This window comes from Pteronotus mesoamericanus, unplaced genomic scaffold (assembly GCF_021234165.1).
Source record: "Pteronotus mesoamericanus isolate MK-2021 breed Mesoamerican mustached bat unplaced genomic scaffold, CSHL_Meso_final contig_263, whole genome shotgun sequence".
NCBI lineage: Eukaryota > Metazoa > Chordata > Mammalia > Chiroptera > Mormoopidae > Pteronotus > Pteronotus mesoamericanus.
The window spans coordinates 11,826,348-11,970,526 of record NW_026555112.1 but is presented as its reverse complement, the minus strand read 5'-3'; the positions used below and the strand labels follow the sequence as shown (position 1 = coordinate 11,970,526).

Sequence of the window (144,179 nt, the reverse complement as noted above, 5' to 3'; positions counted from 1 at the left end):
TAGATCTCCCATGGTCACATGTTCCTGGTCTTTGGAGCCCTTGTCACAGGCTGTATTTAAATGTGTCCTCACTACCCGAATTCTTCCTTTCCAAATTCTCACTGTCCAAACACAGGTACTGAATAGTTTCAGATAGAGATTTATGGGCACAGGGCTGATGTCCCTCATTACTCATTAATACTCCTTGTCTAAAACTCAGGAACCAAGTAGATTTAATAGTACAATACCCCTCATTATCTAAGGTCACTGTCCAAACCCTTGAATCAATTAAATTCGGATAGTGAGGGGTGCCTGTGCATGTATGTGTCATGTGTGTTTCACATCTGTCACGCACATCAGTCTGTAAGCTCCCTCTGGGGCCTGCCTCTGTTTTTCTCATCCTTGTATTTATCCTAGCACTTTGTACAAAACCTGGCACTTAGTGAATTAAAAACAATCTGAAGGGGGGAAAACTTGCCAGAATAGCCTGTTTTCCCCCACCCCACCCCCATTTTGCCACTGGACTTGACAAAGCACTTTGTTGACATGCATAAATCCAACTCTTCCCTAGACAGTACATTACTTGGATTAATAACAGGCATAGCTCTTGGTTAGCCCATAAAGACAGCCAAGAAGATCCTCTGTAGAGAATCTATCATTTCCCAGAGTTTTTGTCCAGACTTGCAAGAAAAGGAGATGTCCAGAAGTCAGACTAGTTTGTTAAACATCCTAGAGGACAACGTTAGCCCTGTTGTTGATATCAGTGTTACACAACGAGTGGTTGGTTAACAGGTAAGTAATTCATAGGATAATATAGCTTGAAAGAATTGCAATGTAAAGCTCTTTCTGGATTAAACTTAATCATTCTAGCCCTGGCTGGTGTGGCTCAGTGGATTGAGCCCCGGCCTGCGAACCAAAGGGTCGCCGGTTGGATTCCCAGTCAGGGCACATGCCTGAGTTGCGGGCCAGGTCCCCAGTCAGGGGCGCATGAGAGGCAACCACACACTGATGTTTCTCTCCCTTTCCTTCTCCCTCCCTTCCTCTCTGTCTAAAAATAAATAAATATTTTTTAAAAATTAATCATTCTATAGCAGCCATCATTAGACCTTTATCAAGACTTCAGTTGATCAAGTTTTCATAGTCCCCTTAGGCTGAAGTCCATAATACAGGGTGGGGCAAAAGTAGTTTTACAGTTGTTCATATAGAAAATAATACTATAATTAATAAATAATAATACAAGACTAAACTCTGTGTTTCATATACTCACAACTAGACACATACTTTTGCCCCACCCTGAAGCCACAGTTAAAAGTTCTTCATTTATACCAACATACAGCTTTTGTCTTTTTGTCTGTCATTTTTTGTGATTAATGCATGATGTTTCTGATTGAGTTTTAAAATAATAGAAGACTCTGCCTGTGTGATGATGAAAAGATGAATGATTAAATACCTAAATTGTTTTGGGGAGAGGGGGTCTATATCTGTTCATTTCAGCTGGGTTTTACCAAGGAGCCGTTTGTTGATAGTCAAGGCTTGATTAAGCAGAATGTATGATTAAGTAGATTTTTTTCCCCCCTGCGCTTAATTGTCAGAAGAGAGAACTTAAAACAACAATAACAGCAAAACAAGATCTGGAATTTATTCCAGGATATGCCCCTGGGTAACTGCAGGAGTTCTCCCATACTGTCTGTGCCTGTAAGTTCTCACCATCCTCAGAAGGATGGCACAGGGCCCCCAAAGATCGGGGTGCTCTTTTAAGCGACAGAAGGGCTATAGGTGTTAGAACAATTTCCCAACGCTAACTGTTAAGAAGAACACTTCTCTGGTTGATATGATACTCAGTGAACTGGAGACGTAACCTCCCTACAGTTTCCTTTTGGAGTTGGAATGCTCTTGAGCTTCAAATATAAGCCCTTGTTGCTGGGGTTTATTTGAAAATGAGAGACGTAGGTAGATGGTGAGTGAGAGAGAGAGTGTGTGGGTCTGGGTGCACTTCCATAGACGTAGGCTACAAGGGGCTGTCTGAGTCTGAGAGAATGGGACAATGTGACTTGGTTTTTACTCCTCTATGCAGAGGCCTTCCTCTTGCAGGTAGGTTTCGAGCCCTAGCTCCCTGCAGAGGGTGGGAGCTTAAAAGGATGTTTGCTAATCTTCACTCCAAAGAATCACTGGTGCACTGTGAGGACTCAGGAGAGAACTTGGATGCATTTATATGGTTTTCAGGAGAAGAGAAAGCTCAGATTCCTGATAATTTCAGTAAGCTCTCTTAGGAGCATACTAGAAGGAACCAAACCACATGGTAGTATTTGGAAGACCATCTGGAGATGCGCCTCTCCAGTCTTCTTGTATGGCCTTGCAGTTTGAAATCCTCTGGAATCTAGAGTTCATGGGCGTTGGTAAGGGAAGTGCTATCTGCTGATGTCCTCACCTGTTTTCCAAGAACCAGGAAACAATCATTTAGACCAGAGGGTGTTAGATGGTATAGCATTGTTTTCTTTTTCTTTTATCTTTTTTTTAGAACAAATTCTCCAAGTGACATTCTGAGTCAGGGTTGGAACTGATTAAACCCCAAACAGAGCTATGCCATCATCACATCTGTGCTGAGCATGTAGCAGAGGGCAGAAATGCCTGAGGACGGGCTGACTTCATCTTCGATAATCGAGGCAAGAACCGGAAGTGACGCACAGTCAGCCACTCAGCGTTCCTTGGCTTTGCTCAATTCACTTGGTTAGACATTTTAGCAGTAATTCTCCATTCTGCACTTATGATACGTGGATAAATTGAGTAATTTCGAAGACTGTTACCAACTTCTTAAAGTGAGTTGCTTACATTACAAAAGTATATGTTGTTAGAAGATGTCTTGAATCACACAAAATGACCCAAGTGTCCTGGGTTCTCAAAAGCTCATAGTCACTGCTCTCAAATGTGAGCGTTGCTCTGCTTTCATTCAAATCAGAGCTGACCCACGACAACGGCACCCTCCCCCAGGCTTTGCCACATCCTTTGCTTTTTTCTTCTCTTTAACCTACATATTAAGACCTCCTAATTTGTTTTTAGGAAAGGAGAGAATTTAAGACCTTGACGTAGATGATCACACGTGTACCTGATGAGTAAATTAGAGACAGGATGATTTTTATTTAGCAAGGGGAAAAAAGATCATTTATAGCAGGACCTGGCTGTTATTTTATGCTGTTAAGATAATCACATTGTACAGTTACCGGAAGAGTAAGTAGAGGAGCGAGTTGTATGTGACATTTCACAAAGGACCAAGCCAGGTGAGCGGATGGCAGATTCCTGCAGGAGAACTCAGGACTCTAGGGACACTTTGGACTCTGAATTTGATGTTTGGTACTAATGCTAGCAGCAGCCTTTCTCTATGTGACATGAACGAATGAACCATTCATCTTCCACTGAATGACATGTTTGTTACTTTCTTCATCTATTCAATGCAGTTTGGGATAAATTAAAAAAATAGGTTTTAAGGATAAGGCATTTGGGAGAAGATTCTTTTGAAATCACGTACTGTCTCTTTTTGCAACAGTTTCCTTAGAAATAACTGTTCTTGACAGGAACACCAAGTATTTTTCATGGGTTCCACTTAATAAAGTTTGATTGTAAGTCAGGCTTGATTTTAAATAGACATTCAGTGAAAAAATGAGATGCCTTTTGGTTGGCATTTTACCTTAATGCCCTTATATTTTGCATCATGTTAAAAAAGCACTTTGCCCTGGCTGGTTTGCCTCAGTGGATTGAGTGCTGGCCTGCGAACCAGAAGGTCGCCAGTTTGATTCCCAGTCAGGGTACATGCCTGGATTGCAGGCCAGGTCCCCAGTGGGGGGCCACGTGGGAGGCAACCACACATTGATGTTTCTCTCCCTTTCTTCCTCCTTTCCCCTCTCTCTAAAAGTGAATAAATAAAATCTTTAAAAAAAAATAAAAAAGACTTTGTTAGCAGTTGTTTAAATTCAGAAGAAACTGCATTTGGCACCAAAATCATCCTAGGTATCTAGACTTGATATCCATGTACAAAAATGTAAGCGAAACATGCATATGGAGAGAGTAAAGCTATAAAAGGGATAGTTAACTACCTTCATGGCTCTAGATGCAGCTAAAATCACCCACAGATGTCTACCACATGAGCAGGTGATGATATTTTGAAGACTGCAGAGTCATTGTTTTTTATAGATCCTTCCCAAAGTGAGTATATTATCATACCATATTTATGCATAAATGTTTATGTCTATATTTTGCATATCCTAAACCATAAAAGAGTTTTGCTGAGAAGAGCACCAAAGAAAAGCAGCGAAGATAAGGTGACCACAGATTCTAAAAGCCTGGAAGAATCTAGGTCCTTGCTTAGGAGGCCATCCATGTAAGGTAGCTGGCTCTTTGTGCCTCTGAAAACTCCCTAAAGGGGCTGTCACAAACACCAGAACCTCGTAACTGTTTTTGCAAGTATAGTATATAGAGTAGGACCTGAAGATTAGCTGATGTTGTTATTATTCAGCTAAGTCTTGACATTGCCAGAAACCAGCACATCATTGGCACATGTTAAATTTTAGGAAAAGGGAAAAGAAAAAAAAAAGCTTGAAAGGCTATTAGCCATTTGTAAATTAGCAGTTCAAATATGTTATATTGTAAAAATTTAAAACAGCACATATGTCTAAACAATGCCAACGTCAGCTATCTAGTATCATTTTCTCTCTCTATATACGATTTAAAAAAGACACCTAAAATGGTTTCAGTGGATTTACTCTAGAATAAAGAAGGAAGGATAACTTTCCCAAGAATGCTGATGTTGGGGACAGTTTTCTTTCATCACTTAACCATCCAGAAGATGGAAGAAATGGCACTGTGTGGTTTTAAGTTTTACAGAGAAGAGAAGAGAGTTCGCAGTTGCTCTGGGAAGACTGTGGCTCTTCTCCCGCTGCAGCCGCTGCCAGGGCTTTCTGTGAAGGAAAACTGAAAGGACAGCGTTGGGGGTTGTGATGGCTCCGACTTGTTCCCAAGATGAGCGGCCTGGTGTGTCCCGCATGCGTGAGCAGCTGCCCCGGTGCTGAGAGACATGTTCCGACGGAGGCCGTGAATGCAGCTGAGACCAGCTGAACGGACCTGTAGGGGGGATGTGGGACCTGGTGACTCTGGTCTGACAGGGCAGCAGAAACAGTGCTCACCCTGGAGGGAGTTTGGCGGGACTGGAGATACAGCCACGAGGGGAGGAAAGGCTGTGTACCTTCCCCCGGTGGACCGAGGGAGGTAGGGTTGCCGTGCAGATGTTGGAGGTGGGCCAGACCAGGTGCAGCTGGGCCAGGGAAAGGGGAGGCTGCACAGATGGTTACCTTTCTGTCCGGAAATGCCCGTCCCTGCAGAGGGACTGGGATGCAGCCACAGCTCTGCACATTTCCCGGTCGCCAGGGTCCCTTGGGGATCCTGCTGAGCGGGGAGGGATGGTGTCCCGGCCCACACCTGGCCCACCTGGGGCTCATTCCTCCCTGACCCTGGTGTCGGCCCAATGTGTGTGCACACTTGTGAGAGGCAGGAGGGCCTGCTGATGGCTGTCGTTGGTTCGGGTGGCGATTAAGGAATGGCCTGAGGAGGGAGAGCGTGATGTTCAGCTAAACGTATGGCTGGTTGCCATGGGTGGAAAAAGAGCAGTGCCTAGATTTTTAATGAGAAGAGTTAAGACCTGAATTTTCTTAAACATTATTTTATCTTGCCTTTTTTTTTTCTTCTAATGTTTCCACTGGGTGGTGCTGCAGGAATTCCTACCTTTTGCCTTGGATCTACCCTTCCCAGAAAGACGCTTCTAAAGCATAATAGGAGGAAGTCCTGATTTAGAAAGATTTTACAGTTTCAACACAATAGAAGAGTTTGGAGGATGCTCTGGCAGGAAATGTTTCAGTTTCTGGATGTGGAAAAACCACCATCATTTTGTGTCATGCGAAAGGGTTCTTACTACACTTTTGGCTCCACCAACTTGTTGTTGAGCACAGAAGAGCTTTCAGGTTTATCTGAGAGATCAGGATTCCATTGTAGTGGAAGTGGAATGTAAGGGTTCCTTGATTTTCAATTTTTGGAAAATTATCTTAACAAAGTACCTAAGCAAATAAACATTTTCTGATGTTAAGACAGCACAGATTTTACACATGTCTCTGTCAAGGCTTTCTTGAAGCTGAAGGCATTGTTCCCTTCTCATTTTAGAGATCGTTTATACAACCTATTGATCAGAAGGATAACTTAGATTTTTGCTTTCAAAATACTTTTAACTGTAAAAAGTCTCTTAATTTGATAATACATGTGGTAGGATTGGCCATATCCCTGTTTTACAGATAAAGAAGTTGAAGTAGAGGGAGATTGACTAACTCTTTAAGGCCTTGGGCAAGATGAGGATTTATGTGTTCTGACCTCTTTCCCTCGTGCACAGGACCAAATTTAATTAATAGTAATAGTAAAAAAAAAAATAGGTAGAGATTTTCCATTCAAAGGCCTATGAAATATAAGAACCAGGGAGAGTGTGGAGGGAAAATGCCCCCTGGAAATCAGGGAGCTCATTATATTGAAGTTTAAATTTCAGGACAGTTAGCAAGATTTTAAGTAAGTTTTACTGAATGCAAAATCACGTTTGTTTTTTTTCACGTGCGTGTTGTGGTCCTCTGTGAAAGCCCAAATAATGCTTTCGTGCAACCTGAGACAGGGGTTCCCGAGAGGTGCTTGTCTTTAAAGGAGAAACGTTGAGCCCACTGGGTGCCCGGGGCCACACTAGGCACTGTTGTGTAGCGTCCATGGGGTTCCCAGCCTGTCCCTGTTCATCTGTGAAGCCTTTCTCATAATTCATTTCATTGTCACGTGAAATGTGCACAGGCATTGGGCCCCTCTGAGGGGCCAGGCTAGATGGCTTCTGACTTGCCTCCTCTCGTTCCACTGTCCTGTGTGCACACGCTGAGTCGGGGATGCGCGGGTGGGGGTGCGGGGATGCGTCATTCCTGCCGAGGAGGAGCTAAGTTCCTGAAGGTACAGCTTCTCGCGTCCCATCATCTTAATCAAGAGCCCGCCTTCATGATTTCGTGTTGGATGAACCTGGAGCGTCGTTAAACCATCTTACAGATCTTTTTCTTTTTTTAAAGATTTTATTTATTTTTCGGCAGAGAGGAAGGGAGGGAGAAAGAGAGGGAGAGAAACATCAATGTGTGGTTGACTCTTGCGCGCCCCCCCCGACTGGGGACCCGGCCTGCAACCCAGGCCAGGGGTTGCCTGGGATTCAAACCGTCAACCTCTGGGTTCCCAGGCCAGCACTCAATTCACTGAGCCACACCCGCCACCAACTTACAGATCTTTTAAAAAGGAAAATTGCTTTAAAGATAGTGATGATGGGTTGGGTTCAAAGTTCATTTCTTAAAACAAAACCAATCGGGACAGCTGGAGTCACCAATGAGGCAAAGCCAGAAGTAAGGAAATTCCCTGACTTGATTCCTACTGGGAATGTCCTATTGCCCTCTTGAGTTAAAACGAGCCTTTCCTCTTAGCAGCAGTGAGGTGTGCACAGGAGAAATGAGCCTCTGCTAGAGGGGATATGCGTGCGGATGAAGAATCTGCACTTTGGAGCCCGAAGCCCGTGGGGAGGAGGCTCTGCCCATGTTACCCCCGTGGCCAGGAGCATCTCATTTCACCTTTTTAACTCATGACTTCTCCACGGAACATTAAATTTAGACAGCACATATAAGGCACTCAGCACAATGCCTGGCACATAGTAAATGCTCACGAAATTGTAGCATTTAAAAAGAAAAGCCCGTATTTAAAGAAGCAGTGGTTTGGGTGTTTTATTTCATTTATTTGTTTGTTTATTTATGGTGTGCGTCCTGTGATATGAGTCCTGTTTTTGAGAATCCCGGGGAATCTCAGTGTCGCTGGTAGGGGAGAATGTAGCTAGCATTTCCTTTGGTGAAGGCTCTTTCTTTGAGATTTATAAATTGCTTTGAAGGTTTTATAAACCTTGCAGAAATTATGTATATTTTGTATGACTATATCTTTTTTTCCCCTAGAGAATTTTAGGTTTTCAAAAGGGTCTGTGCACCAAACACGGGAAGAAGACACTGCCCTCGGCATGTGTGTGTGTTTGTGTGCATGTGTGTATGATCTGTTCTCTGTTGTTACGCGCTTCATGTTGTCTGTGTGAGAGGGCTGGTGTTTATTCCTGACCCATAAAACAGCAATTTCATATGTAGTTCAACCTAACAGTTGGTGATGTTGTTAAGAAACATAATTTGAAACAGTATCATTATGAGAGAGATTATAATGAGGTATGACTCTAGTTTATTTTCATGTTATTTATCAAAGCCTTGCAAGTTAAAAGTCATCAGGTAACCCTGGACCGGTAGTAATCATATTCATGTGAAACAGCTTCTGCTGTGTACAGCATTGTGAAATAATCATGAATTTTCACTGGGGACTTCCTGGTAGCTTTGACACATCTAATGAGTCATTTTTCTAGTTCCAAATTCTTTTGATCCAAATGACTAGTGTTAGGAGAATTTGCTTAGTGTTTTTTTTTTGTTTTTTTTTTTTTTTTTTAAGAATTAAAACACTTAGAATTGAAAAATACTTAGAGTTGCTTAGTATTTTTTTTCCCTGGTGAATTCATAGGGCTAATTACTCAGGGGAGGAAGAAATTCTCAGTGAGATTTCTTGGGCAATGTGTTCTTTCAGAAGGCAGGGTCTGGCTGTCGTGTTGAGGGTTAAGACCGAGGTGACACACAGGCAAAATGAAACCAGAGCTGCAATTACAAAGTGGGACAGATGTAGGAGGCCAGGTTTCCTGTGGCCCATTTTCCAGTTTCCTGCCTGCAACCTGCAGAAGAGGAAGCCGAACGTCACCAAGTATGAGAATGGCAGGGCGACGTGCTTTGGGCCAGAATTAAGATGCACGCAAACAACACCGACAACAAAGACAATAGCAAAGAAAGTGAACGTTCGGGTTTTAGTCCAAAAATGTGTAGGAAGGAACAACCTGTCTTTTTCAAGAAAAAGCACTGTCAGCAAGCAGAGCCTTCATGTCCACGTGATACTGTGTGTCTGTGTTGGTTGGGGGGAGACCCTGGGGGCTGTCCCTGGTTGTAGGAACCTCTGATTTTTACAGCCGTCCCTCCTCATCTTTCAAGACATGGTCTGCTTTTTAATACAGTTGGTTACCTGGAAAGATTTTCCCTGCAGTGCCCAGGACTTCTAAATCTGTTTCCTGGGTATGTTGATATACGAGGGAGGTGGATGTGGTTAACTGACTGGCTGTAATGAACTACAGCCTCCCTTTGGGAAGGCTGGGTGACCAGTTGGCTGCTTTGATCTAGCAGGCTTGTGTTCCTTTAACTGCCCAATAAAATTGTGTCTGATGCTTTCAGAAAAGAGATTAAATGGAGACATGTATGTTGAAGACTGCAGATCGCGCACCCTCTCTTTGTGTGTTTGTGTGGCTACCCAGGGAGGGGCGATGCAGGGCGCAGGCGGTCAGAAGACACCAGAAACGTGGACAAGTCCGTTGTCCTCCTGAGGGGAAAAAAAAGAGAAAAATAAAATTATTTTGTGTCTGGGCTCTTTGACACTTTATAGAAGAGTGCCTAAAGTCAGACATTACAATCCCTACTTCAATGGGAAAGAAATTAAGGTCAGTGGTAAAGAAATTAATATCCAAAGAAATTGAGATTCACTGCACACCTTTCTCTCGAACGCCCGTTGTCGGCCAGGTGCTGTGTTGGAATTCCTGGTTGGCGCTAATGAAATGGTGGCTAACAATGAACAGGTCCATTTGTGGATGCCACGTTGAAGGCTTCCTCAGGATGTAACCGAAGGCAACACAGAAGCCTTGTCGAAGCCTTGTCATGGACCGGGCACTGTGCTGAGCTTTTTCCACACACCATGTCATTCACGTTGACTTGTTTCTTTTTGAGGCACAGAGAAATAGGTATATGCTTCTGGGACAACCAATTCTTTGTTTACGCTGTGGCTTGATCACCTCTTCATCTTCAATCCCTGGAAGAACAAACTTTGTCCCAGGAATGTTAGGAAATTTTGGAACATTGCCAAATTAGGGATCAAAGAGATACCCATGGGAGTCCGCCTAGAGCGAGAAGAGGCACTTTTGCATCTTGATATGGGATAAGAGAGGGCTGGATCGTGCAATAGTGCGGTGGGTGGGGTGGGGTGGGAAGTGGCATGAATATATGGATGTGGGAGGAAGTAGCATGGCTCAAACACACATTCCCAGCTGGAGTTAAGGTAACCGTCCATTTACTTTTCCAAAGGAAATTGCCATATAAAAGTCACTGACAAACCAGTTGAGTTATTTCTACTTTGCCCAGAGATAACATGGACTTTCAGCAGGAAAGAGGGGCGGATCGTTCACTCAGTAAACAGCTATGTTGTTATTACAGTGGCTATCAGTGACTTCCCCTGAGAAATCCCTCAGGTGGAAGTGTTATTTAAAAAACTATGTTTGTAAAACATTGCAAACTGTAAAGGGTAAATAGGTAGGCTGAGCAATGGCGGCTTTTCCTGTTCATTTTACTCTTTTAAAAAATGGGCAGTCTGTAGATAGTCACAGAACAAATGAGACTACAAAACAGTTGTTAATACATAAAAATCTTTGACAGACACAAACTCGCACTCACAGATTAGCATTTTTTTATATGCAGTGGTTGACAGTAATTAAAATGTCTTTTGAAAACATTTTAATAACCTCAGTTCTACCTACAAACATGATAAGAAAGATTTCAAATATGAGCTGCATAGTTACCAAATGTTATTATTTACTTAATGCCTTAAAATTAGTCTTTGCTGAGTTTCTGCAGATCTCAGGAAATACGAATTGTTGTTTTCTGATTCCTTGACTTAAATATGGGGTTTGTTTAATATGATGACATGGTTGCTGCCCTTTCTCTTGGGCCTTGCTGATGTGATGGCACTGAAACACTTAGTAGATGCTCTCTGGACAGAGGGGTTGAATTTGAGAGAATTTTCAATATAGAGGGTTCGGAGCCATCCTCATTTCTCTAATCAGGCAAGTTTTAACAAGTTAACAAGTAAAAGGACAGGTACTTAGTGAGTATCTACTTTTATGTATTTTTTTACACAGAAGTTTTTCTCCTTTCCTTGGCCTTTCTCATTTCTGACTAATCTGCTTGAAGGTTGCTTGATTTCTTTAGTTCCTAGCAAGATAAAAGCTTTAGAAAAATCAAAGATAATTTTTCTATCCCCTCAACTCCCACCTCAGTTATAACTTTAAAAATCAATTCGGGATCATGCAAAGAGAGGTGTTAGGTGCCATCAATGGAAAGGAGAACAGATGAGTTGGTATTTCGACTTCTAAGAATGGAAGCAAAAAACCTCATGCTTTGCATAAAGGGTCTGTGCAGCCCATCTCACATTAAGACGTCTGGCGCCACCTTGTGGCAGACAGAAAGAATGCCCAGCCCCGCCCCCCCGCCCCAAGAAGAGGAAAGCAGCTTTTAGGAGAGAGGAGGCAGCTTGAGAAGGGGCAAATCCAGGTTTTGAGGGGCTTGAAACTTAGTTTGGGGGAGCCCCCTTTGTACAAAGAACTCCCCAAATTAGAAATGTAAAATCGCTAGGGCTCTTAGACTTGGGCAAAGTGATGGTCCCTGAGGATTCATAGCTTCACTGCGAATCAGCCTCAGGGTGTAGGTTCCAGGCGGCAGGGTGATGCCGGTGGCCCTGGGGTAGAACTGACTCCTCTGTCAGCCTCGCAGCTTCCGGAGGCTCAGCGGAGTTGGAAGGAGCACAGGGATCCCGCGACTCTGTGACTTCTGTTCTTCAGGCTCCAGCAGGAAATTGTCTCTGTAGAAATTGCAGGTTCATTGCCTTCCAGGCCCCACGCTGATTCCTCCTGGGGCATTTGTCCTTGCTCTTCCCGCCCCTGCCTACTGGGGGAACATCTGACTCTCCTGTCACAGTCTCCAATTTTACCCACCCTTTCAATGAAGGCTGTGCTCAGGCTCCCTCCTCTAGTGAGCCGCCTCCAGCTGGCCCAATCCTCCCCCTCCCCCCGGGCAGGTTCCTAATGCATTTGGTGGCACGCAGCGTTATGGAGTGGGGAACGGCACAGGCTGTGGCGCGTTCCAACCTGTTTTATTTATTCCATGACCTGGCCCTGATCTAAGAGCAGGGGACCCGTCGGCCAGTGGAAGCAGGTCAGTCCTCACGGGGTCCATGCTCGAGAGCAGTGCTTTTCAAGCCATCCCTGGAAAAGGACCAGTTTTTAAAATTTCAAACATATTGTGAAGTGATAATTTTGTGAAATACAACAAAAACCAGTTACTAGGAAAATAAAAAAGATACTAAAATGCAAGCCCTAATTTTTATTATGGCTATAACAAGCATGAAAGTCACATTACAGTAAATATAATTAGAATAAACATGGGGGAAATAATTACAGAAACTACATATTAATTGAAATTGCTTATGAAGGCAGTTAATATAGGTCATCACTATTAAGACTGGTAATGTTTTGTCATTCAGTAATTGTAACCCAACAAAAAATTGTAAGTGAAATAGAGATTCCCCACAGTAAATACCCATAAGCACACTTAGATACTATATTTATAAATATTTACTTTTAACGTGTCAAATGAGCTTCTTGCTGACCAGCAAATTTAATCTAGGTTGTATACAAAAGTGGTACTTGTAGGGGATGATGTACAGAAACTACCTCTGTATTTTGTTTTAATTATACTCAGAGAGAAGCCAGTCTCGCTGAGATGTGTTGACAGGAATGGAAGAAGGGATTTTCAAACACATTTCAGCAAACTCAGGATATTAATTTTTTAACTTTCATCCAAAATGAAACGAGTATTGCTGTGTTAAAAATTCATCTGCAACCCTTTATTAGTTGCCAGTTTCAACAATTTATCCTACAAAGTTATAGTTACATTAAATGATCTTTTAATGAAATCGGTGAATTCCATATTTTTATTCACTTTTGGGCCACAGTTGCAAAGCTAACCTTGAACAGCACATGTTTAAGCATGGTCCTGCTGCCTGTGACTGACTAGTCCTTGGCTTGTGCCAACAAGATGAGCCTACTGATCACATATTTGGATGTGGTGATAATGACTAATTGCAATAGAAGTCTCTACACTTACTCTTAATTTCACCACCTACACTTACTGTGGTGACCAACAGTTCGCAGTGGTATGTTGGCCACATGTTGAATAGGCTATTCTAGGGGACCCCTGCTTTTCCACTGTTGGGCCTCAATGTCCTCATCTGCAAAATGGGCACAATAACTGTATTTAGCTCTTCGGGCTGTTGTGGGAATTAAATGAGACAATTCAGGAAAGTGGTTGGTGTATGTAAAGACTTTGTATGCAATACCCATTATGTATAGAGAAGACAAAGATAAGGCTCTTATAATTGGAAAAGACAGATCAATTAATGAATGACTAACACTGAGGCAGGTTATGATAGGGCCCCCTGGCATGAGTGTGTTTGTGTGTGTGCGTAAGGTGACTTCCATTCGGGAGGATCTGCGGGGGCCTTTTCGTCTGCTCTGTCCTGTCCCTTGTGCTTATAACGCAAGCTACCTGATTTGGGTTTAGAATGGGGCCTGCACTTTGCAGCTCTACCCCGTTTCATGAGTGTTGGTCCTGTTCCCTACTGCTGGGGAGGAAGCAGCTCTCACTTTTGAGCAGGTTGTTTATTAGATCCGCAGTGGTCCGAGGAGATGGGCCTGGCGTGAGTTAGTGCGGTTAGTATCCTTCATCCGATGACAGGGTGCCATGTGGCCCGAGAGGAGGGCACGGGGTGGGGAGTGATGGGGGTGATCCATAGTCAGCCTGCAGCATCATTCCGAGGCTCTGTCCAGGTTAAAGAGTGCATCAAGGATATTTTTTTGCATTCTTTAAAAACAGAAAGAGTCCTGGTTGGTGTGGCTCAGTGGATTGAGCACTGGCCTGTAAACCAAAAGGTCACGGGTTTGATTCCGAGTCAGGGAACATGCCTGGGTTGCGGGCCAGGTCTCCAGTTGGAGGCATGTGAGAGGCAACCGATAGATGTTTCTCTCGCACATCAATGTTTCTCTCCCTCTCTTTCTCCCTTCCTTATCCTCTCTCTAAAAAACAACAACAAAAAAAATCTTTACAAAAAAAAGAAAGATTTGAAAACAGAATGAGGGTGGAAAGGACCCACTCAAAAGACCATCAAAGTGTCTCTCTCCCTCTGTGCCCTTTGCCCTTGGGCCACCTCCACGCATGTCACCCCTGCCACTGTTGCCCTGACCGGCCTGGTGCATGCACCCACGTGGGGCCCATCTTCAGTTGTCATAAGCAGTGCTGTCCTAGCTGCCCCTTGGGCTGCTCTTTTAGGAGACTTTTCTCTTTCTGCCCAGCAGCTTTCATCTATTTGACTCCCCTCCCCCCTCCCAGGGCACAAGAGAGACCTGAGCAGAACTAACCCCGGGGGACATGTGGGCACCCGAGAGCATCTCTGCTGGGGGCGCAGCAACTTGGTGGCCTCAGGGTGAGCAACTGAAGGAACTGGTGTTTCTTATATGTGCTGAGAATATGTGCTCAGGAATCTGAGTTCTCTGCAAGAATTTAAAAAAAATGTTCTTCCATTTTTGATGAAAGTCTACAAAGATAAACATAAGCATGATCCAAGTCACCTTATAAATCACAGTCACTGAATAGCTGAAGAGTCTCCTTAGATTTCAGAGCCTGGGTAGGGGGGCACTGCCTACTGATCAGAGAACCCAGGTGGTACAGTATCTAAATGATGCTTCAAGCCAGGTAAAGGTCAAGTGACCTCACAACAGGCTCTATGAAGAGGTTTCTCTGTTGCATAAAAAGCAATGGTAAATATTTCAGTGGCACTCACTATGTATGAGGTACAGTTCAAGTGCATTATTAGTCACTCATGTAATCCTTACAAGAGCCTTGTACGGGAAATATACCTTTTATTTTATCATGATCATCTCCAATTTACTTATGAGAATATTTACCTGAAGTCCCACAGCTGGACAGGACCAGTCCATGCATTTGAACACAGAGGGCCTGGCTCCCGAATCCGCTCTTACCCACTGTGCCCCGTTCTAAATAGAAGTGGTTCACTCTCCCACCTGCTGCAAGTTGTAGAAAATAACCTCAGTGAAAACCTGCATTGTCTACACTCTAGAAAGAATCCCCCTGGATGATGTGACTCATCTTATGGGAGCTCTTTTACAACCCTATCAGTCATAGATAACTGATAGCAAAATAATTCTCGTTGATAGATATGCCAATTCTGCTCCATCTCAGAATGTTCAGCTGACTCCCCCGTCCGCCCCTGGCTTTCTGTTTTGCACTTCATTTCAATGTTGCTGATCTATAAATGTCTCTGTTTGCATTCTTTTTTTGACTTGTTATAATGTCTGCTTGGTTCCCTCCTTGATTAATGGGTAAAATTAAATCTTGAACCTGTCTTCATTTTTATAGCTGTTGGAGAGCCAGGATCTTACCCAGTTTGAAAATTATTTTTTAGCAATGGCATGTCTCGACTCTGAGTTTCTCAAAGAGGCCTTCCGTGACCTCCCACTCGCACACCCCAGCTCCCACCCCTTCACCCCCTCTGGGTGCATTTTTCCAGAGAGCTGTTCTTCCATCATACTGTGCCATTAAAGCCATGGGTTTGCTGTTTATGGCCTGACTTCTCCCTCTCTAAGGTAGGCTCCACGGGGACAGTGGCCTTAGTCTCTTTTGTTCACTGATGTGTCCCAAATACCTAGACAGCGTCTTGACATAAAATGGACACTCAAAAAAAAAAAATTGAAGGAAGGGGGGAGATAATTGAGTCTTCAGGGAGTATACCAGTGTCAACACGTTTTACTCAAAAGAACCTACGTTAGCCCGGTCATTGCCAGAACCTTTTGGTGAGTGCTGGATGCATTTCAACAGAACATTATCTCTCATATGTAAAATTAATCATTAAGCTGAGTGGGGGGAGGAATGTGTTTTGTCTGTGAATTTCATCTTACCGATCTATGAGAATTACAAACCTTGAGGAGCTTGTATCGAAGTGAGAACATAATAAAAAATGTTAATGAAAATAATTTGTCAACACGGGGAACCTATTAATTTTTTTCCCCTGCTCCTTTCAAAGGAGGTGTGTGTTATTATTCAGACTGGACAACCTGTTTTAGGGGATCTAACCATATTCCACTGCCGCAAGATCTAGGGCATACAGTACAAAGGGAGAGAAGCAGTTGGGGCAACGAGCAGGTGGCCTTGCTCTCCGGAGAGGCCTGGATGTGGTTCTGCCACCCGCCGCGACTGCGAGGTGGATTAGCTCCTGTGGAGCTGGTGACTGTCCATGGCAGGGGACACAGCTGAGGCCAGGTGCTCGGTATCCTCCCGTGAGAGCAGCGATGCCTTAACGTGGACTGACCCCCTTGCATATGCAAGTGCAGGGTTTGGTTTTGTGTCAACAGTGGCCCTGCAATTCCCGCTGGACTTTCAGGCCTTCAGAACAAGGTCTGGACAGGGGAGGGGAACAAGAAGCGTTTTCTACGACAGACATTTCATTTGGGGGTATATTTATAAAACATTTATAGCATTTCTTCCATGTGTTCTATGTGTTTTAAGGGGAGAGTTTTAAAATCAGCTAAATGAGGTTAGGCTGATGAAACATTTTACCTTAAAGCAGGCCTCTTTTTGCATAATAAAGTATCAATACTTTCTCGAACTTTTTATTTAATGAAGCCACAGTACTGTCTGAATTACTCATATTCCTTATAATGGAAGCCAGATACATTGGATTTTATTATACCTCCATGTTCAGATTTAGGTCTTCATTGAGGAATTAATTTAGAAAAAAAAATACTTAGATTTTTTTTTTCTGGTAAGAGAGACTCATTTGGATGGATTTGCTAAATATGCTCAGCGTTGGCAGTTGTTGGAAGAACATGCCCCGCAGCCGTGTTAGATTCTTTCTTGTCCAGTATCCCAGAGGGAACAAAATTTGTGGCTGGCAGAGGTGTGACAGAATGTGATGCATGATTGTATGTAAAAACAACTGTGCAAATGATGAAACTTGTTCACAATTTAAATAAATTAAGATTGGAACTAAAAATCAAAGACACAGTGAGTGCCCTTGAATGGGGAGAACCCCAGCCGTGATGTCATCTGGTGACCCCTGCCCTCCTGTTCCCCATGTCCCCACTCCCCCCGACATACCATATTTTGCTGTGTAGAATGTGCACCCATGTTTTTGTGCATGCTATACACGGGATTATTATATCCATGGTGTGTAATCATTACACTCATGTTTAATGAGCATCCTTATTCTTCCTTCAAGTATTTGGGCAAAAAAGTATACATAATAATACATGGCAAAATAGGTACTCACGCATTTCAGTCCTGCAGATGGCTCTGGCCAGAGGGTGTGGGGGTGTCCACAGCTGTCTTTGGGGCACACCGTGCCCCAGGATTACTTCTGCCAAGTGTAGAAGAGGGTGACAGATGTTTGTCGATGTCATTATGAGCTCACCGGGAAATATTTTTGAGACTCATCTCTGAGTAATGTGTGGCTGGGATTTCCAACAGTGAAGTCTTGTGTGCTGTGCCGTCATCGAAACTGCTGGACCAGCCAGGGTGGAGGGAGCTGGGGAGGAGGAGAACGAGGCCCTCAGCTCTAGGCTGGGATGGCCAGATGCCTCAGTCACCTCTGGGGGAGCGGCGTGACTCACACTTAACCCTTCCGTGTAACCCTCTGTTCTCCCTGGCAGGCTGGCTGTGACCCCTCGGCCTGGGAGAATTGAGGAGGAAGGAAGGGCTTGTTCCCCAGGCCGCCAGCCACCAACCACGCTCTCCTGGCCTCCGAGAGTGTGCTGGGCAGCTCTGTGATTCCTGGTTCACACAGCCCGGTGCCTCCCCTCGGCCCTGTGCCTCTCTTCCAAAAGTGTGGGAGGCCCCTGATCTGGAGGTCCCTGCCTCCGTCGTTTGCTCCTCTGCCTTTTCATTTCCACACTTTTGCCTCTGTTTTCTTCCCCCGCTTTCCTTCTGCCTTTGTCTTGGGCCAAGGCGTTTGCACCCGTCGTCGTCATCGCTTGGCCCACTGAAGCCCTCTGAGCAAAGACACGGCCAGCCCACCCCGCTGTGCCTCATAGAACGCCTTTTGAAAAGTGCTGATGACTGTAAATGGAAGCTCTATGGACATTGCACCACAGTGAAGAGAGAGTTGTTTAAAGCAAGGACGCTGGGCATTTTGCTGCAATGGTGCCATGGAACTGTCCCTAGACTTGCTGGCTTACAGCAGTGTTTATTTTGCTCATGGGTTGGCCAAAAAGTCCGTTTAGTTTTTTTCTGTCAAATAAAAGATGCATTTTTCATGTTCACCAATAACTTTATTGATTTGGATATTTTGGTATGTCGGCTGTCTCCCCCTCTTGACTTCTCGTGGGTAAAGGCCAGGGGTGCTGCTGAACATCTTCAGTGAGACAGCCCCACAGCAAAGAATTATTTGACCTAATTATTAGTAGTTCCAAGAGACTTCACAAACCACTTTTGACATGTTTGATCAGGCACAGCACCTTCTCCATACACTGCACAAATCGTTTTTTGCATTTCAGTTGCGCTTTTACCTTTTTTGAAATCATAAAGCATAATACACTGAAAGTGTTGCATATTTTCTCCTGTCTTCAATATTAAATTGGCTGCACAAAAATTCACCATTTTTGATAAGTTTTAAAAAAAAATACACATTAGTATGACAGCTGTTGCAATATAACCTAACTAAATGGTTTTGAATGAAGTTAAAGATGACTAATCTCTACTAGAGCGATCGTACAGAAAAAACTAAAACTTTTTGGGCAACCCAATACTTCAGACTGTGGGCCCTGACACTTGGCTCCAGGCTTCGGTTTGAGTTCAGGTTGGGTCCATGTGTCACGTTTTGGGGCAGTGGCTTCATGGTACTAACGGGAGAGACAAGCATGAGAAGCCTCTGAGACCGGGGCTCACAACCAGCACATTGTAACTTCTGTCAGCATTCCATTGGCCAAATCAAAGCACGTGGCCAAGCCCACGTTTCAGGGGTATGAGGGAAAACAGCCCCCCATCCATTCTAGCGCACTGTTGCACGATTACGTGAATGGGGGGAGGGACGCTTGAGAGCAGTTACCCAGCGTGCCGTGCGGGACCTGTTAGGTTTGGAGAACCTGGCTCCCACACCCGTGGTGGGAGCGCCATGAGAAGGGCTCCAGGAAGCACAAGAAGCTCTGAGGAGTCCTGGTTGGGAGAAGCCCTGAGTGTAAAATCCATGGAGATGTCCCACGGTCCCCCTGTCCCAGCTGGAACACAGTGGTCTTGTCCACTACAGGTGGGGGAGGGGCCGGCGGCTGACCACTTTGCACCGATCCCTTGCACCCAGACCCCCACACTCCCTGGCAGCCTTCTGTCCCCTGGAGCAGGTTCCACTGAACATCCCTTTGAAGTTTCAAAGATATTTTAAAAGTTACAGTCTGAAGTGTTTGGCCAAGAAGACGCCAGAGAATCTGAGACAACTGTTAGCGATTCTTCGTTCCAGTGATGAGAATACAGTTTGTGGCTCATCCTCCAGTCACTGGAAGGGTGGGTCGTGGTAGGAGCCGGAGCCGGCAAGCCGCTGCGTATCATGGCAGTCGTGCTTACAAGACTCGGGAGAGGCAAAGGCAGCTTTGATCCAGCAACGAAATGATTTATGGTCTCACAGGCTGAGTGGCCATGGTGGGGAGGGCTGACTTCTCCTTTAAAGAGTCATGATTAAAATGCCGTATGGGTATTTGGAGAACATTCCTAATCTGCTTTCCTTTAACTGTGAAACCCATGTTGCTTAGAGAAACAAGGAAGTGCGTTCCTTTGGCAAAATATGTGACAGGAAATGAGGAAGTGGATACTTACTGGATGGCTCAGTATTTTCACTTCTGTTCCCATGTGGAAAGGGAGAAACATAATTTGTCAGCCTACAAGCTGCCCCTTCAAGAGGAATGCATGAGAGCCGTTGTAGAGAAGACACAAGTACTGACTGGTACAGAGAACTCTCCTGAAGCAATTATTCTGCCTTCCAGGTCTCCCAGGGGCATGAACTTTTTTCACTGTTTCCTTGTTCCAGTCACCCCTGGCTGCCTCCGAGGGCTTCATTGTCGCCCTCATTGCTATCACAGTTCAGGCCTTGTCCCCCACTCACAGCTTGCCTGGAAAGCTTCTCTTTGTACCAGAAGCTAGTTTCCCGCCCTCTATAGGTCCCAGGCTTCCTCTGCCCAGCACTGGGATGTCACCCCATCCTGTCCACATCAAAACCCAGCACGCGTCCCATGTCCCGTCATGACGGTTGGTCTGAGGTGAGGCTTTTGAGTCCAGCCCAACCACCTCTTCTCTCCTAACTTAACGAATGCCGATAAAAGAAATGGATTATTATTGTGATTATTGCTATTATTATTGTTTTTAGCCTCAGTCCCCACTGCCATGGAAGTCCTCAAATGTCTGAAGTTGAGAAACCACCTGAGGGAGTGGGGGACAATGTCCCCGAGAAGGCCCCATTTGCTGATGAACGAGTTCACCAGCCCCCAAAGCTAGGGAACAGCATTTACAAGTCCACACCAGAGTCAGAGGAAAAAGATAACCCTTTATAGGCTTTCTTCTCGTAGTGGAGAAAGTGTTCCCCTTTCTGCGCCTGTGACGGCGGGGTTTGATCTGCAGCCTGGTGAATGCGCGGACAAGGCAATGAAGGGTGCCTCAAGCAGCACACACCTGTGGGCTGCACGCATGCTGCCTCTGGGCGTTGTGCAGTGTTGTCAGCGTGCTGGGAACACAGAGCGTAATCCCACAAGTCCCTTCCTTGTGGAGCTCATCCTGCAGTTACGCTGACTGATACACCCCAACCGCATTACCCGAGGGCCCCATACAAATGCCCTCCACAAGGGGTTCAGCGTTCATAGCAATAGGATAGGTTGGAAACAGACACTAGTGTTACGCGGAGACTCATTTGCATGGGGACGAGTTCTACACGTGGGCAGTTCATTTATCATTTTTTTTCCCTTTATTTCCGATGCAACGCTGTTACGTGACGGGATGTGTGTTGTGAATATGAGGATCACAGGGCTTCCCTGGAGCTCTTGTGAATTATGGCTGTTCCCAAAATACAGCCAGAGGGCACCTGATTCAGCGTGGCCTGTTAGGATGGACGTGAATAGGACTTTGTTAGGTTCACGGGGTGGGGGGGAGGAGGAGCGGAGGCACTCACCCGCAGCGCCCCCCCCCCCCCCCCGAGACACGGCGAGCACTGCCACTCTGACCGGCCCCCTCCTTCCGCAGGTATGGAGAGTGCAATCACGCTGTGGCAGTTCCTGTTGCAGTTGCTGCTGGACCAGAAACATGAGCATCTGATCTGCTGGACCTCCAATGATGGTGAATTCAAGCTCCTCAAAGCAGAAGAAGTGGCCAAACTGTGGGGACTCCGAAAAAACAAAACAAACATGAACTATGATAAGCTGAGCAGAGCCCTGCGATACTATTATGACAAGGTAAACCCTTGCCTTACTTGAGGCTGTCTTGGGGAGGTGGAGCGCCGCCTCTATATTTCATTGACCAAAGCAGAGCACCGGGTTCTATGAAGCACGTTGGAAAATGAAATAGAGGAAATTTATACAGTTTTGGTTATTGATGATTTTCTTTTTTCTTTTTCTTTTTTTTAGAAAAACTGTGTCATAGAGATTTTTTTTCTGAAAGCCTTTTGGGTGTTACTGCGGGTCAGATTTTATTCCCTCTGCGTTTTCATCTGTGGTAGCTGCGAAACTTTGCTAGCCACAGAAATTAGGTGTAAGGAGGTTCTGGGGCTTCCCTCCTGGTTAGTTGTTGAAGTGACAGAGTGAATGGTAAAATCTAGAAAGTCTGTTTATCTCATCTGGTTTGTAGTTCATGCAAATGGGTCTTTCCCGGAGGAATGGCAGCGTGGGCAAGGTACGTAACGATTCAGTGCCCCATGCCCTCATTTATAAAATGGGATCCTAACGGTCCTGGCTCAGGATTGGTGTGTAGACTAAACGAGTGTTACGTGGTCAACTTAAAACAATGGCTGGTACGTGGGGTTTCCAACTTCGTGGGAAACTTCCCTAATCAAAAGAAAAACGGTTTTCATTTTGAAGTCACAGATAAGTCAGAGTGCTTTGTTAAGCGATAACATAGCATCGTTGCCAAAGTCAGAGCAGTTGGTGTGAGTTTTAATACATTTCTGGAAAGGCAGTTCATGTTCCTACTGGGGCAAAATGACTGCTATTGAGGGAGTCACTTCAGGCCGGTGGTTGTTGACCATTTCTGTGTGGCTTTGTTGTTGCTAAATGTTTAGCCTCATAGATATAAAGAATTAGAGTCCTAATAAAGGTAAGCTTCTGTTTTGGTTTTACAGTTCATTGTGAAAGGTGAATTAAAAACTGATTTAAATATTAGTTCTCGATACAGGTTTAGTGCCTCCCTTCTGCCAGCCTCTTTGGAATTCAAGACAGAAGGATTACACATTTCAGGAAGTGGAGTCATCATTAATTATAAAGTGTTCTTTCATATGATTGTAATTGCATATGATTATGTCATGGAAATGTTAAAGGTGCTTCTCTTTAATCTGGCAATTACTTAATCCTGGCTCAATGTAGAGTCCTACTAAGGTATAAAAGCACTTCTTGAAAATTGCACTGTCTGAAAGCCTGGCAGATGGTTTATTGGTTGGCATTTTACCCAGGTTCTAAGTTGCACAATGGGAATTGGGACCCTCTGAAGGAAAAGAGTCATCTTGTCTGCTGGCAGGGTGCCTAAAAAGCCTGGCTGTAAGACTAAAGAGGAAACCACAAAAAACCCCCCAAACCCTCCCCAAAAACCAACCCATTGTTTTCAGTTAAGGTGTCAAAGAAAAGGAGTCCTGCCTCAGTGTCTGTGACTCGGTTTCACCTCTCTTAATAGCTTGGGCGCTGGGGCGAAGGATCGTGTGTTGTCAGCAGGAAGGGAGACCAGCAAAGCCATTGTAGTTCAGGCTCCACCTGATCTGCCTTGAGCAGATTTAAAGGGAAAGCAATTTCAGAGGGTTCATTCACCTGGCACGTTCTGGTACTTGGTGTCTGAGACACTGTGCTGAGGGCTTCCTGCCCCTGTCTTCCTTAAACTGCCGTAGCCCCCGAGACGGTCCCGCCGGCATTGCCGCCCCTCGTAGGCGAGGACGCGGCGCTAGGACGAGCACCGCGCCCAGGCTCCTGCAGCCCGGAAGGAAGCAGCCGCAGAGCCAGGATGCCCGCGCTCTGAGCCAGAAGGCACCCGCCCTGCCTTCTGGGCCTTTCATGTCTTTCGCCTCTGAACACCTGAGTTCCAGGTAGGCAGTCAGGCAGCACAGAGTGTCTTATAACCTCAGAAATTTTTTGTTTATTATCAAGCATTTCAGCACTGAAAAATGCCTTGTGTACTGGGTGTCAGGTTGAGTTCAAGGCCTGGGGTCCCGTGGCCAGTGGGGCCTGCTCCCTGAAGTTGTCCCTTTCTTCCCCTCCGGGGCTGAGCTGGAGGTCTGGCCACGTGACCTTTGAGCAGCCAGCTGGCACTAACAGAGCGGGAGCACCTCTTGTCCTGTGTGTCATGCAGGCTTGGACGCCAGGAGAAGGTGCCCTGTGTCCTTCTTTGGACACGTGTACTCTCTGCACGTGTGTGGGTACACAGTACACAAATGTGTATGTACAATGTAATGTATGTACACACGGCAGTTTTAATCTTTTTTATGAAATGTTCTCAAGTGACAAATGAGAGTGATCATTAGACTCCTGCTGTAGTTTAAAGTGCAAAGAGGAGGGAGGAAGAAGAGGAGGAGGATGAAGGAGAAGAGAGACTTGGGTGAGAGAGAGCTGGAGGGGAGAAGAAGAGCAGGAGGAGAAATGGCAAAAGAAGGTGACAGAAAGTATACTACATTTTACATTTTAGATGAATGCTTCTGTCAGTTTTTCCAATGCTGCTACTCTCTGTATAAAATGAACCATATGGAAGTGCCACTATCTGACTATTTTTGACCCCCCAAAATGGCAATCCTAAATGGCTCAGGCTGTCACCTGAGAGACAGATTTGAGGAGAGTCTTTGTGAATGTGCAGCCCCTGGACAGGGTCACCCCTTGGCTGCCACTCTGCAGCACTCATGCTTTCCAGTCACCTGGTGCTCTGATGTCTGCTATTTACTGTCCTCAGGGCCCCTCCTCTCCCCTTCCCTCCTGCCTTCTTCCTTCCCCGCCTCCTCCCCCCTTCCCTCCCCCCTCCTCCCCCTTTCCCTCCCTTCTCCTCCCCTGTCCTCCCTCCCATTGACACTCATCCGGAACCTGCTCTGCACAGGATGTAAATTAGGTGACTCCCTACCTTGACAGCTGTGTTCTTTTTTTCCTGTTGTTTTTTTCTGTCATTTGCGAGCTATTATCTCTTCACTCTTGGCTGAAATCGCACATCCCTTGGGTTGTCCTAATAGGGAAGTTTTCCTGCCGCAGTAGACGAGCAGGAGCATATCATTATTTTTATATGTTATATGTTATATTTTTAGCTCATTCCAGAATACTAGAAACAGGCAGAGAAAAGAAGTGGAAAATGTGTGCAGAAGGCATCAGAGAAGAGTAGCAGATGGGCTAATATTGTCAGGTTGGGGCTGAGGCACTTCCATAATTGTTCCTCCAAAAATTGCCCCCACTCCTGTCACAGCGAGGTGGTTAATGGCAGGGGCTCCGGGCTAGAGTGTCGGAGTTTGAATCCAGCTCCGACGGTGGGTGCCTTGCGTAATCTCTCTGGATCTCGGCTTCCTTTCTGGAAAAATGGGTCTAATAAGAGTCCACACCATGGGGTCATGCTGGGGTTAGTCGAGTTAACATATTAGCTGAGATCAGTGCCCCACACACATTACAAGTTGCAGAGTCTCAGCCAGAGTAATAATAAAGATGATATTTTCCTTATCGCCAATTTGAAAAGTTCAGACAGGTGCAGAGGAGAAAATCAGGACCTTTGTCCTGCCCTCTTGCACAAGCACACACAGAGATGACAGCTCTTTTCACCTGTGAGCCCCCAGGAGCACTTGTTTGTGCTTGTTAATGACCGGAGAAGGACGGCCACAATTTCTTTTCGCAAGCAATTGCCTGTTTTTGTTTGAATAGGCTGTTCTGAAAATTCAACTGCCAAGGTGTTTTACTATTTAAATAATTCTGCCTCACCCCTCTGAATCGAAGCGCGCACTTTTCTGTGCGCCCAGCTGGCGTGAGTCTCTATCTTCCCTGGATGGCCAGCAGGGGCACTGTCCCAGTTAGCGTCCCGCTGTCCCTCGGTCTCTGAATCAGATGTCACCCTTCAGAAAGTGGGCATCTTAATGGCACCTTCCCCTGCCGGTTTGTGCAGCATTAAACGTGGCCACGTGGATGCGGTGCTCAGCACAGTGTCAGGCACTTGGTACATGCAGTCACTAAGTGGCCCTCATGTCTACGATCTGTGTTTATAAAACTTACTGCATTGCATTCGTGTAGCTGTTTATGTAGCCCGCTCCCTCACAACCGTCCTCACGTAGCCCCTGGCTCACCCACCCTTGTTGCTCTGGTACCGTGCATGGGGGCTGGCACATATTAGTTAATGAGTGAATGAGCAAATGGATAACAGTGGAGTGGATACCACCCAAACAAATCACTTACATCAACGTTGACACTAAATAAGTGTTAAAATTAAAAACAAAATGTCACTGCTTTCTGATTATTGAGCAGTATTAATTTCCTAAGGCTGCTGTCACAAAGGACCACAAAGTGTGTGGCTTACAACAACAGAAACTTACTGTCTCTCAGTTCTGGAGGCCAAAAGCCTGCAATCCAGGTGTTGGCGGAGCCGCACTCTGAGACTCTGGGTAGAGCCCTTCCTTCTTTTCCTAGCTGGTGCCCCGCCTTGGCTGGCAGCTGCATCTCTCCAGTCTCTGCCTCTGTCCTCATGTAGCATTCTTCCTGTGTGTCTCTGTTTTCAAATTTCCCTCTTAATAAGGACACCAAGTCTCTTCGATTAGGGCCTTGCCTAATGACCTCATCTTCAACTGATTACATTGGCAAAGACCCTATTTCCAAGAACGGTCACATTCATAGGTACTGGGAGTTAGGACTTCAACATTTTCATTGCGGGGGGCGTTCTTCTGCTCATCACATGTACATGTATTTCACATACTGCCGGGTTCTCGTTTAGCTTTTTGAAGTTACACACAGAAGGAGAGTCTTGGAGATGGTGGTTTGAGCCAGCAAATCCTAAAGGAAAACTGCTCCCCACGACCGAGATAGAAACTAGATTCAACAGCAGGTGTGACACTATGTTCTGTGACAGGGACGTCCCAATGTGCCTACCCTGTGCCAGGCACCGTACTGGGTCCCCAGGGAGGAAATGGAGGTGTAGAAGACAAGATCTGTCTTGGAGGGATTCAGAGTCTCTGGGAGTTCAGCAGTAAATGACTTAGACGGGGAGAAAAGCTGGCCTTGGTGGCTGCCATGCTGCATTAGCGATGGCTGCGATCTGGCATCGGCCTCTGACGCCCCTGGCCCGGCCTCTGCGTCTGTGGACCGCGCATCACCCGTGCACCGCGCGTCACCCGTGCACAGGGAAGGCTGGGGGGTCAGGGGTTTGCAACTGAGCACTGCTGAGGACCTGCTTTCTCCACTTACAGTTTTTGAAGAGGCTGCTGGGGAAACCCAGATAAATTCCAACAAAGGAGTGATGCCCAACCCCAGATGCAGCATGTTTTATACCCGGCGTGGACTGAACGCCCTGTTGAGGTTGGAAACATGCAGATAACTGGGAGGCTGCCTGTGTCTGAGCCCATGAGGGGCAGAAACTAGAGCTGGTAGAGACCTAAATGGGACGTGTAGTTCGTGCCCGGGCACTTCACAGACACCCCCCTGCCGAACAGCTGTTCTTGGCCTCAAGCCCAAGAGAATGGGTTTGTTCACTGTGGTTCTGACTGAATTTTAAGGTAGGGTTTATTTTTTTCCTAAGGTTTAAACCAAATCTTCCAGAAGACACTTTTATAACCTGATAAGAATCTCTTTCAGAGATTTTGTTTATGAACAAATTAACAACTCTCCTTCACTCCTTAACATCAGGTGGACCCGAAGTTTCAGCCTCTCTTCCTGAGGGTGTTTAGGTGGAGAAGAGAGGGGTCGATGCCCAGAGCACGCCCGTAACTGGCCCCAGCGGCTGCCCACACACCTCCTGGGCCCAAGTTCTGCTTTGTGTTAGTTCCACGTCCATCCCCAGTTGCCGCGGCCACTTTCTTTCACCTCTGCCTTTTCTTCCATTGTTCATCCACTCCTCATAAGACATACCCGCTCCCCCTGAGCGGCTCAGCTGTGGGTCAGGAGACAGACACGCAGACCAATTAGAACAGTTCACAATGTGTAAAATGCTAGCTGGGCCATGATTCCAGCATCTTCCAGGAGAGGCAGGGAGGGAGTGAAGGAGGAGAGAAGGCCACCAAGGGCTCAAGACACCTGACCCAGAGCTGGAGAAATGAGAATGACGGGACCAGGCTGAAAAAAGTCGGGAAAGGATCTACCCAGAAGGGAACAACATGTGCTCAGGCAGGGGGCTTTTGACTCATCAACCATGGGGCATTTTTGTAGGGAACGAGGGAGACAGGAGTTTGGAAGAGTGAGTCGGGAATGGAGCATGTCCTGGATCGTGCCAGAGGGTTGGAACTTAATGGTGAGGGCAACAGAGAGCAAATGAAGGGCTGTAAGCAACTGAGCACCATGATCAGATCAACACTTTAGAAATAAAAGTCTTTGTCTCTGCTGGCTCTTCTTGGCGTTGATCATGTCCCTGATCTTTTTGGCCAGTTCCCACAAATCGCTTTCTCTCTGCTGGCTGAGCTGGGGCTGTCCCACCTCCAGCTGCGGGGCCCGTGTGCCCCTCTCCAGAACTGCCCAGGGTGGAGAAGGAGAACGGGGGAGCTGCCTCTGGCAGGCTCCCAGCACCTGTCTTCCGCTCACAGCAGCTGACGCCACGGGCCCTCCGGGTTGCTGCAGAGGGACACCTGGAGGCGTACACCGTCCCTCATCCTTTCCCACCCAGCTGCGCTTCTGTCCTTGCTGGGAGCATTCACCCCATGGGGAGGCAGAAGGTGTGGCCAGCTCCCCTCTCATTAGGAGATTGAAATATTCATACGATGGGAAAGCCGCCTGTCTCCACAACAACATCCCAGCTCATCCTCACAGTGCACAGAACAGTCTTGATTTAATTGGGAAGGGGTTTAGGGGGAGAACAGTCAAAACAGAGTCACTGACAACATATTCCTGGAAGTGGGATGCATCCTCTCCTTAACTGTATGGGATAATTCATTCTATATTGGATGTGCAGTCACGACAGGAAACTGTTTATGTTATTTTATACCTGATGTCAACTGCCTGTGCCAAGCAGCCTGACCCTGGCAGAATTTTTTAGTTCCCCAAAATAAATTTCACAAAGACAAAATGACGTATTGTCTGTCAGGGTGGAAAAAGAACCAAGGCCCGGCAAGCATTTGTATCCTGGAACTTTGTAGAACACCTGTGTTGGTTGCAAAGAAGACCCATCTATCCTGGACTCCTTTTGGGGGTGCTGTGTATATCCAGGGCGCCCTCTGTGCCCAGCCCCAGGCCTGAGTGTTGAGGACCTGCTGCGTTTGGTTGGGTGTCCTTTTTCTCCTTCATGTCATGACAGCAGCTCAGATGGTTTGAAGTGAAACAGATGGCCACTGGGCCTTGTCTGGGGGCTGAGAAGATACCCAGGGCCTCTCTGCAAGCTTTTGGTCCTGGAAGCTGCCTAGAGACCCGTCGGGTAGCCGATGGCCTCATGGAGGTCTTCCAGTCTGGTCCCATGGCCTGGGGAGAGAGCAGCTGGCACAAGGGGGCCAGGCCGCAGGCAGGGACACTGTGTGTTGATCGAGATGCTGCCTGTCTTACAAGGCTTCCCAGCCTTCCTCCCTGTGGCTCTCAGTGTTCCCCCAAATAGGCAGTTGCTAAGAAACACCCAGAGTCTTGGGAGTACCTTCAACACTGTTGATGAGGCTGCTGTGCTCCGAACTTCGCTGCCAACACTCCACAGCCTGGCCAACTCTCCTTACGTCAGACTGCGGCCCAAGCCCACACCGGTTTGCTGGCATAAGTGTTCCTGCTTCTAGGCTCCCAGCTGCAGGAAAATGTAGCGGTTGCATAGACGCACTGACAAAAGCCCTAACGTTCACATCATACCACCCACCACCCACCACCCACCCACAGGCCCAGCTGCTCCTCTGTGCGGCCTCCTCTCCACCTCCTGCCGGCTCCATCGGCAGTTTACCTCAGTTCCTGCCCCAGGTTTGTGACAGAAGGAAGGGAAGTGCATACGCATGGAGCGTTCTGTCTTAAGCCAGGCACTGTGCTCAGTACATTTACTGACTCGTTTTTCTAACACGTGAAATGCCTGTCAACAGTCAGTAATGGGCCCATTTTAGAGGTGGGAATACTCAGTCTCAGAGAAGTTAAGTAACAGGTCCAAGACGAAGTAGCTGGTGAGCAGCAGGACCTTCCTCCTGGGAGTCTTGACCCCAGAGTCCATGCTCAGGGTTCTGAAACTAGAGGGTCCCACAGTTACGGAGCCACGGGCCCGTCCTTGGACCCCGTTTTCCCAACAGTGCTGATTATTCCCCCGGGGCTGGCAAGGAGAGGCCACCAGCCCCTCCGTGTGTGTTGTTCACATGACCGTGGAAAACCTCCTGGGAGCATCTTGGAGCCAGCCGAAAACATGAGGTGATGGTTCCGGAGGCCCCTGAACGCCCCAGACGTTCCATGTGTCCAGATGACGCTGCCTAAAGAAAACCAGACCAGAGTGCGGCACCCTCTGCCTTTGCGCCTCCCAGCTCCCCGTGGCCTCCGGGAAAGACCCCCAACTCCCTTCACCATTGGGGTCCCACCCTGCGGCCCCTCCGCAGCCCGCTGCCCTCTCTGGCCTCCGCGTGGGCCGCATCCTTGCCCGGGAGCTCCCTCTGCCTTTCTTGCCCGGGCACCCAACTCATCCTCAGGCTCCCCGCTGCTTTACCTCCTCCAGCTGGTGCCTGCACTTGGTGTCACCTCCTCTGCTCGCCTCTCCTGCTGCCCCTGTGCCCACCTTCCTGACCGGGCACTGGTCCGTCTGCCCATCCCAGCCCCTCTGTAGCGCTGGGGCCTGTGGTGCTCAGGGAAGACAGGAGGGAGGCCTGTGAACAACAGACATGCTGCTCCGTAGCATAGAAGGAAGTCTATCATCTTCGAATGTCAGCGCTGGGAAGCGCCTCACAAACTGCCCTGCCCGGCCTGCCTCTCTTACAAGTGAGGACCCAACAGGGAAGGCAGTTTTTCAAGAAAATCAGTGGCAAAGCCAAAGCCAGAGTGAAATCACACTCCCAGATCACCTGCCATGTGCCAGGGTGGCAGGTGGCCGCTCAAAGCTCATTTTTGGCAACTCCCCTGCCTGGCAGGGAAAGTGGAGGAAGACATGTAACTGGGGGAGCAGTTTTCTATTTTATTTTATTCACACTCCAGAGGCCTTTGATAAAAATACCCTTGGATGTCGAAAGAGAATTGGGAGGGTCCAGCAAGGGTAGAAAACTGCTGCTAACGCCCAGCCTGAGCCCCCTGGGCCGGGAGTCCCGCCAGGTCATCGCGGGCGGAGCGCCGGGGAGCCGGTTCCCACCGCGGCTCAGCAGTGCCAAAGAAAGAAATCCCAACCCAAACCACAAGGAAGCCTCCCCCGGGAGCGGGCCAATTCCGAGACAGAGCTGGAGCCCTTTATTGGCAGCGTACTATTCTTAGAAGTTGGAAGTGGGGTGGGAGTGGGTGTGTGTGCGTGTGCACGCTCCAAAATTAAACTCAAAGCCCAGGCGTCGCCGAACACGGTGCCTGCAGCCGTGTGACAGCAGGCCGAGCTGTCAGGGAAGGCCGTGCCTCCCGCCCCGGCCACGGAGGCTTGAACAAGTGGGTTTAAGGGTGCAGGTTCCTGGGGCTGCCGTAACCAAGTACCACGCATGGGTGGCTCAGCATGACACACGCGTATCCTCTCAGAGGACTGGAGGCCAGGGGGCTGACATCAGGGTGTCTGTGGGGCCCTGCTCCCTCTGAAGGCTCTAGTGGAGCCCCCTTTCCTGCCTCTCCAGCTTCTGGTGGGCCCTGGAAATCCTTGGCTCTTCCCAGCTCGTGGCTGCGTCCTTCCAGTCTCAGTCTCTGTCTGCATGTGGCCTCCTCAATGTGCCTTGTGTGTCCTTTCCTCTTCTAAGGACACCGGTCATGGAATTGAGTGCCCACCCTAACTACAGTTTGATTCCATCCCCACATCCTTAACTGATTACATGTGCAAAGACCCTGTTTCCAAATAAGGCCCCATTCTGAGGATCTGGATGGATGGGAATTTTGGGAAGGCACCATTTGCCTCCCTGCCCAGGGGAAAGGCTGCCCCACGGAGAGGAAGCTCATTAACAGGTCCAGGGAGCCCCGTTGTGTGGCAGGTGTGAGGGGAGCCTTCCTTCAGCAAATTCCTAGCAGAGCCCAGAGCTGCCAGCCAACTGCCCCACGTCCCCTCGGGTCCCGGAGGCTGGGAATGACAGGAGGCAGAGGCTGCCACTGCCCACGCCAGCACCAGCCCGGTGCTCTGAGGGCTGAAGCTGGATTTACTTCCTTCTCTGTTCCTCAGAGCCGAGCACGGAGTCTTCCCTAAGAAAGCATCTTAAATGTTTGTCGAAAGAATGTGTGCTTGAGCATGACTCCTACAGTGAGTACTTGTTCTAACTTTGGAGAGAGGACAGTTGGGTTTTGTGTCAGGAAAGAGTGAGTCAGACCCTGGTCTGGCAGCAAACCCAAACGAGGAGCTGGAGAAGGGGCGTTGGCTGGGAAGCTGGCGGCCGGGAGACTGGCCTCCGCTGCTTACTAGTTTGTGAGCTCAGCTTGGAGCTCGGGTCCCTCATCCGTACGGTGGGTATCAAAGTGTTGGGAGGCTTACAAGAGAGAAGGTGTAAACCTTCTATAAACTGTGAAGTCAGGTACCCATATAAGGAATTTGGATTCCTTGAAGGCACAATAAAATGGAAAGACAGTGTTGACATAATGAGGATGCTATACAATTACATCATTACCCGCCAAGCGAGATTCCACCGGGTCGTGCTTTGAGGGCCAGTTATGAGCTGGGCACTGACGTATGTTGTTCTTCCAGAAAACAACTACCCCAAGAGATATTTTTATTTCCCTTATAGGAGCAAGCATACTGAGGCCTGCAGAAGTTCAGCGCCTTGCCCAAGGGCATAGTAAGTAGAGAAGCAGATCTGAACCCAGCTCAGTCTACCCAGCGCTGGTTCCAGTTACCATCCGGCCCGGCAGGGCTCTGGGCCTGGGCCCTGTGTGAGCAGCTTGCTCGGGCCCATGGACACTCAGAAGGCCGGTCCATGCTCCCTGTGCTGCCTCCCAGCACGCTGCTCAGGGGACCCATAACCTGGCGGTGTCTGTGGACATTAGCATCCTGTGTTCTCCTGTCACTCTTGTCTCTTGGATGTCATCCACCAAGAAGTGGGCTTCTGATGCCCCAGTCTGCTGCAGTGGGACCACCAGGTCCCTGGCACCTCATGCAAAGTATCCCATCAGAGGGGGCTCTTCCCCTACCTGTAGGTGGGCAGAGGCGGCTCTGTTTCTGGCTAAAGAACAGGCCTCAGGAAAACCAGCCTTCCTGCCCAGGATGTAGAATAACCGTTCTGACAAGGACCATGCTTCCTTCACCCGGGGCTGTCTCTCCCGGACAGCTGTGCAGTCTCGCTGTGCAGTCTCGCTGTGCAGTCTCGCCGCGCCTGCTCTGGAATGCAGAGCCCTGTGGTTTGGGCCACCGAGCAGAGCAGCAGCCTCTGAGCCACAGCGGCTGCTCTCTGGGGGTACAGGTGGTGCTGGGACAGCAGGGAGTCAGTGTCCGCTCGGCGTAGCCTTGGGGTCTCACTTCGGCTCCACCAGGAATAAGCTTTGTGAGCCTGCTTCTTTTTCTTAAAAAAAAAAAAGTCTTAATATGATAAGTAATACCTATAATAAACATGTTTAAAAAATATGAAAATGCATATAAGCCAAAAAAAAAATTACAAGCCAGTGGTAAAGTTACCACCATTAAACTTTATTATACATCTTTTGAGGTGAACTTTTCTTTCTTTTATTTCATATACAGGGTGGAGCAAAGGTAGGTTTGCAGTTGTTCATATGGAAAATAATACATTAGTTAAATCGTAAAACAAGAACAGACTGTGCTTCATGTACTCACAACTGTAAACCTACTTTTGTCCCATCCTGTATAGTTATTTCATTAAAATAATGAAAGATACCATGCATTCATGCTGCTTTTCCATTAACCTAAAGTATATTTCAAGACATGGGAAAATGTTAATAATGTATCATCCTCTAACATAGCTGTGTGGTGGTGTTCCACTGGAAGGCCGTCCCAGTATTTAAAACCCTCCTCTATGGGGTGGGAAGTTGGGTAGAACCTCATTTCCAACCAAGAGCCTCGACTTCTTCCTCTTTAAAATGGGATCATAGTGCCCATGTCGCAAGGTGCCTGTACCGTACGTGGCCGCCCTCAGAAATGCTTCCTTCCTTTGCCGTTTCTGGCCACTGGCTCCTCTCGCGCAGGCTTTCTACCCTAGCAAGATGAACTTCCCCAAAGTAAATGCATCAGACTTCCCTGCGCCAGGATCTCAGTGGCAGGCGCCCAGGGCCAGCAGCTGGCATTGCCCTCCGCCAGGGGCTGAGCGCAGGCTGGGCCGCAGCAGACGCCGCGGAGCGGGCCGCTCCCTCCCGTCTGGGAAGGCGGTTCCTGCTCTGACAGGCCTTAGGGAACAGTGGAGATCACTGGGGTGTCTGGTTAGTGTCTGCACCACTGGTCAGGCTGGACGTGGGTGTCTCTGCTGAAGCTGCCATGGCCTCTAAGTGGGACACGTGGATCCCACGATTATTCGCCTCTGCTGTCCCCCACCAGGCCTGCCCCCTACCCCATCCCTGAATTAATTGGTGTGAGGTTTTCTTCACAGTGGACGGCAAGCAATAGCCATTCTAGGCATGGCACACTGTAAGCCTTGCGTCTCTGTCTTGTCTGAATCCAACTAAATAAAACATCCTGTTTCCCCTGCTCAGTCGAGATATGTAAACCAGATATAATTCCACCTGCCAAGGAGTCATCTCGCTGCCCAGAACTGTGGGTAAAGCAGGAGGGGTGTGCACAGCCTCCTAAGAGGTTTAATTTTGAGTATTCAGTTGTCATTAGAGCTGATAGAAGGCAGCTTTGTTTTGTTTTTGTTTCAACGGAAGTGTAAAACTGATGATAACACTAAGAGCGAGTAAATATTGTGGGCTTATCAGGTGTGGCTGTCTTGGGCCTCTGCTCTAAGCTTTCTTTGGATTTATCTCCAGTGAGGCAGGCGGTATAGGTCAGTGCCCGTGTGGTAGATGAGGAAACTGAAGTACATGGCTGATAAGAGACAGGGGTGGCATTTGAACTCGGGCAGGGACTCTGGAACTGTGTTCCCAGTGGCAGCCCTTGTGACAGGGTCAGGCAGGTGTTTGTGGAAAGGTCCCCCCCTCTGTCCTCTGTACTCAGCTTTGCTGTGAGTGCTGTGTTAAGGTAAGGCCGGGCTGTTTGCAGGGAATGATCTTCCGCATGACCTTTCTGGCTTGCTTAGTGAGCTGCTGACTGTCTCAGCTTTGAGAACAAGATAGGAAAGTTGCAAAAATCAGAGGACAGGAGTCCTGGGAGCCCCCCATGGTGGAGAATTAAGGCGGGGGGGTGGGGGACGCTGTCGCCATATTGATGGCGAATCACTACTAGCCTGGCTTCTGCGGGGGCAGGAGCAGCCCTGGGGAGAGCGGAGCACTGCGGAGCAACGGGAGCTGGGAGGAGACGTCCGAGCGCAGAGAAGCCGCATGCATGAACTTACATCAAAATCGGGGTGCCAGGCCAGAGCCGACACACACAGGAGGGGGGTATTTGCCCAGTGCAAGCATAAGTGAAATTAAAGTTAATTAAGCTCTTGTAGGAAGTATGAGGGTTTGCATATGGCTCCTGCTGTCTGTCTGGGGCTTTTCATTTTAAATGCCAGTGCCCTGGCCAGGTGGCTCCGTTGGTTGGAATATCGTCCCGTGCACCAAAGAGGTTGTGGATTCAGGCCCTGGTCAGGCATATACCTCGGTTGCGGGTTTGATCTCCAGACAGGGCGTGTATGGGAGGCAACCGATCGATGTTTCTCTCTTACATTGATGTTTCTCTCTCTCTGAACTCAATGAGCATATCCTCAGGTAAGTAGTAAAAAAAAAAAATGCCAGCACAAAAGCACATGCAGGTATATGTTTGGGATGCAGTCACATGGAGTTTTAACCATCCTGGGGGTTAGCCATGGGAAATTGTGTCCCTCGCGGGGCGAAGCCGCTGGCTTCCTGCCTGGGCCAGTTGTCTCCCCAGGGAGAGTTATTCACTCAACAAACATGTGGTTAACATTATCCTTAATAACATCAAAATTAAGAAGGTAAATTCAATTTGATAAGCATCCCTTCATTACCTAGCACCATGTATAATGTTTTAAAAACACCATGTATAATGTTTTAAAAAATCAAAATCCTTAGTAGACACTTCTGATTTATCCACCACATGGGATTATGGAACAGGCCGGGCTTCCTCTTCGGTGGGAGAAGGCAGGAGGTATGTACATGTGTGTAAACACTCCTGCAGACACGCCTGTTTTTACCAGTAAGCCTGTGACCTGGCAGGGCAGCAGGCAACACTGAGGGAAGTGGACATGTGACCTCTTCTCTCAGTGTCCTCCGTCCCATTGGAGTGGAGCAGCCTGGGAGACCCTCCCCTGCCAGAGCTGGCTGGTGAGTCGGGATGGGCTCCTTGGCCCCAGTCGGCCGTCCTCCTGCCCACGTGGACGTGGACGGCGCCCCCGCCTCCCCGCCCCGCCCCCGGCTCCTGCCCTCTCAAAGCACCAGCTGAGATGTGGGGATGGCAGGAGCAGTTCTGGGACCCGAGCCTTCACTGTCACCTCGAACTGCCACTTGGGGGTGTGTAGGTGGCTATGGCTGTCCCCCTCCCTGGAGGTGGCCCGTCCTTGCTGCCTGTAACCTCAGTGCGGAACGCTGGGTCACACCGGCGGTCCACACCGGCAGTGAATACCCGCGTAATGGAAAATTAAGAGCAAAGCGGCTGGCCCTGGCTGTGTGAAGGGAAGCGGACGCGTACAACTGTCCCTCTAAAACCACACTGGAGAGAGTCTTTTAGCTCAACCAGACACAGACAGCATTTGTCAGGTTACCAGGCAACTGTAAGCAACAAACACTTGTGAGTCTGGGAGGAAGGGGTGAACAAATCAGGCTTCTCCTAAATACCTTCATCCCTTTCCATAATAAGAGCCTGTCGCCATGTGCTCTCATGTCCTGGGCTATGTCAGCCTGAGTCTTGTATCACTTTCCACTGCAGCCATGCGCTCTGGGACCACGCTGCCCAAGGACTAGCGTGTGATCATTGGCAATTTATGCCCTCTGAGCCTCAGTTTGTCCATCTCTAAAGTGCGCACAATAGTAGCTCCAGTCTCTCTGAGGGCTAAACAAGACAAAGGTGGTCAGGTTCTTAGTATACAGCCTGACAGATACATGTGCTCAGCAAATACTGCCTGTGATTGTTCCCTATACTGTTAGTTTTCCAGCAAACTCCGCTTGGGGCAAACCCTTGACACCTCCCTTCAGAGACCCCAGAGAGATCTTCAAATGCACATGCTTTCCATACTGTCTCGGAGTCAGCCCTGGGACAGGGGCTGTGGAGTAGGAAGGGGCTGTCAGTCCAGCCGCGCGGCACCCGCTGCCTCAGTCCCTCTGTGCAGTTTGCCAGCTCTGGGTGTCCTGGTGTGTGTGCGCGGGGGCTCTTTCCTTGCCTGCTCCCCTCATGTCAGCAGAGATCCTGGGTGTGGAGCTGGTATGCACCACTCCTTCCCTCTGTGAGACCTATCCTCATTCTTTCTAAAGGCTGTTTCTTCCTCCTTTTGGTCAGCTCTGTATATTGTCCCCATCCCTGTCACTGAGTAACCTGGGGGAGGCAGTAGCGACTGGCGGGCCCTTCTTGCTGTGGCCAAGGTCAGTGCCCTTTGAGGCAGCTGCATTTTTTATATTCAGGGGAGGGTTTGGCATGTTGTGCCAGTTGATGTGCATCCATAGAAGGTCCCTTCCATCTTCCATTTAAACGTGGAAAGTTCTTAAGATTCCTCATGTTCTGGATGGACCTTGAGGCCATTGTGCTAAGTGAAGGAAGTCATTCAGAGAAAGACCATACAATATGATCTCACTTTTATGTGGAATCTAAAAACAAACAAACTCCTAGAAACAGAGAGTAGGTTGATGGTGGCCAGGGGTTGGGGGCCAGGGGCCGGGGGCGGGGGCCTGAGGGAAACGGGGAGATGTTGGTCAAAGGGTAAAACTTCCAGTGGTAGGATGAACACGTTCCAGGCACAGAATGTGCAGCATGCTGACTCTAGTTAACAATACTGTATAGTATACTTGGAGGTGGCTAAGAGACTAAGCAGGTCTTAAATGTTCTCCCCACAAAAAGGAAATGGTAATTATGTGAGGTGATGGGGGTGTTAACTAACCCAACTATGGTAATCATTTGCAGTATATAAGTGCATTAGATCATCGCATTGTACAGCTTAAATTTAGACAATGTTATATGTCAGTTATATTTCAATGAACTTAGGAAAAAAGATTCCTTGTGTTCTTTTTTTAAAAATAGCTGTTTTGAAGTATACTTCAAATACCATCCAGTTCACCTATGTAAGGTACAACAGTGCAGTGGCTTTGAGTATATTTACAGAGCTGTGCATCCATCAGCACAACATTAGAACATTTTCACTACTCCCCTTTTAAGCGGCACCCCTCAATTCCCCCACTCACCCCCAAAACCTAGGAAATGACCAATCTACTTTCTGTCTACAGACTTGTCTGGCCTGGATATTTTATAGAAATAGAATCAACTGTACACGTGGCCTTTTGTGTCTGGCTTCTTTCACTTGGCACATGGACTCAGGGCACACCCACATTGTAGCATGTGTCAGAATGTCATTCCTCGCCATGGCTGGATAATATTCTGTTACGTGAATACACTGTTTTGTTTATCCATTTGTCAGCTGGCAGTCATGGGGGTGGTTCTTTATGTTCTTCTTGCTCCCTTGAGTCCCAGCTCTCTCCCTGAGATTGCCTTTCCATTCCCAATTATTTTTTGAGGAGGAGAGACGTTTTTATTGTTTTTATATCAGCCCCAAATTACTTCTCGGTTTGCTTATGAATGCAGTTACCTGCTCAGGCATTATGTCCCGAGTATCATAATAAAACTCAAGGTTGGTACTTAAAAAAAATGATTCAGACCATACGGTTTCTTTTTCCTTCTGTGTAATTCTTTAGGCTCTAATAATTCACTCAGTTTCAATGCATGCTCAAGCAAAGAATAAAAAAGGTCTCCCCCCAGGGAGAGAAATATTAAAATACCTTAGAATTTTAGCAGAGGTACACACCAGGCAAGGATGCTTCCTTCTCTCCAGGAACTGACTCTGGGTCAGGTGGCACGTACTGGCACCCTCATTTAACCCTTCCCTGCTGGGAGCTGATTTCTCCCGGGCATATTGCCTACCCAGGCCTGGTGTGTCACCTACAGAGATGCTGCCAGTTAGACCCAGGTGGGACTTTTATGTTTCCCAAAGTTCTCTGATGGCTTCTAAGTGCCTTTCGGTTTCTCTACTGTTGAGTGTAGAATGAGGTCAGGCAGAATAAATGGGATTCGGTGGGTAAAATTGCAGCCCCAGGTGCCAGAATGATGCTGGAACAAATTGTTCAGCTTCCAGTCGAATGTGCCAGCAGCTGAGCTTCCCGTGTGTGGCACTGGATTTGCCAGGATTGGTGGTGTTGGGATTTCCGGTGCTGAATGGGGGCCTCATGTGTCACTCCCTTAGAGGCCTGCCCTGAGGAATTGCTTCTCGCAAATCTCAGTGGTTTGGTAAATACGCCCTTCCCTCCTGACTGCTAGCTAAATTCTCTTCTGGAACGTAGGCCCCAGTTAAGGTTGAAGGCTGCTTAGCATGCTGTAATGTAGTAAGAGAGAAGGCAGAAACATACACCACACTAGGATCATAAAAGGAACATCAAAATGTAAATGACTTTCGTCTCTGTTGTATCTTTGAAAGTTGCTAAGAGAGTAGATCTTAAAAGTTCTCATCACAAGGATAACAAATTTCATAACTCGGTGTAGTGGTGGATGTTACCTAGATTTATTGCGGTGATCATTTTGCAAAATACGCAGATAGCAAATCATTATGTTGTGTTCTTGGAATTCATATAATGTTATGTATCAGCTATAGCTCAATTAAAAAAAAGTTGTCTCTACTGAGAGGTTCTTTGATTCTCTCCCCCAAATTTGTGTGGGAATGTGAAAAACCTTAGGCTGTCCTGTGAGTGGAGCTTAGCGGTTCCTGGGCAGATTCCTCCCCCTCTCTCAGCGGATGTCATGAGGATGAAATCTCCAAGAGGGGTAGTGTGAGAGCAAAGGAGCTAGCCTGTGTCCAACGCCCGGGACAGAGTAGGCACTCAGTAGGAGCTCCTTCTCAAGCTCATTTCTCCCCTATGATTTTTTAAAAATCGTCATCCATACCCATGTTTTAGGAGGGACAGTTTATAAGGAAACCTACTGAGTCCTTTCCCACGGGATGGCGCCGCCAGCTCCTTGTGCTGCAGGGAAGACCGTCTTTGTCTCCCTTGAGCCCCTTGGACCCCACGAGCGTTGGAGAGCTATTTGCTGACATTCCGATTTAATAAACCTCAAACACCATATTCAGCCTTTAATATGAAGTCCATTCTCCCCAAGGGGCAGGAAAATTCTTGCAGTGATTATTGGTTTTCATTTCAACCCTCCTGTTTGAGGACCGGCGCCGTATACCAAAGAGCCAGAAGTGGATGCTAGCGACTTCAACCACTGGATGAGCACCGTAAATATCAAAGCAGACAGTTTGCTTTCCTCCAGTGCGTTTCTTGGCAGAAAATTAAAACAGGAAAAAATGGCTACATGATTTAAGAAAACATTGTGGTGTTTGGTGATAATAACTTACGCTTCTAGAACGCCGTCCAGCTTACAGCATACTTTCCCATTATTATTTCATTGAATTCTCACAAGTCCCAGAGGTAGGTGAGACAATACTGTATTATGGTGAAGGAAATGCTGTCTCTACCACTTACCTACCATGTGGCTGTGTGGGTTATTTAAGCCTTCTTAAGCTTACTGTCCTGAATTTAAAAATGGGAGTTTAATAATACCTTCCTCTCAGGATTGCTGTACAGATTATATGAGATAACACATGCACAGATGCCAGCTGCACAGTAAGTGCTTAATAAATAGCAGCTATCACAGTATTAGGTACAATAATAATGCCCACTGAACAGGTGAGGAAACTGAAAACTACAGTTTGCTGAAGATCACACCATTAGTAATCGGCAGAACCAGAAGGCCAGTCTAATTCTGCCCCCCGCTTTAGTCCTTTCTGCTACACTGTAGCCAAGACGTGTGACTCAGGAATGTTCTGGTGCCGCTGCCACCGGCACCGTCCCCATTCTATTGCAGCTCTTCCTTGCTTTCTCCGGTGCACTGATTTTTTCGATGTCTCCTTTTGTATTATCCACAGAACATCATCAAGAAGGTGATTGGGCAGAAGTTTGTGTACAAGTTTGTCTCTTTCCCGGAGATACTGAAAATGGACCCCCACGCCGTGGAGATCAGCCGGGAGAGCCTTTTGCTGCAGGACAGGGACTGCAAGGCGCCTCCCGAGGGCCGCGAGGCGCACAGACATGGCTTGTCAGCCCTCAAAGGCACGAGCCGCAACGAATACATCCACTCAGGCCTGTACTCGTCCTTCACCATTAATTCCCTGCAGAACCCACCGGAATCCTTCAAGGCCATCAAGACAGAGAAGCTGGAGGAACCACCGGAAGACAGCCCTCCTGTGGAAGAAGTCAGGACTGTCATCAGGTTTGTGACCAATAAGACCGACAAGCACGTCAGCAGGCCCGTGGTGTCCCTGCCCTCCACGTCTGAGGCCTTCCTGGCCTCCTCCGTCTCAGCCAAGATCTCCTCTTTAATGTTGCCAAACGCCGCCAGCATTTCGTCCGCCTCACCCTCCTCGTCTCGGTCGCCGTCCCTGTCTCCCAACTCGCCCCTCCCTTCTGAACACAGAAGCCTCTTCCTGGAGGCCGCCTGCCATGACTCGGATTCCCTAGAGCCCTTGAACCTGTCATCGGGCTCCAAGACCAGGTCTCCATCTCTTCCCCCAAAGGCCAAAAAACCCAAAGGCTTGGAAATCTCCGCACCTCCGCTGGTGCTCTCCGGCACTGACCTCGGCTCCATCGCCCTCAACAGCCCGGCCCTGCCCTCGGGCTCCCTCACCCCAGCCTTCTTCACCGCACAGGTAAGAGCCCACCCAGACTCGGGCTTCGGGGCCAGGAAGGAAGAGCTGCCTTGCCTTCCAGAGATCATCTGAGGGCCTTGTGTGGCAGAGTCCCTGTGTGAATGTGAAGGGAAGGTATTTTTCCACCCCCAGACCCAGGTATCCACAAGAGGAAAGGTGAGATATTGGCTACAGCGGGAAGCTTGGTTGGCTTCTGGCTTTTCGGGGCCTGAAGTGATGAAAAGATGGAACGTGCACACTGACCCTCAGAGCAGACCCAGCAATTTCCTAGGGAAGGTTGTGCGGGCCGAGTGACATTTTGGAAGGCATTTGGAAGGCATTTCCCATCCTCTCTGGGGGGAAAACTTGAGGAGTAGCCATTTGTTTTCTGTTAAATAAGGAAATAGAAGTTCACTGCTGCAGCCCTTGCTGTTGTCAGTGTGAAGCTGTGTGGTCCTATAGCCCCTAATAAGAAATAGTACTGAGGGACAGTAATGGCCCTACCAAACGTTGAGGAAGAGATTCTTCAGCCAGAGCAGCGCTCTGGCAGGAAACCCAGGTCCACGTCAGCAGGGAGAGGAAAGCAAACTCAGGGAACAAGAAAGTGTTCAGAGCTATTAACTCCAACAAGAAGCCAGCCTTTTTCTTTCTTTCTTTTTTTTTTATCCTCACCTGAGGACATTTTTTCGTTGCTTTTTTAGGGAGAAAGGAAGGGGGGGAGAGAGAGGGAGAGAAACATCGATGCAAGAGAGAAACATCGATTGGTTCCCTCTTGGATGCGCCCAACCGGGGACTGAACCCGCCACCCAGGCATGTGCCCTGATCTGACCGGGAACTGAACCCACGACTTGGGTATGTGCCCTGACCAGGAATCGAGCCTGAGACCTTTCGGTTCCTGGGGCGACGCTCCAACCAACTGAGCCACACCAGCCAGGGCGGCAGCCTTTTCCTTTAAATGTTACATTCAGATGCTCTTTCTTATCCAGCTGGCAATTACAGGGCAAAAACAAAGCACGTGCTCGGTAAACCCTGTTCTGCTTCCTCTGGAAAACTGGATGCATTTTGATGGCAGCGTTAAGCTCATTGGCTTCAGGGTCACAGACCTGGATTCGGTTCTTGGCTATTCCATTTGGTAGACTGCAACTGGCTGCTTGATCTCGGAGCCTGCTTCCACATCTGTGAAATGGATTATTGTGAGGATTAAATGGGGTGACCGCCACGGTAGGAGAGCTAGCTGCAGCTGGCAGGGCTTGTTGTCATGGAGCTTGTGGCTCCAGGTAGGGGGCATGCTTGACGTGGGTAGGAACAGTGTCTGTGCTGTCACCGTGACGTCCTTAGCAGCAGCGGCATATATATTGAGGTTTTCATGTATGCCCCGCACTAGTCTAGACACTGCATTTGTTGGTTATTTTTCAGCTCTGTGAAGTACATACTATCATTGCCCCATTTTTCCAGCTGACGTCAGTGAGGCACAGTGCAGCTAATAGGTGGTAGAAACGAATTTGAATCCAGTTCGTCTGCTCCAGAATCCGTGCTCCTAAGTAAAATGCTCTGGGCATTGATACTCGCTGGGGAAACGCCCAGTTGGCCTTGATTGTAAGTCTGCAAAGCAATTGAAAGCAGCTCTTGGCTGTTTTCCTCTCTGTGGCTTCTCCCAAGCCGGTGGCCCAGGGATTTGGTGTCAGCTCACGCGAACTGCCGGTGCCTAAGGACTGCCGAGTAAATGCTTCAGCACAGTAACACGAGAAGTGGGGCCAGGGTGGACGGGCTAAAGATCCCCTCCCCTGGCCAGCTTTGTGTTTACCCCTGCGAGGTTTAGCGAGGTTTCAAGCCAGGCCAAGGCCAACTCTGATTTCAGTATCTGCTTTCTCTGAGAGCCCGTTTCTCTGGCTCTGAGCACATGGAGACCGTTGCCAGCCTTGTAGTGGTGTTGGAGGAAATTGGCTCAGGCGAGCCCTGTGGTTTTGGGCCTGGACGCCCCGAATATAGGGTGGCTGCACTCAGTGGGACTAAGGGTGGTGTATGGCTGGGCTGAGGAGAGGAGGGACCCTGACGTGAGATGGGGACAGAGGGTGGACGCAAACGAATGGATGCAAATCTCAGGATGGGGAAGCAGAACCTTCTAGAATTGGCCTAAAAGCAGGGAGGGAAAAGCATAGGAAAGCCAGGTGAGCTGTGCCTTCGGCAGATGGGAGTGAATGGTCCTCGGCCAACCTGTAAGGGTTCACGCTGTGAAGTGTGAGTTAGTGGCGGGAGTCCCAGAAACGGGACAAGGGCTTCCGGAAGGAAGGAGGCACAGGGCAAGGTCCGGACCCGGGGCAGGAGAGGGGAAGCGGGGGCCGGGGCTGAGAGCGGGCCTTTGGGTGGCGGTGGGGCGTGAAGAAAGCGCACCGCGCAGTGCTCTGAACAGGTTCACAGGAGGCGCGGGCGGCCTGTGGGGAGGGCCTGCTCGCAGGACTTGAAGTGCCCTCACCTTCTAGCAGTGCCCGCTCTGCACCTGGCACAGGTGTGGGTGGCCAAGGGTGGCTGGCGCGGAGGGGGAGAAGCAGTGAGGGAGAAACCAGAGGGAGCAGAGAAAGGGCAGGACTCAGGCGGGCGGGCGCGGTGTTTACCCAGTGGTTTCTCTGAGACCAGACAGGACGGTCGTGCAGTTTCACCTAATGACAGTTTAGATCCAATATTATTTTGTATTAGTTTCAGTTGCACAGCATGTGACGAGACAGTCACACACTTCATGTGGTTTTACTTGACAAGCCTCACATCTCCGAGGATTTAGGGTAGGCCTGGAGTCAGTGTAGGATTTGGATCCCGGGATTCCATTACTTCAGGAACTGCTTTGTGTGCTCCAGGAACCGACCCACTCGTGGGTCTTCCTCCAGCATTGACTCTCGGAGGGGCCGCCATACTGCGGATGGACGTCTGCGGGCGGTGTTCCTGAAATCGCCCCCAGGGGACAGGAGCGAGACTTCCCCTTGCTCCCACTCTGCTCTGGGGGCCCCCCCTCCACCTGCAGGGCGCTTGCAGCTTTCCTCCCACAGGCTGCCCCAGCTCCGGTTTCCCTCCCAGCCTCGCACCTGTGTCACAGAAACGCTGCTCCCTTCTGAGGTGCGCGGCGTGACACTGTTGGCACATAAGCATCTGGTTCCCCATGGGAACCTCCTATAAACTTTTCCCAGCAGCTGGCCTTGGAAGAGGTGAACGCTGTGCTGGAATAACTTGATACCCTGAAAATGAAATTCCCAAGAATTTAGTTTATTCCAAGAACTACTTATTTATATTTTACTTATTTATTGTAAGAATAATTCCGTCACTTTTCAGCTAGAAACATGGGAGGAACAAGGGTAGGATGAGGAGAGTCTTGGCGTGACCGGGGTCTTGTGGTTGCAGTGCCCTCTGGGGACCTTATTAAATCACATACCTCATATAAGTCCACATTCAGATTTGAAATTTCATCTACGAAATGACGCGCATGAAAATCATCAGCCACTCCCATCGAAAATACTTGGGGTGCATCTGCTGGGCCCTGGACGATGTGCACTTGAGAAGGCTCTTGTTTGTGAGTGTTTAGGGAACCAGATGACTAATGTAGACAGACATGATGATCGTCCAAGGCCCCCCAGGCGTGGACAGTGAGGCACTGAAAAGTGGAAATACAAAAGCCGGCTGCGTACCGAGCAGAGAGAAAGTTGGAGCTCAGCTGCCAAGGGTAATAACTGCCAGACTAGCGAGGTCATCCCTGGACTGTAGCGGGAAGAGTATGCGTGTTCTCTCCGGTGGCATGAGCTGCAGAAAATGAGACGGAGGAGAGACCAGGATGCGAAACCCTCCTGGTTCCCGGCCAGGTGCCGTGGAAGCCCTAATGGTGCCGGCTGGACCTTCCGATCCTCTGTATCTTCTGCACCTTGTGTCGTCTGTCCCTCTTCCCTCCCTTTGTCTCTTCCATCCGCTCTCTCCCTTCTCATCTTTTAACAAAGTTGGTTCAGAATCAGAGGCTTTGTGCCAAGACCTGTGTTCACCTCACGTGTCATGTTTAAGACGCTCAGCTCAGGTAAGTGCGGCAGCGGAGCATGAACTCACCATCAGAGTCTGAGCAAGCGTGCCCCAGGCTGCTCTCCTAGCAGGAGCCTTGGATTAGCACTAATGGCGTGGGGACAGTTCACTGAGGACCGAAATGCTGAAACCTTCCTGCATTTCCTGGTGGAGGGAACAACTTTCAGCCAAACTCCTAAAGTGGGAGTTGAGGAAAATGGACATGTGCATTGAAGAGCAATCAGGGTATATTGTCTCCTACCCCAGCTCCAGGGTGGTTCCTATCTTATTGTCTCTCCTGCCATTATCACAGGAGATACAAAGTGTGCTTTTTCCTGCATCGCACTCTCCCTAACACTTCCCTGCTCTGCCTGCAGCTTTCTCCACACTGACCCTTCAGTGACGAGGCTGTCCTATTAGGAGCTTTGCATTGGAAGATGTCACTGGCAGTTTTGCATGACTTGACACTCCCTGTTGCAGGTTCTTGCTTCTCCCAGCTCTGGGCACCCTCTTTCCACCCTGGGACCTATCTCTTCCTCCTCCTTTTCCTTTGCATTTGATCCTTCGTGGTTCTCCAGCCTCTTCCCTACTCCCAGCCTTATTCCTTTGTTTCTCTACCCACTTATCATACCCGCCCTAGACCCTTACAGAATTCTCTATTTTGTCCCCCTTAAGATCAGCACATTCAGTACGACACACACTTCTGTGTGATTCTGCTTCTCCTTTAAAGGCCTTAAAAACCACATGTTTTATTTGAATTATGACAACTTTAGGAGTTTCCAGGGATTTGTTGTCACCTTTCACTTGTGGATTATTTTTTAACCCCCAAGTGTCATTGTCATGGATTCTGTTGGCATCTGTGGGAGATTAAGATTAGAGATGCTTGTTGGTACAACAAACTGTTGAATGGACATCCCGATATCCTCTCCTTTATGACTTCAGAGTACCTCAAATCGCCAAATCAAGGAACCTGCAAGAGCTCTTGTTGCGCAGCTCAAGAGTACCTGCATATCCCTTTTAGTCAGCCAGCTAAGGAATCGTTACTATTTGTTAACTCATTTGGGAAATAACTGTTGAATAACTATCCCGCCGCCCCCCCCCCCCCTGCTTTTTGCTAGACACCTGGGGATACAAGTGAGCGAGAGAGACACAGTTCCTGCTCTCAGGAGCTTACAGCTGCTACTCAGTAGGTAAAGAATACGGGGCAGTGCAGAAGTTAGGGTGGTGGTATAGCGGACCCAACAACTGGCTGAGGAATTTAGTCTTGTTTTGATGGGAAATTAACAGCTGCTGGAGGTGTAGGTCAAGGCAAACAAAAATTCCTATTAGACTCTATTAACAAATAATTATTGAGCATTATTTGAAGCATAGAAAGGACACCAAAAGCGTAAGTACCTATTTTCATGAAGATGGGAGCTCGCCGTGACAACAAGGTAAACACACAGACAAGACAGAGCCTGTCTGGGTCAAACACACAGTAAGAGAAGCAGCTTGGGAATAGCGGGGGAAGGATCATTTAGTCCAATTCAGCAAACGTGAGCTGAGCACTCCGTGTTGGCTGCTATGCTTGGAGAGCTGGAGATACAAATGTGAATTAGGCCATCCCTGATAGGGGTAACTTACCTTAAGTTGTTGGGCAAACGAGCGTCCCAGAGGTGGTACAGAAGGAATACGTAGGCAAAAAGGAATACTGAGGAGGAAGGTATTAACTCTGCTGGGGAGGGGGAAGGATGCCGAGAGCGCTTCGTGGCCGGGGCGAACACACTTGGGCAGGGTGCTGAGGGATCGTAGCAACTTATCTGGCAGATGAGGTGCAGAGGGCATTGTGGGCAGAGGAAGAGTTTGAGCCAAGGCAGAATGGTGTGAAACGGCTTAGTACAGTAGTTTAGGAAGCGAGGGAAGATAAATTCTAAAGACGAAGGAATGGGTAGGAGATGGGCTATGAGTGGCATAGTCCAAATTGTGTTTTAGAAATCGTCCTGATGGCACAGATTGGGCGGAAGTGAGGCTGGAACCAGTTAGGATACTATTACAATATTCCAGGTGAGAGACAGTGATGAGGATCTAAGGCTCTGACAGTGGGATGGGGCCAAAGGTGATGGATCTGAGAGACACAAAGGGAATGCCAGCAACAGGACTTTGTGACCGGGTGTGGAGGTGGAAGGGGAGAAACTGAAGTTGAGTCTGAGGAGTGTGGGAGGAAGAATTAAATTCAAAGGGCAAGGTTACAGGCTCACCTTGGGCCATGTTGAGTCAGGTGGAAACATCCTGCTGCAACTGGAGTTAAGGAGAGAGTGTGAGACTAGAGATATGTTAGGGAATCTTCAGTGTGGAAGGTGTGGTTAAAACCATGGAAGCAGATGAGTTCACCTGTGCAGTGGTGGCTCTAGCCCAGGGAGCTGTGGGCTGGGTGGTCAGGGAAGTTCTGGAATGAATTCTGCTCAAGAACTGGTCGGTCGAGATTCTGTGGTTCTTTATGTCTGTTAGATAAGTTCAGGACATACCAAGCAAAGTAGGAGGGCTCATAGGAGGAAATTAGGGAGTGTCTGAAACCAGGTTATGGCAGAACCCAGAGCTGCGGCTAAGGAGGTTGTACTTATGCACCAGGAGATAAGAGGAATGAGCTCAAGGAAGGATCCACAGATCCTGCCCAGAGATTGTGGCAAGGGGAAGGCATTTTGCACCTTGGTGACTAGGATGCAGGGTTGGGTTGCATCTCTGGCACATGACACATACTATGTACAGGATTTCTTGGGTGGATAGATAAATGGTGGCACTTTGATAGAAATGGAGGAGTCATAAGAAACACTAGATTTGGAAAGAAGGCGGTAAATTCCAGTTTGAACACGTGGGGCATTCCAAGTGGAGATGTCCAACAGGTGAGAAGCGAGGGCACATGCCTAGAGTTACAGATCCCTTCAGCTCATCAAGTATTTAGAAGCTGTGTACTACAGGTGGAACAAAGATGAGCAAGGTACAATATCTTAAAGGTTACAGAAAGAGGCATAATAAAATATGCAAATTATTACCCCATACCATGAGGCAGAACATGCTTCAAAGAGGTGGTTATAAAGTGTTACAAGAATTCAGAAAAAGCAGTGGCATCTGGTTGAAGAGAGAGCAGGACAGTCCCCTTTGAGGTGGTGGCACTTTGATGGGCACAGGGAGGCAGGGGTAGGGAGGAGGAGGAGGTCAGAGGGCACCCTGGTGTGTGGCATGCCTGGACACCAGCACAACAGGTTTTAGTCCAGACATGTGCGCTTTTTAGGAGACTCACTATTAAATGGAAGAGCTAAGCGGGAAGGATGGATGAAAATGAGATCCTGGCAGGAGGAAAATGAGATCCTTGAAAGTGAACACCGGTTGCCATTGGGCCTTAGGGCATCGGCCTGGCAGCTGACAGGGTTGGGAACTCCTTGCCGTTGAAAAGGCGCGTGGGAGAGGAAGCAGGCATTTGGCAGTGGTTTCTTTCATCAGCCTCCAGCCCTTAGGCTCAGCCCTCCCTGCCTGATTCCAGGAGCTGTGGGGAGATGCTCTGAAAGCTCACACGGAACTTGAGATAACCCAGGGCAGGCTTTATAAAAACTTTCCTTAAAAGAGACACCAGATAGTTCTTTCTTTAAGGCCACAGCATCTTCAGGGGGATCAGCAATGGGAGGGAGAGAAGTGGATGAAGTCACTTCACGATATTCATTTGCATGTATTATGAAAGGCATTTCAGACATGAAGCATGAGAAACAGAGGGCTACTGTCTTCTGAATACATCTGTATCCCTTAGAAAAACATATGTGCTAACATCTCAAATCCAGACATGGGTACTAATTTTAGACTGTGAAAATATAAATGCTACACTCTGTACATAGCTCGAAGGATTCAAAAAGAATGGGTGTGTATTTATGGCCATGGATGAGAGAAAGCTAGCTAGGTTTTGTAGTTTAGAAGACTCACTATGTCTTCAGAGCTTTGAGGTCTCCACTGGTGGCTAAACAAGGAAGCACTGAACACAGTGGTTATTAAACGTTAATGTGGCATGCTGTGGGTGGGACTGGACTCCAGAGCAACATGCAAATATTAGATCTCAGATCACCTGAGCCCGTGGACTTGAGCCTTACCGGACTGAGAGGAGCCGCCGAGTACCAGCTGACGAGACTGGCTGGTCTATTGCAGAGCATTAAGTACTTTTCTACGTGCAGTTGAGAGTTGCTCCCATGAGTAGATGAATACATTTAGTGTGTCAGGCAGACTTCTAATTAATTACTAACGATAACTGTCTTGAACACTTTGTTGAGCATTTGCTGTGCCAGGTACATATTAAGAGCTTTACATGGGTCATCTTACTTCGTCTTCCCAGCAATCTTATAATGTAGGCATTTTCCTCCCCACTTTGTAGAGTAGGAAATTGAGGCATTGAGCAGTTACCTAGCTAAGAAGCAGTGGTTCTGAAACCTGGCAGAGCCCATGCTGAACTGTTAAGTCTTTCTTTTTTTTTTTTTTAATTTTATTTATTTATTTTTAGAGGAGGGAAGGGAAAGAGAGGGAGAGAAACATCGATCGGTTGCCTCTGTTACGTGCCCTAACTGGGCACTGAACCCGCAAGCCAGGCACGTGCCCTGACCGGGAATCAAACTGGTCACGTGTTCCTTTGTGGGACAACACCCATCTGAGCCACACCAGTCAGGGCAGAGCCATTAAGTCTTTAACCATTAAGGCCAGGGCACACTTGAGAAATTGCCTTGGATTAGAGCAAAAGGGAAGCTTATCCCAAACAGGTATTTATCTTAGTAACTTTATAGGTCATTCAGTATGTAGAAAATACTGTGTAACCAAAGATGCAAATAATTTGGTATAAATTAGTTTACCTTTCAGCAGCTTCACAGTTTGAGGACCTTGGGATGTTTGTCTCCATTCCACTGAACAGAGCAGAACGTTCAACTTCTGTTTAAGCCAAATGCTCTTCAATAATTCAACAAAGCTGCTTAGGTCAATTCTAGGGAAAAATAACACTTTAGCATCCAGCATGAAACAATCTGAAATGTGGTTCTCCTTATACAAAGCACCTACTGACCACAAAGCCACTGAGGAGCTCCTTCTAGTCAGCAAAGGGGCAAAAGCACCCTGGGCAATGGAGGGTGCCTTTGCTGAAGCCATGCAGACTCACCAGCTGGGGCTGGCCGTTCCTTCTGCCCGCCAGCAGGCTTGCGGGCCAGGACTCCTGCTGAGTGTGTGCAAGCAAATGCAGTCCTTGGCATTCTCCCGGGAAACCCAGAGTGTTGGCTTTACACCCAACCTGACAAGAAAGGATTTGTTTTTCCCCCTTCAAACCATTGCCAGGGAGATGAATTCTCATCAGCCCCACATCCGGAGTGAAATCTGGAAAACCTAGTTCAGTGCTTTTGAAGAAGCTGCTACAGGGTATTTTAGCAGCAAATCCTAAAGTATTAAAGGGCCATTGAGAGGGGAAAATGAAGCTTGGGAGGCTCTTTTAAAAATATGTTTGTGGTGGTAACCCAAGTAATGGATGTCCACTGTAGAAAACTAAGAAAATATAGACAACAAAAAACAAAGCCCTGTAATGGGACCCTGTTTTGTGGCACACTAAATCTTGTTTCGTCTAAGGGGGAGGGATAAGTTGAGGAAAACATCAGGACAAAGGTTGCTACAATGGAAAAAGTTTTCTTCTAGAATGTTTAAGGGGAGATAACTGTCTATACCCCTCTCCTCTTAAAAATTGCTAATTAGCATTAAAGAAAATTAAACAGTGCACAGCCTTGCAGAAAGTGTCAGATTTTCTGAAGATGGTGAGGCTTGTTCCTTGGTTCAGGGGCGGTGTACCTAGCCTCACCGCTACTCATTGCCGGAGTCAGGCGGTACCTACATCAAAAACTGTCTGTGTGCTTTCTTTGCTAGACACCAAATGGATTGCTTCTGACCCCGAGTCCACTGCTATCCAGCATACATTTCTGGAGCAGCCTTAGTCCAGTTGCTCCACTGAGTCCTGCCCGGCTGCAAGGGCCAAACACGCTGTTCCAGGTGAGCATTCGGAAACGAACTTCTAAACAATGAGCTTCTAAGGGACATGTTCCCCAGTGAGGTCTGCAAAGGTAACAGTGAGTTCTGCCCAAAGGTTTGGGTAAAATGTTAGGTTTCCGAAGGGACTTTATGTTAATGGGGCTGCACACAAAAGGCAGCCTTCCAAGTCGGGCATTTTCACTGGGGCGAAAATGGAGTACTCACAGCAGATACCCACAAAGAGAACAATTCCTTCTTGAAGTGTTCTGGAGTTTTCATTAAGTACGAAAACTGGATATTTATTAGGGAAAAGGCAATACTTTAAAAATCGTATTTTATAAAAAATCTCAGACTTAAAAGTATTAATTAGTCAACAGCAACATGACTGAAAATGAAAAATAGTGAACAGTCTTTCCTTATTAGAGTAGAAAAGTTATCTGTATAATTCTATGATACATAATCAGGTTCTCCTTGTTTCCATAATAAAAAAGGGATACGCAGGGCATTTGTTTAAAAACTAAGTCTTAGCAACTTTATCGTGCAGCACTCCCTGTGCTAGGTAAGCACATTCATTATTCATTCACACATGAGGGCCTTGCAGTAGCATCAGTTGCTAGTGGGTAGAAATCACTATTTCCTTTCTGACTTGTACTCACTGACCAAGACATTACTGTTTGAACATGTGTGGAGGACAGAAAGGATCCTAGGAACAGGAATAAAGCAAAGCTGGATCAACTGCCAGCCCCCTCTTCACCTGTTTTAAGTCTAGTCTCATCTGTCTCACGCATCCTGTATCCCACACCTGCCCCGCAGTGCGGCTCACACCACAGGAGTGGTAGTTCTTTTGATGCTGTTGCATTGAGCACTTACCACTTTGTATTATAATGGCCTGTTCCACCTGGCGATCTCCCCCACTCGACTGTGGGCCCTCAAGAGGCCAGGCTGCGTCTCGTTCACTGCGGTGTGCCATGGCATCTAGCACATTGCTTGGTACACCAGTGGTGCTCAGTCATTACCACTGACTGACTCAATGAATGGATGCTTAAGAATTTGTCAAGAAATGTCCAAGAAAGTAAGGGTTAAAAAGTTCAGGTCTCCATGCTTTTTTGAGTTGGTCACTTTGCTTGTCAGGGTTTATATTTATACCTCTACTGTGCAAAGAGCTGTACGTGGTGGGATTTAGGATCTTGTTTGAAGAAGGGTGGGGCTAAGGAGGTTTTGATTGCTATCTTGCTTCTGTGGTTTCCCAGTAGGGTGGAGGCAGGATGTCATGATGTCACTGTATTCCTGCAGTAATCAGGTTTCTCTTCCTGGCCCTCTTCCCATCACAAGAAATTGGAGCTATGGTCGCGCACAATCAACACGTTGATTGCTAACCGTTATAACTCAGCAGGGAAACGAAAAACTAGAAAAAGCAAGCAAAAAGCAGTGAGCAAATGTAGTTTAAGTAAGATTTTAGATCTGTAATCTTTTGATGGAGAGCTGGAAGACCTTATTTCCTGAAGTCTCCAGGTTGGAGCAGCGGTATTCCAGTATTACGGCTCCTGAGTAGAGCAGGAGTTGCATCCTGTGTAGGTGCAGCCCCGTGGCAGTAGGGGCTGCGCTACTACTCTAATCCTAGACTCTAACATAGGGGCCAGTAGATACTTGAGAATAATGAATGGACAGTCACTGCCCTCCTTACTGGAAATTCTGCCTGCCACCTGATTGGTGCAGGGCTTGGTGACCTCCCAAGGAAGCGTTGGAGAACTATTACTTGGGAGTTCCTTGGCTTATGTTGCCTTAGATACTAAACCTTTTCCAGCCCGTTACTCCTCCTGGTAACAGTGGTTCAAGTCCACAGTGATTCTGTGCATTACCATGCTATCCAGAGCTCTGGGGGTTGGGAGATGTATATATCCTCTTCAGTCACGACTGTAAACGAGTGATTCTCAAAGTTAGCATGCAACAGAATCGGCTGGAAGGTGTGTTAAAATAGATTGCTGGGCCGCGCCCCAGAGTTTGAGATTCAGGTCTGGGATGGGGCCAGATGACAACATTCTTTTAAGTTCCTTGAGATATTGCTGCTCCAGGAACCATACTTTGAGAACCACTGCAGACCAGTCATTCCCAATTTACATTTAGAATTCTGCAGAAGAAAGTGCTGCATTTAAGGGCAACCTGCTCAGAATTTTAATTTTGCAAAATGGGCCCCTCCTCTCCCCAGGAGCCATTCAAAATACACTGGTGGGCAAAAGTAGGTTTACAGTTGTGAATACAGGAGTTTTTTCTTGTATTATTTATTAAATGTTGTATTATTTCCCAAACTGTATAAATCTACTTTTGCCTACCCCTGTACAACCCTAAAATACACCAGCCATGTTTGGATAGCTAACAGGGCCTTGGACCGTCTTTTTGACTGGGGTCCATGAGACTAAGGGAAAACCTTTTCAAATATTACTCTTCCTATAATAAGAGCAGTTGAGTATGTATGGTTAAAGTTGAAATTAGTTTTGAAAATGGTAAATAATAAAACATAGTAAGAGGAGTGACTTTTTTTAAAGATTTTTTTTTTTTTTGAGAGAGAGGGGAAGGGAGGGAGGGAAACACCAATGTGTGGTTGCCTCCTGCCCTCTTCTGGGGACCTGACCCACAAGCCAGTCCTGTGCCTTGACTAGGAATCGAACTGGCGGCCCTTTGGTTCGTAGGCTGGCACTCAGTCCACACTGAGCCACACTAGCCAGGGTGGAATAACTTTTTTTTTTTTTTTCTTTGAGAATTTTTATAGGAGTTTGAGCCAAACTGATGCCATATGCTGGGGAGCAAGGTCTCAAATGCTCCCTCTACTTTCTGATTTTTAAAACTAGGTATTTCAAATGATGGGTTTATACAATTCCGATGAGTATCATAGTGACCCTTGTTAATAAAAATAATTGCTTTAAAAGTTAACAAACTTCTTCCACATGCGCTATAAATATGTTGGAGGAAGGAAAACAAAAACCAGAATGTTTATCAAGGGTGTCCAACCCACGCCCCAGGATGGTTGTGAATGTGGCCCAGCACAAAATCATAAATTTACTTAAAACCTTTTTATTGCGCATCAGTTTTTGTTAGTGTTTGTGTATTTAATGTGTGGCCCATAGATGCCAAAAGGTTGGACACACCTTGATGCTGGTAAATTTCCTGTTGTGATGATTCAGAAAAGTAGATCAGAATCCTTAGAGTAACAGTTGACAGAGCTGGTAAGTTTTTGCACAGAAAGTCCTCTGATAGAATTTAGCAGGTACTGAAGAATTTAAGGGAAGGAGAGAGGATATTTCCCTTTCTGGGAAGAGGCATGCTTTGTAATGGAGACATGTTTTAGAGAGAGATGACAAAGACATATTGTGTTAAATCTAAAAATACAACTTTGATTTACAAATAAAGTGAGGTCCATTTCAAATGGAGAGTTTGGCATTTTGTCTATAGAATGTCTGTTCCATTTTTCAAACAGATTTTGATCAAATTTGGAATAAGCCTAGTAAGTACATATACATCTTGAAACAAGGTGGGACTAATTTTCAATTGAGAATGTTTTCAATAATTTTTAATTCAACAAATCTAACCCAGCAAATGTTTGTAAGGCTCTGAGGCAGAGAGTTAGAGGTTATATTACTATGTGAATAATAGATGGTTAAACAGAATACTGTAAGCACCCAGCAATAATAGCTCTTTCCAGCTGGGGTCTGGACCAAAGCTCCAAGGAAATGGCACCTGAGCTAAGAAGGGACAGGATTTTACCAAAGAGTAAAAAGCACATTCTAGATTAACAGAGCAGCATGGTATAAATAGGAAAGTATGCAGTCTGTTTAGGAAGGTACTGGGGAGTCACACTGGAAAAGCAGGTGTGGGACTTGAGTAGTATGCTCCAGTTCCCACCTTAATGTCTTCAGTGATAACTGGGGGCTTTTAAAGCTGGAGAGCATGACAATATCTGTTTTAGAAAGATATCACTGATATTAGTGTGGAGGAAGACAGCTTTAAGAGAAAGCAGAAAGAGTAAGGGGAAGATGTGAGGAAATTTACACTATCTTCAGTATTCCAAATACTGAGGGAAGAATCACCTTTTAGATGAGAACAGTGGAAACAGGAATATATTTAGGAGATATTCTAGATATAAAATTGAGAGGAAGACTTTTAGTTGGGTTTGAAAAGTAGGCAATATAAATTAGGAAGAGGCAAAAAATCACTGAAGGATTAAAAGACTGGAAGTGCAATTACTAACAGTAGTTAAATTTACTGTATGCCAGACATTGTCCTAAGCACTTTTTGTGGTTTCTCATTTAATACTCAAAATAGTTCTATTTGAATAAAGAAACTAAGGTCCAGAGATGTTGCTTCAGCTTACCCAGCTCACACATTAGTTAATACGTGGCAGAGCTCTGATTCAAGTTTAGGGTTGGGCTACTCTTAGCCACCACTCTCACTGACTTGAAGAGCGAGTTTTGTCCGGGAGAAGCACCGGTAGGTATAGGTTCATCTAACTACCAACAGGCCATGATTGCTGAGTCCAGTATAGGAGAAAAGGCAGACTGAGGACAAGTTTGGGGAATGTTGCAAGTTTAAGAAAAGGGACTGGGGGAGGGGGGTGTTTAGTCAATAAAGATGACCATGAAACACGCCAGAAAAGCCAGGCTAACCGAGAGAAACTGTGGCAATTGAGTGTAGAGAGATAAAGAACAAAGGACAGAAATCACTGACATTTTTAAGAGGCCAAACCAAAAGTTAATTTTGGGGGGGGTTTAAGTGTTCAAGCACACTTGTCTCCGTTTTCCACCCCGCCCCGCCCCACTCCTCCCCACCTCCCACCCTCGAACCCACCCTTTTGGCTTTGTCCATGTGTCCTTCCCCCACCCCCCGCCCCCATTACTTCAGTTTCTTCTTTATTTCAGTGTCTCTGGTTATATTTTTGTTTGTTTTGTTGGTTAGGTTCCACTCATACGGTATTTGTCTTTCACTGCCTCAAGAGCCGGTTCTTTTGAAAACAAGTAAGATGGACAAAACCAAAATGAGAGACAAAATGAGGAGATGCAAATAAACTAAGAGTAAAAAATCAAAACCTGCTCTTCTTCCAGTGTTCACTCTGAGTCAGCAATTTTACTGGTTGTGCTGCAAGAATTTGGAAAACATGCAATACCTGACTATTTAGTTAAGGGCACTGACCTCTTTTCCCTTAGGTTGCCAATAAAAAACTGACAAGAGCCAACATAGCAATAGCTGTTCAGTGTGAATGAATCAAAATTGTACCTATTTTTTGTCAGAGCAGCAAAAAATATATTTTTTGATGTGCTTCAGAATTTTAGTAATTAGTTTTGTGTGCCATGAGATGAAAAAGGGTGAAAATCACTGCCCCAAATCAATGGCATTAGTAGCTAGGAGCTCAGACTTGCAAGTACATTTTATAACCCAGTTGAAATGGGTAAAATTCTGTAAAAAAAAATTAAAATTCTCACGTGTCAGAAAACAAAAACCTAGAATATGCTAGTAACCATTAATGAAACTGAAACAGTAATTACAGAGCACTCCCCTCCCCAAGCCCTGCCAAAAATAAATTAGGTGGTTTGGCACAGAAAGTGCCGTTTAAAACTTGGCTTTACTGCTTATTAGCTATGACCCTTAACCAATCCTGAACTTATTTGAACTCTTGTTTTGCCACCCTGTAAAATGAGGAAAACCAAACTTACCTTACAGCCTCTAGATACCAAATGAAGTGACAACCATTGATAAACTGTAAGGCTCTAGACCATACCAGTTACGTGAAATAGCTTGAAAATTACCTGTTTTCTCCTTTTACAAATATTTGTTGTACTTACAACATGTGCCAGGCTTTTAGTTTGATATTTAGTGTTTAAGTGAAGTTTCATATTTAATTTCCACTGAGAGCCCAGGAGATCATTCTGACACATACCATTCTAGACAATGAAAATCTAGTTGAGGCCTTACTTATTCTTGCTCCCTGGGGAGTATAGCTGTTGTACTTCCTTTGGACCTGAAAGTCATCAAAGCATATGTCATATTTATCGTTGTCACCAACGAGAAATTAACATTATTCTTTAAATTTTGGAATGTATGGTGACCTCTCTGTGAAGTTTGGTATTATCATTTTAATTAATTTCTCAGCCCTAAGTAAAGATGTTCTTGCTTTCTTACTCTTTTAAGATAAAAACATTCCTCATTTTTAACAGTTACTGGGAAGCCTCTTTGTATAGTACTCTGGAAAATGGATGGCCAATTTCAAAATACAGTATTAAAAATTACTGGTTTACATGTAAAGAGTCAGTTAATTTCCCTTTCCTAATATCAAAACAAATCAGCATTCTACATAGCTTGGAATCTTTTAAAAAAAAAAATAGTGTTAGAATATACTTTAGCAATATATACATTTTTTTCCCTAGTAGCCTCGGCATATAAAATAATATGTTTTCTGGGCCTTATCCTCTGTTTGCTGTACCTAATCCTGACGTCACTGAGTCTTCCGATTACTCATTCTGTAAAATAATTTGCCACTTACCTGTATCACAGGGGTGATGACGAAACTGATCCACTGTGGTCTGTCTAGGAATGTAAAGAACTCAAGTGCTTCCCAACAGATTTGCAATAATTATTTTAAAAATCTTTTGTCCCCTACAGTTCCCAACACTGCTTAATGGCCATATGCCAGTGCCAGTCCCCAGTCTGGACAGAGCTGCTTCTCCAGTACTGCTTTCTTCGAACTCTCAGAAATCCTGATGACATCTGGCTACAGCTAAAGACTTATTAACTGATGAAATAAATTTGTCCCCATGGGCTAGTTTACCTGTGTCATGAGAAGGACTTTGTGAAACCCTCTGTTAATTTGGTTTGCACTTTTCATAACATGGATGGTTTAGATATATGTTAGCATTTTAAAAACTTTTTTATATTCAAGTATATATGAAAATCTGTTTTGCATTAAGCGAATTTTAATGTTTTTGTTTTTATATCCTCTTAGCTGTTAAGTGTTGAACACTGTTGACAGTGAAGAACTTTTCTTAATGGTTTTCAGTGTAACTAATTAAGGATGTGAAGCTTTTTTCTCTTTAATTCTGCATATGCTGAACTGTGCTTATATACACCATAACCAGCTGTGCCTTCCTTTGCATTTAGTTTTATGTAAATGATTTATATATTTTTAGTATTCAGAAAATGTTTGAAAGACAAAAATTAGTATAAACCGCTCTCTAGTAGAACTTCATTATTTTTCACAAGTAGGCAATATGAAAGCATATCATATTATTTTTTCTTTTTTGCTTTCAATTATAAAAATTGCCTTAGAACCTTTTTTGAACTGAAATTCAATAAATGTAATGTCCAAGTAATGTTTTTATAAGAAACTAAGCCATATTTAGACAATAAACATTCATAAAAGAAAATGTTCGAAAGTGCATTCTTTAAAAAAGGAATTTGAAAGGCTAGCCTCCCAGCTGTTTGCGATCTTTTAGACTTTTCCCAAACAAAGCATTCTGAGATGGAAGAACTATACCAAGTTTATTCTATCCTACCCCTGGAATATTTTCTAGGTTAGCATATTGTTTTCAAACAACTAGCCTTGGTTCTCCCTGTTTGCCATAGAGAATCACACCCCTCTGATACATTTCCTATATCATTATGAGTTAATAACATTTAAAAATCCTATGCTTTGGAAGAGATTCACAGACTGGTGATGAATACAAACAGTGAGGAAACAATTTTATAACACCAGGTATCTTCATGTTTCTAGGTATGCCTTGCTTGTGGAAATAGTGAGGTCATTACTAAAGTCAGGGCGAGATGAAAGAAATCTGATACAACAAATGTAAGATTCTTCAGAAACCCCATCCTTGTTGAACGGCCCCGATTATGTAAAAATTTCAAACACTAAGGTATTTTGTGTAGTGTACTTTAGAGCAGCGATTATAGGAACATAATTTCTGTTCCTTCAAAAAACCACCCGGCACCACTCCAAGGCATCATACTGTGTTATGAAAGCGCTAAAGGTAACAGAACTGGAAAGTGCCCAGGGCTTTCAATTCAAGATCAGGTTCACTATTACCCTTAAGTCTAAGTAACAGACACCAATTTGCAATGTGGCTAAATAATTAATTGATCTAAACCAGGCATTAAACACCAGGGATAAAAAACAAAGCCTGTAAAAACAAAAACATTTCTTGGATTTTCAAAAAAATCAAATTCTGTTATGATACAGATGTTGAGGTTTTCAACTGGAACTGAGCATCTCTGTGAGGGGATGAATGCCTGTATTTGCAGGAAAAATCCAAACATTCCTATATGCGTTTTGAGTATAAAATAATGGGGCTGATTCCAACAGCCACAAACAGACACTACTGTCGTGGGCTAAGGATAATTCTGTAGAAAAATAGCTGGCCCAGTTGATACTTAACAAACGCAAAATGTTAGAGCTAGAAAGGGCTTTTGAGAATGCGTCCTACCTGGTTCCCAGGTAAGAACAACTGCACAGGAGAAGCTGGAAGTTGCCTAAGGCTACACAGCTCATTGAAGATAGGTGCGCAGGCCAGTTCTGCTTCCCCATGCTCAGCTATAAGTCATTACTAGTCCAAAACTATGTTAGGTGAAAAAACTAACATTTAAAAAACTGTCGGATGAGAAGGACACACTCTACATGCAAGAGTGTTTCAGAGACTATTAAGAAATACCACAACTGAAAATATTTTTAAATGTAAATGCTAATCGGAAATATTCAAATAACTATATATCAGATTCTTGTGTTCCTTTCCTATAAATACTATGATTAACATATAATCTGGCCCCATCTACTGGAAATGGAAAAATACCATAATTGTTGACGCATCAAAAAACTCACTAACACAAATAGAGAACTGTAAGTACTGAAGTATAACCTTTATAGCTCTGCCTCATTCTGTGTGTGTGCGCGTAGGTATATGTGTGTGTGGTGTTTATTGTTTTTTAAACAATTATTTTAGTCAGAAAATAGTTTTCATACAACATATTAATTTTTTTCTTTTTATATGTCTGCTTGATCAGTGTTAAACTGTTAAGGCTAAAGTTTGAAAGAACTATAAACATTGGTCTCTTTGTACACCTCTTCTGTATGACTGCAAATCTTCATTCACTTTCATATATGTATCATTTTTACTGTTATTTTTGTTCAATAAATACTTTGTGATACAAGGTGTGAGGAGGCAAGTGGGTCGGTTTACTTCCATTTACTTGGGGTAATCCAAATTTGACTTTTCCATATGGGTACAAGTTAGCAAATGAGTCTTGTCATCTAGCTTTAAATGTGGCATACCAAAACATGCTATGTATATATAATCTGCTTTAAACAGATGGTTAAAGAAACAAATATAATCACTGAAGTTGAATTGGAGAGAAGGGAATGGGTTTGAAAGTGTCCCATGGCCTTTTAAATCTCAAATTCTGTCAACTGTTCTGTATTGAGACGGGGGGCGGGAGCGGGGGGAGGAGGAGGGGAGAAATTACCACTTGCTCTTTTAGCCACAATTAGTATCTTACTCAATGGTGAAAGGCTGAAAGCTTTCCCCCTAACACTGGGAAGAAGATAAGCACACCCTCTGTTGCCATTTCTATTCAACACAGTACTGAAAGTCCTAGCAGGAGTAGGGGGAGGCACCCTAACCAGAAAGGAAGAAATAAAACTGTATTTACAGATGATGATGTTTTATATGTAGAAAAGCCTAAAGAAGCTACTACCCCCCCTAGAAAAAAACCCCCAAAAGCCTGTTAAAGCTAAGAAACTGTGCAAAATTGTAGGATACAAAACACGTAAAAATCATTGTATTTCTACACACTGGCAACAGAAAAACTCGCAAAAAATTAAGAAAACCATTCTATCTACAACATCAAAAAAATAAAACACTTAAGGAATACATTTAATCAAGGCAGCACAAGACTTGTACACTGAAAACTTACATAACATTGCTACAAGAATTAAAGACATCCTGTGTTCATGGACTGGAAGACAATACTGTTAAGATCACACATGATGATACTACCCAAAGTGACCTAATAGATTCAGTGCAATTCCTTTTACAATTCCAGTGGCATTTTCTTTTTGTATAAATAAGAAAAACTTTATCCTAAAATTTATATGGAATTTCAAGGGTTCTCAATAGCCAAAACAAAAAGAACAAAAAAAGACACTTTTTTTTTGGTATCCTCACCCAAGGACATGCTTATTAATTTAAGGAGTGGGGGAGAAACATTGACTGGTTGCCTCTTGTATGTGCCCTTACCAGGGCCCGAACCCACAAACTAGGCACATGCCCTGACTGGGAATCGAACCTACAATCTTTCAATTTACAGACAATGCTCCCACCTACTGAGCCACACAGGCCAATTAACAAGCATGCCAAGATCAGTGGGAAAAGAACAGGCTTTTCAACAAATGGTGCTGGGAAACTAGATATTCATATGCAGAAGAACGAAGTTGGACCTTTACCTAACACCATATACAAAAACTCACTCGTAAAAAAGGAAAATATTCATGCCCTTGGATTTGGTAATAGTTTCTCAAATATGCCACTAAGAGCAGATGCAACAGAAGAAAAATAGGTACACTGGACTTCATTACAATTAAAACTGTGTATCAAAATGACACCATCAAGAAAGCAAAAGACAATCCACAGACTGGAAGGAACTGCAAATCATATACCTCATAAATATCTAATACCTTGAATATACAAGGAACTCCTATAACTCAACAACAAAAAGTTATAAACACCATTTAAAAATAGGCAAAGAATTTGAATAGACATTTCTCCAAAGCAAATATACAAATGGCCAATAAGCACATGAAAAGATGCTCAGCATCCTTAGAGAAAAGAAAAACAAAACCACAAAGTTCTCCTTTACACCTATTAGAATGAATATTATAATTTTTAAAAAAGGAAATGTAGTTGGCAATGATGAGAAACTGGAACCTTCATATGTTATCAGTGGAAATGTGAAATAGCGCAGTTGCTCTGGAAAATAGTTTGGCAGTTTCTCAAAAACTTAAACACTCAATTACCAAATAACCCAACAATTCCACTCCTAAGTATATAAACCCTAAGAATTAGGAAAACGAGGATGCAAATGGAAACTTGTACACCAATGTTCACAGAAGCATTATGCCCAATAGATGGGAAAATCCAAGGTACATTAACAGATTAATGGATATCACAGAATAGTATTCAGTCGTGGAAAAAAAAAATGAACTGACACATGCTACAACATCAATAAACCTTGAAAACATTATGCTAAGTGAAACAGGCTAGACACAAAACGACAAATACAGTACGATTCCACTTGTATGTAATACCTAGACTACGCATCTTCAGAGTAAAAAAAAAAAAGTATATTTGAGGTATGGGGAAAAAATGGGGGGTTATTTCTTAAAGGGTACAGAGTTTCTGATTGGAGTGATGAAAAAATTTTGGAAATACTGATAATTGCTGTAACAACATTGTGAATCTAATTAATGTCACAATTGTATATTTATGGCAAATTTGGTTATGTATTTTAACCCATTTAAAAAAATAGTATACAAAAACTCAAAAAACTCTCATGAATTGTCTTTAGTTCCAAAGTTATTATAACATGGTAACAGACTTTCAAACATAGGCTGATAAAACACCAAAAAGAATATAACCACTTTTATATACCTAAAGTGACATATTTATTATGTGTTAACATCACTTGGAAGGAAAACAAAAGTCATCCTGTCTCCCCTTTAAGAACCTTGTCAGTTTAAGACAAATCATAAATGTTCAAGGTTCAAAATTTCTGAGTTTCCAAAAAATTAAAAATGGAACTGCCTCATGACCCAGCAATTCTGCTTCTGAGACTATACCTGAAGAAACCCAAATTCAAAATACTAATTCAAAAGAATATACACACCCCTATGTTCACTGTAGTGTTATTTACAACACCCAAGATTTGGAAGTAGTCCAAGTACCTATCAATAGATGAGTGGATTTAAAAAACTGTGGTACATTTACATAATAGAATATTACTCAGCCATAAAAAGGAGGAAATCTTACCTTTTGCAATAGCTTGGATGGAGCTGGAGAGCATTATGCTAACTGAAATAAGCCAGTCGGAGAAAGACAAATGCCATATGATTTCATTTACATGCGGATTTTCAAGAACAAAATAAACAAACAAATTAGACTTACAGAGAACAGACAACTGTGGGGCAGCGGGGTTGGGTGAATGGGTGAAAAGGTAAAGGGATTAAACAAAAACAAACAAAAAACCCCTCAAAGACACAGACAACTTGATAGCCAGAGGGAAAGGGGGTGGGGGAGGTAGAAGAAGGCAAAGGGAGGATAAATGGTGATGGAAGGAGACTTGACTTTGGGTAATGAACACAATGCAATATACAGATAATGTATTATAAAACTGTACACTTCAAACCTATATAATTTTATTAACCAATGTCACTCCAATGAATTCAGTAAAAAGTTAAAAAAAAATTCTGAATTTCAATTTTCTTTACTGAAGCTTCCAGGATCTGGATAGTACTCAAATATAAAAAACAAACAAACAAAAAACCAAAAAAACCCCCAAACAAATTACTCAATAAAATAATTCCTAGAACTTCCTAGGAAGAAGAATTTTGTGTAACTACTGGATTATATTTCTTAACACTTTTTATATGCAAGACTCACATGTATAACTATGTCAAATCTGTAACAAATCAAATTAAAAAAATGACACTTTACAATTGAGTGTTATCCTATAAAACTATAGTAGAGATTACTGTAGCTTGGCCAGCACAAACATACTGTAAGTTAAACATTATTGGCACAGTGAGACTTGATTACCTTAAGAATGAGTCCCATAAAAGAAAATGATCCCATTCTGCACAGCCTTCTTCCCCCATAAAGAACTGTGACAACAAAACCACATTTTAACAACATGAAGATTTTGTTATTATAAATTTCAAAACAAAATGGAGGAATTTCCACATAATATTTATAACCTTCAAAGTAATACATGTCTGTCAGTTAGAAATAACAGCAGTTTGTTAGGCTACAGGATTTAACATAAAACTAATTTACAAATGTGGAAAGCAGTAGTGGTCCAATATTCACCATTACACATAAATCTGTTTCTTCCAGAAATTTTTTTAAAAAAATTAAAATTTCAGTATCATAAAATATTAAAATAACACCCTAAACATGCCACAATCACTATTCACAAATAAAGTTAAAATGAAATATACAAAAATTCACTTAATACTGTTAAATAACAATAAACTACAAGATTTCCTGAACAGAAATGGTAGGACCCCTGAATGTTTTACAGTGAATGTCAGGAAAAAAAATTAAGTTATGACTATTTTCATGATATATAAGCCAAAAATTTACATGACCATTTCAAAATATACCAATTAAGATTTGTAGTTTGTAAGATGCACTAAACAAATAGTCCCTAAAAGTTAACAAAAATGCTTAAAACACTGTTACTAACACTCAGGTGTGTTTGTGATGTTCGAAGAGATGCATAATTAAAACTGTAATATTTGTATCTGGTAAACAGATAATAACTACAATGCTTAAAACAATCCTCTAAGTTCTCACTGATCTCATTTGTATTTATCATGGCTCATTTCAAAGACATATTACAGCTTTCAGCTGATTCCAAGTGAATGTTAAGACACATACATACAGACAGCCCCCCAACGAAATAAATTGTTCCTCAATGATATGGCATCCTTTATAAATGCAAGAATTGTTTTTAAAATGAACAAAAACAAGACCTCTCATGTTTGACTGGACTGGCATGGTTTCATTTAAAATAGGTTAAGTGTATTAGTATACAAATATCCAATAATGTGCAGTAAATATTTACGAAATAAGGTAAAAATAAACAATTTTGGATGCTTTAATTTACTGGTATCTAATGTGAGATCCCCAAAATGTCAGGTATTCACTTGCTTGAATCAACTTCTCCATCACATGCTTCCCTAAACATAATGTGCTTATCAATTTCTTAGCTATTCTATTTGCCAATGTTCGATAAAAAAGTTATATAGATTATATAGCATGAACTTAAGAGTGTTCAAGATGGCTCACTTATTTTACTGTTAAGCAAAGCTGAATTTACATTCCAGAAAACACCGCAGTTTAATTTTAAAAACAAACAAAAAAATGCAGCAGTAAAACAATTTGTGAGGAGAAACAGATGCATTCACATAATAAAGCCACTGCAACTTCTTCAGGCATTCAACTGTTGTGTTAAATAAACAGACAGTAGTTATTTAGCAGCAATGATTCCGCAATAAATAATGCACTGTGTTTCTCAGTCCTGCACAAAAATTGCAGCTACAGTTACATCAATAGCTGTAACCTACTGGCTCTAATGGCAGAGAAGACCTTAAAACCAACTGTACAAAAAAATTGTCACACTGTGACAACAAATATAAAAACAATCTGTAGGTCTGAAATAAAAAGACTCCACTGTGAAGAGGACAGTGTAGACAAACGGAGATTCCAAGTCCACCAAAAGAAATAATTGCCTTCAGATCTGAGTCCTTGATTGATAAGAAAGGCTGGGGCTGGGCTTGAAACCATGTTATCAGACTTAAAAGAGCATGCTCTGTCTTCTGTTCTTCCCATGTCCTAAAATATAAAGTCATTTTATGAGGCAGTTCAATGTTCAGTTTTATCCCACATACAGTATTTGGTGACTCTAGGAAGCTAATGTTCCCACCAGCAAAAGCTAATTTTCCATGGTAAGAGTGATCAGCACTGTCTTAAATGGCCCTTTTGTCGATGGGGTCTACAGCTTCTATGCTTCGAAGTGATGAACCTGATGACTAGGGAAGCACAAGGTGTGTCTTCTGCCTCAGGTACCAAGGATGGCGTGTGCAGTGATCAAGCCAGGCCACTTGTAAAAGGTCTTTGTGCCATCTGCAGCTTTCAGGATCCCTGACTTGACTGAGTCAGATTTCTCTCTGAAGAATTACTGAGCTGCCCACATCATACAGAAAAGTGAGTATGTGCAATGCTAAACATACAAAGTTGTGGAATGCACTGTACATTGGTTTTTACATCAATAATTTTACTGATCAATTTATAAACCAAAAATTGGTTCCACTCAAAATTTCATGATCGACATGTGAAATGGTTTATGACAAACACACCTGTCTCTGGATAAGAAGAATTTCGAAAACCCGGGTCCTTTTGCAACTGAATTTCTTTCAAACTGAATATTGACACACCTAGAATGCATAGAAAAAAATTATCAGATGAGGGTCTAACATTATTAAAACAAATATAACCCAACTGTAGACAAATGTTTAAAAATGAATACTGATACATCATGACACATTTATACTACAAGTTTATAGCCCTAATATTTTCCCTTTTGTCCCAATGTTTAAAGAAAACCAAACACAATAATCTCCCTTCAGAACCATGCCCCTCACCCCTCAACTCTGCTTTAAATCATGATTCAAGCATCTACTTTTTTAGGGAGAATATACATTGTCTATTTCTAGGACTTACTGGGGTTGGGAGACCTAATCAAAATGTATTACTTGGATTTTATTCTCTGTCCTTTTTCTCCCTCCTTATGATGGTATGAAGGTGTCAGGTCCTGAAGCTATCTTCAGATTTTTTAGAAATGAAAAAGGATTAGGTTTGTACATACTTCCTATCTCAAACTATGGAACTTGATATTAAAATGTAAATATCATCCTAAAAACACCTTTAATTCACCTTTCTCATTTACAATTTCTGCCAGAGAGGTATCTTTCATTAAAAAAACATAGTAAATTCTAAATGAAAAGTCTTAAGAATTCTTGATTATAATAAGCAAACTCTGGTGAATCAATATCATCTAGTAAATGAGAATGGGAAATGAATGAAAGCTTTAGAAGCTCAGTACCCAAATAGTTTCCTAATTTTCCACTCATCTTACTCAATTTAAAGTAAAATACTGGGGTAATTTTTTTTTTTTTAAAAGAATGTTATCAGTAAAGCAGTTATCTCAGGCATGAGAAATGGGCTGGTTTAGTGACTGACAATATGCTCACGACTGTCAGGACAATAGTAAAGGAAAATCATCTTTTTATCTTGAAAAGTATATCTACTTTTGCAAGAAAACAATCTTACGTTTTGGTTGCATTTCACTACTTTTTGCCTGAAATCCATTTTTAACAACTCTGAATCAAAGCAATACAGATTGGGACTAATGACAATATCTATCACCAGATGGTATTTTCCAACCTAAGTCCAATAAGATTAATTACCCATGCCTAAGTACTATTGATTTCTTACCGAGTAGTGGTAATGTGCTCAGTGTTAAATAAATTAAAACATGGGCAAACAAGACAGGCCTCCATTCAAGGAGTTCTGATATAATTACAAGAAGACTAGAATTTTTAGCTTAAAAACCAACAGCAACCCCTTCGTAATTCACCCCAGTCTCCAGCCCTGGACAAATGAAAACAAAGAAAGGTGTGGGCTTGCGGGGCGGGGAGAATACTAAAATCTCTCTTACTTTCAGGTAAAGCATGTATTCTTGGTCCCAGACTTCGAAAGTACACATGTTTCATGGCCTCCTCTGCTGAAACTCTTTTCTTAGATTCATACTGTGAAAAAGCAAATAACTGCTTCATTAACTTCTCTAAATACTTTAAAAGGGGGGAAGTTAGCACTACTTTAACTTGATTACTTAATACAGTCAGTATTTTTAAAAAACCAATTTGGAGGTACTCTAGATACTCTAATTTGAGCTATTGAGATTATGCAGTAATGATTATATCTCAATCCCAAATTTCCAACATAAAGTTGGATCTTAACTGAAATTTTAGATTCATTGTGTTTTTTGAAGTGATGGAAAATTAAAATATCTGGACTTTTGTGTTACTTTTTTTCATGAACACCAATGGGTCATTAAAAATATAACCCAAACTTTTATGATAGACATTATTAAATTACCTACTCTATTTCCATTTCCCATTTCTCCTTGATGAGATAACCTAGATTTATTTAAGGTGTCCATGCTTCCAACTCCAACAGATGGATCATGAATGGTGATGGTTCTAAGTTTGAGCTAATTATGACGACTCTGCTCTCCAATTCCTAGACTCTCTTACAATTAATGTTCAAGCCAACAAGACTTAATTTTGAAAAAGCCTTACAAGGGATTCTGGAAAAGCATTTGCTTTCCAGACGTAAGAGGACTAATGTGGCTGACATAACCCTTATACTCTCTCTTCCTGCTTTGAATGACAATATGAATGATATTTGGAGGTGCAGCACCCTGTACAGTTAAGTACAAGGAAGAGAAAGAAAACCTAAGAGAACACAAATTGACATATTATTTGATCAATGCCAGCAACTATATCGGACTGTTCTAGGTCACAATGAGAGACTTGCCAAACACATTAAGAGAAACCATTAATATTTTTTTACTTAGCTATATGCTTTAAGCATGCTAGATACAATAAATAATCTTATTTGATTGTCATTACAAATTTTTGAAGGAGGCATCATTGGTCCCATTCTACAGATGAAGAAACTGAGGCTCAGAGAAGTTAAGGCACTTAACAATTACAAAATAACATGTAACTTACCTGAAGAAATTTTGTTATCAACTCAATTCCTTCAGAGTCTAACCTAGAAACAGGGAAAAAAAAAAAAAGTGGTAGTTTATTCTATCTTAACTAATAGCAACTTTTTAAATAAAACTATTTTCCAAGTGTTTTAATCTGTGAAATACAGTGCCCTAAAATAGCCATTCTTGTTGTTTTCAAATAGACTCGAAACTGTTTTATCCTCAAAAGGCTAATCTTGCCACTTCTTTATGAAGAAACCATAAATAACTGGGCTTTGATTCAAATTTTCAATATTCAAGGACAAATTAGTTTATTAAAAACTACAGATTTTTAAAAAATCACCTTTCTGTCTCAAAACAAAATAACCTCTATTTATCGGGAAAGCTTAAGTCAATTGCATCAATTTTCAAAATGTTCCACTGAAGGCAAGAGTACAAAAGCATCGTTTTCCTATTATACAGGTGAAAACAAGGAGAAAAGTGACCCCAATATGTATCACTGTGGTCAAGTTAAACACAAATGAGTCATTCAAAAAATTTTTACAAGGTATAATTTTTTGAGCATGTAGTACCTGCAGCTATAAAATTCAATTTAAACATGCCTTGATAACTTCATAAAACTTAATTTAAAAGGTCTACAAAACAAATGTTACAAATGATAATGGTAAATAATTACAGTGATGAAATTTAATATAAGAGAGTAGAGGGCTTAGGGATTATCTTAATAGGATAATTTCCTGATCAGAAATCACAAGTTCTTACTGCCTTTTACTTGCAAAGCACAATTATGAATAAAGAATAGTTCCCCACCCGAGGGCTCATAGTGAGTACTGTGGGTACTGTGAATGCTGTGGCCCAGACATTCTCCAGACCCCTTCAATCCTCTGTAGTGTGCCACTCTGACAAATACACAGAGCTCCTTGGACACAGACAAGCTCAGTAGTAAGGTCATGAAGAATCTGTTTTAAAGAGCTTCAACCCACAATGGACATCACAATAGCAAGCAATATATAAATGACAAAAATAGGATTTATGCTACTTGGGAAAAGATATGCACAAAAAGTCCAGCATATAAAATGATTCTTCCTAAGGAACTCTACGTAGAATGTTATTAGTTGCTATGGTAACTGTAAGACCATCAATTCACATAAACACTTTAAAGATATTTTTGGTATCAGAACTGTACTGCTATTCTTCCAGAGCAGAAGAATAAATGAAGCTAGAACAAGTGTGTTATGTTGTGAGCAATGAAGGGCTTTGTAAAATAGACACTGGCCTCATGTGGCTACTTGGTGCCCTTTTTATTTTTTTTTTAAGGAGAAGATGGAAAAATACAGTCAAAGACATTAGTTACACTATGTTACTTACTAAAATGCAATACATTCTGCGAGTCAAATTTTAATGGGAGTCTTAAATGGACCTGGGGGTAGGTGTGAGAAGAAACTTTAATTGAAAGGCCAACACTGAGGATATGAGAGGTTAGAGTTTATTTTCTTCAAATACAAATTACATCATTAACTCCGACTACAATACTGCTGAGTCACCTTTTGTCAGAGTCCACATTTTACTTATAACACTTTCTTAGATTTTTTAAAAAGTAAACATAGAATAATCCCATAGAAGGCAAAATGGAGATTTCATCATGGTCTTCATGGTACTGATTAAGGCATTAATTAATGGCTTCTTTCTGGAAAAGGGAACAATCTACATGAACTCTACAATTTGTGATTCACATACTTTGGTAATCCTCGGTCTCTGAAGTAAAAAACTAATCTAACACAGGAAGGAAGAACTCAAATTTAACACTAAAATATTTAAGAATTGTGCATGTGTATTAAATGTTGAACCCTTATTGTGGATAATGCTTCATGACAGTAAAAAAGAATCATGTAGGTTTCCCCCTTTTTACTTAAAGAAAAAAAATACCTGGGTGCATGGTTAATTAGAGGCTGTGGTTTATATTTTGGGAAGTTGTAGTTCTTGAACTCATCATTTGAAGAAATACCTGGCCAAGTTTCCTGAGATGGAGTTCCTGAATTAAAAAATAAATATATAAACATGTAGAAAATTAGAAATATGTAAAAATGCATAAATGCAAATATATTTAAGAAGGCAAAATTAAGAAAGTGTTTTAAAGAACAATTCACATTTAGCAGATTATTTGACTTTCAACGAAATAGAAATGATAGAAATAGTAAACATATGGACTTTTTAAAGGCCTATGCAATGGTGCCATAAAAATGATAATGCCTAACTGACACCTCAGCAAGGAGTATTTCCTATTTAGTTGACATCTAAGTTAGAAATATTTCCTAACAGTACACTAAAGGTCAATTTTCAATAATATTTCTCTTCTGTTCTTTCACAAAGGTGGAACTTAGGAAATAAAAAGTTACTAGAAGGATCTATTGTTATCATAATTAATTATAATTCATATAATAGCAGCCCTTTATGTTAGTCTCAGTACCAAAGTTTTAAATATATTTTTTGAAGTCAGTCTGAAAAAAAAAGTCTAGCTACCCAATTGTTGTTAACAAATCACTGGTAAAAAGATTTCTTATTACCTAGCAGTCGGAATATTAAGTGCAGTTCATCCTCCACAGTTGATCCTGGAAACAGAGGTCTTCCAGAAGCCATTTCAAAGAAAATACAACCAACACCCCTTTAGAAAAAATATAAAGAATATATAAAAAATCGTGAGTAACCATCTACATATTATGACACGCAAGGATCTTCTCCTTATCATGACCTCTCTGAAGAATTTTGTACTAGCTTGCTTTTAGAAAATTTGTGCAGAGATATTGACATTCATCCTATTTGTCTCACTTCCATACTGCTATATCCATTTTTCCCCACTTCGAATGTCCAGCTCTCCTCTGCATGATCCTTGAAGAATAACAATAACTAATAGTGATTTAATGCTATGTGTTAGGTAGTGGGTAGCAGAGATAGGGAGAAGCAAATGATTCAAGATGTTTTTATGCAGAAAGCAGAGACAGAACAGGTAGGTACAGCTGTAGAGCGTATGAGTGCAGTGTATGTAAGAGAAGAAAGAGAAATGGATGGAGGCTCCGTGAATGGACACTCTTTTATAGGATTTGTGTGACTACAGCCCTCCCACTAAAGGAATAGCAATCTATCAACTGTAAGTAAAATTTATTTCATAATTATCAAAATGTTATATAGAAAAGAAAATGATGGGAGCCACGATGGAAAACAATATGGTAGTTCCTCAAAAAATTTTAACACACAATTATCATACGATCCACCAATTCCACTCCCATTCCATTCCAATTCCGTTCCTGAGGAACTGAAAGCAAGCCTCAAAAATGTTATTTGTACACCTCTGTCCATGGCAGCATTATTCACAATAGCAAAAAGATGGAAACAACACAAGTGTTCATTGACAGATGAATGTATAAATAAAATGTAGCACACATATGCAATTATTATTCAGATTTAAAAGTGAAGGAAATTCTGTCCTGCAAAGCAAAAGGTTTTGTCAGCTTCATTCCCAGTCAGGGCACATGCCTAGGTTGCAGGCTTTGTTGCTGGTGCCTTCAAGAGGCAACCAATGATGTTATTCTCTCACATTGATGTTTCTCTCCCTTTTTTTCGCTTTCCCTTTCCCTCTCTAAAATTAAATAAAGTTAAAAAAAAGTGAAGAAAATTCTGATACATAACAAACATCTACAACATGGGTGAATTTTAAAGACATTTATGCTAAGTGAAATAGGCCAATCACAAAAGGACTGTATGATTCCACTAACATAAGGGACTTAGAAAAGGTAAATTCAGAGACAGGAAGTAGAATGATGGTTGCCAGAGGTTAAAGGGAAGAACATACAGGGAGCTGTTTAATGCTACAGAGTTTCAGTTTTGCAAGATGAAAAAAGTACTGGAAATGGATAGTGGTGATGGTTGTTCAACAATGTCAATGTACTTAATCTTAAAGAACTGTACACTTAAAATTGGTTAAAATAGTAAATTTTATGTAAATTTTACCACTATTTAGAAAATAAGTTTAAAAAAGAAAAAGTGTTTTATGCCAAACAAAGTTATATATAATTGACCCAAGACAACAGAAGGAAGTACATGATTTATCACTACATGAAGGCTACAGGCAATTAAATGCAACCACAGGTCAGAGGAAGAAGTTGCTGCTGGAGGCTAGGTTGTATTCAGGAAAGGTTTATGAAATATTGTTTTGAAAGTTCCTAGGTAGAGGCCCCAGAGGGGAACAGGCTCTGAGAGGAACAGAGCAGGCATTCCAGTTGGATGGACTGGTATGAGCACAGAAGCAAAGGTGAGAAAGCCCACATTTCTAATTAAGCCCACATTATTTTTGAGATATAATGGCAGCCTTTTTGGCTACAGGGAACACCTGTGTAGAATAATTGTCTGAAGTGTTGGAAAACACAGTTTAGAGACATTTTATTGACATCATTATTAAGTATCAAGTTGAAGAACTGTATCTTATTCTATAGGTAATGAAGGAGAAAGGAGCAAAAGTGTTTTTGAGTGAAGGAGTATCATGATTAGAGTAGTGTGTGAGGAAAATGGCTATAGTATTTTATTATTTTTAGACCTACTTAAAGCAAGTAGATTTCTGAGAATATTAAATGATAATAAGAACAGTAATTTTGTTTTAAATTACTAGGTACCAGACACTCAATAGATTAGCTCATTTGGTTTTAACATAATCCAAAGAACAGCCATTTAAAATCATTATTGTGCTGTCACCGGTGTAGGCTGGGTGTTGAACCATAAAGTGAAGGGAGGCCTGTTTGATTCCTGTTCAGGGCACATGCCTGGGTTGTGGGTTTCGTCCCTGGCTGGGCTGCATATGAAGGAACCGACAGACGTTTCTTTCACATATCGATGTTTTTCTATTTCTCCCTCCCTCCCCCTCACTCTAAAAATAAAAAAACAGAATAGATTTTTAAAAAGTCATCTTTGTTACTATTTCCATGTCTTTAAATGAGTAAAGTAAGGCACAGGCCTATAATTTGAATAAAGTTACTATACAGTTATAAACAGTAGAATCGGTATTTAAACCTAGGTGATTTTATGTGCCAGAAATCTTAGTCACTGTATTGTAGGCTCTTTAAAATAGTATCTCCTTAAAAGTCAAATATCTATCAGAATACCCTATGTTAATGGCTACATTCTTTCAAAATTATAAATGGCAATAACATTCCCATATATTTACCACATGTCAATCTGTGTTGAGTATTCTGAGGAACCAAGAAGCACATCAGGTGGCCGGTACCACAGTGTGACAACTTCATTTGAGTAGGTCTTTGTGGGAACTGATTTAGCTCTGGCTAGTCCTTTACAAAAAAAAATAGAAAACAAGAAATAGCTATAAATAAATGGATTTCCCAGCCCATATCCTCACCATGACTCTGATCAAAAGGATGCCTGAAATGGCTACTTTGTAGCTTCTTGAAGCTTAGCGAAATTAGTTTTATGATTTTAGGTCAGCAAATCCTTATGCAATTAAACTAAATAATAATGATTCCACAATCAGATCACTTTTATGCATATGAATGCACCTGGTACAGTGTCTGGGTTAAACTTACCCATGAATCATGATGCAAAAGTATTTCCTAGCTCAACTTAAGTTAATGCAAAATAGGTCAATGACATTGAGATGAACAGTTTTACTTCTTGCAGCATTAGGCTTCTGTAACATTTTAACCTGATTCCAATTTTCATTTGCTATACCAATTTTTATCAAAAAAAGAAAAGCTATTGGCCCCAGAACTTGTTTGGGGTTTTTTTTTGTCTCTGAAACCTATTTTTTTTATAATTTTTTAAAAATTACACTTGACACATATTATAATTAGTTTTGGGTGAACAACATAGTGACTAGACATTTATATAACTTACAAAGTGATCACCCTGAAAGTCTAGTACCCATATGGTACCATCCTGTTGAGTTTCACTGACAATTTCCTTGCAAAAATCTATTTGGAGAAAGTTTCCTTAAAATAAGTAACAGTTATTCAGCACTCTTTTTAAATTTTAAGTTGTATAATTTTAAAATAAGACAAACCTCACTGCCTTCAGATATTATTAAATGTTGTAACTGATATAAAACACATGCCATTCCTTTGCCAATTTAAAAGGGAATCAATTGATTATCCAGAAATAAAGGTGAAAGTTCACAACTTTACCTTGTGACCCACAGGCATGAGAGAGTTGTTTTTACTACCTCTAAGCCTCTAAATTCTGAAGCAACTTTAAAAGATGTTTGAATAAATATAAATTTATTTTAACATATAGTTTATTTCTAACAACACAAAATATTTCATTGTTTAGGTTGTGATTTCTGTTTTGTATAACTTATGTATCTGATTAAAATATTAATTTTTAAAAATGTCATGAAAGTGTAATACTGTATTAAAATAAAGTCACACAAATGAAAACAGAAATTAAAATAATAGGTAACACTCATTTTTGTTTAGTGTAATGGCTAAAGGGTGTAACTAGAACAATGTTCACACTATTTTATTTAATTATGAATTTTATTCTACCATGCCAACTTGGAAAAATAAGTTCAACAAATTATTTTCTTACTAATTTTGGTAATTAGCAAGATGAAAGCAGCTTTCTGAGCTTTCCTCCTGATGTTAATAGCGGGTCATATGGGAGCAAAGTACCGGGCCACAAATTTACTTATCCTCTAACCTATGGTATCAACACAATTTCCAAACATAGTCTCTCCTCAGTACTTTACTCGCCTACTCTTGAGAGAATTCTGAACTAGGTGCGCTTGTTCAGACAGGTTCCTGGTTCACAATGTGAATTTCAGTATTGGTGTGAAATTAAATAATAATCTCTTCCAAAACAAGTTAAGTGTGATACAGTATTATTATATAAGCCTATTATTAATGAAAATGTCTATATTAGTACTTCCTAAACCTGAATTTAATCTATCACAGGAAAAAGGGTAGAATTTTCATGGGGATCAAGAATAATTTACAGTTAAATATTCAAAGCTGCCTGATCCTCTCTTCCTTGCAACCAACAAAATAAAAGCAATAGAGACAAAATTGATTGTACTATTTCAAGGAACAATCGGAGTTTCTTATTGGCCTGCGGAAGTTAAGATTTGCTTGGCTTGCTTTGTAAAGATTAGAAACAAAATTTCAAGCACTGATTCTATTTCCCCCACAAAAGGTAAATTTTTGATGGCTCTTGACATTCTTTTTTTGAACTCCTAAAGCCAAGCTGGGTTTCTCTATTTTTGCCATTCATTTTGGGATTAAGAAATAAGGAAGAGTAAATACAGCTTGGCGAAAAAAAAAAAGTGTGGGGGGATAACAATTATGAGGAAAACAACATAAACTATGGGCACGAGATTACATAATCTACGTGAGTATATGCAAATAACTTGTAATTTCTTGTTTAAACACACACGACCCACCCATTTCGTTTTTAAGGAATGAAATACAAATAGCAACCTACATTTCAATCAAATAGTAGAGTGGTAAGTAAGTAAAAGTATAGGAATTTCTAGAATAAATTCACCACTAACTAACAGTGAATTTTCAATGTTACTAAAACAATAAAATGGCCACTATACAGTTTTGTGTCACTGCCTTGATTTATACTAAGACACCAGTAGCTTTTACTTCTTACTGATTATGGATCATCGGTGTAAATGTTAACACAGTGAAAAAGGCAAATAACATCAGTGTAATTTTGATTACATATTATACCTTTGGGTCTTAGAGATCTATGGATCGTATCTGAGAATGGTGCCTTTTAGCATTTACTAACATAACTCACTCAACAAAGTTTTTGTCAAATATCTTATTCTGTGGGCTATATAGAAAATTTCCACATCTATATAAAGGCAATTACACAGTGTCAATGGTTGTTCTAAAAGAATTTAACCACCTGGAACTATTTATAAGTATCTCATACATTCCGTACCAAAATCTGCTAGCTTTAATTCTCCTTTTTCATTAATGAGAAGGTTCTGTGGTTTCAAGTCTCGGTGCAACACTTTTCTTCTGTGGCAATATGCCAAACCACGTAGAATTTGGTATAAAAACAGCTACAGAAACAAATAAATAGAAATTAGTCTTACAGATAATGAGATATACTTTGGTATAAGCTATGATAAAGAGAAAAACTACTGGCCTAGAATAGTTTAAAAAAAAAAAAGGGGGACCACATCCTTAAGTATAAGGCCTTTTCCTCATATAATTGTCTATTTCAAGCATCTACCTATTTTTTTTAGTCTAATAATATCTATGAAAATATTGAAAATAAAGTGAAATGAAACTCTTAGTAGTTAATAGTTTACTTGTTATAGAAAATGATTTAAATAAACATATTATTATAAATTTCTAAGCCTACCAAAGCCTAAAGTTTGATTATGAAATTCTGGTAAATGACCAACCAACCTCTATTTCCACCACCTACCCTACCAAAAAAAGGAAAATCTGATCTGGGACAGTGTCTTTAAACTAAAACATCAGGATGGTGGTTTTATGAAAATTCTGAGATGTCAAACAGAATGGTGCTGCACACAACTTTGGCAAATTATGTGCTATAAAAATACATTAAATCAGCTTCTATCACCTACCTCCTGGGTATTTTACTTTCAGCACCTCCTACTCAGCCCACAAAATCTGCTATGATTCAGAGAAGGGAATTGGCTCTGTTGAGTTCCGAATGACTCTTTGAAAGAAGTAATTCCTATAGATTTAATGGCAGACTTTTTGTGTTGATTTTGGTGGAAAAAGGGATGTGAAACATAGGCTTTTGATCCTTTGGGGTTAACAAAAAAAAAGAGCCTGAAGTACAGAGGACTGAAGAGTGTATCCCTGGTTTACTTGCAGGGGAAAAACAGAGCATTAGAATATCTGTTTTCAACCTTTTTCATCTCATGGCACACATAAACTAATTACTAAAATTCTGTGGCACACCAAAAAATGTATTTTTTGCCAATTTGACCAAAAAAATAGGTATAATTTTGATTCATTCACACTGACAGCTATTGTGATGTTGGCTGCTGTTATTTTTTTATTTGATAATCTAAGGGAAAAGAGGCCAGTGCCCCTGACTAAATAGTCAGATATTACATGTTTTAAAAATTTTTATGGCACAGTGTTTGAAAATCGCTACAGTAGAACACAGAATAAGCCAAGGCAGAAGGTGAACAATAGGCCTAAATAAATTCTAAGCAGCAGTTTCTATACTACATATTTATGTTTTTTAATATTCTAAAATTACTACTTCCATATATTCATGTTACTTTTAATGTTTGGAAAATACAAGTACAGAGTTAAATTTGCTATTTAAACAAATATAGTATTTTATACTTTAAGCCAGCCATATAGATCTGCCTTAAAAGATATAATAAACTACTCGAATCTTTGTCAATTTATAATTAGGCACTTATTTTCTGTCCAAATTATTGCTAATATGAAAGCAGGAAAAAAAAAACAAAACACAAAGAGAAATATATGCAAATGAGATTCACAACAACTTTCAAAACAAAATGTAAACTACAATATGAAGACAATTCTCAGAGAATGTATATTTGGAAATACACTTGAAGTTCTATTCTAAAATTCGTAGCAATGTGGTATCCATTATGTTCTGAGCTATCTTTTAATAGAAAAAACTGATTCTCTTTTATATCTGCCAAAATTGCAGTTTTTTAGAAAGTTTAAAGTTACTATCTATAGAATTGGAACTGTCTCAACACACAGCCAGGGCAGTCTATTTCCAGAATAGTTTCTTACAAACTGTGATCAGTTTGGATAAATAAGCCTTTGCCAGATTTGGTGTATACCATTTGGGTCAAAGAAATCTACTGTAGGAATACAACTATATCAAATGTTTTTACTTGATTTTACTTGTACCTTATTTTTGGATTTCATCTGGAAGTGATTATTATGCCAAAATTTTCTGGCGTTACTTGCATCTTTAGATATACAGGTAAGAAAACATAACAGTTATTTCACTTTTCCTCCTGACAATATAAAGTGATATTTCCAGCCTAGTATCATAATACTTGTGCATGTTCCTGGCCTTATTCACTAATTAGATTAGTAACTTGAAAATTAGTGTTTTATAATTAAATACCGTTTTAAATAAATATGTTAGGGAAGTTTTGCCATTTAAAGAATGTCTTTCAGAGAATGTAATACTCATTTGTATTTATTTAAACATTTGGATTTTGATGTAATAGGCTTTTCATTTTTTTTTAAGCAGATTACACTTGTAAATGTATTCTTTATGTAAAAGAATGTTATAATGTGAAATGTCTAAAGTGGTTTTTAAGATTTTTAAAACAAAGCAGGTTCTACAAAACTTAGCTTTGTTTTAAAAGGAGGTTTGGTCCTAAGGCCTATCTGGTCTTAAGAAATACTATGGTGTAATTAACAGAAGTTCTGAGTAATATTGTTCAGAGGGTAATAACCTATTTAAAATGCCAAAGAGAAAATTCTGAAGCAGAACAGTTATCAAGATAGTATATTTCATTAAGCAATGTAATTTGTCTACGCTTAGCATTTCTCTCTGCTTTAAACAAAATTAAAAATTACACATTAGAACATACCTTTACATTGTGCATACTCATGATGTTTCCACAATCATCCATGTACTGTTTTAGGTCTTTATCCTGAAAAAAATATAGTACTTTACTATGTGATACCTAGTTTTCAGAAGGCATGGCTGATTTACTTAAATACTAAATATTTTTAAAAAATAAGTTGTTTTTTGAGGAAAGATGTTGAATGCAACACATATAATTTAATTAAATGCCAATAACTAAGCAATAATATCCCTGAGGCCTGTTAAAAAATCCAACTTGCTACATTTTATTAAAGCAAAAAGTAAATACTGAATTTTTATTAAATGCTTACCAGGTACTCAAAGACCAGAGTCAAAGATTTATCTGTATGAACAATGTCATGTAAGGTAACTATATTTGCATGTTTTAGATCCTTTAATAGTGAAACTGCAAAACAGAAAAGAAAGTCAATTATCTGGTCTGTGGCAGCCAGTCTTTATAACAACCTGAATGAAGTTTAACATAAATTGATTGAGTTTAAGATTCTCTAAAGTTTAAAACAATAATGCATCAAGGAGATTTGCAGTAGAAATTTCAAGAGTCAGATTTTTTCTTTTATGACTCTGGGTTTGATATTTTTAATACTTAAAATTTCCCCCACTATTATAATAATACTCTCCATATTCTAGGTTTTTTTCTCAAATGTTAAACTTATTGAAACTTCTAGGGTTAATTAAATATTAAGTACAAGGTACCTTTCCCCTCCAAATTGCTAATCAGTGCTTCACACCATCTTCTGGATAATCTATCTTTTTTAAAAAACGGTACCACGATAAAAATATACTTATATTCTGTAAATACTAATTTATAGTTAGCTTTTCCTGAATGTGACATTATATAAATTTCCCAATGTCAAATATTTGTGTATGACAATGATTTTTAATGACTTAATATTTCATTTAAAGTTATACAATAATATAATTAACTAATACCTTTCTGTTGAATATTTTGGCTTTAGTTATTAGTTTTTAAGGCCTAAATAAATGTTCCAGTCATCTATTGTTTCTGTATCTGAGCACTTTTTCACTCACAAAATATGAACTCTTATGCAGCTTTGGTTTTAAAATGTCCTATGTAAATTTTACTCACAAAAGACCAAGTTATACCTTCTCTTATAGCTGTGCAGGGTGCACCTTCTTCATGTTCCAACCGGATCTCTTTTAATGCCACCAAATTCTCTGTCAATTTACTTCTTCCTTTATATACTGTAGCATATGTACCCTGTAAATCGTAATTTTGAAAGACACGTCAGAAGTATCATGAGAGTGTATCCTATCCTACCTATACAATAAAGAGCCCTTAACCAAATCTCTAAGTTCTAAGTGTATGTTAAATTCTACCTTGCAAGAGAAACTCCACATGATTAGTCTGTTTTCCTAAATCTAAAAGAACATTAAGTTCCATATGTGCAGCTTCTATATTTAAAACCCTATAGAGTGCTTCAAGAGTACAAAAATATAAGAATATTTCATTTACTTTTTACACTTTGAATCAGCTTAACAATGGATCACTACCTATAGAATCAAAAGTACTTTACCTGCAATAGTATATGGAGATTGAGGAAACTAATTGAACATATTAATTGAAAATTTAAATTATAACTAACATTGTTAAAATATAAGAATTTTACTGGTTTTCAGAATTTTTAAATTAACTCTCCTTTAAAAAACAAATATATTCTACAGGAGATTTCTTCTATCACTGCCAGGATAGCCCTCAAATTCTCTTAAGGATTCCTTGTTAACTAATTCTTATTATTTCCTTTACCCTCTCTCACTCTGGGAAGGAGGCAATTTCAAAATTAGTAGTAGCAGCAAGTTCAAGAAAACCAAGGTCTTATTAGCCAAGAATTTCCTTCTGTGATGTGTCTTTATCTCAGAGTATTTCGACCTTTCACAGGTTTAAACTCATGCAATTTCTCATATGACAGTACAGACTGGAGATTCCCCAGAAGCTAACTAACAGATACGTATTTTATTACCAAGAACGCACAATACAGTCATAGCTTGGTACTCATTGGCTTCAGAACTCATCAAACCTTATATTTGTCACATTTTGACGAGAAAAAAAATGTTTCAGCACTTGGCCACCTTGCCAGAGAAAATGCTTCATCCTTCTGTACTCGTTGGTTCCGGCACTACTCATGAGTTCTGGAATGAATTAATGACGAGTACCGAGGTACCACTATATTTTGTGCTTCAATAAAGGTTACAACGCTATAGAAAATATTCTTTCTCTCTCAAACTGATATGGTAATTTCAAGAATGTAAGGTTTTTTCCTTCTAACATTCTGTTGTCTTTTTCAGAAGATGGTATGAACTTCCAGACAATAGTGCTTACTATTTTTTTCCAGGTTAGCAAAAACTGGAGACTAATAGAGGAGTTGAGATGATAAACAAGAAAAAAAGTCTTACATTTTTAGAATAAGTATTTACTTACCTCTCCAAGCTTCTCCAATTTGATGTAGGTTTCCATTTTCCCAAATCCAATTTCTGACTGAAAGCAAACAATTATAAATTTAGTAGTCCTAAAATTTCAATTACTCTCTTCTACAATTTCTAAAACCCTCCTACTGTAAAGAGTGTCTTAGAATAGGAAAAAATTTTATTAAATTGTTGAACATCTGTCAAGTTTTACAATACACCTGATGTTAAAAAGGTTCAAAAATATCAAAGTTCACAATTAACATTCTCAATCCATCTTTTATATAGATTAGTTTATATTCTGCTATGAAAAAACTTTAAGACCCTAAGATTTTAAGATGCCAAAGAATTTTATAAAAGATAACATGATTTCATTTCTAAGAAAACTACAAAATAAATGATTTTTCTACACATTTTTCTTCACTAATCTTTGTGTTCCTTATGAATGTCTTCAAGCAACAAAATGCCATGTGTTTTCAGTTTTCCAACCAAAGTATAATGAAAAAGACAACTGCAAGTCAAACTTTATCATGGATGAGGAAATGGCTGGCACAGAAGAAGCAATGTAAGTCTAAATCTGGTCACCAATCTCCCCCAACAAAAACGGCTTTAAAAGTAAGTTAAAACTATTGCTTTTAAACCTTGAACTTGTTTGCCTATTTTGTGTGGAATCAACAAATGCAGTAAATGGAATACGTAATGGAAATCCAATATTTAAAAATGAAAAATAAAACGAAAAGCCCTAACACAAGAGATTTTGGAAAAAAATACAGAAATGTAAGTTTAGGGATTGAGAGAGGAAAAATAGAAAAAAATTAACAAACAGAAAAAGAAAACAAGAAATTCCTCAAAATTATAATACCCCTTGTACATAATGAGAAAGACAATAATAATGTAAAAAAAAGAGTGTCTTCCCACTTAGAATGGTGCTAATATCCTTAAATAAATGGTTGGTGAAAGGAAATAGTGTTCTTTTATATTTTACCTCAGCACTAAAAATTGTATCAGTTATGCTGGATCATTAAATAGTATGTTTTAGTCAAATTCTGGAGGTTCAAATTCAAAATTTTTTCTGGAGGTGTTGAATAAAATTTGACAGTTAGACTTTTAACATCATTCAGTACACTTTGAATGGGATAAATTGTCCAAAGTTGAATGACCAAAAATAGCAGAGGACCTTCAAAGAAACTGTCTTTATCTTTTTTTTTTTCCTTTACAATAAAATGTATCATGTTAAAAAGCCATGAGGAAAACTGTATGTCCAATAGTACTTAATTCAATTTTGGTAAATTAATAAAAAACTCTGGTCACAGGAAGTACTGAATGACTGAAAAACTGCTTCTTTCTGTGCTCTTTACGGCCTATACATAGTGGTTTTAAAAATTTAATGAAGAAAAATGAAGTTTTGGAATCATAAACCATCCATTCACATCCTGTCTTATTTATGACTCACAGATATTAAGTCCTTGCTTTCTATTGCTAACAACTATGCAGAATAATGAAGTAAAAAACTATAATAGGCAACACTTTCCAAACACAAATGGAGTTTAACTTTAATATGTAAAATGTGGCAAACAAAATCTGGTAAATGAAAGCCTGATTCATGTATGATTTTTACAGCCAATTTACATATGATCTTAAATAACTTAGACAAAAAAAGGTTAACTGCCAAGGTCACATAAACTGATAGAACATGTTTAGTTTATTATACCCTCTCTGAAATTCAGGTTCTTTAAGTCTTGTATGAAAAGACTTAAACTAGTCTGAAACTAGTATTAGCAAACCATGAATGTCCCTGAAAAAAAAATTAAAATATCGTCATCATCTATAACAATGAGAAGCACATAGAAAAATATGACTGCTAGGTAGGAAGTTATTCATCTTTTAAGTGAATAAGTGGTAGCACACCCTTAAAACATCAAATACACTTTGGTCCAGGGGTGGCTATGACAAAAATGCTGAGGTTTGCTTTTAAGGGTGTGTTAAGTATATATGGAATAAACTGTAAGGGATGCATCAAAAATTAACATAGCAAGAGTCACTCTTCAGAGAATGATATAAAATTATTAAAATATGCTGAAAATCTGCTTTGAAAAAAGAAAGTAAATACTGTATTATAATTAAAGCTAAATTTAAATTTTAATAATTAATCTATAATATAAACAGTGTAACTGAATTCCACCCATCCAGCGAATTCAGAGAAAAGGCAGTTTACAAGTAAACTGTTAGAACCTAATTCAAAGAGTAAAGACACCTACTTCACCACCCATTTTAATAATTTCAAACACTTAGGATTTAATAGTTATGTCCAAATACTATTTTCTGAATCTTTAAATGGAATTTTTAGAAAACTTTGCTTGCATTTTTATCTGCTGAACATGACAAGATTAACAATAGATATAATGACTAGCTTGTTGACATGCTCTCCTACAGAAATTATTCAGAGGACAGAGGACAAAGCTCATTTATTCAACATTTACCAAATACAGTGCTAGGTACTGGGGATACAGTGAAGAAGACAAATATGATCGCTGTTTTTATGAGTTCCATCTGAAATTATTTTAGAATATTTAAAAAATTTTTAAAAACAGAAATAGCTAAAGGAATTGTATAGCTAAAATACAATAAGCTTTGTATTTTAACATAATATAAAAACCCTCCTCAATTCTGCTTTCTAAAGAAATGAAGATAACCTTCTCTGATACTTTAGTACTCCAAGAGAATACTTGGCTTTTTGGTGGCTCCAAGTAAATTCCTGTTCAGATGGTTCTTACCAGGATAAGCACATTTAAAAAATCTGAAATAAATTATAATTTATAACAGCCTTCCTATAATTTAGTGTAACTTGTAAGTGGTACTGAACAGTATGGGAGACTTCTTGATTACTTTGGCTCTGGCAACATAATCACTGCATCATAGTTGTGATGATGTGTTAACATGCTGCCAATACAGTTCTGAGTTTCAAATAAATGAGGTATGTGCAAAAGTTCTGTAGATGCCATTCTAAAAGTGAATGTGCCTATTAGAAACACTCGAGACAAAGGGAGATTTTTTTCAAACACCCCATTTCCCTCCGGGGAGGATTACTGAGATACTGTTGCTGACAGAAATGTGCTCTGTGCAAGGCAGAAAAAGAGATTGAGAAGGTCTATTCTACTGGGTCATTTTGTTTTAAAAAAATTGCTGTCACAATTATCATGATACTATTTTAATCCTATAATATGCCAAAAGTAAACTGAGTTGTGGGCAGACTTTGATCCTCATTGTCATACCCCGTAATATATTTACTATTTCTGAAAGGTATCAGGACTTGATACCCTATTTTCTCGTCTACTCTTAGAAACAGAAAAGACTATATACAACCTATTCCAGTAAAGCCATGAATAAGGAATCTATCACTTATTGTCGAGGGAGAACCAGATTCCTAAAATGTGTATAACCTATAATTTCAGTATAATGACAAATTTTCATATACAGATTTTCAGTCTACTAAAGTTGCACTTTATAGTTTCACAAAACTTCCACTGGGCATGTCATCGTTGTACTTCAGCAATGCTCTAGTGAATCCTGACTATCTGCATGTGGGCTTTCTCACTAGTCTTATGTTAAGAGTTAGAATATTCCATTTATTATCAAACATAAATGAGTATTAAATAGCACTTTGCCAATCCAATAACCAATATGAGATATGATGACTAGATGTAATGAGGTGTCCAAGATGGGATCCTGGGACAAAAAAGAACCTTAGCGAAAGACTAGGGAAATGTGAATAAAGTGTGGAGTTTAGTTAATAGTAATGTAACAATGTAGATTCCTTATTTGTGACAAATGTACTAATGTAAAATGTTAATATAACTGGGTATGTGGTGTATAAGAACACTATAGTATTTTTAAAGTTTTCTGTAAATCTAAAACTATTATAAAATTAAAATTTATTTAAATAAAAATTCAATAGGAAGGATTCAGATAAGAGGAAGACTATATACATCTAAGGGTCTAGGGATAACAATTATTCTAAGCATCCTAAAGAGATGAACAGGAAGGTCAATTCCTCAATATTAAAACAAGGAAAGGATAGAACGAGCACAGGTATAGGCAGATTTGTACATTTGTTACTCAAGAAATAAGGGAGTTTCTGATTAATGGTTTCTTTCTTCCTTATCATGTGGGTAGGAGAAGAGATTACTTGCTTAGGGCAAGACGGAAAGAGTTAACTACAGAAAGCCAGTAGGGTAGCTACACAATACTGAGGATCCATTTGAAGTTGATAATCGTAAATCTATAAAAGAACCAATAAGCTCTATTGTATGTCTTTCTCCACCAGAAAACCCAAAGGGTTTATGTTATTTTTTACTACTCATTATACACTGAAATTATGAAAACAAAGTTTTATCTTTGAAAAAGACAAAACTAACATTTTGTTGAAAACATATTTTTTAGATAAAGTGTATATTACCCATCAAAACATGAACTCTAACACATGTGAAGAATACTTCCCTTTTCCCACCTCCTTTCCATTTTTCCCTAACCCACTCCGTCATACATAAACCTAAGGTACTGAAGAATAATTTTGTAATATATATCTAAAGAAATTATGCTTTAGTAAGTTAGATGAGTAATAAAAGGGAAGAGATAACAGAAATCAAAGCACAGCTGGCATGATTAATCTGAAATCTGTAAGTTATTTTAGATCAAAAAACAATGGTGGGCAGGAACACCCAATCACAATAAAAACTCCAGTCACTTTTAATATTCATTAGAGGGCACTGTTTTCCTTTCTTTTATGTCGACTGAACAAGATAGCTCCTATAATGATAGCTTTAAGAATTACATGGTGATTGAAGCATACTTTTTAGCTCCAATCTGAATATTTAATAATGCCAAAATTTATCCTAAGTACAAATCTTTGATAAAAATTGATAACCAAAATTTTTAACCATTAATCAAATGGCAAAGTTATTTGAATAAAAATTTCTTAAGCAGCAATGCAAAACTATGATTATAAGAAATGTATACCAAAATCAAGTGAGCAATTACACTTTTACCTTACTGTGCACTGGTGAATGTCAAATAACAATGTGCTCACATTATATGCAGCATAAAGTAATTTTATTCTTTAGAACATGTAACCAAAAACAGAAGTTTTGGTGAGTAAAAACATTCCATAATATATATTTAAAAAGGAGATATAACAACTGCTAGCAACCTAGGAATCCTCATCAATTGCTCCTTCCTCAGACACAAAGTCCAACTTTGTGGGTACAATGCCCTGCTTATTTTATCTCTCATGATCCCTAGAATCTATGTTTTACTTTCCATTCCCACATGACTGGCACATCATTCCTAATTCTGGATAAATTCCTAATTCATCTCCTTATCTCTAGCCTTTCTCTCCTTCTACTTCATCACTTTCTCTTTCCTGAAGCTATTGTCTGGAACAAACATGTGATGTCCGCCCTTATTTACATAAACACCTTTGATATACTTCCATTACATGGGATGAATCTGGACTCCACCTGACACGTCAGGCTTTTTACAGTCTGGATCCATCTTATCCTTTCAAGCCTTATTCTTTAGTATTTTCTACATTTACCTTTTTATCAGTTATAATTGACACCTACATTCATATCTCCAGGTTTTAATACATGAAGTTTCTTCATTTTAGAACACTCCTCTACCCATTGTCAACCTGACAAATTCCTACCCATCCTTTTTAGAGCTAGCTGAAGCACTATCTCCTCTGCAAGCCTGTGATGTGCAAGGACATTTTACAGCATTTCATGTGGACTTCTTCTAGCGGACTACAGCCATCCAAAATAAATCCTCACATAGACAAGCACCTGAATGTATGGCAAAGATGATACTGCAACAGTGAAAGCTGCCCTTTCTATAACTAGTGCTGGGTCAACTGCAACTTGCTAGAAAATATTTTCAAGACATATAACTGACGAAGGTCTTTTCTATAGAAATGTATAAAAAATTCCCATAAATCAATAAGACAAAGGCAGAAAACCCAACAGAAAAGAGAGAACAGACCTGAGCAGTTAATTCACGAGTACATCTAAATGCCCAATAAACATTAACAAGTGTTCAACTAGCTGCACATCTAAAACTAATATAAAATGATTTTGACTGTCAACTGTAATTGAAAAATTAAAAAAAGGAGACAATTTAATTAAAGAATTTTAAAAAGCATTCAGCTTAGGTTATGAAAAGATACAAACTAAAACCACATTGAGATAATACTCAACAGAAAAGTAAAAAATAAAAATTAAAAAGGGACAATATCAAAAACAAACAAGGAGAGTAAATAGGACTATCATGCACTGGTGATGAAAGTATAAGTTACTATGACCACTTTGGAAACTGTTTTGACAGTATCTGGGAAGGTGAACATATGCACATAAACTTATCCAACAATTCCACTCCTAGGTATTCACCCAAAAGAAATGATTACATATATTAACCAAAACACATGTACAGATATACTGAAAGAAGTTCTGTTTGGTAATAACCAAAAACTAAAACAACCCAAATGTCCATCAACAGGAGGCTAGATAAAGTATACTATACCCATTCAATGGAATAACATGTGACAAGAACAAATGAACTATAATTACAAGCAACAACCTAGATAAAACACTAGCACAACATTGAGCCAAAGAAGCCAACCACAAAAAGAATACATACTGTATAATACATGTAAAAACATATAAATACATTGATATACTTGTATTAAATAAATTTTAATAATTTATATAGTCATAACTACATAAAGTTCAAAAGTCTAAATAATAATCAGAAAAACAAAATCAAAAGCATTTTTAAGTACATAAGAACATGCATGTAAATGAGGTTTTAAAAGTCTTTCTAGATTATTAAAATATACTATAAATATAGTATCAAAATAGTAGAAAACATATGGGTAAAATTAACCTTTGGCATTAAAGGCAGGGATAAGTCATGGCTGGGTGGTTCAGTTGGTTGGAGTACTGTCCCATGCACCAACAGGTTGCAGGTTTGATCCCTGATTGAGGCATGTGTGAGAGGCGGCCAATCAATGTTTCTTTCTCACAGGTTTCTCCACCAGCACCCGCCCCCCGGCCCCAGCCACTGACCCCTTCCTCTCTCTCTAGAATCAGTGAATATATCTTTGGGTGAGGATTTAAAAAAAAAAAAAAAAAAAAAAAAAAAAAAAAAAGGGCAGGGATAATGGCTACTGTTGAGGAAGTGGGGGTAGAAAGTAAACAGAATTGAGGTGGCAGGAGGGCTTTTCTAGATCTCTGAAATTTTCTCTTATTGATCTTGGTCCTGGTTATACAGGTATGTTAGCTGCAAAAATTTATTGAGCTACACAATTAAGGTTTATTTACTTTTATGTATATCTAGTATATATTAATATATATTTGTATATCTACTACATATTCTGTACATCTAGCATATATCAATAAAATTTACCAAAAATAAAATGGAACATTGCTTAAACCCTATTCTAATATGCATCTATATTTTTAATCCTCACCCAAGAATATGGTTTTTTTTAACACTAATTTGAGAGAGAAAGATATCAATGTGAGAGAGAAACATCAATCAGTTGCCTCCCGTACAAGCTTGGAATGGGGATCAAACCCACAACCTTTTGGTACACAGGACGATGCTCGAAACAACTGAAACACCCAACCAGGGCTCTAATACGCATCGCTGAACCCTTAAAAATGGAAAACAATAAAACTCAGAAGTAAATGTAATAAAATTTAGCTATTCAAAAACTAAATATAAGAATTAATATAAAATGTTTACACCCAGAAACATCAACCAAAGCACATCCGACTGCATAGGTACAGGAAACTAAAAACTTACTAAGGAAGCTCTACGAGATCTTCGGCTCATTGGTTGATCAAATGGTGGACTGTTTATCTGCAATTTCTCAAGATATCCATCAGGTATTCTGATATCTGCAGGCAGTGACAACCTCTTATTTAAATCCTTAAAAAAAAATTATTGTAGGTAAATACAAGTAGAAAAGGGCATGTGACTTTTGAATTCATGGGCTACAAAACATTATTTCTTAGTGATAACTAAAGTTTCACTGTAGCTGCAAAGTTATCTTGTTGATTATAACACATTTACTCTAAGCAAAAGTATATACAGCAGTTTTACATAAATGGTACTCTGCAACCCAGTTATTTTTGAACTTTTAAAGTGGACTTTATCTTGACATTATTATATTATATAGCAGGAAAAGGCAAAGAGTACCACAAAATGTGATTGGTTTAAATGAACTAACCAAGTAGATATTGTATGATTTTGTATACAATACAGTGAGACAACTTAAAATTTTATTACTGCTATGTCAGTGGACAAAAGTAAGCAAAAGACGTCCTTATTTCATTTTGTTATAGAGTATGAACTCAAAGAAACATGGAAGGGAATCTTGCTTATATTATTGTACCAAGTAACATAAATCCTAGAAAAGTAAGTCCCTTATTATTCATAATAGTAACCAAACCATGAAACAAAATTGAGATGTATAGGAACTGTATAAATATTTGAGAGATATATGACTTAAGTATAGAAATATACCATGTTCCCAAATCATAAGATTAAGTAATAAAAACAATGGCTCTCCCATATTAGTTTTATATTTTACATAAACCCCAGTCAAATCACAATAAGATTGTTCTTGAAACAAAACATTTAAAATTTATCTAGAAGAATAAACCAAAATATGCCAAAACATTCTAAAATAAATCAGAGAATGTGTGTGTAGGGTGGGGATATGTTGATAAAGACGTCTTTCCAGATATTGAAATATACAATAAAAAGATTATAATCAAGAATGTCACCTTTAGAAAAAAATTAAATACAGTTCATTGGAAGACTGAGAAAGTCTAGATATAGATCCTGTAAATAAATCTTTTAAATATATAACAAAGAAAATTATATATCTATATGGTGAAGAAAATCAGGATTATTATTCTTATTATTATTGTGACATGTTATAGAGTGATATAAACAGATATCAAGTTGCTCTTAAGAGATGAAAATTCATCAATTAGGAAACTGATTGTCTTCCTTAACTGATTCAGAGGCAAGCTTTTATCAAAGAAAATGCAATTATCTCTACAACACTGAAAAAAGTTAATACTCATTTAAAACATCCTCAATTTCTTTTTAGAGAAAACTATTTTAATCTATAGTATATACTGAAATAACATTCATAATCAACTTTTGTCATTGAGGTTATATATAACAGTGACAAAGAGAAGAAAATGAGCTCTTTATTCTTTTACATGGAGAAATAACTTATATGTGCTACAGAGATTAGTAGGAGTAAATATAATGAACCACAGAGGAAATGATACCATACTTACAGTCAAGACAAGAAGAAAAAGCTGGTACTTATTTTATCTATACCTTTTGAAATTTGAAACAGTTATAAAATGAAATATAAAGTAAACCAAATGAATCTCAAAAATATAATTAAGATCATATTTTCTAAAAAGATTACTTTGCTAATGTATCATTCTGATTTCCAGAACTTCTGAAATTTCACATTTCTCTCACAGAAAACCTACATAATACTTTGAAAAGTATTAAATATAATTAATGCATACTTGCTTTGTGATAGTGGATAATTAGAAGGTCACAAAACTACTCTTCACTAATGCAAAAAAAATTGCTTTCTTACAAGTTTCATTTGCCTTCATGAAAATTTTCAAATAGGCATTTAGTCTGTTTGATATATACATGTGTGCTTACACGCACGCATGTGCATGTACAGACACACACAAACAGGTGCATTTAATAGTTTTTAATGGTTACCTCCATTGAGATCCGTCTATGTACACGATTTCTAAGACAAACACCTGTAGGTGATTGGACTTCATCAGATGATGTCCCAGAAGCTTGGTCACTCTCACCATCAGATCCCATTTTTAGATTTTCATGAACAATATCTGTATTAGAAAATGAAACATTTATTTTACAAGACATGTTATTATACTGTTAACATAATTTATTACTACTACAGTAAGGTGTAGATAGCCAATACATAAAAAATCACAGCATAAAAAGTCTTGTACATTCTCGGTACCATAGATGAACAATTAATATATCAAAACATAAATGTCTTAAAACACTAGTAAGTATAGTCCTTTTATACTCTCAGATTATGAAAAATTATGGAAAAAAGCTAATATTCAAGATATTATCAAGGTTGAAGAATAAAATTATAGACTGGAAATAACAATGAGAATTATTTAAGCCAGTTCTCTCGCTTTTCAAATCTGGTAACTGAGACCTTGAAAGGTTAAATGACTTCCTAAGGTTACACAGCTTAGAGGCAGAGAGAAAACAGAAACTTGGTCTTTAGCCTTTTATTTAATTTAGTATTCTTTCCATTAAAATAATGTGCCACTGGCGCCACAGCCAAATAGCTAGTTCTTTGAATATTCTTTAAAAACTGGAAGTGCAGCTACCCTTTCTCCCAGTATTAAAAATAAAACAATTCAAAAATTATTCACTGAATATCTACTTTGTACGAGAACTAAACACCACGAAACTATACAAAAGAAACTTGTATACTTACACACCTGTTCATATTATTAGTCAATCATCCTCTCACTCATCTAGCAAGAGTAGCCCACCAGAAACAATGCTAGATCTCAAAAACATCTCTTGTCACTCATCTTCACTATACAATTATTCATTCCCCCCAAAAGCATCATATTGTTTCATGCTACAGTGCTTTAACATACTTTTTTTCTCTTATTTGTAAAAGATGGCTTTCCCTTATTTTATCAATCTGGTGAATTCATACTTATTCTTCAAAACTATGCTCACGTATCATTACTCAGTGAAGTTTTTCCTACTCTCCAACACAGATGATTATTGTGCCCACACTGCATCTATTGCACTGATGAGCATTTTTTTGGTTCATGTGATTTTTACACTAAGTTTAGTATGAGATCCTTGGGGGCAGGGTCTGTCTTATTCACTTTTGTATTCCCAGAACTTAAGAAAATGCATGGTTCTTAGAAGGTGCTCAACAAATGTTCCAATGAATTAAATATTAACTATAAATCAAGAAATAGACTAGATAACGGGGACTTTTTTTCAAATGAAATGTTATATAAAACAATATGTACAATAATATTTTATTAACTACAAATTTGAACTTTTGCAAACAATATTTGCTCATAAAAATAGAACTGTTCAACAAAAATTAAACTCAAGGAGCTCATCAAATCAGTCTTAGAATTCATATATCTATTTTGTCTTACACTGTTCAGAAAATTTATTCACACTAAGTAACAGCTGCAAATGGCAATGGTTTTAAATAGATCAACCTGGAATTCAAGAATACACTTCAAGAATAGAGATTTCTGGAGAAATTTTATGTGAACAAAAAATTAAATGGGCAGTAAAAGTCAATGTATTGGAGGTTGATTCCTGATCTGATGACATCTAACATCTGAAGCAACTATTCATCAGTATCTGAAAATCTTTCTTTTCAAGCAAGTTTTGAATAATATATAATACTTTAAATGTAGAGCTGAGTTTGCAAGAACGTATGCATTATACACAGGAAGCAAAGACAGAACTGAAAACCCAAAGTTGTTTTGCGTTAACTGTCACTTTCTTAAGACAGGTTGCTGATCTTGGAAAGAAGGTGCCTGGGTTTAGCTGCCACACTAAAAGATGAAGCCTCAGTGTCTGAGTTGCAAGTGAGAGCTTCCTACAGAAAACTTCCTACAAGACTCGCAAAGTGCTACATGTTCAGTAAAGGGCAGACTTAAAAAAACAAATCTGTTCTACTGCACAAGGATTACAAAGGAGCATATTAATTTCAGACTCTGAATAAATACCTGAGTACCACCTGGCTCAACCAAGAAATTGGTCATGTTATTAACAAACAATTGCAATTCCAACATGAATATTGGCTGGTACTTTAATTTGTTAATAATGAAAATATTAAACAATACAGGCTTATGTCAAAATTCCACTCATTTGCCATTGGTGTGAGCAACTTCTTTGCTGAATCAAGCAATAGTTTTTAAGTACTAGAAGAATATATACTTCTCAGATTGCTCAAACTCTGTGTAATTCACAATGTTAACAGCTAAAGATATAAGGCACTTTTAAATTTAAATCTCATTACTAACATTTTCAACGTCACTTTCTTAAGTTTAGACCAAGGGTCAGAAAACATGACTGGTTTTGTATGACCCCTGAACTAAAAATATTTTTTTTCCATCTTTACAGTGTTGTTTTAAAAAGAATATGCAACATAGACCATATGTTGCCCACCTGCAAAATTTACTATCTGGCCCTTAACAGAAAAAGTTTGCCAGTCTAGACAATTAACAAACAATAAATCAATAAATCAAGTCCTGATCTAAAATGTTTTTCAGTTTCTGTGGGATAAATACTCCCCCCGTGCCAACTTCAAGCTACCAACACAACATCCCTTAACATGTATTTGGGAAGACATATACGCACAACATTGTATAATATTTTGACTATATAGATATAGTACACATATATAGATAATTCCCATAGATAAAACCCCACTGTAGATAAGCTCATACTCCCAAAATTAACAAAACACATAAGGAAATAATCTACTACAGCAAGAGTAAGCAAGCAGCACACTACAAAACTTCAGTCAATACAATTGTGTCTAAGACCATAATGTAATTATGCATAAAATTATTTTAAAGTAAAAACATGATAAATAAGACACTGTCGTAAAAAGGCCATAGGAATAAACAAACACAAGCTTTCAGGTATATATTTTTCCTGGACAGTGACATAAGAATAACAAATCAGGTGCTATTCATATATACTGATTATTGTACTGGGTGATCATATGATGATTATCTGGAGTTAGTAAGGTTTGACCCTAAACTAAGCATCATCTCAAGCGGCCACATCTTGAAATCTTACATACACCTCTCAAGAGTTTTGTTTTCTTCATGGTGGACAGGACTTTCAAATGTTAGTCCTCTGTATCAGCACTACTGCCTCTTTAAAACCTTCTATCTTTCTACTATTGCTTTTGTTCTCAGCTTGATTTTTATCTTATAAGACTAATCAGATAATAAGGCAGGCTGATTTCCATATACCTAAATCCTGCTTAGCTATGTACACAACCTAGAATTAGAAAGTTTAAAAAAAATAGACAAATAATTAAATTACCTAATCTGCTTCCATTTCTGGGCATTGCCATGAAGGAGCCAAGGCTTCCTCCAATAACGCTATGTGGTCTCCGCAATGGGGGCTTCTTGAAGGACCCTGTGTACTGGTGGAGGAAGGAATGCATACTGTGAGAGGTTGGAGGCCTGCCATTCTTCACGATAGGCTCTGTGGTTCACAGTATCCAAAAATCATTCCATTAGCAGCCCAAGATCCAGGATCAAATGAGAAGGATTGAGAAAGCAAAACAGGAAACAAAACAAAAGTTATAATAGAGATCATTACATTTAACGTTATTTCTTTGACTATCTATACAAAGCACTAGAATTAAAATAATTTCTATGAAAAACATACTTATAGAAAATAATATTTGAAATTGGTTTAGTAATTATCTATTTCTTATATAATCAAAATTGGTTAGCAATCACAAAACTTAGAGCCTATAGATTTTTGATCCATTTGCTTATTTTAATATATCTCAAGATTTTCACACTATTCCTACATTTACTAACTGCCTCATACATGCCTTTTGCTTAGACATGCTGTTGAATATAAAAAATATGGCTCTGGCAAGAAGGAACTTATACTCCTATTTGCTTGACATTCAAAAAAGTAGGTCAGTTAGTGAATAAAACACAAATACTTAAAGACAGATCAATGCAGAGGTTCTGAAATTTATTACCTCAAATTTGGGATTTTTAACTTTTTTTTAAAAATCACAGATGTATCATTTGGCAGAAACAGTTTCAAAATATTTAAATGTTATTTAATTATAGAGGAAGTCCTGTTTTGCAATGTGTACAGGGAATCTAATGACTCCTTCCCATTTCCAAAAAAAGGGCTCTGATATAGGTTAAGGACATGATGAAGTCTTTTGTATTAGAATTATGTTTTTACTGATATAGTCAAGGAATTTAAAAAGGAAGTGGGCTTCCATGCATACCTTCTCTAAAATGAAGCCAGCTCTTCTTTTGTAGCTGATAAACAAGAGTAAGTATAGCACCTGATGAAGGGATTCCCCTATCATGTAAAGGTTTATCAGGCACCAAGCACAAGTTGGTAGGAGTGGGTGGCTTGGTTCCACAGAACAAACCAAAGTATAGGCTTAGGGAAAATGAGCCAGAAGGCCCCTTGATCTGCGCCCCTACTAATAACGCTGTCTAAAAAAGATGGGAGAGGGAGGATGGGGCAGAAGTGTTGTCAAAGCTCACACAAGGCCCAAGTCATCTAATCTGGGTAGAGTGCCAGAATGGAGATAGAGGAAGTACCCAACTAGTTATAGAGAAAATCTGTTCAAAGTGTTCCATAGATTGTCCTTGGCAGTAGCTGGCTGATTAAGAATTTGGGAACTTTACATAAGCTTGGTAAAAGAATCAATGATTTAATAATGAATGAGGAGGCGTATCTGATAAAATTGCATAAATTAGTTACAAAAACTGTGGGAATACATAAGAAAATTTTTCTCTTTCTAGGTTATATTTCAGATCTGGAATAATAAAATATTCTACCTACAGTAATATTTACTGGGAATATTTTAGATGTTCTGTAAAGCTGTCCCAGGAATATGTTTTTTAGTTCTAGAGAATATAGCTTTAAAAAAATGGAGATCATAAATACATTAAATTATTCAGGGGATATTTATTGTACGACTACCATGTGACAAACAATATTATAGGCCCCGGGCATTAAGAAGTGAAAAAAACAAACAAGATACTACTCTTTGAAACTATAAAACCTAATGGAGGGAAGATAGGTAAGAAAACTAATGAGTAAGAAAAATATCAGATAGTGAGAGGCAATATGCAAAAGATTAAAATAAAGAGATGCAATAGAAAATAAATGAGTAGCTATTTTACACTGACTTATTGAGGAAACTTCTCCCTGCAGAGGTATTTTTAAGAGAGAGATAAATGCAACAAAGAGCCAGTCATGGAAAGATGGACAAGTAAGTGGGTTATAAGATTACTGACAGAGAAAAAAGCCAACTGCAAAAGCTGACACATGTCAAAGTTTGACTTGTTTAAGCAGTGGTCCTCAAACTTTAGCATGTTTCAGAATCCCCTTCAAAGACTTAAAACACAAGAAAGCTGGGCCTCAGTCCCAGACTTCCTGATTCAGCAGGTCTGACACAGAATCCAAATATTTTCATCTCTAACAAATCCCAGGTAATGGTGATGTTGCTGGTCCAGGGATCACATTTTGAGAACCACTGCGTTAGAGGAACAGAAAGAAGTCAGGTGTAGCTGTAGTACATAATTGTGGGGGGAATGGTGTTATTAAGTGAGGTCAGAGAGATAAGCACGTTTGCATATCACCATAATAGTCTGAATTTTATTTGGGGATTGGAAGTAGTTATGGTAACTTTGATGCTGACAGTAGTATGATCTGATTCATGTGTTAAAAATATTAGACTGAGGAGTCAGCGATAGTGGGAGGTAAGGAGGTAGGAATGAACATAAAGGGGTGTCATGAGAGGGATCTCTGGCAATGGAATAGCTCTTTATCTTGATAACAGTGGTAGACACATGAAACTACCCATGTGATAAAATGATATAGAACTGTACTCACACTTTATTCCAATGCTTATTTCTGGATTTGATGATGTTCTATAGTTATAGAAGATGCAACCAAAGGGGAGAACTGAGAAAAGGGTACAAGGAACCTGTCTGTACTATTTTTTTCAACTTTTGAATCTATAGTTATTTTTTAAAAAAGCTAAAACTTCACTCTGGTTACTGCTAGAGAACAGATGATAGATAATCAACTGAAGAGACACAGAAGACTATGTATTACAGTACCCTAAGCAATAAATAATGGTGGCTTGGACTGAAATGAAGAGAAGCAGGCAAACAGGATATATTACAAAGGCGGAACCAAAAGGCCAGCAGACATGGCTGCAAAATACTTTCACATACACTCTCCCACCCAGCTTTTAGTGAAGGTCTATATTAAAAACATCTAACCAAAGAATATTTTTAAATTTCCAGCAGAGCAACTTTTAAAAATATGAAATATGGTATTTGAAAGAATAATTGGAATCATGTATCAAGTATATAAATGGCTGTCATTAATAGTGAGTTTTTAGAAGTTATTTATATAGCAAATATATAGCAAGCTAGGATGACAGAGGAGGAGAGAAAGAAAGAGGGTAAAAGAGAGAAAATAAAGATAATTCCTGGATTTTTAGCTTTAAGGTATTCAGGATAAATTAGGAAAGTTAAAGAAGCAGCAAATTTTAGGGGAAGGAAATAAATTCTGGTTTAGTTATATTACATTTGACATTATTAGGCATTCCTATGCAGAAGTCAAGTAAGCATTTGAACATGAATCTAGTGATCCAGATAAAAATTCTGACCAGATATACAGATTTAGGAGCAGTCAGCATACACATAGTAGCTGAAATCATAGGATTGAAAGAGGACACCCAAGGAGAGCGTACAGAAGAGGGAACGGGGCCATGAGAGAATCATAAAATAGTCTAACATTTTAAGATTATGTCTGCATTTAACTGGAGGGTTAAATAATACTCTGTATTTGAAAAAGTAATATAAATCTTGAAAACATTATGTGAATTGAAATAAGCCAGATGCAAAAGAATGAATACTGTATGATTCCACTTACATTATGTACCTTGAATAGGTAAATTAACAGACAGGAAGAAATATATAATAGTGGTTACCAGGGGCTGAGGGAGGGGAGAACGAGAAGTTACTGTTTAATGGGTACAGAGTTTTAGTTTGGGACAATGAAAAGGTTCTAGAGATGGATAGTGGTGACAGTTACACAATAATACGAAGTACTTAATGCCATTAAAATTATATACTTCAAAATGATTAAAATAGTAAATTGTGTTATATATATTTTACCATAATTTTTTTTTTAAGTAATGTAAATCTGCATGAAAAACTGCAGTAAATCTTACCCTATGAGTTGCAACTAAGGACTTCCAATGGTTTTTTAAAAAAGGTTTTATTTTATTTTTAGAGAGAGGGGAAGGGAGGGAGAAAGAGGAAAAAAAAATCAATGTGCAAGAGCTACACCAATTGGTCGCCTCTTGCATGCCCCCAACTGGGGATGTTCTCTGACTGGGAATCAAACCAGCAATCTTTCAGTTTGCAGGCTGGCGCTCAACCCACTGAGCCACACCAACCAGGGCTTCTATGATTTTTAACAGAGTAATATGCCAACCAGTATGATTCCATTGAGAAATTTATGTGACATCGTGCTTATTTGGATCTTCTGATGACATGAACCACTGTGATCAGTGAACACGCAATTTCTTAGCTCACTCCATTTCTGGTTCCCAGCCCTGCTCTTTTAAGCACTTCTATTAACCTGATCCTATTCCAGACCATACTTACATACAATGAAGTCTGTGCTTTGAATATGAATCAGTAGATTCATATTCACTGTGAACCTCATCCTCTCATGGACTTTGCTGTTGGTAGAAATTAGCAGTACTTACAACCCTCTGTCATCACTACTGTCAAAAACTATCTGTGATTGCTACCATGTATTAGGTCAGCAGGAAAAAGGAAGAAACATGGGAGTAAGAAAAAAGGCTAGCCCTGACTGGTGTGGTTCAGGAGGTTGGGCATCGTCCTGTGAACCTGAAAGGTTGGCAGCTCAATTCCAGGTCAGGGCACATGCCTGGGTTGCAGGCCAAGTCCCTGGTTGTGGGCATACAGAGGGAACTAGTCAATGTCTCTCTCCCTCTCTTTCTCCTGTCCTTCACATCTCTCTACAAATAAAATCTTTAAAAAAAAAAAAAAAGTGAAGAATTTCAGTTGTGTCAAAAGAAGTAAGTTGTAGCTGCACCTGGAATCCCCAAAACTATGAATGTATTATAAAACATTTTCCCCTTTCTGTAAGTATAAATTGTGATAGATTCTCTTCCCCATATTTTAAATTGTCACTTATCCTCATCAAATTCAATAATTTCAATATATCTTCTCATTACAGAAAAAAATAAGTTCAAGGATAACTACTTAAAGAGAAGATCCTGAAATATAACTTTCTGTGGTATGTCTAACGTAGCATTAAGACTTTATCAAACAAATTGAGAATCTATGAGGAAAAGGTATTTCACAGATAAACTAAGTTTTTTGTTTTTTTTTTTTACTGACATGAAATTTACATAACACAACTAACCATGTTAAAGTACACAACTCAGTGGCATCTGGTACACTTACAATGTTGTGCAACCATCACTTCACTTCTATCTAGTTCCAAAATGCAGCATGAGGCAAAAGTAGGTTTACAGCTATGTGTACACAAATACAGAGTTTATTCTTGTATTATTTATTAATTATTGTATTATTTTACATACAAACAACTGTAAATCTACTTTTGCCCCATCCTGTATTTTGATCACTACCCTGTATCCATTAAGCAGTCATTCCCCATTCCATCTTCTCCTGGGTCCCTGGCAATCAGTAATCTGTTTTTCATCTTTATTGATTTATCTGCTCTGGGTAGTTTATATTAATGGCATCACTGAATATGTGACTCTTTGGGTCTGGCTTCTTCCAGTTTTCCAGGTTTGTCCACATAGTAGCAGGTATCAGTACTTCGCTCCTTTTTAAGGCTGAACAATATTCCATTCTAGGGACATGTCACATTTTGTTTATATAGTAATCTGTTCATGGACATTTGGGTTGCTTCTACCTTTGGCTATCGTTGAGTAGTGCTATTCTCAATGCAAACATTCGCGTACACAATTCTGTTTGTATATCTATTTCAATTCTTTTTGGTAGATCCCGAGAAATAGAATTGCTGAGTCATATGGCAATTTTATTTTTAACTTTTGAAGAATGAGATTAATTTATTTTTAACTGTCAAATTAATTTAATATTCAATAACTTCTCAGTTACCAAAAAATAAATCTGATGTGCTCAGAATTCTTTTTCCTTGCAAGGTACTTTATTTAGGAAAGCTGTATTAAGGCCAGTATACTTAAATCAACCAAGTTTGCAAACTGTCAACTTATTTTGAACCTACTAAATATAAATTCAAGATTCCTCTTATTTATCAATGTGCAAGTACACTAGCTTATCTAGACAGGCACTCTAATGTGAATTATAATGTGAGTTAAAGCCTTCACAGTATGACCCAGTTATCAAAATGATAGAGATAATACATCAAATTCTATTTGGTTGGAGGTAGAATATGTGTAAGGGAGAGTACGTGGGCATATGTATGTAACCAAATACATCATATGCATCAAAATTTTCTCAAGATTTTTAAGATATTATCCTCATATATGTTTATTTCCCCAATTTGTTCTAGAGTATGCATGAGAGCCACCTGCCTATATATAATGCCAAGAGTTAACAGGATTGTGCTCATGAATATAACTGAACAATACAGAGGAGGTCAAATATTGGTTCAAAGTCAGTTTATTCAGTGATATTATAAACTAATTTCTTCCTCCTCCCTAAGCTAGCATCGACACTATACAGCAATGAGACAAAGATCACTTGCTTCACATACTGGTTACATCACAGAGGAGATCATCTAAAAAGTATTCATTAAACCATGTGCAGAAGTGGATTGTGTGTGTCATCTATTTTAGGATTTTTATGCTCAAAGACAAACTCTATAAAGAAAGAATATATTGGAACCAGTATCAGGAACTCATAGATGACCAAAAAGGTATAGAGTCTTTGTCAAAGCTCTTTTTGAAATTTAAGTGCTATTATACATATGGTAATAAGCAATAGCAGAGTATAACTCAGAGAGAGCCTAGATACCAGCAATCTCTGCAACCCATGAGGAATCACTGTCTAATATGACACCTTCAAGTATTATTTCAAGTAACCCAGGTTAAGAGGAAACTCAACCGAGTTCCTATTTTCCTTTTTTTACTACCTATTAAAGTTGCTATTATAATAAAACAAAGTTTTAATAAACAATATGTACTACTTGAAAAACGTACTTTCAACACTTCACCATTTTATAAATTAAGTATGTTTTACAAGTTAAAACTAAAATATTCCACAAAATATGTGCTTAATTTAAAAACACTAATAAAAATATAAATGTGCCCCAGAAACCACCCCTCAAGATATACTGTGCTTATTTTACTCCTGCGCATCACTGGCAAACAGAAGGCAAGATTCTTCAATCTTAAGAACAAACATACTGGGATTTATTAATAAGAATTCAAAGGGGGCCTAAGAGACAATGAAGAATTTTGTTCAGGCAAGAGGAATAAAAGCAAGAGGTAAGACAACCTTTGAGATTCAACCCAAATGCAAGAAGTTTCCTTCCTAAATATAAAAAACCAGCAAGATTCACTCATCTGATGAACTTTGTCCTATAAGAGTTAACATGCATAAATACACACACATGCACACAATATAATTTTATAAACTGTGATGAAACCTCAAACAGAAACTCCACAAACTTAGTAGGCACTTTTAAGCTGTACTAACTTAGGTTATAATAATAACAAAAATACTTATACATTATCTTAAAAATAGTTACTTAACAACAAGGGTAATATTATACAAGGTATTAAATAATTGTATTATTTAAGAATAAAAAATGGAAGGATAAATGGAATAGGAGAATTCATCAGGGTTAAAAGACCAGGTACAGTAACGCTTGGAGTTAATAGTGGGACACTGCAATAAGCAAGCAAGAAAGCAAAGTTGTGTAGTTCTGCTTTCTAAGAACTAGGGGCCCAGCAGGAAAAACAAAAGGAAGCTATTAGGAACTAATCAGAAAGTAAATTTTCATTCTATTTATAAAGTTATCAAAAGTATAAATAAGCTTTCGTCCTCTCCCCATCCTTCAAATATTTACCATTATCCTTGCTGCTATTTTCTTCAATAGTCATTTGTTCAGCCAATTCAGACAAAGATTCATCAATAGTCTGGCTTCCTCGAAGCGTGAGGGATAGCCTTCTCTTAAATTTTTTCATCCTATCAGTTGACGGTGACTTGAAATATCCTGAAAGAACAGAAAAGAATGAACACAAAATTAAAATCATGAATACTTTACAGCTCAAGAAAAATGTTGTTCTGAGTTTACCAAGAATGTTGAAGATAGAAATATAATGAAGAATTCCCACTTCCACCTAACATCATAAAATACAACCACTTCCTTAAAAAAATCCACTCACTTGCCCTGACCCACGTGGCTCAGCTGGTTGAGTGTCATTCTGCAAAGTGAAAGGCTGCTGGTTCCATTAACAGTCAGGGCACATGCCTAGGTTGCAGGTTGGGTCCCCAGTCAGGGTAGTATACACAAGAGGCAACTGACTGATGTTTCTCTCCCTCTCTTCCTCCCTCCCTTCCCCTCTAAAAATTAAATAAACTTTTTTAAAAAATCCACTCCAATTAATGTTATAATTATGTAGCATCATCAGAAGAGCAGGAATTCTACAAAGTAAAGGCTGAGATTTTGGCATCACATTTAAATTTACGATAGAAGTTTTCCTAAAATGTGCTTATGAAAAATCAATATAGTGAAAATATCAACACTATTTTGATGCATATAAACAGGAATTTTCTTTTTAAGTTCTTATTTAGCCAATATATCAGGGATTTGTTTTGTTTTCTGCCTTGGTCACCTGTCAGGAATCTCTTCCTATAATCATAACAATGCCAAGCTTTAGAAAGAAATGAGTCCTGGCTGGTATGGTTCAGTGGACTGAGTACTGGCCTGCAAACCAAAAGGTCTCTGGTAAATGTTCCCAGTCAGGGCACATGTCTGGGTTGTGGGCCAGGGCCCCAGTGGGGCGTGGGGATGGGGCACTCGAGAGGCAACCACACATTGATGTTTCTCTTGCTCCCTTTCCCTCTCTCTAATTAGAAATAAATAAAATCTTAAAAACAAAGAAAGAAGAAATGAAAGCCAGGTTAATCGATATCAAATGTCTATCCCATACTAGACACTTTCAAATTTCTTAATTCATTTAGTCTTCCTAACTCTAAAAAGGAAACTACATTATTTTAGTTTCACAAATAAGCAAACAGACTCAAAGGAGTTCCCAAATGAAGTCAAACAAACAAACAATGATAGAACTGAGATTTAAAACTAGGAGTACCATTTACCTTTCCCCCCATATTTTAACATCTCTGAAATTAGGATGTATCTTACAATTAATGAGATGTCAAAATAAAATTTAGCTTTCTTCTTTTCTTTTACCCCTGGAACAGGATTTTTTATTTGCCTCTATTAAAGTTCTGAATTTTAAATAGATTCTTGGGCTGGGAGGCTCATATCCATCTACTCTTTCAACTTGATCATCTGTCTCATCCATAGTAGGTTTTCCAGAATTGCTACCTTCACCATGGAGCTTCATGAGTTTTCCCTATTCAAACTTGGGCTTCTTCAACATTTTGACTTTTCTAACAAAGACATCATGAAGCAGATAAATAGAGTGGCAAGTCTTTTCTATATCTTTCCCAATGCTACCTGGAATCAATTTATTGACCACTTCTCTAAAGTCATTTGTTTGAACCTCTCAGGTCATGACAAGAGGGAACCTGGCAGAGAGAATGTCTATCTCCTTTCTCTCCTGAAACTTGACTCTTCAAGTCTTGATTGACTCACAAACTCTACAATGCCTTCAAATTCATTTTTTCACTAGCTTTTCAACCGGTTCTCAGCAGGAGCCTCGGTCTAATGCAAGTTCCTCCATCATAGGCAGAAATGAAGGTTTAGATGAGGATTAGGAGAGATAATATTTAAGGTCTGTCCAGAAGGTATACAGCCATGTACTATGAAAAAGAGAAATATTTATTGAAGAAGATACAAAATATAAGAAACATTGTACATAGAACAATGACACTTCAGTTCCTTTTAAAGTAGGCACATTCAGACCTCACACAGTTCCCCAATTGCCATCAGCTGCCCCATCATATTTTCCTAAATCTCATCAAAGGTCTGAAATCTCTTCCCTTTCAAAAGTGATTTTAGTTTTGGGGAAAAAACTAAACCCAGGCATGTGCCCTGACTGGGAACTGAACTGGTGATCCTTTGCTTCACAGCCCAGTGCTCAATCCACTGAGCCACACCAGCCAGAGCAAAATTCCACACCATTCTCAGTAGCATGAGTAAATCTCTCAACGTCCTGCTTTGGCCATCTCAAGACGTGAGTCATCCCTTGGTCCAGCATATCCACGGATCCATACTGCATATGCTACCTGTCCATCCATTAGTCAATTAGTAGCTGCCCCAGTTATCAGATTAACTGTCACAGTATTGCAGTGCTTGTGCTCAAGTAACTTTTATTTGACTTAATAATGGCTGAGGCACAAATGTAGAGATGCTGGCAATTTGAATATGCCAAAGAGAAGATGTAAAGTGCTTCCTTTAAGTAAAAAATGTGAAAGTTCTCAATTCATTAAGGGAAGAAAATTATATGCTGAGGTTGCTAAGATCTACAGTAAAAAGAAATCATCTATCATGAAAATGAAGGGAAACTAAATTTTTACTAATTTTGCTGTTGTATCTCAAAATGCAAAAGTTATGACCACAGTGTGTGATAAGTGCTTAATTAAAATGGAAAAGGCATTAAATTTGTGGATGGAAGATGTGAACAGAAAAAGTGTTCCAACTGACAGTAACATGTTGTACCGGAAAGCACTGAGCCTCTTCAAAGACGTGAGGAAGGATTCCCTGAAACAAGTGACCACAAATACACAACTTTTATTACAGCATCTTACTATAATTGTTATATTGTATTATTTATTGTTTTTAATATCTTACTGTACCTTATTTATAAATGAAACTTTATCATAAGTATGTATGCATGTATGTACAGTAAACAGTGGTATTATCTACAGTTTCAGGCATCCACAGGGGTTTTGGAATGTATTCCTCATGGTAAGGAGGAACCACTGTCATTTAACAGATTACTATGAACAACTGTACACCAACAACCTATATAACCTAACAAAATAGACAAATTCTTATAAACACAAACATTGAAAATAGATTCAAGAAGAAATAAGCCATCTGAAAAGACCTTCAACCAGTAAACAATTTGAAACAATAATCAAAACATTTCAACAAAGAAAATCTTTGGCTTCACTGCTGAATTCTACCAAATATTTGAAGAAGATTAACAAGAATCCTTCCCAAACTATTCCAAAAAACTGAAGGGGAGGGATCACTTCCTAAATCATTCTATGAAACTAGTATTACCCTACAACACTACAGGAAAACTACAGGCCAGTATCTTTTATGAATTTAGATATAAAAGTCCTAAAAAAGTGAACTCAGCAGCATACTAAAAGGATTACATTTATAACCAGGTGGGATTTATCCCCAGGAGGCAAGGGAGAGTCAACTTGAGAGAATAATAAATGCAGTAACACCACATTAACAGAATGAAGGCAAAAACAAAACAAAACACATGAATATCTCCACTGGTGCAGAAAAGGCACTTAACAAAATCCAATACTCTTTCATGATAAACCCACTCAATAAACTAGGAATAGAAGAGAACAACTTCTACATGATTAAGGCCATATATGAAGAACCCGCAGATAATACCATATTCAATAATGAAAGACTGAAAACCTTTTCCCTAAGATTAAGAACAAGATAAGGATGTCCACTTTCACTACTTCTAGGAAGTTCTGGCCAGAGCAATTAGCCAAGAAAAAGAAATAAAAGGTATCATAATTAAAAAAAGAGACGTAAAACTATCCCTATTCACATTTGACATTATTTTATATACAGAAAATCCTAGCAGGGGTGTCCAACCTACAGCCCGCAGGCTGCATAAGGCCCAGGATGGCTATGAATGCGGCCCAAAACAAAATTGTAGATTTACTTAAAACTTTTTTTTTGCTCATCAGTTTTCATTACTGTTTGTATATTTAATGTGTGACCCAAGACACCTCTTTTTCCAGTGTGGCCCAAAGGCGCCAAAAGGTTGGACACCCCTGGAGCAACCCACAAATAAAAACCTGTTTGAGCTACTATATGAATTCAGCAATGGTGCAGGATACAAAATCAACACACAAAAGCCAGCTGTATTTCTCTATGTTGGCAATAAAGATGCTAAAAAGAAATTTAAATAGCATCAAACCAGTAAAATACTTAGGAAAAACTTTAATCAAGGAATCACAAGACTTATACACTGAAAACTACAAAATGTTGCTGAACACATTTAAAGTCCTAAATAAATGCAAGGACATTCTGCATTCATGTATTGGAAGACTTAACAGTAAGATGGCAATATTACCCAAAGTGATCTACAGATTAAATACAATCCCTGTCAAAGTCCCAATGTTGTTTTCTGCAGAAATTTATTTATATAGAATACCAAGGGACCTTAAATAGCCTGAACGACCTTGAAATAGAATAATAAAAAGCTGGAAGTCGGACACTTCTTGATTTCCAAACTTACCATAAGCTCAATAATTGAAATATGGTACTGGCATAAGAACAGATATATAGACCAACAGAATAGGACTAAAAGCCACAAAACAAACCTTCATATCTATGATAAACTGATTTCTGACAAGGGTGCCAAGACCATTCAATAGGGAAAAGACAGTCTTTTTTTTTTTAATTGTTCAATTGCAGTTATCCCCATTTTCCCATTATTCTCCTGCCCCACCACCCCACATTCAATCCTCCTCCCCAGTTCTCTTTGTCCATGGGCCCCTTACACATGTTCCTTGACTTGAACCCTTCCCCTTCTTTCCCCCATAATACCCCTCTTCTCTACCCCTCTCTTCTGGTCACTGTCAGTTTGTTTCTGAGGGAAAAGATAGTCATTTCAACAAATGGTGTTGGGAAAACCAGATACAGTCACCTGGAAAAAGAATGAAGTTAGATTCTTACCTATGCCATATATAAGAATTAACTCAAAGTGAATCGACGTCCTAAATCTAAAAGTTAAAACTATAAAACTCTTAGAAGAGGATACTTATAATGTTGAATTTGACAATGATTTCTTAAGCATGGCACCAAAAGCACAGGGAACAAAAAAAAAAAAAAGGATAAAGACTTTATTAAAATAAACTTTTTTACATCTAGGGACAGCATCAAGAGAGTGAAAAAGACAATCCAGAGAATGAGAGAGTATATTTGCAAATCATGTATCTGCAAAGGGTTTAATATCCAAAATATAAAGAACTCAACAATAAAAAAAAACAATTAAAAATGGGTAATGAACTTGAACAAACATTGCACCAAAGAAGGTATACAAATGGCCAATGAGTGCATGAGTAGATCTCAACATAATTACTCATTAGAGAAATCAAAATCAGGATGAGATACTCCTTCACACCTACTGGGATGGCTGGCTATCATAAAAAATAAAACAAAACAAAACAAACCTCTCCCTAAAAAACAAACAAAAGAAACCCTCCAAACTCAGAAAGTCACAGTGTTGGTGAAAATATGAACAAATTGAACACTGGTGCATGGCTGGTGGGAATTTAAAATACGCAGACACTATGGAAAACTGTTCCTCAAAAAGTTGAACAGAATAATCATGTGGCCCAGCAATTCCACTGCTAGCCATATAACCCAAAGAAAACAGATACTCAAATAGATACGTGTACACCAATGTTACTGACAGGATTAACTATGATAATAGATAAAAGGTGAAAACAACATCAAGTATGTATCAACAGATAAAAGGATAAACAAAATATTCTCTCTTGCGTGCACGCTCTCTCTCTCTTTCACTCACTCACAATGGGATGCTATTCCGCCATAAAAAAGAATGAAATTCTGACATGTGCTACATTTGAATGAACCTGAAAAAAGATTAAGCTAAGTGACATAAGTTAGACACAGAAGGGAAAATATTATATGATTCTACTTGAATGAAATATTTAGAATATGCAAATAGAGACAGAAAGTAAAATAGAGGTTACTGAAAGGAGGAAAGTGGCAATGAGGAGATGGGTAGTTTTTGTTTAGGATGATAAAAAAATTCTGCAAACAGTCAGTGGTGATGGCTACGTAACATTCTGAATATATTTAAGGTCATTCAACTGTACACTTAGAATGTTTTAAATGTTAATTTTTTTGTTATACTTACCACAATAAAAAAATTTTAAGTATTTTGTCAGCAGGCATTTATATCAGTTTTTCACCAAGCTTAAATACAGCCAATACTATATTTCAGTAGAATTTTCTTTTAAAACCTGGCTAAATAATTTCAATGTGAACTGTCAGCTTCAGCCTATACCAATTATTTTAGACACAGAGTAAAATATGAGGACTAATGCTTATGATTAGGATGTAGAAACTCCTAAAAAACTATTTTTTCCTACCATCTTAAACAATAAGAACAGACAGACAGGCCCTGGCCAGGTAGCTCAGTTGGTTATGGTGTCATCTCCAGGAGGCCAAAGTTGTGGGTTTGATCCCTGGTCAGGGCATATTACAAGAATCAACCAATGAAAGCATAAATAACTGGAACAACAAATCAATGCTTCTCTCTCTCTCTAAAAATCAACAAATTAAAAGAACAAGCCAGACAAACTATAAAATCATAGTTTTTTAATTTAAAGTCAGAGCAGAGATACAAAGACACATGAATGAACTAAATTCTAGGGGAACAAGCCCTCTCTAGGAATGAAAACATGGCCTGGGTCATGGTGAAAGGAGTGAAAAGTGCTACAGAAGCGGAAAACTAGCCCAACTTTTAAGAGGTACATGGGTACTGCAAAGACATTAAAATCCCTAGCAGCTTTATTCACAAAGCAAATCTGTACTTTATCAAAAGGATTCTTCCCCAGTTAATTGGAGCTACATGGCGGCTGCGGGGGGGGGATGGGGGGGCATGTGCATGAGGAGGCAGGGCTGCAAAATGCTGGGACCAGGGCATCGGATCTAAGAGAAAACTTTCTCCAGTACAGAGCCTTCACCAATTGCAAAACCACGACGTCCATTATAGGAAGGAGATTAGGTGAATGGTTCTTCAAGGGGCGAGAAAAGCCAGAGGTGGGGCTAAGGAGAAAAGAAAATATCCCAGCTGCTCAAATCCAAAACAGAGATCTCTTACAGTTTTACTGTTGGCTGAACTGTAAAGAATGATGAGACTGCCTGCATCTCACAGGTGCCCAGATCCCAAGACTTAATGATGGTAAAATCCTGATTCTGCATTCAAAACATTTGATACCAGTAATGAACTAAATACAACTAAAGCTGCACAGAGTCCTGACCCAAATGAGGCCATTTTCCTAAAAAGTATATTTCAGCTTTTCTCCCTCAACTATGTCATGGTGATCCATTTACGTAAATGAACGTAGCCATCCTTTAAATAGTAGCTGTTTGCTATTCCCTTGTATCGCTGCATCACGTAGCAGAAACGTTTCAGGCTACCTGTTTTATCACACAGAATACTCAGAAAGACATGTATTCAAGGGTGAGATCTAAGAAAAGTAATCTTTCATTGCTTCATCAAAAACCTTCTTATGTGAAATTGTTTCTTTCCCTGTAAATGCATGTAGACAAAGAGTGCTAATGCTATGATTTGAAATAAGGAGCCACTAGTTTTACACCCCAGTGCATATGCAAATGTCAAGACAGAAAAAAAAAAGGCAAATAATGTAGTACTACAAAAATTTAGTCTTGACCTTAAAGGCATTATGAAAGGATTTTAGGATCATGAACACACTAAGATCTAATAGTAGGTCAGTCTCCCAAACTTAATTCTAATTAACCTATTTAGCAAACTGAGTATTAATAATTCAATAAGGTTAATGGTCAGATATTAATAATAGTAATATAATCATATAATCAAAATTAACAACTGAGCACAGGAAGAAAAGCAAGTCTAGGAAAAAAATGAATTCAGGGTTGAAACTACTGGAACAAATTTAAATGAATCTGGAACTCAGGAAAAAAAAATAAAAGCTTAAAGTGTGGATTTGAGAGTTAATTTATAAAACTGACTGAAGCCAGGAAGAACATGTGTAATAAGAGGGAAGGTCAGAAACATGAGGAATGTTTACAATAAATAAGTGGATAAAGAGGTCATCAAAGCAATTCTAAAAAGGATGGAGAGAGAAACAAATTGTGACAAATAAAAGAATGTTAGAGACAATCGGGACCAACCAATTCATTTTATGGTTGAGGAAACAGTTTGAAGAGGCTCAAAAAATGAAGTTATTTGGCTAAATTTCTGAAAGTGAGAGCCAGGTCTTAAAACTCTACCTTAGGGATCCCAATTCAGTTTTCCTTCCATACTATCAAATTCCCAGAGAGTTAGCAAGCAACTCTTTCATCTTCTAACTACAGAAGAATTAAAGTCTAGCTATAAGGTACAGATATCAAGGGAAAAAATAACACATGTATCTCCACTCCTCCAAACTCTGATCCTTTTGCAGTCTTCACCATCCCAGTAAATGAAAACTCTTAGCCTATCACCTACTCCAGCTGTCTTCCCTTTTTTCACACCCTACAATCAACGTATCACCAACACCTATGGGCTCCTCCTTCAAATTATATCCAGAGTCTGACCACTCCTTACCATATGAACTGCTTAAAATCCTGATCCGAGCCTCATTATGTCTTTGCCTAGAATGTAATATTTAAGAGTGTCTTAACTGATCTTCTTTCTGGTTTCTATCCAAACATCACTTCCCTGGTCATACTGTATAAACAGAGAGCTCTACACCCAGGTTACACTCTATCCCCCTAACCTGTTTTAATTTCCTTCATATTCTTACTGCTTGACATTCTAAAAACTGATTTATTGCTGATTCCCACCACCAGAATTTAATCTCCTTGAGAGCAGGAACTTAATGTTTTGCTCACTGTCGCATTTAGTACAATCTAGCATCTAGTACAAAACCTGGCGCTCAACAGGCACTCATAAATACCTGCTGAATGAATGGAGAGAGAGAGGAAAGGAGGAGAACAGGAAAGGAACAAAGGAAGGAAGGAAAGAAGGAAGTAAGGAAGTAAGGAAGAGAGGAAGGGAGGGGAGGAGAGAAGGGAGGAAGGAAGGAAATAATAGAGATTAGTTAGTCTTTCTCCATATCTAAAGTCAAAGTTTTATTTAACTGGCAGTTTTATTTAGATCACTGTCTCATTCTGACAGCCCTGCTTAGGTTTTCCCCTTTATGTTTTGTATTTATTCATTCAACAGTCACACAGAGACCATACCATGTTCCAGGCCATATAGGAGGCATTGAAAGCAGAAAGATAAATGAAATAGGAACTCTGCTCACAAGAAACTTGGGAGGAGTTATATATTTTCCAGAATGATGAAGTTGTAGTATTGCAAGTATGTATAACTCCAGGTTGATACATTAATGTCTTTATAATTGTTACAAAGCTAAACAATTCACTCAACAATGAGAATACTCAAATTGCACTTTTCCTGAAAACTGCTTCACTGATGTGACAACTTACATAAAATTTAATTTGACTGGCTGACTTTAATAAGGTTGTAAAAGATCAAGACATTTAATTTACTACATTGGAACCCCTACAGATAGATACATGAAATGACAAACCTACTCATTACCCCTTGGAGTCAATAACAGTTTGGACAAAACCTAAACCAGATACCAAGGAGCCTCTAACAGCTTGTAATGTATCTCGAGATATTCATTGGTACAAATAATCCCCCAAATCCTTCTGGTTGTTAGAAGATAGTATTTTTCCATTAAAAGTTATTTTAATTATTTTCTTTAAACACATATTTCTGCATATTGTCTGTTGGGCTATAAGTTAAAATTCAAAATATAATTAAAATATGATTTAAATATCACTAAAAATGTAGATACTTTCATCATGAATAATCAATTGATTTGCAGATAAGTCCTCACAGAAAGGGTATTTGTTTGAAACAGCTGTTCAGTTTCAGTGAATTCAAAAAGTCATTTATTAGAAATGTCATCTGATGCTTTTGATAATAATGGTCTTACTCAGAGCAGAACCAAGAGAGCAATTGTAATCACTTGAGGTAATGCCTCAGTTTGATACACAAATGGTTATACACAAAAAGGAAAAGGCTCACTGAAAAAGCCACAAAGAGTTGGAAAGAAATTGGTATCTGAAAAATGTAACACTTCATTAATTTTTATCTTTGTAAATAGATCAAATTCTCTTTTAACATAACCCCAACGAAATTTATTTTACCAAATGCTCTAATTTTTTAAAAAATGCTTTAAAATGTAAAGCCAGGAGAGTTCACTGAGAGACACAAAAAATTGTTTCTAAAACACTTGCTCTGCCAATTATCTTTGATACTTGAGAATCTTCATCTCTGGTAGCTAGTGAAACACTACCACTCTAAAGAAAATTTAAGTTACCCACATGGAATTCAAAAACAAACAAAAAAATCAAATTACTTTTCTGTATCTCAGTTAAGTGATGAAATCTCCCAATCATGTTTGCATGTACTGTATTTCTCAAAATACAACTATAGGACAGTTCTAGTAGAATTATTGATTGTTCTTGGCTTCAAATTACCTTAGTCCCTTGAAAACTAACATTTTCAACAATAAAGGAAGCACTGGGAGTTGACAGATTTGTGTAGTACCTGACCTATCTTCTTTCTAGAGCAATGCAGTTTATTTATTTGGTTAAGAATGATCTAAAGAATATCAGAATTAGAGCTTCAAATTCTTCTTAAGGAAGGTAAAGTAGTTTATATGAAATAATTCCCAAGCATTAGTGCAGAAAAAACAGTATTCCACCAACTTTCATGAGGCAATAATGCTTTATTTTTAAAATTTCAAAATAATGGCACAGACACTAATGAAAGAAAAACAAAACTGACCTGGGCATTTTTACATTGCAAAGTCAGAAAAAGTAACTTATACCCCTGACTTATTTCAGGTCAGAAATTCAGAAGTCATTTTTAAGTTATTCTGTACCCTTTCCATTTTCTCAACTGCCATGTCCAATTTGATTATCAAGTTAGATCGTGGTGCTTTCATATCCCTCACATTTTTAAATCACATCCTCTTCAATCTCTACTGTTAATTTTAGTTAATAACATAATTTATCTAAAGAACTACAAGCCTCACAATTAACAAGTCTGGTTTTTTCAAAAAATTAATAAAATAGACAAACCTCTGGCAATCCTGGTTAAGAGAAAAATAACATGAATGAACAATATTAATATAACAATGGTGAAAATTAATTAGGTACTATCTTGTAGAGTCAAACATTGCATATTCTATAATCCTGCAATTCTTATTCTGGGTTCATATTCAAGAGAAACTTTTAACACATTTACCCAGATATATTAACAGAAATGCTCATAGCAGAATATCTACAATAACATAAATATTGGAACAACTCAAATGTCTACAGACAGTAAATGAATAAATTATGCAGAATATACAGTGGCAAAATGAATGAATTATAGCCACATGCAAGAATATCAGTAATATATTTAACCAAAAAAAGCAAGTCCAGAAGACTACATTTAGTATATTCTTTTTAGAAGCAACAACAACAAAAAATATTGTTTAGGTAAACATATAAAACTTTTACAAAATGCAGAAGAATGAAATACAAAGTCCAAGGTGATAGCTATCATAGGGAAAGGCAAGGAGAACACATAGGGAGATCTAAGTTATTGGCAATGTTTAAGAAGTTGGATCACAGATATTATTTTACTGATGTATAATATAAATACATACACACAAGATAATCAGATCAAGCACAGACCAGTGAGGATAATGTGTAATAAACCAAGAACTATGATTAACACCATTTTGTACAAATTTGTGAAAAATGTTATTAAGTTTGGGGGAAAAAACAAGACTGAAAGAGACTGAATTAAAGATTATGAGTGGATTAAAAAAATCTTGAGAATAAGTGAAACCTCTTAAAATAATAAGAGGACACAGGGCTAGAGTTAAAAGAGCAGATTTATTTTTCCCAGTCCTGCCATTAAGTAACTATGTGATTTCAGGCTAGTGACTTAACAGATGAGTTTCTAAACCTGACTATAGCCACATGGATTTAATTTTTCCTTTTTCTGAAACAAATGGCCTCTATTTAGTGTTATTAGGAATGAAACCTGGTCTCTTTTGTGTGACATATCATTCCATTCTTTTCCTGGCCCACCAACGTTATCTATTACTTGTTACTACACTATTTTGCTCACAAATAGGGCACCTAACTAATTCCAACAGATTCGCTTTATAAATTACACATTACAACCACTTAGGCTGAACTTCAAAAGACAGCTATACCCTTTTTGGAGAACAACTGTTTTTATCTACCATGTTGTTTGTTCAGTAAATGCTGTTTCTACAAAACATGTTGATTAACACTGAATATATAAGTCAGGTTTGACTAGGTTATGTATGCTTCCATAACAAACACCAACAAATCTTGGTGACTTAAAATGACTAAGATTTTATTCTTTCATGCAATGCATCCACTGAGAATTGACTGGGCCTCTGCTTTAAGTCTTTAAGAACCTAGGTTGAAGCAGAAGCCACCATAGGAAGGAGATAAAGAGTGTGGCAAAGCATACATTAATTCTAAGAGCTTCCCTAGGAGTATCACATATTACTTTTACTCACACTTCATTGGCTAAATCAAGTCACGTAGCCATGCCTAATTTTAAGGGGAAGGAATTCCTAACCATATTCCCAAGAGAAGAGGCAGAATATATGTGGACAATTTTCATAATTTCACTATGCCTTAGCATTTGGAGATGAAAATCAAATGAAATGTTAATATACTGTTGTATTAAATATTCAATATTAAAACAAAATACCAACAGAATTGTTTTTTAAAAGATTTAAACTCAAAAAAGCAGAAAAACTCAAATAGTGAATAGAAGGTCAAATGCAAACCAAATGCTCATCAGAATTCTAATAGATTAAAAAAACTTTCAGAGTAGAAATATTAAGTTCATAAGTCAACAAAATTTTAATACTTACAAAACACCTACACATTTTGTTACTTCATTTCCCCTTTTTTCCCTCACTTCATGTCATTTTTAATGATTTCTGCTCCTTTGTATTATGTTTTAACTCAATATGCCCTCAAAAGTCAAGAAAGACTTCTTACATAGTTGTAATTCATCTGGTAACAGGTAGACTTACAATGTAAAAGAGCAGTTCTCAATTCTGTGATGAATTTTTGCAATTAATATTTTGTGAACTTTTGAATTTTTTACTAACCATTGAAATAAAGAACATGTGAATTATACTTAATGAATGAGAGCTGATTCAGGGTTATTCCTATAATAACATCACTCCTATAATCAATGGGAAAGAAGAGTGGATTTACAGCTCATGAGTTGGAAATTGCTTGCAATTCTCAGTCCCTTGTATCTATCATTACTTGCGGTTTTCCATTTGTGAAATTATCAATGTTGTCATGTGAATCATAGAATAAACAAAGTTGAAATCTCTTGAAACTAAAGCTCAATAAACTTTTATAGTGACTTGTAGGCGTATTCAGAGAATAATGGGAGGCCTAAATTTATCAAAAGAAAACAATGGTCTAAAAATATATGTAAAAAGAAAAACTGGTCTGTCATTTAACATAGACGAGCACTGTCACACTCTGGGGGGGGTAAGCTTTTTAGGAAAAAGGTGAGTTTACAAACACAGTCCTAGGTATATTTCATCAATGCCATATTTATAGGAATGGTCTAGGAAGACTTCAATAGGGAAAACCTATTAACATTACTTGTTAAACAAAGAACAGTAAACGAAGACTATAATTCCTTTTACTCCAAAGGAATGTTTTTATCTACCATGGTGTTTGTTCAGTAAATGCTGTTTCTACAAAACAGTCATGTTGATTAACACTGAATATATAAGTCAGGTTTGACTGGGTTATGTATGCTTCTGTAACAAACACCGTAACAAACACTGTGAAGATCCTACTGCAAATTTATTTGTATAAAGTATAAAGAAAAGTCAGGAGGTCACAATCTTTAGATGCAGCTGCATGTCCCCACTCAATTTTGTGGGTATGTGGTACACAGTTAGAATGAACAGAGCAAGGATGATGGACCAGGTAGAGAAGGTCACCAGGGTAGAAAGCCCTGGGTGCCAAGCAACAGGTAAAACTGGGACCTGTCCCCAATGTGACCTTTCCTCCCCCAGCATATTGCTGGCCATGTGGTTTAGACATTGACCTTTCATATCACAGGTCATACAATTTGGATTCTCCCCTGACTTTTCTTCCCCTGGCACGTTGCTAGTCATGTGTGTCAGACCCCCTTAGAGGGGGAAATAACAAGGGGACCCAACAAGGTTCTGACAGCATCAAACACATCTAGGCCTCAGATGTGTTCCAGCTCCAGGTCCAGAAAAGTAGCAAAATGAGACAAGTGAGGCCATGGCTGACATCAGTACCAGCTGCATTGACTAAGGATTCCTGGCACCAACCACAGCAGACACAACCCTAAAAAGACACACCTGGAAAGCTGATGCATATTCTATTGGGATCCTCCAGAGACCTCCAGATAAACACCTTCAAGATGGAGTGCCCAGTGCAGCTCTCTCTATGGAGCACAGCAGTGCCTTTCCTCACCCCGTTCCCTCCCCCAGAAGGCTTTTCCTTGTCTCTCTTTCTCCTAAGCTCCAAGGGCTCTTTTTTGCCCCTGTAACTTCTTCCCTGAGCCCACATACTTCAGCTGGCTTTCTAAATAACCTTTCTCTTATAGTTTGAGTCTTGGCTCTGAATTCTTTCTTAGCCAGAACTCAAGTGCCAAGGTTGTTGAACCGAGGTCCAATCGACAGTAACAACTGAGGCTGGCTGCTCTCACTGACAACAGAAGTTAGGAAGTGACTAGAATTGTTCCCTCTTTCAAAGGTAGGAAATGAGAGGTTATCCTCAGGTCAGGATCTTCTAATGTGGATCTTGATTTAAATTGTGTTAACTTGCTCTGCTCCAGGATGAAAGCAATTACGACCATGTCAATGTGCTCTGCAGCTGGTTAGTCAGCTGCTTCAGAGTAGGCAGCCAGGGAAAAGCTTTGGGGCCCTCTCTGGGCACTGTGCCTCCTAAGGTTCACGTGCAGGCCAATCCTTTTGCTACTAATTCTTAAAAGGTATTTTTGGCTCCCTGAAGATAAGAAGTAAAATAAACATAAATAAAAAATATCCTTTTAATTTTCAAAATAAGCTATAATTGTTGAAGTGTTGCACATATTAGTCTAATATTTACTAGAAAATGAAATATTTTGACATCTGTATATGAAACCATTATACTGACTCATCAGCTGATTCTTTAGAAGAGGAAATTTTAAAGAAACCCACTCTATTTTTAAAAGAAAGGGGGCAAACAAGGTTAGGAAGGATTATAAGAGGGTCTGAAAACCTAGGTAACTACAAAGTCTTCTTAAAAGAAATGGCTTGAATACAAAATTTTATGACTTTTGCTACAAGTGGTACTATGAAATCACAGTATTATTCCAATTTTACTACAAAATCCATGTTAAACTTTGAAAAAGTTCTTCAGTCCTACTTAGTAGTAGGACTTTCAATTTAGTGTTCAAGAAAAATGTCAATGTCTGAGATAGAAGGTATATTCAATAAAAGAAAGAATTGGTTAACACGGAATCCCAAAAAAGGAAAAAAATTACATCTAGGTATCCCCTAAGCATTTTAACTTAAAACATTCAAATGTGCTTACCAATATTTTGCTGTGAAACAAAGGCCATAATAGGAGTTCCTTACATAAACCAGATACCAATACATTCTACAATTTCTCATGTGTTTTTAAAAAATGATGATAAAATTTGAAAACACCTGTAAAGCACTGAATGCCAAGCTCTTCTAGATTTGTATGTCCTTTCCAGGCTTTTATTGTTTGTCTTCCTTACATCTAAGCCCACAAGATGTTTTAGCAATTCTCTTAGAGCCTTCCCAAATTTTTCAGAGCAATAACTGCCCTTATGCACTGATATTTTACTGGTTTAGCTAATATTCAATTAAGTTGTATAATTCCAAGAACAAATAAAACTAGTATACAACTACTGGTTGGAAAGGTCAAACTAAAGAAAAGCCTAGTGGCCATCAGTAGGCAATATTAAACATGCCATGGCTAACAAAGTAGTCTTCCAGACAGAATTAAGGCCACAAATCAACTACAGCTTCTATTACACCCCCACTTGCTTTCTTAAATGCTATACATTGAAGTCTCTGCAGCATGCAACCCTGTCTTCAAAATAAGTTAAACTTGAAACAAATTTTGTAACTGTAGTGTAGGCAGATAATTTGAATTTTCCCTTCTACATGGAGTGCTGATTAACTGTAATAAAATTTCTGTGCACTTTTAATATTCTTAAACTGGAAAAAAACTAAACAAAAAATAAAGAAAGAAAAAGAAAAAAACAAACTATTACAATTAAACAAAACTTTTGTTTACAAGCTCAGCTCTGAATGTGATTTCTTTATGAAAAAGTCTTATTTAATTCTCACAAAACATACCATTTGAAATATGTGGTATCAGCTAAGATCTGATGATTGTTTTATTTAAAAGTTAAAATTAATATTTATTACAGAATTTGACCTGATACAGGAAAATCAATTTCTGTTTTTATGCTGTGGGGCAAGGTAATAGTGAGCTTCTAGCAACTTAACTGCATATTCATTTATATGACTGCTTTTATAATAGCAGGCTGAAAATTTGATTGAAATACAAGTATTAAGGATGCAAATAACCAATAGGAAAGAGAACCTAATGGCACTCAACAATGCTCTCCAAAACTCAGGAGTAGAAAGACACAGTAAAAGTGGTTATAAATTCATTATTACTAAATTTTGGAATGATTCTCCAATCAACTTTACTCACATACTGAGGGGAATGAGAAACCATCATTTAATTAGAGAGTAAAAATGTTCAATTTAATAGATAAAGTGTTTGGAGCATTAAAACGTTTCTCAAGGAGTCCAAATAGACCCCCCATTTGTGGTTCCAACTGATTCCAAAAATATGAATTCTCTTACGAAGGAGAAAACTTTTTTTTGACACACATTTTTTTTTTAAATCTGGAAATTAAAAAGTGGCAGCATAAATCTCTTGTTTTAAGCATATCACTACAAACAAGCTTTTCCTGGAACCCTAACGTGTAATTCACCTTCTGTGTACACATTTCACTAGCATTACTGTTTTTCTGATATCCTCAGTGACACAAATGGAAAAAAGGTTCTTTTATTTTTTTAGTCTTTCTATAAGCAAAAAGGATTCAATTTTAATGATGATTTTTGCTCATTGTTCAAAGATTCTTACTTCTCATAATTACCGCCCTAGAGAACAATAAAATTTATGGCTTACTATAAAGCCTGACACTGATTTTTGACCCAAAATTTCATTTCCCAAGGACAACTTGGAAGAGTCCAATAAATCAGTCTCAAAATAAAAATATGAGCAATCTTCTGTTTGCCAAGTTAACCAGGCAATTCACAAGTTTATGTCCCTATACACTGGTAAACATATCCTTCAAAAATTATTAGTAATACATGAAAAATGACTAGCACTTAATGACATCAACAGACAATTTTTCTCTCAGTGAGACTGAAGTTTAGATACCTCCCCACCCATTAGTTTCTCTAGCAATATCACATAAGAAGGCATCTATTAATAAATTCAAGGGGGGTAGAGTAAAAAATCATTAACGTGAATTTAGATAAAATGCACTTTAATGAAAGATCTGGCCTTTTATCAATTTTCTCCTCTTGTCCAAGCCAAAGTACTAAAATGTGCTTTAAATACAATTAACAAGGGAATGAAAAAAAGACAATATTAACCTTTCACATTATTTAATTTTTAGCAACCATTTAAAAACATAAGGTCTCAGTGAGACTATTAGAAGCTGGTATCAAGGAAATGATGTCCTTTCCCTTTTTTATGTAGTAGAAAAAATAGTTAATAGTATTATATGCCTTTCTGTTCCGGTATTTTATTTAACTCTTCTAACACTGTAATAATCTTATATTATTAAAATTATCCCATTTTGCATTATCTTAAACTTAGACACTAAAGAGTTAAAATAAACTCATTCAAGGTTATAAATAGTAGGCAGAAGCCAGTTGGAACCCAAGTAGTACAAGACCCTACCTAGTCCATGTGCTTAACTGCTTCATAATATCACTCAGAATAGGGTTAACACATAGCTTACTCAATAAATATGAATTGGCTCAGTGCTTAGTAATTTTTCTTCTAGCAGTTATAAAAATTAGTGATTGAGAAATAAGGCACAAATTAATCCTTCTTCCTTTCCCTATTCTACTTTGCTACCTAAACAAAACTGGGTATTCCTTACAATATGCTCTGGCTTTGTACACATCTTTTACATAGCATCTTCCTATTTGTTTCTAAATAGCTTAAGCACAAGATCATAAACACTTTCAAAAAAGGGTGTCTTGCTGTTTGTTTCAAAACCCCATTTCCTTGTGAAGGACCTAACTCTAAGAAGACCTAAGTAAGTACTAGACAGAAGGACAGAGAAGACAGTTAAAAAACAAACAAACAAACAAACACGCAAGCAAAAAACATGAAGTCACTCTCTAGAGTAACATAACTAAGGGAGACCCAAAGCTTACTGAGTTTAGGATCTTTTGCAAATTTAACCAACCAGTCTAAAACGTATGTGACAAAACTGAAACTTATCTCAGGTAATATTTTTTGCAAACCTCTATTAACAGATTTTCTTAGAAACTATATATAAATTTCTCTTACTGAATTTCCAAGAAAGTATTATGAGTTGTTACTGCCCCTCCCATTCTACAAATGACAAAAAAGACTTAAAAATGTAAACAAATTTGCCTGAGATTACATAGGTAGCAAGCCTTGCCATTTCTAACTGGTGGCGTGTGAGTGACCAAACAAAAAAAGGAGAGAACACAAGAATCAAAGCCTGCCGCTCCAGGGCTATCCATAACAGAAGATACCCAGGAGTAGATTTGAGAAGTAGAGTTCAATGAGTTAGTAGAGCTTAATACAACAGAAACAGCCTAAGACTATCCAAATGAGAGGGGAAGATCAAAATCAGGATGAGAATCCAATTTCATTTTGCTCTAAAGCAGAGGTTCTCCATGGGTGGTTTACAGAATATTTACAGGAGGGTGGGTGCTGAAGTCAAAACTATTTTTCTAATAATACTAAGGGATTTACCTTTTTCACTTTTCTCTCATGAGTATACAGTGGAGTTTTCCAGACACTACTTTGCATAGAATATTGCAATAGACTGAATATAAAAGTAGATGTGAGAATCCAACTGTCTTCTATTAAGCTTGACATTAAAGAGATTTGCAAATATGTAAAACAATGATACTCTGAACCATATTTCTTTGAAAAATACCTGTAGTTAACTTTCATTTTAAAATTATATTTATATTAATTTGTAATATTTGTAATTTTTAAGTAAATTAATGTTTAAAAATATAAAGAGTTCCTCAGATCAAAGAAAAGCCGCTACTCTAAAGCCATTCTAACCAATTCTCAAATCTAAAATCTGGTCACCTTGATTTACTCACCAAGATTAAGTGAGGTATGTAATGAAAGTTCCTGGGTTTCACCATATTACAAACTTCTTAAGGACAGAAACCTTTAAAAAAATCTTTGTGTGCCTCCCTAACTCATCATATCCCTTACACCCCCCAACAATTTATCAATCCGAAGTATTTGTCATTATATATTTCTAAATTAACATTATACTTTATCCCTAAATTACACAGAACATTCTGTAATACCATACTGCTTCAAAATGAGCTGAACAGGAGTATCAACCACACAACTGAAAAGATCACACTTCCCCACATGGTGACACATGACGACTCCACTGATGTAAAGATTCTCTGTGAGGACCAGCTTAATCACTCACTCTTTTAACTACCTCCTCCTTCCAACAAGGAGAAATTTGCAAAGCATTTTAGGAACCTCATTTTAATAAGAAGAATTAAGTAAAACTGTATCTTTAGCTATTTAAAAAGTGACATTCTTATAGCTACTGTAAGAATGAAACTTCAATTCCCTTCAAACATAATAATTTAATCCTTTATCACATGTCACACTTTTCAATTACTAGCAAATAAAGGATTATGTATTGTCTTTCATATGTTTTCAAAGTACAAATCTCACCAAATCTCCTACTTTCTAAATATGCAGGCAGGTTTCACTGAGAATGTTTTTAACCATACTTGGCACAAAGTGAATATAAATTTGTTCTTGATGTTTAAAGAAACAATGTATGTAGGCAACCTTCTAGCCTTTCACTCCAACAGACATCTGGACTGGACAACTGAACATGCCATTTTGTCATTCTGTAATTTATGACACAATAATAGTTTATCACATTAAAAAAAACTAACACTTTATCAAAGCTTTCAAAAGACAAATTTTACTGGATAGCGGCCAACTTTCCTTGGCAACAGGAGAAGACTTGGCAACATGTTAAAAATGCCAGCACTTACCAACCTTCTGGTGAAGTTTTTATTTGGGGAAGGGAAAGGCTGCTTAAGAGGAAAAAATGTCACGCTTAAAAAGTTGTCAGGTTTGAAGATATTGGAAATACCCCCACTAAAAGGGTCTTCCTGGGGTTGAATCATTTACCCATTGACCTTGAAATTTAGAAACTGTAATCACCTTCAGAAAAGCCTTCTTGTGATTTTTGAAAGAAAAAAATTAATCCTCTACCACATTATTCGCTAAATGGAAAATTAGAAACTGCTCACATACCAGTCTACGAGGGAGGGGGCTTAACAGTGAGCCCAAAAACAAGTCCATTTACTTTACTTTTATTAATATAAAATCTACCATAGAAACCAGGGTATTAGATTTTGATCAAAAGATTAAAAAGAAAATTTGTTCCTGACTAAACTCTAAAGTAATTTTCACTTGTATTTCTAGGATTTTCTAGTCTACTAATTTTACTTATTTAGGAACCGCTGACATACTAGAAATAGGAAAATTAAGGTATTAGATTAACAAAAAAAATGAAGAAAAAAGGAAAATGTCCATATGCATTACAAATAAGACTTTTTTAAAAATTTAAAGAAAGGTTTCCTATGAGGATAGAAGAAAATATTTTAAAAGAATATCTTAATAATCAGAATTCTGACAAATAAGATACTGTTCTGTGACCTGAATGTCTGCCTTAAGTGGAATTAAATGGATTCTAGTTAATCAAACATCCTCTCTTTGCTTCATTATTACTACTTGTTCAGTCTTGGGCTTCAGGAGCTGAGAGGTAACATATTCCTACATTTAATTAACATCTATGGTAAAATGTTAATTACATGCAACTTCAGAACTAGTTGATAAAGGATTTACAGCATACAGAAGTACATCTGGTACAGCAGAAACTGGGAGTCAGCCCTGGTAGTTGTGGCTCAGTTGTTTGGGCGTCCTCCTGTAAATGAAAAGGTCGGGGGTCTGAGCCTAGTCAGGGCACATGCCTATGTTGCAGGTTTGGCCCCTAGTTGGGGGATGTGCAAGAGAAAACCAATCGATGTTTCTCTCCTTTTTTCCCTTCCTTCCCTCCTCCCTAGAATCAGTAAAAAAAAAAAAATTTTTTAAGAAAAAAATGTTAAAGAGTAATTATGAGTCAACCTAACAGGTTCAAATCCTCATTCTTTCATATAGGCACTGGGGAGAATGAGAGCCAACCTTAGTTTTCTCTTTGAAGGCAGGACATAATAATACCTCAAAAGAATGTGAGCTCTAGATTATAATGTATGTATTGGGCCTAGCACATAGGACATACTCAACAAACGTTACTTCTTCCACTGTACAGTTCCAAATTATGAACAGCAATCTATGTACTGTATATAAAATTGCAGGTTACATGCCACTGACCTTCTTTCCTCAATTACAATAAAAATGAGATTAAATAACTTATGGGGTGAGGTGATAGCAGGTTAGTAAAATTTCTAAGAAAATATAGTTAATTTGAAATAACTACCCTATAAACAGTATTTCCTATTAGGCAATTCTTATATGAAGAATGTCACAACAGACTGAATAGTTCTATAAATAGCCTATGTTTTGTACATACACAGAAGAACTGTTGAGTGAAAACTCATCATTAAAGCCAACAGGTCTGTCTCCATGTAAAGCTTTTCTGTTCTCACCCCACTACTACTTTTCAGCCAGATCTCCAGAGATCACATATCCTGGTTTTCCTCCAACCTCTCTGGCTATTCTTTTGCTGGTTTGTGTACACACACACACACACACACACACACACACACACACACACGAGCAGGGAAAGGAGGGGCAGGGTTGGGGAAGAGGAAAAGTCTGACAACAGAGAGACAGACAGACACACAGACATCAGTATAGCTGCTGAGTACCAGATGTAACTCTTAAGGCCTAAGTATTTTTCTTCTCGCTCTATGCTTCCCCATCTAGGTATATAGATTCAATCTAAACAATAATTCCCAAATTTCTATTTCTGATCATTTTCTATCTTTTTTCAAGCCACAGACTATATATCCAACTGCCTATTTGGGTATCTCAGACTCCTTAATTGTCAAAGTTAAGCGTCGTTCCTCAGGAAGAAAAAAATTCAATGTCAAACCCCTCACAACAAGAGAATGTGCTATCTTTGTCCATGGGCCTAAGAATTAGACTTTTTATAAATACCTTTTCAAATACCTTATGGTACTGAATGGGCACAGAGAACTGAAACCATCTGCACCCAGAGTTTACATCTACATTAACATCACTATTCAGCTGTCTTCAAGAACATGACTTTACTATTCCAGGAAACCCTTGCCCAGGCAGATAAGAGTTGTAAATAACTTCATTGTTCATTTCAGGAACTTCCCCCAAACCCCATATAAACCAACATCAGACTGTTCAACTTTTCAATAAATAGCGGTAAATGATTGTTCACTTTCCAAGACTTTAAAAATCTCATCTCAAAACCCCTGCTTTGCAATGTCTATCCATTCTAAACTATCAATACTATATCATGATTACTAATTCTAATCAAGCTCCTGCATTGAAATAGCTGCCTTTAAGGCTCCAAACCCTCAATAAATGTCCCAACTTTGCTCTCCCTTCCTACTTTGCTATTCTTTTCACCCACACTCATACCTCTCTGCCTCCCAAACACACTCTTCACCATCTCTGTAAAGATGGTACTCTCCTACACTATCCTAAGCAATAAATTCATCAGGTTATTTTTGGTGGTATTTCCGGGAGCCAACATTCTACACCGTACCACAAAGTTTCCCAAAATTTAATTCAGCATTACCAGTTCCATCACAAGTAGTGAAGAAAATATTAATTTATAAAAATTATAAGAAATCTTCACACTACATTAGGCAGCATCCTCTAATACTGCTGGTTCCAGCTTCTTAATGAGCGGTAACATGAGTAATGAGTAGGGGCATTTAAACCAGTGAGGAGTTCTAAAGAAGATGGGAGATAAATTTCAGACCACTTTACCAATCTAAAAAGGAATCTCAGGAGAAACAGGATGGGGAAAAAAACTGAATTAATATATGAACAATCCACAACATAATAATAATAACCCACAACATAATTTACAACAAAAGTACCCCTAAGCATATTATAAATTAACAATGAAAAAAAACTTTATAGGCATTTTCATTACTATAAAATTATTTTTAAACTATGATTTGGAACTAAGACACAATGAAATGCTGAATATGTTTTCAAGAAGGTTGAGACTTCTTATCTACCAATATATAAGCATGCATTTTCCTATAATTCATTTAAAGCACCTATAAAGCCACAAGTATGTTTATAGGAGTTATTTGAAAGAATAGGTTAAGCACTCAAAATGCCTCAATGATTGGGAGGAAAGATTCAAATTTTAAGATCTAAATGTAAAAAAGGAAACGACAAGAAAATATAAATGGATTCTTTATAACCTTAGCACTGTGAAGACTTTTCTAACTATATTTCAAAATCCAGAAACATAAAAGAGAAAATTATACTATATAAAAAGGAAAAAATTTACATTAAAAAATTATAAAGAATCTAAACATATATACATCACAAATAACAGGCTAGTATCTCCACAGCCAACTGGAACCAAGAAAATGACCAAAAACCTAATAGAAAAACAAACTAAGAACCTGAGAGTTCACAGAATGGAAGGGGGCAGTAAAATGCCCATTAAACATATTTAAAAAAAATATTCAACGTCATTCAGAATGAGAGAAATACAATAGTCTGAGTTACACCAGTTCTCATCTATCAAAAACTGGCAAAATTCCAAAAGTCTGACAACACATTCAGGGGTGAAGTTAGGGGAAAACAAGCTTCTCATACATTCAGGTAGTAATACAAAAATGACAATTTTGACCATATTTAACAGAATTACAGATGCATCTATCTTTTCTAAGTAAATGTTTTACTTTTTCATAGTTTTAAATTTACAAAAAAAAAAAAATGCAAGGATAGCATACCACACCCCTAATTTCTACTATTAAGATCTTATATTAGCATGATATATTTATGATAAATACATCATACTAAAACTTCTTCTGTTCCAGAATCCCATGCAGTATACCACATTATAGTATAATCATTGTGTCTTCTTAGGCTGATCTTAGCTGTGATAGTTTCTCAGACTTCCCTTTTTTTAGATGACCTTGACAGTTTTGATGAGTACTATTCAGGATTTTGTAGAATATCCCTTAATTGGGATTTGTCTTGTTTTCCTCATGATTAGACCAGGGTTACGGTTTTTGGGGAGGAAGACCACAGGGGTGATGTGCCATTCTCATCACTTCATACTATCAACCCTGACTTATGACTGTTAATTTTAACTCTCTTATTAGACTATTCAGGCTGCTGTAACAAAATACCTTAGACTGGGTGGCTATAAACAGAAATTTCTCACAGTTCCAGAGGCTGTGAAGTCTCAGATCAAGAACCCTAGAGATTCTGGGGTCTCTCATAAGAAAATTAATTCCATTCATGAGGGCACCACCCTCAACACATAAGCACCTCCCAGAAGCCCCCACCTGCAATTATCATCACATTGGAGATTAGGTTTCAACATATGAATGAATGTACACAAACATTCCATCTATACTATTAATATTACATATTTACATTTGTAATATCTAAAGTGTAGTTGTATCTATTATATAAAAAGTATACAAGATATATAGTATAATATTTGTAGTATTAAACCTTGGCCACAGAGCTAACATAGTATTTGTCAGGTGTTGCTCATATCAAGTTACCCTTTTCCCCATTTTTCCACTCCTTAACTGGGGAGTTATGTCATAACTCCTTGAGGACTGAGTATCTACATAAATTATTTGGAATTATTCTACAGAGGAGATTTGATTATTCTTCCCTATTTATTTATACCAGTATGGATTCATGGATATTATTATGTATTTGAATCACAATCTAATACTACCTTATTTTCTTTTTCAAATTATGCTAGTATGAGCCATTCAGAACTCTTTCAGTTGGCTCTTGTGTCCCTTTACAAACCACATTCATTGTTTTTGAGTACTTCCTTATTTTCCAGCATTGTAAGGTGCTCCAGGTTCACCTTGTGCATTTATTTTCTCTCAGTCTTAGAATCAGCTATTTCTTCAAGGAACCCTTCTTTGTTTATGGGAGAATGGTATTAGAAATCAAGAAATGGGCACTATGTGTGTTCACTGCTAACATAGGAAGTCATTTCTTCTAGGCCCTCTCACCTGACAGAGCAAGGAAACACATCTGTGTATAAGAGCATTTATCCTCTGGCTTAGAGAGCCTTGTTCTTAGAATCTAATTTCTTTATGCAAGTACGAAATGGTATATGTATGTTATTCATTTGATATTGTAATAGCAAAAGAAACAACCCAAGGGTCCACATAGGACTGAGAGCCTAAACGATCTTACATCCATGGAAGTACTATTCAACTATTGAACATAAAGACCTTTATCTACAATAGATATGGAAAACTCTCCAAAATAAAATATACATTTGTTTGCACTTGCAAAGAGAAAAATTGGAAGAATGCACAGAAGAAATGTTTACCTATAAAAAGTATGGGAGCAAAAACAGGAGAGAAAAGAAACAAAGACTTCTCTCTGTCTCTCCTACATACTTCTGAGTTTTTAATTACATTATCTATTCAAAAAATTAAGTTTAATTTTTAAAAAGAATTTAAAAATTTCTTAATTTACTACCTCCACAAGCAACCTTTATAGGCATATAAACGTGTAATGAGTAGAAGGTAGAAATTACAAAGGAGGGAAGAAGATAATTTTTGAAGAGTAAATACTATGACACAAGATAGCTGTAGCTTAAAGGCAATTATGTATCAAAAATTCTTTGTAACCTTTAGTGAAATGGTAATACTTTTAAGTCAAACTTAGTTGACCTTATTGCAATGCACTATAGCTGCTAAAATTAGCCTATTCTCAGAACCTGTAACAACTCAGCTGAACTACTATTAAATTGATAGTGTTGTATGATCACCTGTGTTAGCAGAGGTAAAGAATTACAAAATCATTTGTAAAAGCACAATTAATATTCTTAATTGGTATGCTGACATTCATAGCATAATAAATAGATCATTTAACTTATATTATTTTAATTAAGTTAAATTAATTTAGTTTAAGTTAAATGATCTATTTTTTCTATATGCTATACATTTACAAGTTTTCTCTCTTATTTTCCCAGCAAAATTGTAAAGCCAATTTGTAACATGTGGAACCATTTCATTGGAAGACAAAAATGACAGTGGGTCTGTAAATTAACTATGTATTTTCAAGTGCTCCTAAGAGACAGTAAAGTAATTTTTATGCCTCTGAGGTGAATCAAGCCAGAAAGAGAAGACTAATTCTTTTTAGCATTCCCAATGTAGGAAAACAATCCTTTGAGGCCACTTCTGGAACAGCAACATATTACAAAAGGTTGTCCATTCAACATTCAGAAGTAGCTCATTTGTACATGTTCATAAAACTTTTCCAATGGTTTCACTGCAGGAAAGATGATATTCTACTTTAAAAATGTTCAAAAGCTCAATTTTATAGATGAATAAAATCCAAACTCCTTACTAGCATATCCTCCTTATTGACTTAAGCTTCACCACTACCTCCACAAGCAACCTTTATCTCTCTATTCCTACTACATGAAAATACTTAATAGACTGGTGGAGAATAGAAATTATTTTAAAAGAATCTAACACTGTTTTTCATACCTCCTTTCTAAGTACTTCTCTTTGATTATAGGAATTGCTTTGCTTCTTCTCTTCCCTCTACTTGTAAAGCTAATTACCTCTTTTGAGAAAACTACCTAGCTAAATGGCAGTCCTTCCTTCTCTTCGGGATAACTATTATGTTTACCCTTGATGACAGAATACATAAATAAAGGAGGAAAATCTATCATAAGTTACCTAATTTTTACTGAAATGCTATTTACATTGTACAACCTGAACAATGAGTAAATGTGAGTCTACTCTGATTACTGATGCAATTCTTATAGATATGCTAACATATCCGGGGTTGAAGTTTTGTAGTAAAGAGACCACTTTTGAAGAAAAAAAATGGAGACACCTATTCTTACTCTTTCTTTTTTTTTTTTTTTGCCTACCATATATAAAATAAGAAAACATATATAATATTAAAATTATTGGGAGAAAAAAATTGAGTGTATTACCATGCCAGGTATATCATGATGAGTGCTGAAACTGACAAGTGCAGAAACTGAAGAGTACCCAGCACTTTCTCCTCTGGGGTGGCAAGTGACTCATACATGTTATATAGCAAGTACAGTGGCTCCCCAAAGCAAGGACCAAGTGCTGAAACATTTTTTTCTTGTCAAAATGCGACAAGTACAGGGTTTGATGAATTTTCAAGTCAACAAGTACCAAGGTATGACCATATTAATAGTATAACATAATGATAATTATGATAAAATAAGCTAGAGTTAACATAAGACTAGATAGATCAAAACAAATCATCTCTGATTTAAAAAATCAATTTTATTTAAAACAAAAAAATCACAAAATAATAAAAGAGCTGTTAGGATTCAGAGAATAACAGTCTTCTCAACAATTTTTTTAATTTTAATTAATTTATTTTTCCAAATACATTTGTCTCTGCCTTACCCCCACCACTTTCCCCTGCCCCCTCCCCGCTCCCTCCCTCAATCCTTCCCCCACTTTGGTTTTGTCCATGAGTCCAAATTTCTCAACAATTTGAGGGGAAAATTCAAAAAAAAAAAAGAAACCAGAATCCCAACAAAGAACTTCAAATGCAAGCAATGACATCTTGCTGCAAATAAACTATCAAAAACAAATGTCTTAATCATTAGTGTCACTAAAAATAGATGTGGCACCTTACAAACAGCACTAGTACAACAGGCATTACCAGAAAATGTTCACAGGCTTTAATTTGGGAATTCCATTTCTGTTTGTCTATGTCCACTAAAGAAATGTAAAATGGAGGTAGGAAGATGGTGTCTTATAGGCTAGAGTTTGTCCCAGCACAATTTAAAATCATAAAAAGCAAAAAGTCTTAATTTAATAAATATCAACCATTATAAAATGGTTAAACTTCTTTTGATGGATTGATGCACTGAAAATGATAACCATAAGGATTATCTGGTACTGTAAAAGTAAAAACATACATTATAAAAAAGGATTTTTCTTTGCTCTCATAAACTTGTTTCTTTATTAACATTGTACTATATAGTAATTTGTTTCTATGACTGCCTCTCCCACTGTATTGTGAGTTTCCCAAGGGTGGAGAACCTGTTTTGTCAACTCTATTTATCAGTGCTTACCACATTGTTTTTTGGAATTTTTTTAGTACACAGTAATTCTTAAAAATGAAAATATGACCATGGTTTCACCTTCAAGACCTGTTCAAGACACTTCATGACTTGACCTTCAGCTTTATTGGTTAAATTCCTAGAAAAATATATCTAATACTAAATCAAAAAGAAGATTTTAAAACCTAAGTATTCTATATCCATTGAAGAAACTTAAATGGTATTCAAACATCTTCCCACAAAGTAAACAACAGGGTCAGATGATTCCACTGATGAGTTCCATCAAACTCCCAAAGACCAAGACTTTCAATCCCAATTTCTTTCAAAGAACAGGAAAGGAAATGCGGCTCAACTAATTTTACTAGGTTAGCATAATCTTTGATAGCAAATTCAGATAAGACTACTATAATAAAAAAAAATATAGGACAATCTCATCCATGAACTTAGATGTAAAAATCCTAAACAAAATATAAACAAGTTGAAAACAGCAATATATAAAAAGAATTAATAGATATAAAACTTGTTTGCAGATGTTATAAAAGTAGTTTCAGCATTTTCTTCAAAAGGTCTTCTCACATTTTATTAAATTTTATTCTTAAAGATTTTCTATTTTTAATGTATTAAAAGAACCTTAAAATATTAAATTCTATATCTAAATAAAGGTAAAAGAGAATGTTGAAGGTGATAACCACTGCTAGGGAATTTAGATTATGGCCATTTTTCTACATTATATATTTTTATATTTTAAAAATAATCTTCAAAAACATAATTGACACTATGCAGTAGAAAACAGACACCGGGGGGGAAAATACGTTTTAAAGTAACTAAACAAGGTTATGAGACTCAGGTGGCTCTAATGCCTTGGTAGCCTACATAAGCAAGCCAAAACCTAAGCCAATACATTTGAAGCTGAGAAAATGAAACTTAAGAACCACCAATGACAACAGCCGGTTAAGCTTTCCTAAATAAGGTGACTGCTTCAGTGATAGCCAGTCAAATAATTTCCTTGCCTTGCTTCCACATCTTCCATGTAAAAACCTCCTCCCATCTCCCACTGATGCACTACTCCTAACAACTGTTGGCTCGGTATTCCCCAATTCAACTTTTATACATAAACTTAAGAAAACCCCACAAAACATAATAAAACTAGACAATTCAAAATAGAAAAGGGAGGAAAAAAATAAGATGGAACAAGGAAAAGTTCTAATCAATTTGTCTCAACTTTAAATCTTATTTATATGTGACTGATTCTTCTTCTTGACATTGCTACACCCTGGAAGTGTTTCTAAAACCCAAGAATTGCCTGGAACAGTTTAAAAACCCAAACTCAAGAGATTCCAGTTCAGTTGTACTGGGACAGAGCTTGAGATTTATGTGCATACACGAGTGCACACAAGCACACATCTAGCTTTTGTTTTTAAATCAACAAGAGTGCTTCTGAAGTTTAGGTTAAGGCCACTGACCTAGAAAAACATAATAAACAAAAATGTAAGATAAACAGTAACCATCCATGCAGATCTTATGACAAAAGGATAAAATGCAAAACCAGTTTCTTCTTTTGATGAATGTTACATTGTTATTCTACTTTGACTTCAGAAAACCTGAATTACAAACAAATCATTAGACAAGAAAAGCAAATACTATCTGTTAAGATGTCAAGTAAGTGGTATGGTAACAGAAGTGAAGAGGGGGAACAGATGGGCAAACAGTTACAAGAAAAATTTGGTTGGCCCTAAGAAAAAGCTTATCAATGTGCTCATCAGGAAGATTATGTCAACTTTATTTCTAATTGGTTATCAGGTAAGAGACAATGAATAATATCCTACCTCATTTAGTTCACTAGTCTATACCACCCCCCCTTTCCCCAATATACCTCAAGGATGCAACATACACCGTTCAGTAACACTAACTCACTAATACATTGATTGTCAAATTTGGTGAGAATAGGGAGGCAGATTAGAAAATCTAGGAAGTATGTATAGTTTTAGAAGCCAGAGAATTTTGACATTTTGATTCAACTGTACTTGTGAATCACTTATTTTGATATTCATCAACATAAAGGAATGGATCAACTAAGCATTCTAGTACTATTATCAACTGTTCTTTTGATTGTATTAAAGAGTATTAAAAATAATTGCTAACTGTGAGGACTCACTAGGTGCCAGGTGCTTCACAAAGTGCTTTACACGTTACCATTTCATTTAATTCCCACAATCTTATGAAGTAGGTTCTGGCATTTCCCAACTTTATAGAAGAAAGTGATTCTTAAGAGTTTAAGTAGCTCAAGTTCACATGGTTATCACTTATTGCTGAAGTAGTCCTTATGAGGAAAAAATGAAAACATAAAACCAACTGTAAACTTTACATAATAAAAATGAAAGATTGTTTTCAAAAAAATTATACTTATAATAAAAAAAGTTATCAACTATTTTATAGCTTCTTGGAAAGAAAAGGGACAAGGAAAATAGAAATGTAAATAAGAAAATTTGGGGAAAGTGGAGGGGCAAAACCCATACTCACAAGTTTAGGAACAAAATTACTGCAAAATATAATGCTTACTCCACTGTTCCTGAAGTAATAAAATGTAAGTAAATAAATCATAACCTTGAAAATTTAACTGATATAAAAATTTTTAATGTTTTGAGACCATATAATAAGTTGAATATAAAAAGGCACCAGACCTCACAAGTTTTAAAAATTCATTTTTTAATGTCATATCTCAAAGGTTATCAAGCCAGACTATCTGATTTCTAAAATAAATCTAGTTCTGTAAGAACCTACAATGGCAGGTATAATTGAAAACTCAATTATAAACCTCAATAAAATGCCTTTAATTTTAAAAATAGCACCGTTCTTATTAATTAATTCCAATGAAAACAAAGCTCCCAGTTAACTATATATATATATAAACTATCAGCATTAACAGGAAAAATTACTTTACTTTCTATCCATTTGAATGCAATTCTGTACTTCAGTAAATGCATGTAACTCTGATACTACACAGCTAAACATCTAGATTTCATTAACAATAATATTTTATCAGTTAAACCAAATTTTACTCTTGATTACTGACCAATGTTTTTAGACTTTTGGAAATAAGTATTTTATTTATATAATTTGTAATTTCTTATTTACAATTTATCAAAAGATAAGCTAGTATAGCTCACAGGTAATTAAAAAGACCCAATAATGCCAAGCGTAGTGACCCTCTACAAACTGTTTCCAGATTATTCACACAAATACCACGTATGAGTAGCCCCAATGCTCAAAAACTTTCGACAGCTTTTTATTTTCTACTGTATCAAAATTAATTCTTGGTTCTTTCTAGGCCATGATTAATCTGACTCTAATTTACTAATTCAGTGCTGTTTCTCCTAATCTCATCAATTCATTCATGCAATTAAATAATTTGGGAAATATACCGAAATTAAAAAAGCATGGTCCTTGTGAAGCACAAAGTCAGCAAAGATGGGAGACTTGTAATTAATTATAATGTAGTATATTAAGTACTATAGTAGACATAAATGGTATAGCAAAATCATCCTAACTCTGCCAGTATGGGTCAAAGATTTCAGAAGTGACATTTATCCTCAAAAATGAGAATTTCTCCCCAACTGTCACAGCACTGTAATGTCAAGAAGACTTTTCCCCATCTTTGTATCCTAGTACGGACCACAGTGCTATTACAGAGTGTACAAGGCACTTCATACATGGATGGATGGATGGATGGATGGATGATGAATGTCCAGGAGGAATAGAGAGAGGATAGAGGTATAAAAAGACAGACACAAGTATAAACATGCAGAAAGAATGAATGATTTTTGGCCTAAAATGGGACCAAATTGGAAGTAGTAATTCAGAGGAAGCATTCGAAAACCCTGGCATATGAAAATGACAATAGGAAAAGGTAAACCTAAAACATATTTAGGAAATAAAATTAACAGGTTTGGTGTGACTGGACAATGGGGAGGTGAACACTGTAACAAAACATAAACTGTCAACAGTTAGGATGATGGTGGTGCATTCAACTGTGATTAGGAATGGGGGCAGAGGATAATACAAGTTCAGCTCAGGTAACAGAGCACTAAGAGGAAATATCTGGGAAGTAGTTAGAAAGGAACTCAGAAAAAGAGGTCTGGATTTAAAATAAAGATGTGGAGATCATTAGCATATAGCTGATATGAACAAAGCACTAAGTATGGATGAGACTGTCCAAGGAATGTGTAAAACATAAGACTTGGGCCAAGAACAGAACATTCCAGACAACCAATATTGCTGTTATTTCACATTACAATACTGCCACATTAAATTATATTTTATAACACTTACAGTAACTAAAACAATGCCACGAACACAGCAAATGCTTTAAAAGTACATACTGATTACACTGAGAAGTTAGTTAGAAAATCGAATGTATTAAATAAAGCCATAAATAAAGGCTCACTTTCTAAAAATAATTCAGCAAAACACACTCAGAGGCTAAAGTCTGCTTAAGGAATCCGAAATTTACTCTAAAAAGAAAATCAATGAAAAGCTCTCTGCCCACCAAAAATAGTAGTACAAATCAGTTAAAATATTAAAATCTGGACTTAATATTACTTTTTTAAAAAGTCTGCTTTTAAAATAACACTTAAAAATATATATTACCTAATTTAGAGGACAAATGCCTCTAAATTTGGAGTGTTAAGAACCCCCATGTACTTCCTGATTGACTGGTATGGCTGAGTGGGTTGGGTGTGTTGACCCATCCCTCAAACCAAAGGTCACTGGTTTGGTACCCTGTCAGGGCATATGTCCAGGGTTGCAGGCCAGGCCCCTGACTCGGGGCATGGGAGAGGCAACTGATGTTTCTCTCATACAACTTATGTTTCTCTCCCTTTCTTTCTCCTTCCCTTCCCCTCTCTCTAAAAACAAATAGATAAAATCTTAAAAAAAAAAAAAAAAAAAGAATCCCCATGTTGTTACTGGGTAATTTTTCACAAATATTATCAACTTTTACCAAACTTCGTTCATATGATTTGACATTAACACATACTAATAATGATTAACCACCAATTTTAACAATAGCAGTATTACATATATCATTTGAGAATAAGAGTTAGTTAACTAACCTAAAATATAGTAAAAGATAAATTATTCTTGGATCTTTCACCCCCTTTTCACAAATATTCTTACAAAATTTACAGTATTCTTAAAAGTGTTTACACTAACAAGTACATAAAAGGAAATAATGTGTTATTAAAAGATTGACAAATCTTTTTAATTATCTTTTATGGCAACAAAAAAGAAAACAAACCATCATTGATTTTCACTTTAAGGACTACTGTTAGGTCAAGTCAATATTTTTCTGTTCTTTTAATTTGAGCAAGAAATCATATATATCATAATGGTTGGTTTTTCAATATAAAAATTTATATCAAAAAATGTAAAATCTGGTTTGATATTTCCATTTTTCAGTGGCATATAGCTACATATCAATAAAAAAAATCAAAATTTATACTTCACTTAATTAAAATACATAAGCAAGACCAAAACTAATAGGCAATTACTTGTGTATAGACAGACAAAAAATTTACCTACTTTAAGTCAAAATTCTCACCTAGTACTGAAGCAACCTTCACAACAAACATCTGGGTTGTCTTCCTTTTTATGGCATATGCTCAAATAATGCAAACTAATGTTAACACACGAAAAACAAGTAAACAAATAAAAAATGAAAATAAATATACTTGTTATCACAAAGTCAGGTATAATTTTTCTTTTGCGGCCTCCATATTCATTTTAGGCCCAAAGAACTCTGATAAATCCATGATTAAAAATAAATCTACAAATACCTTAAATATCTTTTTAGCATCTTGATTTTAACTCATTTTGAGGTATAAACATGTCTTCCCTCATATATTTTGTATAATTCTACTTTTTATGATGTAAAACTAATGGGATTTAAACCTAATTCTGATAAACTTTTAAATAGACCACTTTTTAGGTCTCTGTACAGCACTCAACACTGACTTTTTAACATCATATCCCCTTGGAGGCAGAGTAACATGGTGTGAAAGCCTAAAGAGAAATCTTCGCCCTGAAGGCAATTACTGAACCTAAGGCCTCTGTTTCCTCAATTGAAAAACAGGTATAATCAATGGAGGATTAAGGACCCAAAGCACAACTTGAATACCATGTATTTTGTATCTTACTAACAATTTAAAGTATTTGGCAGTAATGAAAAGAAAAAAAAAGAAAGCAAAATACCTATAGAATGGGCTTATTGTGAGGATTTAACAAAGTAACACTTGGCATAGTACCTAAAAAAAGGTATTAAATAAAATTCATTTCTTTCACACAGCTTGCATCAAAGTATATTTTTAAAAGGAGATTTTGGAGAATAAGATAATTTTGACTCATCCCAATATACCATGAACCTGTAAACGACCTCAAATACAGTATTTAGTGTCACATGTTCCTGCAGAACATAACATTTTTTACAGTAATACTTCACCATATTAGATTTACATGTAGATGACTTCCCAAATTGGCCAACAAACAGAGGAAGACAGGCTAGGAAAGGCAAGCTACACTCAGATATATTCAATACATTTGTCTGGCCCTTGGCAATTCCTCTTTCCAGGTCAATATTTTGCAGATATCAAAGCAATTACCAACTAAAAAGCCTGGCAAAATGGTAACAAAGAATTCACTCATGACAATTAGAATTCTTGGCTTAATATTATAAACACCTCACAGAATTTCTGTTTTTTAAAGCCTCTTAACAGGTCCTGTTCCCATCAGTTCAAAGAAATTACCAACATTATAAATCGAATGCTAGTAAGCTATATCAGATTTTCTGTTGTAGGCATTTTTTTTACCTCACAAATACTACATAAAGCTCCTTTTTAAATGCCATAAACCTATTTTTAACCTTCATTTAAAATGCAAAATGCCATAATCAGTTTATAAAATGCACTTTAAACAACTCTTTCCCATGTAAAAATTTAAGCAAAAGTTACACATTCAAAAATTCAAGGAACATAAAATTATTCTTCCTTCGCATGTATGAATGGAGGCAATTTTTAACATATATAAAATACTCTAAAGAATATAAGTTGGATTTAAAGTGTCTTTTTTAAAAATAATACAGCAATAAATTCATTAAGCAATTACCCACCATGAAGTATAAAAACTATGTAAAAGAACACCATGACATAATGCTGTAATTTTTATAAGGACTAGAGAACAGTAATAATGATTCAGAATGTAGTGCTTTATAAATATTCAGTACTATTACACAATAAGTAAGAATACCAGGGCAAAAACTGTGGTCACAGATTTTTTTTTAATATTAAAGGACATCATCATCTTCATTACTGAAATACCTACCTCAGTTGTCATTACAGGTTCCATTGTTTGCAATAAAATATTTGCAGTTTTTTAGGTTATTTATTTCACTAGTAAGGGAAAGGAGGTAAATATTGCTGAAAATTAAAACATAAAAAACACAAAAGCCTTGACAGAATAAAGCATTTTATATGACATCTCTTTCCACCACTAATTGTAGGACTTAATCACTATCTGAAAACTAAAGATGTCAACAAATGCATATACATTAAAATCTGCCTAGCCAACATAGCTATTCTGCTAAACAATATAAAATTTAATTTCCTTATTTTTTGTAAAACCAACGACTTAGAACAAGATTACTGATCTACAAAGTTACCATAGCCACATTCAATCAATTCTTCCAATTTCATCTATCTTTACTAAGTATCTTTTTTCCTACTAGTAACCAAGAGTACATTTGGCAGGCTACACTATTTCAAGTATCTGACACTGAAAGTTACTTTTTGGGCCTGAATCCAAGGATGAGAGTAAATTATACATTTTAGAGAAGCTTCTTTAACAATAAGCAAAGTGAGACAATAACAAGGCTTTGATTCTTCATATACTTTTTCTGACTGTAAAAGTAGTGTGAAAATTTGAAAAATACAGAAATGTATTTTTTCATTCACCCATAAATCTTTGTTAACTTTTTGGTAGATCACTTTCCAATGAGAATTCAACTTCTTTTATGTAACCAGATACTAACAAATACGCAGGAAAAAAACGAGTGTATCCTCAATAAATAGACATGTTATGTAAAGCATCAATTATTAATGACCTGTTAATTTCAAAGACATCCAAAACATGTTAAGCGGTAAAGGGGGGGGGGGGAGCGAGAACCTCACAATTCAGACATTGATTCCTAAACTGAAATCGTTTCACAGTTTTTGTAGTGTCAACATTTTAATGGTAGCAAGCACCAAGACATGACAGGTCTTACACAATAACAGTAGCATCCCTATACCAAACAGGCTTTACTTTTATTTTTTTTTATTCATATTTCAATGTTTTTATTTTTACCATTAAAAAAATAATTTTAAAACATAAATTCAAAGACTGAGCTATTTTTTTTGAAGCCCAGCATTTAAATTGTTAGCGTTTCTGGCCTGTGAGATAGCTTACCAGATTTTAAAAAATAGCACTTTTTATATTCCAATCTTCTCTCCTAACATAAAAACAAGAATATTCCTTAAATATAGCCAATTTTTTTGTTCCAAATGTTGTTTATGAAACATTGTTAGAAATACAGATGTTAGAATTACAAAAACTAAAATGTCTTAACAACATTCCAACATTTAGTAAGCCAACTACTTCGTCTCATAAAAGAATAAAACCAATGATAATAACAGTACCTAATTTTTTCCCTTGAAATTTGGTTGAACCTTGTTTCTAGCCCCAAGGGAGGATTTCCTCTACTCAAGCTATCAAAGGTCTTATGATTCCATTCTTTTCTTCTGTCCAATGGTTAACAAAAATTAGCCTAACAGACAGTAATTCAGATTTGTTCCTCTGACCTTCTTACACAAGCACCTCTTAAAAGAAATCCTTCCAGAAACAAAAGCAGCGAAGTTTGAGGAAAGAATCGTCTAAGCATTTCCTGATAGTGACAGAAGGTCCCGCTGCTAGGAATACACTACGCTGACCCTAGAAATAGCCAAGACTCCAAACAAAATTGGCCACTTTTGTGTCTAGGAAATTAAATTGCTAGCTGAAGAGATGCTAAGCCGTGACCCACGACAGGTCTTTGGGGGACATACTCATACACGGGACGAGCACCACAGATTTCAGCTAAATGCGTCTGCCGTCTTTGCAGAAGAAAAGCTGATTGTTAATGGCCATGTGACACTGTAAGATCCCAGAAAGGAAAGGGTGGGAGGAAGACCGAAGAGTTCAAGGCAGTTCAGGGTCAGAACCCGCTCAGGCATCCTGTCATTAGCAAACGTCCCTCAGGCTGAAGGCAAAATACCGCTTACCCGAAAAGGAGAGGGTGAAAAGTAGGGGGAGAGGGGGGTGGGGGGAACCACAGGAGAGCTAATGTGGCGGTGAGGGGGTGCGGGGAGGGAGGCAAGCTGGAGCTCTCCAGCTCATTCGGGGAGCGAAAGCATCGGGCACAAAAACGCTGAGAAAGGCGACTGCGATGGAGACAATACTTGGCAGCACCCTCATTTCCCTCTGCCCATTGGTTCCTTGGGTTTCCCACATTTCCTCCACCTCTGCTCCTGACCAACACTCCGGGGACTGGCTCGCCTGCGGGAGGTGGCCCGAGCTTTGTCTCGCCCCGCGCCCCGCGCGAGGGCTGCTCCGCCCCCGCCTCCTCCGCGCGCCCCACCCGCGCACACCCCCGGCGTTTCCAAGGAGCTGGGAGCACCGCGGCCGCCGCCTCCTCGCCCACCGCCCGCAGACCCTCGTCCCTACCCTTTCCTCCGAGGTGCGCCGCCCGCGCTCGCGGCACCACCCCCGCCCAGGGGACCTTTGTGTCTCGGGGGACTTTCAACTGCTTCCCTCCGTCCGCCTCGGGGGGAAACCAGCCTCCCTCAGAGACCAAAGCGGCAGCAAGCACCGGAGGCGGCGGCGGCGGCGGCTCGAGGCGCCTCCCGGGAAGGAGCACAGCACACACCCCACCTCCCGGAAATGCCTCGACCACCCGAGGTCCTCACTGGAACCCCCGAAGGCGACAGGCACACGCGAGCCGCTGCGCCGCGCCTCCCTCTCTCAACTTCCCGGCCAGGCCTGAGCCTCCTGCGCCCCCAGCAGCCGCCCGCCCCAACCCTCCGTCCCAAGCACCCACCCCCCGCCCCTCTCACTCAACCCGGGGTCAGCCGGGCAGCAGGGAAAGCCCAGCCCCGACGCCCGCCGCCAACTCACCAGCAAGTGCGGAGGCCGCGTCCCGGGCGAGGCGAGGCGCCGAGGGAAAGCGGCTCCGCCGACGCCCGCAGCGACCGGATGCAGGTCCGGGTCCCAGCTGCTGGCAGACCCAAAGCGTCTCCGAGGCGCAGGCCTGCCTCGCTGCAGCTGCCTTCTGACTCTCGCCGAACAGTCCAAAGCCTCGGAAGGAGCGGCTCGGGTCCCTCACGCGTTGCCAGGTCCCCAGGTCAACATGGCTCCCGGACCGCCGAGCCGCGCGGGCGGCCCACTAATCCCCTCGGAGGAGCCGGGGCGGGGGCGGGAGCGAAGCGGGTAGGGAGGCGCCGAGCCTGGCTGAGGCGGCCCGGCCGAACGCGGGCTCCTTCTTCTCTGGGGCCGGACGGTGATGAGCAGAGGAGACCGCGGGCGGCCGCTTTCGCTCGCTGAGTGTGCGTCGCTTTCTCACTCGGCAGCTGCGGCTTGACGCCTCCGCCAGTGTCCCGGAGGAGAGCGAGAGCGAGAGCGAGAGAGAGGAAAAAAAAAAAGACTTTTATTGAAACGATCCAACCAGCGGCAGCAGAGAAAAGCGACCGGCCGCCGGAGCTTTCCCCACCCCCGCTTCAGCCGCTCGCTGGGGGCAGCGCGACCCCTGCCGGCGGCGGCGGCGGAGGGAGGTGGAGCTGGCGATCCAGGGGCGGAGCCTGGAGGGCAGGGCGGGGTATCCCCGGGAAACCCCCACCCGGACGTGGGGGGCCTCCGTCTCCCTTGCCTGCCAGCAGGAGCGGCCCCAAAAGGGTAGGAGGGGTGAGAAGACTCCGGACGACTGAGAAACTGAGGCAGCGTTTGTCCACAGCTACTGAGGAAGAAAGTATCTGAATAATTCAGCCCCTTCATCTTCCCCCCACCAAAACAATTCTTGCTTAAATGACCTAGAAGTTATGTAATTAAGATAACCGATGCCACGGTTCTTCAGTGGTTTTCTAGAGAGTTGATGTCAAAGGACCCACACGTGAGTATGTAGATTGCGGTAACTTTATTATGTGTGGGTACCAATGAAGCACTCATTTCCGCACGCAACTTTTATTCATTTAAACTACAGGTTTCTTTATATTCTATTCTTGGCAGTATACTAGGTCCTCAAAGGACTGAGAGTCTAGCCGGAGTGAAAGATAGTCAATAAACGATTATAATAAAAATCTAAGCTTTATGAGAAGGGAAATACACGGTACTATGAGAACAGAGGAACTGCTGCTGCTGTTGGTTAGGTTTTTGCTTGAAGATGGAGGGCTGTGGAGATGTTGGCCTAGTTTCTGTAAAGGTTTTTACTTTCTTCTTTTCCAGAGACTAAGAGCTAGTTCAGCAACGAACAGCAGAGTGAAAGTGTAGACAAACTCAAGTAATACTGACCCACTTTTTTCCACTAATAATGATAAAAACAAAGTAAAAACAAACATAAAAGCCTAGAGGGAGATAATGAGAAGACTAAAAAGAAGAGGATGGGGACCGGATGCAGACAACCTAAACCAGAAAAAAAATGTAACCACATAAAAGTCGTGGTGAAGTGAGATATAAATATTTTTTTTCATTTTAATACCAGGAAATAGACTTAAATGTTTAATGGAATTTCAAATCATATTATTCTAAAGACCTGACAATTACCTTTGTGGATTCCTGGATGAATCCTTTCTCCCTAAAAATAATGCCTGCTGACTTCTTTTTCCTACTTTGTTAGGCAAAGTTGAATGTATCTACTGTAATATCCAACAATTATACATTTCAGTCAGACTTCTCCCATGCGTCTAAAATTAGCAGGATCCATAAATTGGCAACATTTATGCTCTATGCATATTTAACACTTGCTTATCATACAAGAATGCAAATGTTCACACAAGCTTTCCTTTAGAAAAAGTGTGCTCTTTTTAAAAAGCACTGTTAATGATGCTTTTTAGATTTGTCTAAGTCAAAGAACTTTATAAAATATCAAGAA

General features: G+C 39.4%; 2 protein-coding genes across 4 annotated transcripts in view; one reads left to right on the top strand and one right to left on the bottom strand.

Annotated features, from left to right (window-relative positions):
* The window catches only part of ELK3 (ETS transcription factor ELK3), a 65,657-nt gene extending 7,102 nt beyond the window's left edge, over positions 1-58,555 (top strand). Inside the window, exons 2-5 of one of the 2 annotated variants that reach the window (XM_054574675.1) lie at positions 21,306-21,514; positions 40,720-41,499; positions 51,415-51,537; positions 58,165-58,555. In XM_054574675.1, the coding sequence (XP_054430650.1) occupies positions 21,308-21,514; positions 40,720-41,499; positions 51,415-51,537; positions 58,165-58,263 (1,209 nt within the window). In that variant the 5' untranslated portion in view covers positions 21,306-21,307 and the 3' untranslated portion in view covers positions 58,264-58,555. The remainder of the gene's footprint in view (positions 1-21,305; positions 21,515-40,719; positions 41,500-51,414; positions 51,538-58,164) is intronic. The other variant, XM_054574676.1, reaches the window with a different exon arrangement.
* A 5,965-nt stretch (positions 58,556-64,520) lies between these two features.
* On the bottom strand, positions 64,521-142,792 carry CDK17 (cyclin dependent kinase 17). Of its 2 annotated transcripts, none has more exons than XM_054574674.1 (17): positions 142,214-142,792; positions 103,141-103,287; positions 95,335-95,499; positions 91,957-92,090; positions 89,992-90,117; positions 82,148-82,204; positions 80,815-80,929; positions 80,001-80,095; positions 79,694-79,756; positions 77,053-77,176; positions 74,318-74,438; positions 71,670-71,767; positions 71,032-71,137; positions 69,125-69,167; positions 68,047-68,137; positions 66,686-66,763; positions 64,521-66,512 (listed from the first exon to the last, which is right to left on the bottom strand). In XM_054574674.1, the coding sequence occupies exons 2-17, from the start codon at positions 103,256-103,258 to the stop codon at positions 66,505-66,507; spliced, it is 1,542 nt and encodes a 513-aa protein (XP_054430649.1). In that variant the 5' UTR covers positions 103,259-103,287; positions 142,214-142,792; the 3' UTR covers positions 64,521-66,504. The 2 variants fall into 2 exon arrangements, with proteins under 2 accessions (XP_054430649.1, XP_054430648.1); XM_054574673.1 differs by having other exon boundaries at positions 64,521-66,161.
* Between the last annotated feature and the right edge of the window lie 1,387 nt (positions 142,793-144,179).

Coding starts and splice junctions, on each gene's coding strand:
- CDK17 (XM_054574673.1), bottom strand. CDS start 103,258: ATGAAAAAATTTAAGAGAAGGCTATCCCTCACGCTTCGAGGAAGCCAG. Junction 80,930..82,147: donor AATTGGAGAAGCTTGGAGAG/GTAAGTAAATAC, acceptor TACGATTTACAG/GGTACATATGCTACAGTATA. Junction 68,138..69,124: donor TGATAACAAAATTTCTTCAG/GTAAGTTACATG, acceptor GCTTTTTCACAG/TATGAATCTAAGAAAAGAGT.